This window comes from Pantherophis guttatus, chromosome 7 (genome assembly GCF_059756535.1).
Source record: "Pantherophis guttatus breed Tessera chromosome 7, ASM5975653v1, whole genome shotgun sequence".
In the NCBI taxonomy this organism is placed as follows: domain Eukaryota; kingdom Metazoa; phylum Chordata; class Lepidosauria; order Squamata; family Colubridae; genus Pantherophis; species Pantherophis guttatus.
This window is the reverse complement of record NC_142069.1, coordinates 87,814,835-87,959,013: the sequence shown is the minus strand read 5'-3', so window position 1 is coordinate 87,959,013 and position 144,179 is coordinate 87,814,835. Positions and strand designations below refer to the sequence as shown.

The 144,179-nt window shown below is 41.8% G+C and overlaps 3 protein-coding genes across 3 annotated transcripts; 1 reads left to right on the top strand and 2 right to left on the bottom strand.

The window, feature by feature from the left end:
* Positions 1 to 1,298: 1,298 nt before the first annotated feature.
* Positions 1,299 to 61,827, bottom strand: PTPN12 (protein tyrosine phosphatase non-receptor type 12). Its single transcript, XM_034419080.3, has 17 exons — positions 61,622 to 61,827; positions 34,486 to 34,594; positions 32,233 to 32,309; positions 29,249 to 29,344; positions 28,647 to 28,685; positions 28,112 to 28,183; positions 27,470 to 27,529; positions 24,912 to 25,054; positions 22,304 to 22,370; positions 21,896 to 21,973; positions 21,679 to 21,777; positions 16,740 to 16,825; positions 11,251 to 12,224; positions 7,332 to 7,423; positions 4,793 to 4,823; positions 2,979 to 3,095; positions 1,299 to 2,169 (listed from the first exon to the last, which is right to left on the bottom strand). The coding sequence occupies exons 1-17, from the start codon at positions 61,718 to 61,720 to the stop codon at positions 2,108 to 2,110; spliced, it is 2,301 nt and encodes a 766-aa protein (XP_034274971.3). The 5' UTR covers positions 61,721 to 61,827; the 3' UTR covers positions 1,299 to 2,107.
* Positions 61,828 to 77,219: 15,392 nt separating this feature from the next.
* Positions 77,220 to 114,477, bottom strand: ABCD2 (ATP binding cassette subfamily D member 2). Its single transcript, XM_034419077.3, has 10 exons — positions 113,503 to 114,477; positions 107,961 to 108,141; positions 105,254 to 105,375; positions 101,686 to 101,854; positions 97,902 to 97,996; positions 95,675 to 95,820; positions 86,806 to 86,951; positions 83,343 to 83,427; positions 79,816 to 79,941; positions 77,220 to 77,450 (listed from the first exon to the last, which is right to left on the bottom strand). The coding sequence occupies exons 1-10, from the start codon at positions 114,475 to 114,477 to the stop codon at positions 77,240 to 77,242; spliced, it is 2,256 nt and encodes a 751-aa protein (XP_034274968.2). The 3' UTR covers positions 77,220 to 77,239.
* Positions 111,725 to 142,439, top strand: REDIC1 (regulator of DNA class I crossover intermediates 1). The gene is made up of 15 exons (XM_087874334.1): positions 111,725 to 111,728; positions 113,205 to 113,282; positions 113,519 to 114,234; positions 114,294 to 114,700; positions 125,794 to 125,833; positions 126,370 to 126,505; positions 127,526 to 127,658; positions 129,835 to 129,901; positions 130,345 to 130,481; positions 131,924 to 132,420; positions 134,005 to 134,071; positions 136,170 to 136,230; positions 137,937 to 137,994; positions 139,452 to 139,534; positions 140,734 to 142,439. The coding sequence occupies exons 1-15, from the start codon at positions 111,725 to 111,727 to the stop codon at positions 141,250 to 141,252; spliced, it is 3,003 nt and encodes a 1,000-aa protein (XP_087730460.1). The 3' UTR covers positions 141,253 to 142,439.
* Positions 142,440 to 144,179: the final 1,740 nt, after the last annotated feature.

The following is a 144,179-nucleotide window of genomic DNA, read 5'->3' as shown; positions in this document are numbered from 1 at the left end:
CAGTTGCATCCATAGGTGGAGGGACACATAAAGATCCTACACCATACCTTTTTTCCCCCCTGGAAGCAAGAACTGCTCTAATTTAGCAGCAAATTGCCACAAAGGGAACCATGATCTCCCACCAGGTTTGCTAGAGAAAAAAAAAGCACATTAGCCTCAATACAAGAAACTTGAGGGACGAAATCTACATTGTTTGGTCATAGCATATGTCTTCCTCCCAGGTTCATTTTAAGCACCCCCTTGATTTTCTGAAATGCAGCTTTCAGTCATGTAAAATGTGTCACACCCTGTATTAGTACACTTAAATTCAGGTATCTGTCTTTATATAGAACAGCTTAAGCCAGTCCTTCCAGTGGCAAAACCATTCTGCTTACTGAGCTTTGCAGAAAATCCGCTCTGGAAATTATAGTTGATAGAACCCAATCTTCCACTACCAGCAAAAGACAGCCCGAGAAACATTATTGATTTATACAGGAGTGTTTCATTCTTAATAAAACTAATATTCTGTTAATTCAGCTCTTGTTTTTTCCTTGCACAACATAGCCTTTTCTGTCTAGGCTAACATTCCAATGTGTGTGTGTGTGAGAGAGATGCATGCATACACATTGCTGGATATTTCAATAAAATAATTGGTTTTGAATCATCAGGTTAGTAACTGCATGTATTACACTATAGCAGACCAAAAGTCAAATGAAAATGCCATCATATAGGAACTATACATATTCCTAAAGAATGTGAATGTGATAGTTCAACCTATGTTTGTGAGGGAAAAGGAAAAGGCTTGCTAACCGAAGTAACAATTTTAGAAATCTTGACCATTATATTTTTTGAGAATTAGCAGCCTTCAGAAATTGCCATGGGCTTAAAATGAAAAAAGGTAAAAGAGTCAAATCTATTTAACTGCTATTCTTAGGGTGTGACCACTAGCATGCAAATCAAAGGGGCAGGGAAGGGATTTGGAACAAAAATATTTTATAACCGGAAGGACATTTAAGCCCAAGTCAGTAATGCCACCTCTTCTAGAATATATATGAATAATCATTCATTTCTTGAAGAATCCCTAATATAAACTGAAACAAAATGGTAGGAGGCCTTTTGGGAAGTTGCCAGTAAAGTTTGTCAAGGAAGAATGATGTAAGAATTTTGGTGCTTTAAATGTTTACATAAAACTGTCTTAGGGGAAAATATTTTACTAGCATTATTAGTCATAATTTTAATCCTGATGATACTTACCAAGGTTTTCCTTTTGAAAATTCTAAGGATTTAAATTGAAATACAATATAAAGGAAAACTTAAAAGGATTTTAAAATATTCTCTTTTACTGACAGTTCAAATATGTTGATAACACTAGTCTCTATAGGTAACTTGTTCATGCTAAAAAATCTGGTCTTTCAAGGCACTTATGGAATATCAGTGACTAGATGAAAACCAGGACAAATTAGGACTGACAGTTGAAACAGTATATAATATAAAAATAACCTTTTGCTTACAATTTACAAAATGTATTACAATCTTCATCTCTGCTATTCTGTAATTCTGAATGTGCACCAACATTTTCTTTAAAAAAAAAAACTATTTTCTAAAACATTAGGGCAAATAATTTACAAGGTACACAACTTTAGTTCATGCAGAGATTTCTTACACCTTCTGTTAATACTTTATGATTGCAGCTTTATCAAATTATATACCTGGCTTGCCCTATACATACACAAAATAAAATGTACATGGTAATCAAACATTTGCAAAAAAAGTTGTCCATAAACTCAATTTGTCAAAAGTTTCACCATATTAACATGTCTATAAACAGTGTTTTAACAGGTTTAAAAGACATTAAGGCAATAATACTTGAAGTAACAAACCATAAGTAATACTTGTTTTAAAATGTAATAAGGCAGATTGATGGCCCCAGCAAAAAGTTAAGTTTGAAGTATAGAATCCACCATTTTGAATCTTTAATATTTGTGTAGATGTATACAAAAGTGTACCATTGTGTAGCTATATGTACACCGATCGTTCCAAAAAAATAAAGCATTGGAATACTACGGATCTTGTTCAGTGGCACTTGAATTTTCCAGTATAATTTAATATGTGTCCATTGGTTCTTGCATCATGTCCATTCTGAAGGAGGATCTCTTGGTCCTTTTGGTTTTCCACAGCGGCTACCAAACCCTAAAGGAGAACAAATCCATTAAAGGAAGTACCTCACTAACAATATACGCTTAACTAAACCTTTCATACTATTGTAGCCAATTTTGCACATGCTACAATTTTGCACAGGGTATAATTTTCAAAGAGCTATGATACAAGGTGTAGGAGACTTCATGTAACAACCAAAAGATCAAAAGGAACGGAAGCAGCATAACCTAACACATCTGTTGACTTAAAAACTTACGTGGGTGGCTTCTCTATGGGGAAGTTAAGTAAATCCAACAAAAAAAATCACACTGATGAACATCAGTATTTTTGTCACAATGTCTATAGGGCAGAGGAGCTTAAAAACTACAATAGGGTAATCTTAAGAAAAAGCTACATTTACTATTATTTGGAAAATACGAAGGACTTGCTAAAAGGCAATGATTTCTAAATTTAAGCAAATATTCTGTTTCTTGCTAAACCACATCCAGGTTAATTTCACTTTATTATGTCTGATGGGAGGGAAACCTAAAACTTAAAATATTATCCCCTCAAATAATATTCCTGCTTTAAATGGCTGCCTAAGAATAATTTTCTAAAAATCTGTAAATTTAGTATCTATGCTCATTTGGACCCCATCCCCAAGAAGATAAAATTTGAGGGGCCAACATGATGCAGCTGTTGTGCTGCAAACAGCACTTAGATGTCAGACATCTCCCACTTTTGAGGCCAATGAGAAAACACAGCACAATTTAAATTGTAACGGACACAAACATGGTTAATGCTATTTTTCATTACATTCGCTAAGGGTTAAAATTCAGGTAAGCTAGTAATCAGCACTCTACCAATATCTGTAGTCTCAACTGCAATCTCTGGTAAGGGCGGTCCCTTAGGAGTTAGACTGGTGGAAGATGGTTGAGGTATTGTATCCACTGGAGATTTGTCTCCCAGCTCTGAGTTGTCTGCAAGAAAAAAACCATTAATAAAGGGCAGTTTTCAAAGCTGAATTTTAATATCTAGATTTGTAGATCTAACAATCCAGATACTACAATTATCTAGATTTTAATATCTAGAGCTTGCATACAAGCAAACATTTCTTACGTGAAACAAAAAAATACTGTTTTACTAGTAAGCAGGGTAGTGAAATTTAGTTCGAATGAACAATGTAACTTACTGAAAAATGTATCCCTTCAGAATTGACACATCCTATAATCTCAGAGAAGACAGTACCAATTTTGCAAGGAATGGATAGCACTGAAAGGTGGGTAAGCTTGTGCACAAGAAATTTCAATCAGAACAGAGCTGGAAGGGACCTCAGAGGTCTTCTAGTCCAACCCTCTGCTCGAGCAGGAGACCCTGTACCATTTCAGATAGGTGGATGTCCAGTTCTAGAGCAGTGGTTCCTGGACATGACATGATGTGACAGGGAGGTATGCGAAGAAATGTTATTAAATCTTAAGTCTTGGAGGTATTTAAAGGAAGTCCGTAGTGAAGAAAAGGTTAAGAATCACCATTCTAGAGCTACCTCGAAATGAATGGAATTTTCTATCTCTCAATGTAAATTTCATAATAGAAAGAGAAGGTTGGACTAGAAGACCTCCAAGGTCCCTTCCAATTCTGTTATTCTGTAAATGACAAGTACAACCAGGAGCCCTGAATGAGTAACGAACAGGAAAGCCTACTAAAATGCAAATACAGTAAGAAATCTTGAGTGAAAGCCGTTAATCTGAGCCTGGGAGACTTTCTTTCAGTTTTTCCCAATTCTTTCTTCTTGTTCATTTGGAACAGCAGAATTGGAGTTTCAGTTCTTTGGTATCCTAGTACAATGACAACCTAGACATCTCAGAAGAGATTTTGCAACAGTTTTCTTTGATCTGTAGTACGGGTTTACCGAATGTGCACTTTATGAAGTAAGTCAACTCAATGACCGTGATGCTTGGCTATAGTCTCAATCTTTTTTGTGACCTATTTTAAAACATTCTGGGGAACCTGCTTTGTAAGCCGTTTTAAGTATTGCTGAATGAGTTAAAACTGAGTGGAATATTTTAAAGCTGCAACAAATTTATGCCGGGAAAAAAAAGGTAAAACTGGAAAATGGAGAAACTAAACAAAATGGAAAGAATCTGATTGTTTCTACTCCTTTACTGTATTCTGGATGTTTTCACCAAATCTTGGGTTTAGCTGGGGAGGAGGTGGTGGTTGTTGGGTGTATTATTGTTATTTTTGTTTGTTTGTATACAGTAACTGTATTCCATCTCGCTTTAGGATTGTATTGGATATTTATGGTGATATATTGTGAGCTGCCAAGAGTCAGTGGTAAAATAAATTGAAAACACACAATAGTTAGATTGGCCTATCACAATCTAACTATATGTTCCTTACAGGCAGTTACAATGGATAACCCAGATTCCTGACCAAGCCAACATAAGTAGCTGGTTATGGCAAAGTTTCTTCAGCTTCCATTCACAGTTCCTAGAAGTTCACCCAGTAAGGGCTTAACAATTACTAACAGTAATTTTCCTTATAAGTGGAAATGCTTTTTTACTTATGCACCAGAGTTGATTTCATATAGTTCTGTAAACTACTCAATTCTCAACCCACAACAGTCTGAACTGAATTTGATTAGCAGCAGTATTCTGTAAATTCTTAGGTTGCTTACCAAGCTGTGAAGACTCAGTGATTTTCATTCCCTGTTAACATAAAAGTACATATAAGAACGGTGGTTTCATACAAGGGAGCTAAAGGCACACATCGGAATGACAAGCATTATATATTCCAAAATAACGGAATTTCTGCACCTCAGCATTGAACTACAGAGTTCCTGGTGCTCTTTGAACTTGGTTATTTGCAGATGTTTTGTTATCTAACTAGGTAACGGAGAAGAAGAGCCCTGGTGGCGCAGTGGTTAGAATGCAGTATTGCAGGCTAATTCTGTCCACTGCCAGCAGTTTGATCCTGACCGGCTCCAGGCTGATTCAGCCTTCCATCCTTCCGAGGTTTGGTAAAATGAGGACCCAGATTGTTGGGGGCAAGAGGCTGACTCTGTAAACCGCTTAGAGTGGGCTGTGAAGCTGTATATACTGTATTTTTTTGGAGTATAAGATGCTCTGGAGTATAAGACACACATTAGTTTTGGGGGAGGAAAACAAGAAAAAAAAATTCCACCTCTGCCTACCAGCATCCATCAGTATTCATCTGGCTATTATCCTTGCAGCAAACAGGCTGGTCAGCTTCAGCACATTATCACAGCCTGATTCGGCACGAGCAGCTGATTGGCAGTTGGATCGGCCTCCTGGAATACTGCCAATTAGTTGTTCCAGGCTTCGGGGAACGCCACAGCCGATCACCGACTGCACGCGTCACGTTTTTGGTCTCCGCGTGTTGCATTTTTGGCCTCCGCATGTTGCATTTTCGGCATGTGGAGGCCAAAAATGCAACACGCGGAGACCAAAAACAGGGCATGCGGAGGCTGAAAACGCAATGCGCGGAGGCGGCAATCAGCAGCGATGTGCTGTGGCAATTCCCGCAGCCTGGAACAGGTGTGCGGAGGCCAAAAATGCGACATGCAGAGGCCAAAAACGGCCGAAGGGTGGGAGCCGGTGGGTGGCAACATTTGGTGTATAAGACGCACAGACATTTCTACCCACTTTTGGGGGGGAGGGGTGTCTTATACTCCAAAAAGTAGGGTAAGTCTAAGTGCTAGTGCTATTGCTAACATCATCTGTGTGAGTAAGTGTGTGGTTTGCTCTCTGTTTCTATAGCTTCTCCTGCCTATCTATTCGTTAAAACAGGGAGCAAACCCCACACTTAACTCCTGCTGATGATATTACCTAGTTGGGTAATAAAACATCTGCAAAAAAAAAAAAAAGACAAGTTAGAGTACCTGCACACAGGCTGGAATAAAATAAAGCACCCATTACATATTCCTGCCCTCATTGTTGAATTCACTGATGGGCAAATGTCTTAAGATTAAAGCTACAACAACGAGCTTTAATAGCCAATGCGTGCTGGTTTTAATGACCCTTAATGATCTGGAAAACAGATTTCAAGAGACCTGGCTCTCAAGACAGTAATCTAGTCAGTCCCTGCTCAGTTCCCTGTGAGGTGTGCAGAGGTAGTTGTTGGCAAAACATCTGGAAAGCTGCTTCCTTAGACCTCAAGTCAACATTGAAAGCCTAACACCACTCAACGTGAAAGCTACATTTTATCCTGCCGTCGCTCGATTAAAGGCGCAGTGATCCTAACTCAACTCCGTTCTCCTGTCCTTTCACCCTTACACACTTTAAAGCAGGGGCCTCCAAGCTTGGCAACTTGACGCCTGGCAGACTTCAACTCCCAGAATTCCCCGGCTGGGGAATTCTGGGAGTTGAAGTCCGCCAGGCGTCAAGTTGCCAAGGTTGGAGGCCCCTGCTTTAAAGCGTGCGTCAAAGAGTTAAGGAAGCTTCCTCAACAAGTTTCCACAATAGAGGAAGGACAGAATATTCTCCCGTTCTATTCACGAGATTCCAAAGCAAGAACCAAGTGGTAATTATTGATTATTCCACAGAAGACATCTTCAAGCACCGTCTCTGCTATCCGTAATTACCCATAACCAGGGTGGATAAAAAATCAATGATTTTTTTTAAAAAAAATCAAAAAAATCAGATTTTTTTTAATTTAAATCGGATTTTTTTTTATTTAAATCGGATTTTTTTGATTTTTATCGAATTTATTTTAATAAAAAACTTTTGGGGTAAAAATCTATCGTAAGATAGCTTTCTATTTAAGATAAATAATTTAGTTTATTCAGCATGAAATGGAGCTTGGTTATGCAGCATGAGGTTGTATATTCTGCAACACTGGGACAATCGGTGAGTCAACAGTGGGTCAAAGGAGTAGCAGAGATGACAGTTGCTCTTTAAAAATTATGATTTAAATCGAGTTGATTTAAATCAAGCCTTTTTACTAGTGGTTTAAATCATGATTTAAATTGTGATTTAAATCAACTGGATTTAAATCAAATCCACCCTGCCCATAACAAAATCCCACAGCTTAACGTTCCAAAGATTGGGTCTGAATTCATAAATCAAGCGATTCCTTAGGAAGCTGCCAAATAGCAATGATTTATACACACACCCACACACAAACCAGACAGCATATTCCCAGTGGCCATTCTAAGCATCTTAATCATATTCTTTCTCTTGTGTCATCATACTTACTGTACATTTTGGTTGTTCGGAGGTGTTCTGGTCTTGTAACAAATTCCATTCGGCCGACTGTTGAAGAGCAGGATTTTTTGGCAAAGCTGTGACTAAAACAATTTAAAAAAAAAACAAAACATGTATTTTATAAAAAAAAACAAAAGTAAACCTAGATTTTTTAAAAAAATAACCTCAATAAAGACATTAGCAATTGCATTATAAAACAAAACGAAGCTGCGGAGACCCAGACGTGGAGCTCCGATTTCTAATTCAGCTTTCCCAGCTGCAGGAAAGGCTCGATCAGATGAACCAGGGGATTCCATTCAACAGAAGAAGTCGTCCGGCAACCTAAACACAGGCAGTCCTCGACTTACAACCGTTCATTTAGTGACCGTTCAAAGTCGCAACGGCACTGGGGGGAAAAAAAGTGACTCGTGATCATTTCTCAACACTTTTACAACCGTTGTCGTATCCCCAGGGTCACCTGATTTACATTCGGATGCTTGAAGAGCTGACTCACAGAATGACTTTATATTCTACAGAGGAATTATTGAGTCCGTCATCTGCACCTCCATAACTGTCTGGTTTGACTCTGCAACCCCAACAAGGCAGACAGAGACTTCAGAGGATCATTAGAACTGCAGAAAAAACAATGGCTACCAACCTGCCTTCCATGGAGGACCCGTGTACTGCACGAGTCAAAAAGACGGCTGTGAAAATATTTACAGACTCCTCACATCCTGGACATAAACTGTTTCAACTCCTATCCTCCGAATGACGCTATAGAGCACTGCACACCAGAACAACTAGACACAAGAACAGTTTTTCCCCAAACGCCATCACTCTGCTAAACAACTAATTCCCTCAACACTGTCAAATTAACTACTAAGACAGTATTACTATTCTTCTCATCCTTACTAGTACCTATCTCTTCCCACTTCTTACTATAACCATGTGCTTGTATCTTTCAATCATATTGTTTTTGTTTGTTTCCTAGTACGATTTGATAGCTTATTAGCAGGGTGGATTTGATTTAAATCGAGTTGATTTAAATCACAATTTAAATCATGATTTACAGCACTAGTAAAAAGGCTTGATTTAAATCAACTCGATTTAAATCATAATTTTTAAAGAGCAACTGTCATCTCTGCTACTCCTTTGACCCACTGTTGACTCACCGATAGTCCCAGTGTTGCAGAATATACAGCCTCATGCTACATAACTAAGCTCCATTTCATGCTGAATAAACTAAATTATTTATGTATCTTAAATAGAAAACTATCTTACGATAGATTTTTACCCCAAAAGTTTTTTATTAAAATAAATTCGATAAAAATCAAAAAAATCCGATTTAAATCAAAAAATCCGATTTAAATCAAAAAAATCTGATTTGATTTTCTTAAAAGAATCATTGATATTTATCCACCCTGCTTATTAGTATCCTATGACTATCACTAACGGTTGTATCTTATGATTCTTGACGAATATATTTTATGTTTTCTTTATGTACACTGAGAGCCTATGCACCAGAGACAAATTCCTTGTGTGTCCAATCACATTTGGCCAATAAAGAATTCCATTCCCATTCCCATTCCCATTCCATTCCATATTTTCTATTCTATCCTATCCTATCCTATTTGCACCTGTGTTTTGAGTTGAATTAAAAACCGTCAGGGAGCAGGACGGCCTTATTCAGACCACTTAAACGTTTAAGGAAGGGATTCTATAAAGTACCAATGAAATGAACTTTAGAGCAGAGGTTCTCCTCAACCTTGCCGGCTTGGTGAACCGGCAACAGGACGGAGTGGGTGGAGAAGAGACGGTTCACGTGCGAGCAGTGGGGGCTTGCGTGCACGCACACACATGCAGCTCCTTTTGTGCAAGCGACATAGTGAAGTGGCGCTTCGTCCACCACTTCCGCGGCCCAGTTTCGAACGGGCCACAGCCAGGGGTGAAATCCAGCAGGTTCTAACAGGTTCTGGAGAACTGGTAGCGGAAATTTTGAATAGTTCGGAGAACTGGCAAATACCACCTCTGGCTGGCCCCAGAGTGGGGTGGGAATGGGGATTTTGCAGTATTCTTCCCCCAGGAGTGGGGCGGGAATGGAGATTTTGCAGTATCCTTCCACCAGGTGGGAATGGGGATTTCGCAGTATTCTTCCCCCAGGAGTGGGGGGGGATGGAGATTTTGCAATATCCTTCTCCCAGGAGTAGGGTGGGAATGGGGATTTTGCAGTATTCTTCCCCCAGGAGTGGGGTGGGAATGGAGATTTTGCAATATCCTTCCCCCAGGAGTAGGGTGGGAATGGGGATTTTGCAATATCAGTCTCCCAGGAGTGGGGAGGGACTGGGGATTTTGCAGTATCCTTCCTCTGCCACGCCCACCAAGCCACACCATGCCCAAGCCACACCCACAGAACCGGTAGTAAAAAAAATTGGATTTCACCACTGGCCACACAGCCCAGTAGCAGGCCGTGGACCGCTGCTTTAGAGCAATGCCTCCTATAATAGTTGCTACCGTATGATTTACTAACTCACTTTGCAAGATGGCCACTTCACAACCGGAACAGAGTAAAGCTATCATAATTTAATCACGAAGGAACGCAGGCCTTTACCCAAGCTAATTGACAAATCAGCTAAGGATTTAGGCAAATTTTAAGACTGGAATTGCTGTAACAATGCTACGACAATGGGCTCGTAGTTAAAACAACCTGTGTTGGTAGAACCTATAGCTGGCGTTATTTAGTCATGCTATTTTTAAATTATTTTTTGGTTTCACAGTACAATTATTTTTTGCCGTTATAAACTGCCGCGAGTTGTCTGATTTGGTGACAGATTGGCTAGGTTTGCTCTTTTTTAATATACTCATGGCTAATGTGGATGTTGCTTATCTCTATGCGAATGGTATGTAGGTGTTGTTTATCCCGCTGTGCCAGTCGATGGCTGATTTGTCTCGAAAAGCCAAAAAGGAAATAAACCGACCAAAACACCTCCTCGCCAGCAATCAACACCCAGATGAGCAGAGAGTAAAAGCAAATTAACACTACGCCAATAATCAAGAAGGAAACGATACCCCACTCAAGGAACTACCAATTCAAACAAAGAGTAAACGGCCTGATCAAGGAACCACCAAGAATATTCCCAGTGACACAGAAAGGATAAGCCATTAGTATAAAAAGAGAGCAAACTCCGCTCCCTTCTAGCACTGATGATGTTACCTAGTTGGGTAATGAAACATCTGCAAGAAAATCACCAAGCTCAGAGAGCGTCAAGGGACCCCACAATCCTCCTCTTCTCCTCCTCTCTGCAAATCTCCCTCCCTTCTACCACTGATGATGTTACTTTGTTATTTATTGATTGATTGATTGATTGATTGATTGATTGCGATTTATATGCCGCCTTTCTCCCTAGGGACTCAAGGCGGCTTACAAAATGACAACTTCAATACAAATCACAATACAATACCAAATTAAAATCAGTAACCCAATTAAAAAATGATTTAAAATTATACCAGTGTACCCCCAAACGGATCAGTTTAATTGGCGGAAGAGCCACGTCTTCAGCTCGCGATGGAAGGAAAGAAGGTCGGGGGCTGTCCTGAGCTCAGTGGGCAATCCATTCCAGAGGGTCGGGGCTCCCACAGAGAATGCCCTCCCCCTGGGGGTCGTCAGCTGACATTGTTTGGCCGACGGCACCCTGAGGAGGCCGACTCTGTGAGAGCGCACAGGACGATGGGAGAACGGCTGGAAATGGTCCTGCAAGTACCCCGGGCCTAAGCCATGGGCCTAAGCCATTAGTTGGGTAATGAGACGTCTGCAAGAAAACCACCAAGCTCAGAGAGCACCAAGGACCCCCACTTCCTGGTGTGCACAATTTGCTCTCATTTCATTTCCCTCCCCCTTCCCTAATTCAGATAAATAAAATTCAACACAACTTACCTTTATCAGATTCGGAATGCATTGGGGCCAGATTATCCTGCCCCGCGATGGACATCGGCAACACTTTTCTAGCAGAAACGTTTTCTGTATTAGCCGCCGCAGAAACCGTGGCACTTGCCACGGAGACGCTATTCGACGTGCTCCGTGCCACGTCCCCCTCAGAGTTCCTTTCCTCCGTATCAGAGTCATCCGAGTGCAGGGGATTGGTGAAACACAGAGGCGCCCTAACCGGCAGCGTGCCACTGTGGCAGTGGCCTGCCGGTTCTCTGGGAAGGGTGTCCATTTGACCTGGCACGCCCGAGTCGACGGACAGATTTTTAACTTCGCGACATAAAACGGGTAAAGGTGCCTCCTCGGAGAAGGGACGCTCGTTTTTAGTCTCTTCAAAGGACCACATGGCGTGTCCCTTCTCTTTATTAAGGGGCAAACAGTCCGGCCTTACTACATCTGTCGTAAGACCCTCATGTCCTTCCAGAGAAGATATTGCAACTGGAGTGACCGGTTGCAGATTGCATTCGCTGCAAGGGTTCTGGACGGACTCCGTAGGCGCATCTCCGGAGCCGCACTCCTGCGGTTTCGAGGCCATCTCCGCTGCGCCCGGCGGCCCCGTTTTAATTTTAAGTGCATTCCCCCGACTCAGAAGAGGGTTTCCGTCGAAGCTGCGTGGTCCTTCCTGAAGGGGCACTTTCTTAATTTCGAAACTCAAGTTGTGTTCCAGCTTTTTGTCGGTGGGGTCCGAGAATTCGTGCTTCCCTGAATATTCCCTGGATTTACCGTAATTTTCGTTGAGGTCCGTCGGGTGCTCTGAGGACACCATGTGCAAAACAGGCTTGGGGTGGTATCTGTCACTGTCTTGCCACACCGTCGTCACCGTCGGGTAGGCCGAAGGAGGCGATGGAGTGAGAATGGGGGGGACCGGATGGGGCTCGGGGGCCTGCAAAATTTCTTCTTTCACATCTCCCTCCACAAGGCAGCTAGGAACAATTGTGAGAAGACTACCGTGAGTATTTCTGACACACAAGACAAACGCATGGATGAGATCAAAGAGACTGGAGCCGTAATGGCGCAGCGGGTTAGAATATAAGCATTGCAGGCGGACTCTGCTGACTGCCAGCAGTTCGATCCTGACTAGTTCAAGGTTGACTCAGCCTTCCATCCTTCCGAGGTTCGGTAAAATGAGGACCCAGATTGTTTGGGGGAAATAGGCTGACTCTATAAACAGCTTAGAGAGGGCTGTAAAGCACTGTAAAGTGGTATATAAGTCTAAATGCTAGTGCTATTGCTATCCTTCCCCTCCTTCCCTCTTATTCCCTTTCTCATTCTCCTTTCTGGTGGCGCAGTGGTTAGAATGCAGTATTGCAAGATAGCTTTGCCCACTGCCAGCAGTTCGATCCTTACCGGATCAAAGTTGACTCAGCCTTCCATCCTTCTGAGGTCAGTAAAATGAGGACCCAGATTGTTGTGGGCAATAGGCTGACTCTATAAACTGCTTAGAGAGGGCTGTAAATACCAATAGCACTTTGACTTATATTTAATTTAATTTAATTTATCAAATTTCTATGCCGCCCAACTCCCAAGGGACCACTTCACAGTGCTTTACGCCCTTTCCAAGCAGTTTAGAGTCAGCCTCTTGCCCTCAACAATCTGGGTCCTCATTTTACCAACCTCGGAAGGATGGAAGGCTGAGTCAACCTTGAGCCAGTCAGGATCGAACTTCTGACAGTGGACAGAATTTGCCTGCAATACTGCATTCTAACCACTGTGCCACCACGGCTCTATAAAGCGCCACGGAGCATTATACAAGTCTAAGTGTTATTGCTATACTGGTAGTCCTCGAGTTACAGTCATTCATTTAGGGACCATTCAAAGTTACAACGAGGTTGGAAAAAGTGACTTATGACTGGTTTTCACACTTAACGACCGTCGCAGCATCCCCATGGGTCACACGATCAAAATTCGAGCCCTTGGCAACTGGCATGTATTTATGCATTTTATGTATTTATGATGGACACGGGATCTCCATTTGTAACCTTCCCCCAAGCCAAGTCAATGGGGGACGCCGGATTTGCATAATTACAGCAAGATTCACTTAATGAGTACACTGATTTCACTTAACAACTGTGGTTTAAAAAAGGTCACAGAACAGGGCACAATTCGCTTAACAACTGCCTCTCTTAGCAACAGAAATTTTGGGCTGAGCTGCAGGCGTAAGTTGAGGATTACCTGCATATTGCAATTAAGCATAAGGCAATATTATGTGGGACGCGGTGGCTCAGTGGCTAAGACGCTGAGTTTGTCGAACGAAAGGTCGGCAGTTCAGCAGTTCGAATACCTATTGCCGCATAATGGGGTGAGCTCCCGTTACTTGTCCCAGCTTCGGCCAACCTAGCAGTTCGAAAGCAGGTAAAAAATGCAAGTAGAAAAATAGGGACCACCTTTGGTGGGAAGGGAACAGCGTTCCGTGCGCCTTTGGTGTTGAGTCATGCCGGCCACATGACCACGGAGACGTCTTCGGACAGCGCTGGCTCTTCGGCTTTGAAACGGAGATGAGCACTGCCCCCTAGAGTCGGGAACAACTAGCACATATGTGCAAGGGGAACCTTTACCTTTTTATAAGGTGGTATTATTCTCAACTGTAGATATTTTAAGATTCAACACCATGTATAAAATAGTGAAAGCCTTTGAAATCACACTTCCTCCCACCGTTCTCAATCCATATGTTCGATATTTGAATAAAAGCCAGATCAGAATAACTAAAGATGCTGAAGACCCAAGACAATATTTAATATGCTGTGAAAAGAAGGATGGATCGTGTCGTCTCTGGGAATTACCAAGATCCATTTACTTCTTCCGGATATTTTAATTTTAATTTTTCAGTCAGCAGAAAAGCAATGCTGTCTTGCGGCAGGCTTTAAAATATCTGTTTGGTCGGGATGACTAAAGCCTCTTTTTAATTCAGAACATAGAATAATGGGAAGGGACCTCAGAGATCTTCTAGCCCAACCCCATTTAGCCTCTTTCCTTTTTTTATCCAATTGGTTTGCTGGAAACGAATTGTTCGGTTTTGTTGCTCTGCCATTTTTGGCTTCGTTTTGTATTTTTTTTTTTTTATTTGATTTATATGCCGCCCTTCTCCGGAGACTCAGGGCGGCTTACAATGCGTTAAGCAATAGCCTTCATCCTTTTGTATATTTATACAAAGTCAGCTTATTGCCCCCACAAACTGGGTCCTCAATTTACCTACCTTAGAAAGGATGGAAGGCTGAGTCAACCTTGAGCCTGGCGAGATTCGATCTTACTTTAATTGCAGACAGCTGGTCTTAATAACAGGGTGCTTTAGACCACTGTACTACCAAGGCTCTTTTGTGATCTTCCTTTGTTTTAAATTGTTTGTAAACCACCCAGAGTCACCGGGAGTTGGGAGGTGTATATATTTAATTCATATTGCAAAGCTATCCAGGTTAAAGGTAAAGGAGTTGGGTTCTGCATTAAGACCCTGACAACAAAACATGTCACTCTGAGAGTATGTCATCGTGTCTCACAATCTCCCCAGGACAGACAGGGACCAAAGTCTGCCAAATCTCCCAAATTCATCCTTCGTGGCAGCCCACCAGGGAATGCCAGGACTGTGGGCCATTTTAGGAAGTTGAAAAACCGTGACAGAAGGTGGCAATAGCGTGCCATCCCTGTGCTCAGCGGGGACCGTCCTTAACACTGCTGTCACTGCACTGGAATCAACTCCAGTCAAATTGTTGTCGTCGTCGTTTTATGGAGGCCGTCCTCAACTTACGGCCAAATAACCAAGCCCAAAATTTCTGGGGCACGAGGAGAGATTTCCTGACGGTGAGAACACTTAACCGATGGAATAAACTTGTCTCCAGAAGTTGTTAAGTGCTCCATCACTGGAGGCTTCGAAGAAGAGATTGGACAGCACTTGTGAGGAATGGCATGCCAGAAACGGGGGGCACCGCACCACCACCCCCGCCCCTCGTTTTTGTGCTAGCAGGCCTCTCTGAAGCCTCCTGCAACCAGAAATGGGACGCGGGGGGGCACTGCCCCCCCCCACCCCATGCATGCGACACCACCACCACCACCCCGCATGCGCGCTCGTCTCCCAGCAGAGGCCCAAAAAATCAGCTTGCTGGCAAGAGGCGCGTGGTGGAGCTGACCTGGGGGTTGGTTCGCGTGCCTGCAGAGATGGCTCCACGTGCCCCCTGTGGCAAGCGTGCCATAGGTTCGCCATCATGGGCATAAGGTCTCCTGCTTGAGCAGGAGGTCGGACTAGAAGACTTCCAAGGCCCCTTCCAACTCTCCTATTCTATTCTATTCTATTCTATTCTATTCTATTCTATTCTATTCTATTCTATTCTATTCTATTCTATTTCTATTCTTATTCTATTCTATGCCATGCCATTTTTCCTTTCCATTCTTATTCTTATTTTCTTATTCTTATAAATCTATTCTATTTCTATTCTTATTCTTATTCTAAATCTATTCTTATTCTATTCTGTTCTATTCTATTCTATGCCATGCCATTTTTTCCTTTCCATTCCATTCCATTCTATTCCATATTCTTATTCTTACTCTAAATCTATTCTATTCTTCTTATTCTTATTAAATCTAATTCTAATTCTAATTCTAATTCTATTCTTATTCTATTCTATGCCATGCCATGCCATGCCATGCCATGCCATGCCATTTTTTCTATTCTATTCTTATTCTTATTTTTATTCTAAATCTAAATCTATTCTTATTCTATTCTGTGCCATGCCATGCCATGCCATGCCATTTTTTCTATTCTATTCTTATTCTTATTCTTATTCTAAATCTAAATCTATTCTTATTCTATTCTTTTCTATGTCATGCCATTTTTTCTATTCTATTCTAATTCTTATTCTTATTCTTATTCTAAATCTAAATCTAATTCTAATTCTATTCTTATTCTATTCTATGCCATGCTATGCCATGCCATTTTTTCTATTCTTATTCTTATTCTTATTCTTATTCTTATTCTAAATCTAATTCTATTCCATTCCATTCCATTCCATTCCATTCCATTCCATTCCATTCTAAAAAAGAGGTCATAAAATGGATCAAAAGTCACTAAACTACCACTTCATTTGGCACCGGAAATCTGGGGCTCAATTGTGGTCGTAAATCGAGGATTATCTGTACAGGAAATCTCCTCGGACTGTTTGGCGTCTCTTGGGAACAGATAGATAAGGTTCTATGGAGTTTGGGTGGATGGGTGGGGAGGAATGGATCAACCCTGAATCACTTGTGGCTGCACAAGGAATCCAGTTTAATCCTCTGTTGGGAGTCCCCCTTCCCTGCTTGCCTGGGCGTTTCCCAGCAGAATTGCTGGAGCATCCCTTTCTCTGCATCACGAGCAGAAGGCCTGAATTCAGTTTAGGCAGCAATGGAAACGGAAATGAAGCCACATCAAATTGATCCCTAGCGATTTACCGAGAGTTGATTCAAAAGGGTACCTGCGAGTACGAGGTGGCTTCGGGGGAGGGGAATCCTGTTTCTCCAGGTCTCCAGAACTGACGGCGTTCTCGGCGTTAACTTCGTTCTGTTGAAGGAATAAAGAGAATTTATTCATTCAAACTTTTAAACTGCTTCCCCCGCAAACAGAAATTAAATTAACGTTCTAGAAACAAAATGAGAATGCAAAATGTTATGGAAATTTGATCTTCCTTCCTTCCTTCCTTTTTCTTTCTTTCTTTCCTTTCTTATTCATTCACTCATTCATTCATTCATTCATTCATTCATTCATTCATTCATTCATTCATGTTTTTATGCTGCCCATCTCCACACAAGGTGACACCGCCTAAAAGTAAAATTTGTAGTATAAGTAGTCCTTGACTTACAACTGTTTGTTTAGTGACTGTTCAAAGTTACAACAGGACTGGAAAAAAGTGGCTTACAATCGTTTTCCACACTTACGGCCGTTGCAGTCTCCCCATGGTCACATGACCAAAAGTCAAGCCCTTGGCAACTGCTTCATATTTATGACGGTTTGCCGCGTCCCCGGTGGGGGGAGTCACGCGATTCCCCCCTTTGGCGAACTTCTGACCAGCAAAGTCCATGGGGGAAACCGGATTCACTTAACAACCATCTTGCTAAGTTAACAACTGCAGTGATTCACTTAACGACTGTGGCAGGAAAAGTCGTAAAATGGGACAAGTGTCAACCCTGATGCTGACCTGAGCAAAGCCATCTGGGACGCTTCAGTGTTGCCACACTGGAGCTGAGGGATAGGGAGTGGGGGGGGGGGATTTTAGATAGCTACGGTTTTGTAGCCAAAACAAAATTCTTTCTCTTGGGAGCCAAGGACATTCTCACACCTGGCCGGAGGAAGGAGGAGCGATGTCACCAGGCAACCAGACAGTGCTGTGATTGGACCATGTGACTGACTGCTTTGAGAAAGTGACAAACTTTCTCTTTTAATTAGGTGAAGATTGCGGGAACCTTCAGAGTCGGTTTTCACCAGATCTGTGCCAATATGATATATCCAATAAAGCTATTCTTTGAGGAATCTACCTGCCTCGGAGTTTTGCTTGCTATGGGTCTATTACTTGGAACCCTGACAGAAAGATTCACTTAGCAACAGAAATGTTGTGGATTTTACCTGAAACCTATAGTAAAGAGAACACATATTTAATTATCCATGTATTAACTGCAGCTAGAATTGTATTTGCACAAAACTGGAAAAGTGAAGAGAACCCTACGGATGGGAATGTGATTAGGAAAATATTAGAATGTGCAGAAATGAACAGATCCGGATCTGCGCACCTTCCGCCGCGCCTTAAAGACCTTATTATTTCACCAGGCGGGCCTGGCCTAATTTTCTCTCTCTTTCATAAAAGATTTTCAATTTTTAAATATCTTTTAGTATCTTATATATTCAATTTTAAAATTGGTTTTAAACAGTTCGGGGTTTTAAATTTGTCGGAGCCAAAACTATTTAATTTGATTTTATTCTACTTTTAAATTTTGTATGGATGTGTTTTTATTGTCTGGCTGTGCACCGCCCTGAGTCCTTCGGGAGTAGGGCGGTATAGAAATCGAAATAATAAATAAATAAATAATAAACAGATGAACACTTGCAATTAAGGAGAAAGAACAAACTGAGTATTATATGATATGGGAATTATTTTATCCATGGTTAGATAATAAAAATGGAAGTTGGAAATAAAAGAAGGAGATTAAAGAAGAGTAAAAAATATGTTAAGTTATAGATATAAACAATATGATGATTGTTATTATTATGATTATTATGATTATTATGCTTAATATTATGACTATATTCTTATTAGAAGATAGGTTAAGAGGGAAAAATGAATAGGTTTACTATGTTCAATACCACAGTTGTAAGATCAGAGAATTAATATCAAATGTAATGAATGCTGTTGTAAATCTTGATGGTTATTGCACAAAAATATTTGTACCCAGACGACACTCTGTTTAAGGGAAGATGGAATGTTTATATTAATAAAATAAAATTATAATAATAATAATAATAATAAGAAGAAGAAGAAGAAGAGGAAGAAGAGGAAGAGGAAGAGGAAGAGGAAGAGGAAGAGGAAGAAGAAGAAGAAGAAGAGGAAGAGGAAGAAGAAGAGGAAGAAGAAGAAGAAGAAGAAGAAGAAGAAGAAGAAGAAGAAGAAGAAGAAGAAGAAGAAGAAGAAGAAGAAGAAGAAGAAGAAGAAGAAGAAGAAGAAATAATAATGTTGGGCCCAATTGTGGTTGCAAGCCAAGGACTACCTGTATGTATGTTTTATGTTATTTTGCTGCCAAGAACCAAAATGACTTAACAATGCAGGAGCAGCGTGACGAGACAGAGGAATTCTAGAAAAAAAGTATCACCCACGGGAAACTTGCTCTGGGTTTTTAAAAACTCCTAGGATTAAAGAACGTCATGCGAAATCTCAGCATGGCATCAACATATTTATCTGGTGACTAAAGCTTTAAGAGCCCTTCCTCGGAATGCCATGGCTCATGTCTCAGACTAAAGAAATTCAGGAGCTCTTAAAAACTCATTTATGTGGTCACTCTTAAGTCAAATCGTTTCAATGCAGCAAAGAACGCTTTGTCTGCCTGTGGTTGCCTTGCTCGAGTTACTCACTGAAATTGGATATTGCACAACTGCCTTTGAAACGGCCCTTTTGACGTCTGGAAATAAAATGCGTCTTAAGAAATTTGAGCAAAGACAGGTAAAACGAGACAGACCAGAACATACCCTACAATTACAAGTATACCAAATATGTGTGTTTTGAACTTTGCTCTGGATGGGAAAGATTTGCAATTTGTCAAAAAACAAAAAAATTGAAAACTGGCACCTAGGCAGCTATGGCAGAAGCTATACCTGGTTTCATATTGACCTACTCAATACAAAGTACAAGTTAAAGATTGTATTTACCGTGTTTCCCCGAAAATAAGACTCGGTCTTATATTAATTTTTGCTCCAAAAGACACGTTAGGGCTTATTTTGGGGGAAATACGGTACTAAATGCATCCATCTGGCTGACAATCTTAACTGGGTCTTATTTTGGGGGGTAAGGCTTATATTATGAGCATCCTGAAAAATCAAGCGAGGACTTTATTTTCCGGTTGGGTCTTATTTTTGGGGAAACAGGGTAGTATCCAAGCCAGTTTCTATGAATACATCACGTAAAGAGACCTCCAAAACAAAGATAAGTAAGAAAAGGAGCACCCGGAGGCTCCAACTGGTCCAGAATGCAGCAGCGCGGGTAGTGACGGGAGCAGCATGGCGCTCCCATGTAACACCGCTCCTGTGCGAGCTGCACTGGCTCCTGGTGGTCTTCCGGGTGCGCTTCAAGGTGTTGGTTATCACCTTCAAAGCGCTCCATGGCATAGGGCCTAGCTATCTTCGAGACCGCCTGCTGCTACCAACGACCTCCCATCGACCCGTGCGCTCCCACAGAGAGGGCCTCCTCGGGGTGCCATCAGCCAGACAATGTAGGCTGGTGACCCCCAGGGGGAGGGCCTTCTCTGTGGGGGCACCTACCCTCTGGAATCAGCTGCCCCTAGAGATAAGGAGAATCCAGGACCTCAATGCCTTCCGTCATGCCCTTAAAACCCATTTTTTCAAGCAAGCCGGGCTGGCTTAAGATGAAATTTTTAACTGTTTTTAAATGCTTTAAACGTTTTAATTGGTAATGAGTTTTAATTGGGCCAAATTTATATATCTTTTAATTGTTTTTTTTAATATTTGTCCTGCATGTTTTTTAATTTTGGCTGTACACCGCCCTGAGTCCTCAGGGAGAAGGGCGGTATAGAAATTCAATAATAAAAAAAAAATTCAATAATAAAAAAAAAAAAGTAGGTTGGGTGATCTAAATCACGGGTATCCAAATGTGGCTACTTTTAAGACTTATGGACTTCAACTCCCAGAATTCCTGGCTGGAGTTGAAGTCCACAAGTCTCAAAAGTTTCCATGTTTGGAGACCCCTGATCTAAATGACTGGGCGTTATTTAGCATTGGCTGTGTCAGTAACTGTTGTGGCCCATCAGCGGCCTGTGCAGCTAGTAGCTGATTCCGTGAGCGAGGAGGCTGGTGTGGTGTTGCGCCAGCAGCCTGTGCAGCTGGCACTCGAGTCGGACAATGAGGAGGCTGGAGAAGATGTGGTACCAGAGGCAGGGATTCAGCCAGGGCCTTCAAAACCTCCAGAAGCTCCTATAAGTGAAGAGGAAGAAGAGGAGGAGCCTCTTCTTGATGCATGGGTGCGCAGAGCTGCCCAAAGGCAGGAGTGGCTCCTCAGGAGGAGGTCTCCTCGAGAGTAAGACTTGGGGCTAATTGGCCACTCCCTTAGCCTATTTAAGGAAGGACGACGACTGAGGCAATTTGCAGGGAACAACTTCGTTCACTCTCCTTCGCTTCTTGATCTTAGTTTCCTGCAAATTGCTTCTGGGCTTTCTGCCAACCATAGTAAGATTACGATTATTCTTTGGATTCTTGTAGGCTGTTAAGAAAGTTAATGAACAGCCTTTGTTTGAAAAAAAAACTGATTTAATTTAGTAAACTAAGGTTTGTACAGACTGTGTGTGCTGCGTTCTTTGGGGTCCGTAACTGGGGCAGAACAGTAACAAAACTTTGGTGTCTCAGACGTGTCACATCACACAACTGCTGCCGGCCGAGTTCAGAAGAGCCATGCGGAGAATTTTAATAAGAAATGTCAAAAGATAACAAGATAACAATTAATGTAACGTTACGCAGGACTCAAACTTGTGGTTTAACTGGGTCCAAAGCAGCTGGAAGTTTATTCAGGCACTCACAGTGTTTCAAAAACTGCTCACCAGGAAAGGCAAACAAGGCTAAACAAAGCAAAGTTCAAGTCATGGAAATGACACGGTTTCAAAATATTTAAAACGAAGAAAAAAACAGCGACTCGAGCCACGTACCAATCCATCTGCAATTTTCCACGCTGCACAGCTCTCGTATTTTTGCAACTGTTTCTCGAATAACTGCGCTATGGCTCGATGAACAAGCTCGTATTGTTCCTGTGCGCGAGAGATAAAAAGACAAGGATGAGCTTAGATCGTTCGAAAAAGACGCCGTTCCCCCCCCAAAAATAAAACCCCATCGTGCCACATTTTAGGCTCCCGAAGACAAGATTACCTTAGTCTGCACTGCAGAATGCCTTTGGGTCCTCATTTCTTGTATTAAACTGAACACGTTGAATTCCTCTGGAATTTTCTGCAACAGAAACGCGAGGAATGGATTTTTTTTCCCCCCACGGAAGAAATTTAAAATTTCAAACGTTCTGTTGAGCATTTTACAAATGGCTTGATTTATTTTTATTTCTCTCTCTCTCTGCTGCAACAATGCACCCTTCAAACAATTAAAATGGCCTTTCCTTTCCCCTCCCCCCGACAGCGGTTTAAGTCGTCTGTTTTTTCTCCAAATCGTTTTCAAGTTTTGCCCGTGGCCATACAAAACTTGATTATTCTTCTATAAAGCTCTAATCACTTGCGTAAGATGGCCTAGTTTTCTCCAGCATGTCGACGGCTCTTAAATCCTCCTTACCTCGGCTTTCAACAAATTCCATGTGTAATCTATCGCACAGATGGCGCCGGTCCTTCCGCATCCTGCACTGTAACAAAAAAAAAAAAAAAAAAGGAGACACATACAGTTTGTGGAGATTTAAATAAAACTCCACATGTTCACTTTGTAAACGTACTGCAGTTTTTGTTCTATCCAAGAATTCCTGTTTTATGGGTGGCATCCAAACCATTAAAATAAACTGCTGCCCGGTTGCTGGGTGGGTGTGGCTATGGGGGTGTGGCCTACTCGGCCTCCTGCACCACGGGGGGGGGGCATTTTCGCCCTCCCCAGGCTCCAGGGGCTTTCCTTGAGCCTCCAGTTGGGCGAAAACGACCTCCCCTGGGCATCGTTTCCAGGACTTCCGGTAGGCCTGTTTTTCGCCCTCCCCAGGCTCCGGAGGCTTTTCTGGAGCGTCCAGGAGGGCAAAAACAGCCTTCCCCGAGCACCACTTCCGGACTTCCGGTAGGCCCGTTTTTTGCTCTCCCAGAGCCTCCGTGCATGCCCTGCACTTACCTGGCATCCAAAACAGGCAGTGTGGAGACTCCTGGGAGGGGTAGAGCCGGGTGGGCGGAGTCAGCCGGTCCTTGGAACAACCAGTTCGGCGAACCAGATTCAAATTAATATACGGTTCTCCCGAACTAGTCTAAACCGGCCGAATCTCACCCGTGTAAGGCACACAATGTATAACAAACGTGAGTGTGTATATACAAGTAGTCCTCGACTTACGACAACGGAGCCCAAAATTTAGGTTGCTAAGTGAGACATTTGTGAAATGAGTTTTGCCCCATTTTACAACCTTTCCTGCCACTGTTGTTAAATGAACTGTGGCACCGTGTTAAGTTAGTAACACGGCTGTTAAGTGAATCTGGCTTCCCTGTTGACTTTGCTTGTCAGAAGGTTGCAAAAGGGGATCACGTGACCTTGGGTTGAAATGTTATGAACTTGTACCCACTGGATTTTTTCACATTTTTATTTGTATGCCACCTTTATTACTTTTACAAATAACTGAAGGCAGCAAACATAACCAACATACCTTCCTCCTTCTATTTTCCCCACAACAACAAAAACAACAACCTTGTGAGGTGGTTTAGGCTGAGAGAGTGAGTGACTGGTCTCTCTCAAAGTCATCCAGCAAGCTTTTATGCCAAAGTTGAAACTAGAACTCACCGTCTCCTGGTGATTGGCGCAAAGTCATACAGCCATTTTCATGCCTAAGGCAGGATTAGAACTCACAGTTCCCTGGTTTCTAGCCTGGTGTCTTAACCACCAAACCAAACTGGCTCGCACTGAGGTTTGATGATTATTCTAAGTTTATACAGTGGCTAAGACACTGAGTTTGTCGATCGAAAGGTCGGCAGTTCAGCGGTTCGAATCCCTAGTGCTGCTTAACTCCCGTTACTTTGTCCCAGCTTCTGCCAGCCTAGTAGTTCGAAAGCACGTGAAAAATAGGGACCCCCTTTGGTGGGAAGGTAACAGCGTTCCGTGTGCCTTTGGCATTGAGTCATGCCGGCCACATAACCACGGAGACGTCTTCGGACAGCGCTGGCTCTTCGGCTTTGAAACGGAGATGAGCACCACCCCCTAGAGTCGGGAACAATTAGCACATATGTGCAAGGGGAACCTTTACCTTTATACATACCCTGTATTATGTTACTATTTCTTTAATGTATACTGTATTGTTTTTAGCTCAATTTTTTTAATACGGTTGGGAAGAATGCCACTTAAGCCATTCACAATTGAAACAGGCTGCAAGCCAGATAAATAAACAAACATGCATAAAAAATGGCTTTTAAAGTAACTGGAAACATATAAAAGAACTATTCATCTGGCACTAAAAAAAAAATTATATAAAGGCACCCTTTCTCTTCTAGCCACTCGTCTCGCCTTATTCAAGCAGTCTAGAGATTTACTATCAAAGGATACAAGAGGAAATAAAGATAGAAAATACATACTAACTACATACATACATACATACATACTAACTGTCCAACAAATCTAAAATGTTTCTAATTTTGTGGCATTCTGAGGCACCTAACTAATAAAGCTTTATTTATATTCCTGTGATTTATATGTAGAACTTAAATCTCTCAGTGTATCACACTTTAAAAATATTTTTTATATTAAATTTCTATTAAATACATTTCTTAGTGCTTAATAAACCTTATGTTGTCTGGGTATTTAATTTGCTTAACAATGCAAATTTACATTCTTAATCTCCAAACCGTTTTTTCCAACCATTGGTAAAATAGATTCCATGTTTGATAATATTCTACATCTTCTGTGTAATTTTCAATGTCAACCTATCCATTTCTGCACAATCTAAGATCTTCCTGACTATCTCTTCATCTTCAGATATATCTTCATTTTCTCGGTATTGTGCAAATATAATCCTCACTGCTGTTAAGACATGTAATATTTAAGCGCATACTTTTCTTATCCATTTTTTCTGATATTATGCACACTTTAAAAAATATGAAAAGGAGCAGAAAACACTCTTTCCAGATTATTAACAACAAAGAAAAACTATTCAAATATTTCCAATTGTGACTCACTGCTGAAATAATCCCGATTAAAAAACGAACAAACTTACCTGCAGTGTATACAAATAGGAACGTCTTCATGTTCTTGATATTCTCTCATTAAACTGATCATGTCCAGAATGGAATCGAACGATGAAGGAACATCGTGGTCAGGCCAATTGACATAATGAAACTGATACACTCTACGCGATTCCTAAAAGGTTAAGAAGGATGTTGCATTATTTATAAACCCGTCCCTTTTGAGCGGGTGTTTTCTCTCAAATTTCTCATTAGTGATGGGTACCACACATGAGCCTTGGTGGCGCAGCAGACTAAAGTGCTGTTAAGTAGCACCAGCTGCCTGCAATTACTGCAAGTTCAAATCTCACCAGGCTCAAGGTTGACTCAGCCTTCCATCCTTTCGAGGTAGGTAAATTGAGGACCCGGATTGTGGGGGCAATAAGCTGACTTTGTATAAAAAAGAACACCGCTTAGGGGGGCCCGAAAGCCTACTAAGCAGGTATATACAAAGTATGAAGGCTATTGCTTAACGCATTGTAAGCCGCCCTGAGTCTCCAGAGAAGGGCGGCATATAAATCGAACCAATAAATAAATAAATAAATAAATAAATAAATAAATAAATAAATAAATAAACAAACAAACAAACAAACAAACAAACAAACAAACAAACAAACTCACTGTAACAGCATTGCCAAAAAGGCATTAAGAGTTGTTAACCTAATCTTGCGAAGCTTCGTCTCCGGTAATATTGTACTGCAAACTAAGGCATACAAAACCTTTGCTAGACCAATTCTCGAATACAGCTCATCTGTCTGGAACCCGCACTGCATATCAGACATAAACACAATTGAACGAGTCCAGAGGTATTTCACAAGAAGAGTCCTCCACTCCTCTGCTCACAACAGAATCCCTTATGCCACCAGGCTTGAAATTTTGGGATTAGAAAATTTAAAACTACGCCGCCTTCGGTCTGACCTAAGCATAGTACACAAAAGTATCTGCTACAACGTCCTACCTGTCAACAACTACTTCAGCTTCAACCACAACAATACACGAGCACACAATAGATCCAAATTTAAGACTGCCTTGTTTTGAATGAAAAATAGGATGTTTTACATTAGTCCTTCCAAACTATCAGAAATAAATAAGTCGAATGGCACACTGCCCTGTTCTCAAGACTTCCTTTAGCTGAAAGGGGGATACTGTGCAGCTAAAAGCACAACTGTTTATAAAAATGCAGGTAACAAAGAACAAAAAAAAAGAATATTTTATCATTTGTCAGGGATCTGAGACATTCAGAATCACAGAGCTGGAAGGGAGCTTGGAGGTCTTCTAATCCCAACTCCCTACTCAAGCAGGAGATCCTATACAAGGGGTGTCAAACTCAAGGCCGATGGGCCGGATCTGGCTTGCTGGATGCTCACATCTGGCCCGTGGGGCCACCCTGGAAACAGTGAAGGACCAGCCTGTGGTGCCTCTGCCAGTGAAAACAGAGTTTAAGAGGGCTGCGTGCGGCCCTTGGTGAGCTCCGTTTTCACTGGCAGACGGTTGCAGGAGGCCGTCGCAGCCAGAAACAAAGCTTGTCATCAGGTCTCTGCCACGCATGTGCGGGGGCATGCAGGAGGGCCACATCAGGGGTGGGTTCTAAATTTTTTTACTACCGGTTCTGTGGGCGGCTTATTTTGTGGGCGTGGCTTGATGGTCAGGTGACAATTATTTAGGATTTAGCAGAGGTACTGGTCTACCAGGCTTTTAACTGCTTGCAGAGCTGTATTGATCTACCCATTTATTTTTTTGCAGGCACTGATCTACTCATGTATTTTTGCAGGCACTGATCTACTCATGTATTTTTGCAGGCACTGATCTACTCATGTATTTTTGCAGGCACTGATCTACTCATTATTTTTGCAGGCACTGGTCTACTCATGTATTTTTGCAGGCACTGATCTACTCATGTATTTTTGCAGGCACTGATCTACTCATGTATTTTTGCAGGCACTGATCTACTCATGTATTTTTGCAGGCACTGGTCTACCCATTTATTTTTGCAGGCACTGATCTACCCATGTATTTTTGCAGGCACCGGTCTACTCATTTGTTTTCTTTTAACACTGATCAGCTGTAAGGCGGCCCTTTGAAGCCCCGCGGCAAGAGTTTAAACAGTTTTTTTTCCCTCTAGCCATCAGCTGGGACTCAGGAGGCAGCAATAGATTGGGGGTGGGGCCAAATAAAATGTAAGACTAATGTGGGCGGGGCAGGGGGGGGCAGAACCGGTTCGGTGACATCATATCGTCACCGCTACCGGCTCGGGAGAACCGGGCCGAACTGGAAGGAACCCACCACTGGGCCACATGTGCATGCGCGATGGCGGGACACGTCAGGAGGGGCACACATGCGCAGGGATCATGCACACATTGCATCTTGTGGGTTTGGGCGTGTGCGCACGCACGCGTACGCTTTGGCCACTCGGTGCAGAAAAGGTTAGCCATCACTGCTTTATTCTATTAATATGCTGTCAAAAACAAAACAATTTCACCCAAGGGGCAATCAAAATAAGCATCGTACCAAGTTTAGCTTGATTAGGGAAAGAGAGATTTTATCTACTTACATTCTGATATTCGATTAGCAGGGTTCTAATGTAGTAATCGGTTCGGACCTGTTCAGCTTCCTAAACAGAGAGAGAGAGCAGATTAAAATTTTGCCCAACTTCACTTAGCCTTACATATTACACTCTCCAAAAAGCCAACTTCAAACCATGATTTATAAAGCTCGATGGAAGCAACAGTAAATTTTGCTCAGGTTGACCAATCTATCCAGGTGTGTGCAAAACATCAAATTGCGGCAGTTTAAAAGTGGAAATAAAAATCTGCCAATCTTCTACATTGCATCAGAATTGACAAGAGGGGAAATGTCAAAAGATACCCATAGCGTGGTTTCTTGTTAAACTATAATCTGAATAAGGCTTTACAATTCCTCTTTTTTTTGAAGTATAATTTTGAAGGGAAATGCTCCATTATTAATGCACGTGTTTTTTTTATTCTAATCTATTGTTTGAACAAGGTATCAATGCAGCTTTAAAAATCTGCTTTTGCTTCTCACACAATTATTAATCTATTCAACGTAAAAGCACTTCAGAGCCACTCGTGACTAATTCATGTAACTGCAGAAGAATGCAAAGTTAACACAACTATGCACATTAAGCACAAATTACAACTTCATTAAAAAGGCTACCATTTATAAAAACACTTACACAAGAAATGTGGAACGGTCCAAACGAAATACTTTCTTCTCCATAAACTGGCCAGTAACGTTCACATTTTTTCTGTTAGTAAAATTAGCAGTTTTTAAAAAAAATATATACACACTTTGAAAGGCATACATTTAAGACTTTTTTTTTTTTAATTTGATTTATATGCCTGGACTTTACCTGGATAAAACCCTCCTACTAATCTTTTTAGTTCACAGTCTAACTTTCTTGGTTTTTCACATTTAAATGTTTTCGAAAACTTGAAATTTCAGAGCAAGGTTCGGATCTGACTTGGGGTTTGAAAATTCAGCAGTGTACGGATGTTTAATAAACTGGTGATTTACGTGGCACAATAAAATACTCAATGCTATTTGATTTGAAACAGACTCTTGAGACGTCAGTAAACAAAATTAATAAACTAGTTGTGGTCTTCTCTAGGGATTTTTTTTGTCACTAAGTAAAAACCATTTAATCAAGTTCTAATTTTATTCTCCCCCGTAGCAAATTTGGTAAGGAAATGAATGTGATTCATACATACCCTTCCCATTTCAAATTCCCGACAGGCCATTACAATAATCTGGGGAGGAAGAAAAAACAAAACAAAACAAATGTGTCTACAAAACATTGCCAAAATTGTTGCCAATACATGTGCGCAAGTTGTATTTTGTATCAACTGAAGCTTCCATGTAACTCTTCAGTCCTACGGACTTCAAAGGCACAGGAAATCCTCACCTTACGACCACGATGGAGCCCAAAATTTCCTTTGCTAAGCGATTACTTTTTTAAAAAAGACAATTCAGTGAGTTTTGCCTCATTTTATGACCTTCCTTGCCACCGATTGTTAAGCGAATCACCACAGTCAAGTTAGGGACACGGCTGCAAAGTGAATCGGCCTTCCCCGCTGACTTTGCTTGCCAGAAGGTCGCAAAAGGGAATCACGTGACCCCGGGATGCTGCAACCGTCATAAATGTGAGTCAGTTGCCAAAGTGTCTGAATTTTGATCAGGTGACTGTGGGGATGCCACAAAGATCGTTAACTGTGAAAAACAGCCGTAAGTCATTTTTTTCAGCGCCGCTGTAACTTCAAACTGTTACAGGAACGGTTGTAAATCAAAAGCTACCTGGATTTAAGATACTTACCGCTACATTGTACTCCCATATCATCCTCCAGAAATCAATGACTGTGTTTGCTAGTGGCCCCTGGGTAGCAACATACGCTTTTGGTCCATATACTCCCTGAAATTGCAACATACAAGCGAATATTATGACAGAACGAGACACGCTTTAAGACTGCTCTCACGCATTGTTCTGCCCCAGCTACGGACCCCAAAGAACGCAGCACACACAAAGTCTGTTACAAACCTTAGTTTACTAAATTAAATCAGTCTTTTTCAAACAAAGGCTGTTCATTAACTTTCTTAACAGCCTACAAGAATCCAAAGAATAAATAATCGTAATCTTACTAGGGTTGGCAGAAAGCCCAGAAGCAATTTGCAGGAAACTGATAAGAGAACTAAGATCCAGACGCGAAAGAGTATGAACAAAGTTGTTCCCTGCAAATTGCTTCAGTCGGCGTTCCTCCTTAAATAGGCTAAGGGAGTGGCCAATTAGCCCCAAGCCTTACTCTCGAGGAGACTTTATCCTGAGGAGCCACTCCTGCCTTTTGGCAGCTCTGTGCGCCCGTGCATCAAGAAGAGGCTCCTCCTCTTCTTCCTCTTCACTTATGGGAGCTTCTGGAGGTTCCGAAGGCCCTGGCTGAATCCTCGCCTCTGGCACCACATCTTCTCCAGCCTCCTCATTGTCCGACTCGAGTGCCAGCTGCACAGGCTGCTGGCGCAGCACACCAGCCTCCTCACTGTCGGAATCAGTTACTAGCTGCACAGGCCGCTGACGGGCCACAACATGCACAAAAGGCCCAACCAAGATTGTTCCAAAGATAGATGCAATCAAAAGTACGGTAGCTCAATTTTAAAAAAGGGATGCAAAATGTCAACAAGCTCTCCTTTTCAAACCGAAAGGAACATTTAAAGAAATCCTAGACCCGTGATGGCAAACCTATGGCACGCGTGCCACAGGTGGCAGGCAGAGCCCTCTCTGCAGGCACGTCAGCCACCGCCCCAGCCCAGCTCCACCGCGCATGCGCGCACACCTCCCGCCAGCCAGCTGGTCTTCGGGTCCCTGCCGCGCATGCGTGGGGTGGCGGGGCGCATATTGGTGCAGGAGGCTTTCCAGGCCCCAAACCTGGTCCCTGTGCCCCATTTTGGGCCTGGAAAGCCTCCTGCACCAACCTAGAATCCAAAACGGTGGGGGGGGGAGATATGTGGTGGGGCGCATGTGTGTGGGACGCACATGTGCGGGGGGACACATGCACGAGGGCGGGGCACATGCATGGGTGGCGTGCTTGCATTGCATTTGGGGGGATTCAGGCATGTGGGTGTGCATTTGCATGCACGTTTTGGGCACTCGGCACCAAAAAGGTTAGCCATCCCTGTCCTAGACAAATTCCAATTTTTATGAATGAAATACAAGTTCATAACAAACCTTCACATTAAAAAAAAATCACCGTTAACAGCCCAAATGTTCAGAGAGCGTTATGTTGTTGTTGTTTCCATCTACAGACTGCAAAATGTAGGAATTGTTTTCTTTAACTGATTGCTCTTCCTATGGGCCTCGTTTTCCCAAAGTTGAAACAGATTATTTTTTAAAAAAAAAAAAAGTCAACAAAATGAACATCCAATTTTGAGATTTCGTTTAAAGGACACAGGACGCTATTAAGAATTGCCTAATCTGGTTTTGAGAAAAAGGCACTACAGATGATCCAGAGCCCTAAAATCTAGCCCATAATAACAATTTTCCATTATATAAGCTGCTCATGGAAACACAAATGGAGCTGATGGATGACGTAGGGGTATTCCCTAAAGGCGATGCATTGCTAGTGAACCAGGAAACTGACTTAGGTAACTTTTCTTTACTGGATAAACAGAAGAGTTCTGTTCAGATCTTGAAGGATTTTATTAGAAATAACAAACAAAATGACAAATTTTACATTCTGGATACACGGAAAGGAAGGTTGACATTCTGAAAGATTTCTGGCTTAAGAAAACAGACGAACAGTAAACTTAGCTCTGGGACTCCTTTTTTTTTGAAGGGCATTAAAAAATAAAATCCTTAAAAACTTCGGGAAGGAATACAAAGTCAGCTTATTCAAGCAAGGCTAAAAGAAAGAAAAAAACATATATGATTGCCCTTACTGGACTTTTACTGACAATGAACGATTGACAAAATGTTTTTGATTTTGATTTTGGTGTGTGTTTTTTTTTTTACTTAAAAGATGTGCTGTGGGGTGAAGAGAGATTATATTGTATTTAGAGATGGTGATATACTATTAAAATTGTTTCTAAACGGGAAAATTACACTTTCTTTTTTCACACTTTTTTTTGTTTTTTACTATTTGCATTTTAGTCATTACTCTGTGCTTTGATTCTTTTCATTCATAATTCTTACGAAAATTGTTAGAGAAAAACAATAAGAAGATGCTTTGGGGATCCCGTTCCATTGCAAGAATAATACACATTATTGCTTCTGCAATATAAACAGACAGAACAAATGATGTTAATTTACTTCTGCCTTCTGGAAGAATTACATGTTAATTCATGATTAACGTGCTATATTTCCAAAGGCAGAAATAAAAAGGTTTCAAAATTTGCTTCTACTAGGCAACTTACATATCACATGCTAATAGCCGATTAATTAAAAGTTATTCACCAATACGTTTTATTCAAATCTCTTAACTAAGGCCTCTTATTCAGTTTCAAATTATCACACTCAAACAGGTTATTATTGCATATTGCTAAAATTAGAGATTTTATTTCCTTTGGTTTTGTGACTAATTTTGCTGCATTAGTTTGGCAATTATTGTTTTCTGTATTAATGGTTTACAAGGTCATCTTTTCTTATGCTTCTTTTGGGTTTTGGGAGGTTTTTTTTTTTTAGCTTCTTTGAATTCAAGCTCAACCACACACAATATTTCCATACCAAAGTGGATCTCCAGGCAGAAATTTAAGTCACGTCTTTTGAGGTATTCACACGTACGTTACCCGAGGTAATAAAACATTAATACGTACCTTAATAAAATTTGCATTGATGTAGTCCGAATCTTGGGTGGGAGTTTTTAACGTCAGCTTAACTCTGCTGTGATCAACTGAAATACAGATGATTTTGGAAAAATTACTTTGCAAGCTAAGGAGGTGTGCTCTCTAGCAAAAAAAAATAAATACCAATTATAGTCTTAAATAACAACTCAATTCCTTTAGCTAACCCTCAATATATGTGCAAATAGTCCTCAAAATACGAATACGATTGAAGCCGGAATCTCAGTTCTTGAGCAAAAAACCTGTTAGGTGAAATGGTCACGTGACTCCTTCAGTCAACAACCACAATCCCTTCTGGTTGCAGCCGTTGAGCTGTCTTCTAGGTCAAGGGTCACCAACCTTTCGGACCTCAGGGACCGCTAAATTCATAATTTTAAATCTCACGGACCACTAATATGATCTGCCTAATGACCGGCTGGGAGGGCGTGGCTAGGTGGGCATGTGACTGGGTAGGCGTGGCCAACTCGATGTCACTCGTGTCGAGGGACACCTTGCTGGCCATTACTTGCCCCTCCTTCCCCGCCACTCCTCGTCTGCCCGCCCGGGCTCCTTAGGGCCCCAACAGGAAGCAGTTGTTGGAGCTAAGCATCCACTATGAGAAAGAGTTGGCTCAGTTCAAGTTGGATCTGGTCAAGGAGGCGGCTCATTGAGGACTACGAGCGTAGGCTTTCCAAGCAGAGGGAAGACCTGCGGGAGTGCAAGGACAGGTACTGGCGCCTGGAGGCTCAGCAGGCTGAGATGGTCAGCCAATTCCAGGCCATGAGACAATCCCACTGGATCAAGGCTCTCCGGCTCTTTGCCACCAGCAGCGCTTCCCTCCAGTCTTCGCCCAAAGTACTGCACCAGGAAGCTGAAGCAGACCCCGAGTCGGAATTTCTGCCCCCCTCCGACCCACACAAAAAGGTCCCCGAAGGGGGAGACTCTCTGCAGCAACACAACCGTTCATTACACGTATCCAGCCCAGGGGCTGTAGTTTGAGGACCCATGATTTAGTGCAATATAAAAAAATGCAAATAATTTTTCTGCGGACCACCAAAATTTTCTCGCGGACCACGAGTGGTCCACGCACCACCAGTTGGTCACCGCTGTCCTAGGTCACTAATCAGATAGAGTAAAAAGAGCTGCTGCCAAAGGATTCCAACTCCATGTGGAGCTGAAATGCTTCCAGCAGGTTGATCTCAAACGTGTCTTCCGTGCACAGAGGGGAAATTCTTTTTTGGGGGGCGGGGGGGAAGGGGTGGAAGCTGCAGGAACAGAGCTAAAATCTTCAGGAATTCAGCTCTGTTCCTGCAGCCCCACAATAAGCCCCCCCTCCCCTTTCTTTGTGCATGAGGGGAAATCCTTTATGAGACAGCAGCTGAAAATTTCAGCTCCTTTCCTGCAAATAATGGGAAATTTCAGCTGCCCTCCCTCCCCTGTGCTGGCATCCCAACTGGCCTTCTGAGGAAGTCACAAGAGAAGATTACAAACCTTCTTGGCAACCGGCTGTAAGATGCAAATCATAACATTGTAAAGATGTCCCATTTTATGACGGGCTGGAAGCGCTTTACAAGCTGTAAAGCCATCTTTTCAAGGTCATTGCAATGGTGGAACAGTCATTAAAAGGCCGGTCGTAAATCAAGGACTATATGAGGTCTTAGCATCCCACTAATCTAATCACACAACAGGCAGTGAAAATAGATGCTACTTTATTTTGTTGCATTGATAAGAAGATAAAAAGCAGCCGAAGAAAACAAAACAAGGCAATTATCATTATTTAAAACGCCAGTACTACAGAACAGAAATATTTACATATTTAAACTTTCATTTTAATTCTAGTTAAACATTCACAAATGTGTTTTTTTTAAGCTATCACTTAAATATCATGTACGTTCAAATAAGATACGATCAGAAACTATATATTGTGCACCGTGAATATTCATTCCAGCTTTTCTCTCTTTTTCCCTAAGTTGTAAGAAATATGATTTTTTTGAAAGTAGATGGGCATATCTACTAAGCACATTAGTTTGGCTACAAAACTTAGTATTTTTTTTAACACTGGAAAGAGTTTTTAAATAGAAGATGCAAGCGTGGCAAACAGAAAAAGGATTAATTTAGCCAGATGAAACATCTTAGGAAAAATATTCTTTTTCACAAATAATTACCAACTAATTCACCTACATATAACACTATAAACATTGAAAGAAAGATCAAAACGTTATTAAAAAGAAAGAGATTCAGACTTACATGGCAGTATATCCTTATATCTGTTCTTTTTCACATTTTCTTCTTTTTCACCAGTGATGGTCGGGTAGATCTTTTCTGTTCTATATTTTGTTGACAACCTCCTCAGTCTCTATAATTAAAATGTTCTAAATTGTTACTTGTTTCAACGGCTCCAAATCCTTTTTTCCATGTAGTGTGTACTTCAAAGGAATAGTTTTCTCTATTTTCTTCTACAACCATTTTTCCCATGAACTTCTATATTTACATAAACTATAAAGACTCTCTCACATATACATCACGAACCACTTATTTCCAAATTTAGGGACAAGCTAATACAGGGAGAGGAAAAAAAGTACTCTACAGCAGTGGCCAAAATTGTGGAAACCTTTTGGGAAAAATGTATTTTTGAGGTTTGATGGCTAATAACACCACTTTTTTGGGGGGAGGAGTTTCAAGATAATCCTATTCCACTGCTGGAATGGCCTGGGAATAGCCCAGACCTTCTTAACCCAATTGAAAATCTATGGAGCCAACTAAAAAAACTTGTTAGTCAGAAACGACCCAGCAATAAAACCCAGTTAATAGAAGCCATCATTCAATCTTGGTTTCACATTAGAACAGCTGCAGAACTAAAAGACTTGATTCACTCCATGGGAAGACGTTGTAAGGCCATAATTCATGCCAAAGGTTACCCAACTAAGGATTAACAAACATGGTGATCATTTTTGTATATCTCGTTTTTTTATGGTGATCATTTTTGTATATCTCGTTTTTTTATGGTGATCATTTTTGTATATCTCGTTTTTTTTTCTACATGTTTCACTTTTCTTCTTTATACTGTAACTGCTATTCTAATAGCAAATCCTTCATCAAAGTTATTGCATTACATTCTTGATTAAATTATCTCTCCATTGATATATAATTCTATAGCACTACTCCAAAAAAAAAGTGGCGTTATTAGCTAGTTTTAGAAAATACACTTTTCCCAAAAGGTTTCCACACACTTTTGGCCACTACAGTAGGATTAGTTATCTAACTGCTTGGTTGCGTTCAAGAAAAAAAAATTACTGGAGCTATTGGTGATTAAAAATTGACGGTGTAACTTGGCGCCAAATGAGAGTAAGATATAACACACGGGAATGTTCAGAATTTTCTGACACTTGTTCTTTTTTTTTTTTCATCTGCTGAGCTTCAAAGAGGAATGCAGTCGTGTAATACAGTAAAGACTAAGAATAGAGAAGAATTTTTATTGGAATTGCTTAGCTCTCATCTTATCAGCTGTAACTGCGTAGATTCTAAGCCACAAAAACATACGCGATGTCATTTGCTAAGGGGGAACCCACCATATATAAAGAAAACGATATTTTGTGCAACAGAAGTTTAATAAATAAACGATCAGGCACTCCGAGAACAAGACTCGTAAATTGCTGGTGAATTTTGACATGAATTTTGGTCAAAGGGATAAATTCATTTTCAGGTTAAGCACGAGAAACTGATGTTAAGTCTCCTTCAAAAATAACATCCACCTTATGTCTCATTTATGCCAGGACCTTAAAGAGTTTTATACATCATCATTGTAGGTCAGGCTTCAAAAACCAAAAAAGGCAAAGCTCTTTACTGTTCCACACTTATAGACAGAATCTTGCCAAACTTAAGCAGGCTATCAAGCTCCATAAAGCACATACAGCAGTGTTTCTCAACCTTGGAAGCTTGAAGATGGGTGGACTTCAACTCCCAGAATCCCCCAGCCACCGCTGCTGGCTAGGGGATTCTGGGAGTTGAAGTCCACCCATCTTCAAGCTACCAAGGTTGAGAAACACTGACATACAGGAAATCCATGACTTACAACTGTTCGTTTAGTGACCGTTGAAAGTGACAAAAGCCCTGAAAAGAAGTGACTTACGACCATTTTTCACAGTTATAACCTCTGCAAGTATCCCCAGGGTTATGTGATATAAATCCAGACCCTTGAAGACTGGTTCATATTTATGAACCGTTGCGGTGTCTGCGGGTCACGTGATTCCCCTATTGCGACCTGCGGACGAGCGAAGTCAACGGGGGAAGCCAGATTCACTTTAACAACCGGGTTACTAACTTGTTCAACTGCAGCGATTCACTTAACGACTACGGCAAGAAAGGTCGTAAAACTTAAACTCACCTCACAAATGTCTCACTTAACAACAGAAATGTTGGACTCAATTGGGGTCATAAATCGAGGACTACCTGTAGTTTGGGAACTATTTGGGGAGGAGCTGTCTTCGCCCTCTTTCACTCACACAAATTATCTAAATCTGCATTGTCTCTTCCTCTTCCAGAATGCTCTTCTTCCTTTTCTCCTGGGAATCCAGACAACATCCCATCACATGGGATTACTGATTTCCTGGATGTCTGCCATTCCTCCAGCAGCTTAAAAGCGGCACACAGATAACTTTCTCCCATGTTAAATTCATTTAAAACCCACCCTTTTTTTGAGTTCTGCTTGGGAAGATACGTAAGGGGAGGAGGGGAAATGACACACATATGAACAAAGGTTGAATTATTTTTAACTGCAAGAATACAATTCCTGACTCAAAACTAGCATGATAGCAATATTCTCTCTTCGTGTTCAGGGAGATTAAGTCCAGCACCGTATAGTGCAGTGATGGCGAACCTATGGCACACATGCCACAGGAGGCACGTGGAGCCATGTCACCTGGCACGCCAGCTCAGCCCTAGCGCACATGCGCGCCGGCCAGCTGATTTTCGGGTCTTCTGGGCCCACCAGAAGTAGGGAAACAGGCTGTTTCCTGCCTCCAGAGGGCCTGAGGGTGGGGTGGGGAAGGCCCGTTTTTCTTTCTCACCTGGCTCCAGATCCTCTTTATGCATCTGGGGAGGGCAAAAACAGCCTTCCCCACCTCCTCGGAGGCCCTCCGGAGGCCCGAAACGGCTCGTTTCCCAACTTCCAGTTGGACAGGAAGTGATGTTTTTTGCTTTCCCCAGCCTCCAGAGCCTCTCTAGGAGGGCCTCTGAGGAGGAGGGGAAGGCTGTTTTCGCCCTCCCCAGATGCATAGAGAGGATCTGGAGCCAGGTGGGAAAGAAAAACAGGCCTACTGGGCCATCACATCCCAAGAGCGGGGGTGAGTGTCACGCACGCATGCGTGGGGCAGGGCGCATAGAATTATGGGTGTGGGCACATGCGTGCGCGAACCTCCCCAGCCCCCCCTTCCTGGCACACGATGGCAAAAAGTTTAGCCATCACTGGTATAGTTTCTAGAGGCTTCCCGAGGCAAATTTTTGAGGCACGTCAAGAGAAATCTTAATCCAGTTTGCGTAATTTTGGGCAGTGTTTTCTCAAAATCCAGCCCCAAGTGGCTTTTAGGCACAGCGTAACTTCTGTAGCCAGTTTTTCAAAGTGGTTCTGAAACCCTGCAACAGGAAATGCTACAACGACCGGCTTCATAAAATGAGCCTCTCGTATACCCATTGTTTCACACGACCCACGAAGGACTGTCTTTACAAGATACAGATTAATTAACCTACATTGTCAGTTGCTTGCAACTGCATTAGGATATTTTAAATGGGACAAGTCTTTCCAATAGTGAAAATAAACCCCTTTTTAGTACCATGTGTAATGAGCAACGAAATAGAACAGAACAGAATAGAATTCTTCCTTGGCCAAGTGTGATTGGACACACAAGGAATTTGCCTTGGTGCATACGCTCTCAGTGTGCATAAAAGAAAAGATACATTGTGCATTAGCTTAATTTTTGTCCACAAATGCTCAACTTTTCCATACGTGTGTATTTTATTTTTCCACTGAATCAGTGGCCAGATCAGCACAAGATACAATTCCTACTGAAAAATGCTACAACAGGCGTTATTATTTCTTTAAGTCCATTTTTAAGGGTTGAATACTCCTTGCCATATAACATATCTCCCATCTGTACCTGCTTGTATTAAAAGAAATTGTATTTCTGTACTGACGGACTCTTTCCTAGTGTACTGGGAATAAAGCAATATTAATCTAAAAAGGATCTCTGGGCTTTTTTTTTCCCTCTAGAAAGTTTATACTCCATGAAAGCTGCAACATTTGGGACCATAATATGAATTCGATCGTTTCAGCACTTTATAATCTTATTGTTCCCGAGCTTGTTTGTTTGTTTATGCATTCATTTTCATCCTGCCTTTTATTATTCTTTTCCTTTTAAAAATAATTCGGTACTGGAAGGAAGTGGGGTCATCTGTTTTCGCTCTTGTTTTTTCAGAATCAAAACCTGTAAAATGTCACTGATTTTCAAGCAGTTACTTACATCTTGTTCTTTAGCTTAATGTTTCAATGGAAGTAGGAAATATGGTTGAAAAAAATAAGGCGTAGAATAGATTGACTGATATTAGGAAGGAGAAGGAGAAGGAGGAGGAGAAGAAGAAGAAGGAGGAGGAGGAGGAGAAGGAGAAGGAGAAGGAGGAGAAGGAGAAGGAGAAGAAGAAGAAGGAGAAGAAGGAGAAGGAGGAGGAGAAGGAGGAGGAGGAGAAGGAGAAGAAGAAGGAGAAGGAGGAGGAGAAGGAGGAGGAGAAGGAGGAGAAGAAGAAGGAGGAGGAGAAGAAGGAGAAGGAGGAGGAGGAGGAGAAAAAGAAGAAGGAGAAGGAGAAGGAGGAGGAGGAAGTGGAAGAGGAAGAGGAAGAAGAAGAAGAAGAAGAAGAAGAAGAAGAAGAAGAAGAAGAAGAAGAAGAAGAAGAAGAAGAAGAAGAAGAATCATCCAATAGACCAGGGGGTTGGACTAGAAGACCTCCATGGTCCCTTCCAACTCTCTTACTCTGTATTCTGTTTTCAATCAACTGGAATGGCACGTCTACTTTTTTTCTAGTCAGACTATACTGATGTTAGCAACTTCTAGCTTTAAAAAAAAAATCCTTGTACACTGAAATCCAGGCGTTTCTTCAGAATAAGTCTTTTTTTCTTCTTCTTCGTTTGCCATTGTTTAGTCTTCTTCCTGATTCTCCCTTGGTGAAAACAGAAACAAACAAACAAAAAAAAAACCCACAAAAAAGACATGTATTCTAAGAGCGTAATCCACACTACCGAAATGTACAGGAAGTCGCCTTGCTGGGTTTTTTTTTTTTTAAAAAAAAAAGCTCATTTCTTGGACAAGACGAAGTTGTAACTAGGACAGTGAAGCCACAAGTCTTAACATTCTCCTAGAGCAGTGATGGCCAACCTTTTCTGGACCGAGTGCCCAAAGCACGCCCAAACCCCCAAAATGCAATGCGCACACAGCCCCCGTGCATAAGTGCATCCCCCCGCACAGGCGCATGTGGGCCCCCCGCACGTGCCCTGCCCCCACACACATGCACGCCCCCCTGCATGCGCCCCACGCCCCCACGCATTCACGGCAGAGACCTGACGACCAGCTAGCTGGCGGGAGGTGTGCGCACATGCGCAGTGGAGCTGAACTGGGGCACAGCTCGCGTGGCCACAGAGAGGGCGCTGTGTGCCACTTTTGGCACGTGTGCCATAGGTTCGCCATCACGGTCCTAGAGGGTCTTATTATTCTCAAGATGATTTCAAGTAAATCTACCACCTTTTGCCACATTAGATTTTAAGTAAAGCAGCTCGAATAACCTCAGGCAAAGGATCACACATCAACAGATATTCGCCCTGCCTCGGTATGACTAAGAAGGATAAACCAGACTTCACTTATTTATAATTTATTGTTACAGGCTGACCTCCATTTATGGCCCACAATTGAGCCCTCAAGTTCCGCTGCTAAGCCGGACAGTAGTTCAGGGAGCCGTGTCCCGTTTTATAACCATTTTGCTGTGGTTGTTAAGCAAATCACTGAAGCTCTTAAGTGAATCGTGCGGTTTTGGTTTCCCCCATTGTTGTGGCCCGCCAGCGGCCTGCGCAGATCGTGGCTGATCCCGACGCCGAGGAGGCTGGTGTGGGGTCGCGCCAGCAACCTGCGCAGCCGGCACTCGCATTGGACAGCGAGGAGGCTGGAGAGGATGTGGTGCCAGAGGCAGAGACTCAGCCAGGGCCTTCAGAACCTCCAGAGGCTCCTTCAAGTGGAGAGAGTGAAGTGGAGGAGCCTCTCCTCAATGCTCGAGCACGCAGGGCTGCCAAAAGGCAGGAGTGGCTACTCAGGAGGAAGAGGTCTCCTCGAGAGTAAGATTTGAGGATAATTGGCCACTCCCTATTGGCCTATTTAAGTTGCACGCAGTTAGTAATTTCTTGCTGGAAACAACATGTAATTATTACAGAGCATTTTGGAGAGTGAGTGTCTTATCGTATCTTGTTTTCTGGGCTGGTTGCCAACCTTTGCCGGACTTTGTTTATTCTTGGTATGTTAAAACTTTGATAAGGACCGTTGGTGTGTGTCACAATCCTTGGGAATCCAGAGCTGGGGCAAAACACCCATTGACTTTGCGTGTCAGACGGATGCAAAAGGGGATCACGTGACATCCCCACCCCCACCCCCCGGGACACTGCAACCATCATAAATACGAGACAGCTGCCAAGCATCCGAATTTCGATCATGTGACCGTGAGGATGTTGCAACAGTCATAAGTATTCTTACAACTCTTAAATCCCTTCTTTCAGTTGTAACTCTGAATGGTCATTAAATGGATGTTTGTAAGTTAAGGGGTACCTGTAGTAGAAACAGTATTATTATACGAACCAGGAATTACACTTTTGCATGAATAATGGTCTTAAGTTACAAAACAAATTAAACTTTAACAACCCAGTGTTAAAATAATAATTTGTAACTTGCCTACGGTGACAACTTTTATACTTGCCAAGAACGACCAATGGCCATAAATGTGAACAGCCCATTAGCAATAGATATCTGGAAGGTGCCAGAAAGAGAATTTCTTAAATTATGAAAGCAATTCACCACGACTGTGTCAGTACAACTTGTATTAATTACACTTGCCTGTTGTCAACAAAAAATTTTTGTTAGCAATTCCGGGAGACCAATAAAATACTGAAGATGTTGCCAGTTGCTTTAGTCCTGACTAGTGCTGAAATCCAAATTTTTTTACTACCGGTTCTGTGGGCGTGGCATGGTGGGCATGGCAGGGGAAGGATACTGCAAAATCTCCATTCCCACCTCTCTCTAGGGGAAGGATACTGCAAAATCTCCATTCCCACCCCACTCTAGGGGAAGGATACTGCAAAATCCCCATTCCCACCCCACTCCAGGGGAAGAATACTGCAAAAACTCAAGGAAGTCCAGTTGCCTCCTGAAAAAGCACCTTTGGGACAACCATGACCTGGATGACTGAGAACATCTACAGAAAAGAGAGAGAAAAAGGAAGGGGAAGGGGAAGGAAAGAGGAAGGGGAGGGGAAAGGGATGGGAAGGAAGAAGGGAAGGTAGAAAGAAAGGCAGAAGGGAAAGGGATGGGAAGGAAAGGAAGGCAGAAGGGAAGGGAAGGAAAGGAAAAAAAGGAAAGGAAAGGAAAAGAAAGGAAAAGAAAGGAAAAGAAAGGAAAAGAAAGGAAAGGAAGGGAAGGGAAGAGAAAGGAAGGGAAGGGTAGTGAAGGGAAGGAAAGGAAGAAGGGAAGGTAGAAAGAAAGGCAGAAGGGAAGGGAAAGGGAAGGGAAGGAAGGCAGAAGGGAAGGGAAGGAAAGGAAAAAAAAGGAAAGGAAAGGAAAAGAAAGGAAAGGAAAGGAAAAGAAAGGAAAGGAAAAGAAAGGAAAGGAAGGGAAGGGAAGAGAAAGGAAGGGAAGGGTAGTGAAGGGAAGGAAAGGAAGAAGGGAAGGTAGAAAGAAAGGCAGAAAGGAAGGGAAAGGGAAGGGAAGGAAGGCAGAAAGGAAGGGAAGGGAAGGAAAAAAAGGAAAGGAAAGGAAAAGAAAGGAAAAGAAAGGAAAGGAAAAGAAAGGAAAGGAAGGGTAGTGAAGGGAAGGAAAGGAAGAAGGGAAGGTAGAAAGAAAGGCAGAAAGGAAGGGAAAGGGAAGGGAAGGAAGGCAGAAGGGAAGGGAAGGAAAAAAAAGGAAAGGAAAGGAAAGGAAAGGAAAAGAAAGGAAAGGAAAGGAAAAGAAAGGAAAGGAAAGGAAGGGAAGGGTAGTGAAGGGAAGGAAAGGAAGAAGGGAAGGTAGAAAGAAAGGCAGAAGGGAAGGGAAGGGAAAGGGAAGGAAAGGAAAGGAAGGCAGAAGGGAAGGGAAGGGAAAGGGAAAAAAGGAAAGGAAAGGAAAGGAAAGGAAAGGAAGGGAAGGGAAGGGAAGGGAAGGGAAGGAAAGGAAAGGAAAGGAAAGGAAAGGAAAGGAAAGGAAAGGAAAGGAAAGGAAAGGAAAGGAAAGGAAAGGAAAGGAAAGGAAAGGAAAGGAAAGGAAAGGAAAGGAAAAACTGAAGGTGAAATACAAACTTAATGTATTGTGACTATTAAGGTCACAATCTCAATCCACAAACAATAAAAAATAAAACCCATTTTAAAAACTCAGCTCTCTTCATGGGCGAAACATGTAAAATGTGCCCTCTTCCAATTTGCCTACTGCCTAAGCACCGAGGAACATATTTTTTTTTCCCACAAAAGGCCTATTTGTGACAGAGCTCAGCAGAGATTAAACAAACAGCCTCGAAAACCCCTTGTACTTGGGCCTTCAACTTCAATAACCCCATCGCTGGTTGAATACTGCCTTTTTTTTATTATTATTATTATTAAAGGAATGTAATGTTGCAATGGCTTCCTATTTCGGACCGGAGGTCAAATAGATGTGTTGAAAAAAACAACACAGGCCCATTTAGTCATAAACTGTTAACAAGATCAGCTTCTGAAAAATGGGCACTTGTCACAATTACTGCTATGGACAGAATTAAAAGTCTAATTTTGAGAAAAAGCTTCCTCTCGCCCAGATTAATTCCTTTGGATCGCTCAGAATAAAAAGAAGCCCAGGCATTTGTAGGGGCAATCGGTAGTAGACATGTTTGGACCTAACCTAGATTTGCAATCCCCGATGGGATTATGCCACCAAAACCAGGGTGGATAAAAAAATCAATGTTTTTTTTAAAAAAAATTTTAAAAAATCAGATTTTTTTAAAATTTAAATCGGATTTTTTTTTATTTAAATCGGATTTTTTTTTTATTTAAATCGGATTTATTTTAATAAAAAACTTTTGGGGTAAAAATCTATCGTAAGATAGTTTTCTATTTAAGATACATAAATAATTTAGTTTATTCAGCATGAAATGGAGCTTGGTTATGTAGCATGAGGCTGTATATTCTGCAACCCTGGGACTATCGGTGAGTCAACGGTGGGTCAAAGGAGGAGCAGAGATGACAGTTGCTCTTTAAAAATTATGATTTAAATCGAGTTGATTTAAATCAAGCCTTTCTACTAGTGATTTAAATCATGATTTAAATTGTGATTTAAATCAACTCGATTTAAATCAAATCCACCCTGCTTTAAAATACTCCGATTTTTCCTTTTCCTTTAATTACCAATGTTAATCTATTCATTTCTGCACATTCCAATATTTTCTTCATTACTTCTCCCTCTAAAGGGATTTTCTCTGCTTTCCAAGTTTGCGCAAATACAATTCTCGCTGCAGTTACAATATGTATAATCAAATAAGTATTCTCTTTACTATATTTCTCTGGTAAGATACCTAATAGGAACAGTGCATTTCAAATTGCTGATGGATAGACCAGCTTCTGTAAGATTGTACTCCCAGGTTGCAAATGTGCTGCTCCGAAAATAAATAGAATATTTTCCAGTTTGCTCTTCTGTTCATGCAGGAGAACTTTTATAATTCTTTAAAATACAGAATTGTATTTTTTTTTTGACGGACAACCAGAAAAGGCTCCTCAATCTTCCATACAGGTAAAAAAAATTCACTTAACAAATGACTCTGTTAGCCACGGAAATTTTGGGCTCAATTGTGGTCGTAAGAAGAGGACTACCTCTATATCTCCATCAACTAAAATATTATCACAGAGCCATTAAGAATGTCCTTTTCCACCCTCTCTTATTTGATTTGGTTCCAGAAACTTTGGTTCGCCTCGTTAAGACAAAATACTAATTCTGGCAGGGAAAAAACCCACTGCAGCTTCAGATTTTAAGAATCTGTTCTGCGCTTTATTTCTAAAAGGATTTTAATTCTGGAATCGCCCGGAGACAGCTATAAATTTCAGATGACAACTCTTCACACACTCGCAGCAGGCACTGACTAAGGGCATACGTGGTACTCAAATTCAAATTATGTATTTACAGCCAGAGATCAGCAAGCGATAAAACCAAAAAAAAAAAAAAAGAGTTCAAAGACAAGGAAAGAGAAAGGAGGACTCTGTGTCTTTGATGTTAGTTGTTGCCTTGTTTTAACTGCTGCGATAATAAGCTTGGCTATTGTGTAGGCGGTTATGCGGTTTGCGTCTCAGAGAATAAAGTGGGTGTAAAAATCGTCCGTACTACCGGGTGCACTTAGTTTTTTTTTTTTTAAAGGGGGGGGTATGATGTCCTTTCAAGAGCCTTACACAAATTACAGTTTTTAAAAAAAAAAAAAAAAGACAGGATGAATTCTCTCAATTTCCCCCAGAGCCACAAGGACGGATGCCTGGCCAACAGTCTTCTCTCTTCTAATTTTCTTCCCACCTTCCCCTATCAAATAATCAAAATTAAAAAGCTGACTTACTGAAATTATCTATTTATTTTACCGTTTTCCCGAAAATAAGACCCAGCCGGAAAATAAGCCCTAGCATGATTTTTCAGGATGCTCGTAATATAAACCCTACCCCAAAAATAAGCCCCAGTTAAGATCGTCAACCAGACGGAGGCGTTTAAGTACTGTATTTCCCTCAAAATAAGACCTAACGGGAAAATAAGCCATAATCCGTCTTTTGGTGCAAAAATTAATATAAGACCCGGTCTTATTTTGGGGGAAACACACAGTATTTCCTGATTGTTACCGGGGGTTTTTATTTATCATATTTATACAGCAACCCGTGTCACAAGTATGAGAACAATTAAACAGTGGGACATCTTGCCTCCAGAAGTCATGGATGCTCCATCACTGGAGCTTTTTAAGAAGTTAGGACGGACATTAACGACAGATCCAATATGAAAATAAGGAGAAAATTTCCTGACCATAAGAACAATTAATCGGTGGAAGGGTTTGGTTCCAGAAATTGTGGGTGCTCCAACACTGGAGGTTTTTTAAAGAAAAGATTGGACAGCCATTTGTCTGAAATGGTACCGGGGGGGGGGGGTCTCCTGCTTGAGCAGGGGGTTGGACTAGAAGACCTCCAAGGTCCCTCCCAGCTTTGTTATTCTGTTAAGCCACGACTCTGGATAGCATACAGTCATAAAAAAAAAACCCGAACAATTAAAAAAATCAGCAATTAAATTACCAACCAAAATTACTAATAATAGATTATTATAGATTTGTTATGGGCAAGCCATTTTAATATTATATTATCTATAAACTGTTGTTTGAAATGTTATTGGATCCTAGAAGAGACAGAATTGCTTTCTTCTAGTAAGAACATGTTAGGGGAAATTTTTGCAACCCATTGTAAAGCTGCAGGTGTGAATTCATTGAAAATTCAATACCCTGATTGTGTTTAAAACCACTTTGGAAAAAAAAAAAAAAGAAGAGTCTGGCTTATTTTAAATCAGTATAAAATGATAGCAAGTTTTCTCACTGGCTCACAAAACTTTCAGTACTGGATCAAAGTAGTGTAATTTTTCATTCAGCTTGGGGGGGGGAATGCTTTATTCAGGAAAAATCAAAAGAACATATTGGCAGAAGTCTTGCAATAATACATCCATCTAGCAGCCCCCAAACAGGACATGTTCATAGATCAGTTCCCGCTGGACCACATAATCAGCAAGGGTGGAAACTTTGGAGGGTATTTATTCAATATTTATGATAAAAGCATCTACAGAATCATTTTGAAGCTAATGGGCATGGAAAGGCAGAAATAACAACTGAAGTATCAGTCTTTGTTAATTCCCCCCGAAAAATTGACAAGGGAGGAATCTGCAATGCCCCCCTCTAAATCCATTTTCACCTAGAATTAATTCAGATTAAAAAGGAGAATTTATTAGGCCACACCCCGGGGTCTCCAAACTTGGTTACGGATAAGGTTTCCTTATGCTTTGATGGTCAGGCAGTCTATCCTACACTGTTTTCCCTAAAATAAGACCTCCCCTGATAATAAGCCCAATCGGGCTTTTGAGCGCATGCGCTAAAATAAGCCCTTCCCCGAAAATATTTAAACGCATACGAAGGCAGTCCCCGCCATTTCCTCTGGTTAGGGTTAGGGAGACAGAGCTGGAAATCAGGTAAGATGGCAAGAGGAGCCCCGTCTTGCTCCACGCGCCCCAAAATAATAAAGACATTCCCAAAAATGAGGCCAAGCACTTATTTCGGGGTTCAAAAAAATATAAGACAGGGTCTTATTTTCGGGAAAACACGGTATCTTTATCAGGATTAGGTGCTGCTAAGTGCATCACAGCATCGATTGTAAAGGCAAATATAGTACAGGTAATCCTTGAATTACAACCGTTCGTTTAGTGACCTTTCAAAGTTGCAGCAGTGCTGAAAAAAGTGACTTCTGGCAAGTTTTCATACTTATGACCGTTGCATGGTCACATGGTCGAAATTCAGGCGTTGGCAACTTGACTCGTATTTATTTATGACGGTTGAAGCGTCCTGGGATCATGTGATCACCTTTTGCGACCTTCTGATGAGCGAAGTCAACGGGGAAGCCAGACTCACATAATGACCTTGTTACTAACGTAACCACTGCAATGATTCACTTAACAAGTGTGGCAAGGAAGGTCGTAAAACCAGGCAAAATTTACTTGACAAATGTCTCGCTTAACAACAGACATTTTGGGCTCAGTCGTGGTCATAAATTGAGGATTACCTGTATCCAGGACTGTAGTTTTGAGGAAAGAGAAACATTTTAATTCAAAACATCAATTTTTTCCTATATGAGAAGGATCTCTATTATTGGTATTTATTTTATCTATGTAGCTATTAGATTTGGAGATGATGGATGAATGATATATTCATTCCATCAAAGAAGGGCATTTATATTAAATGAGTTCAGGCTGTCGCTCCATATACTACTCACAAAGTCTCACAATCAGTGCCGCCACAAAATGCCAAAAATAGAACTTATCTTCCATTTTTTTGCCGCTGACAACTATGAACGTAGTTTTCCCTTGTCGACAGTCACAGACGCCATCTTTCCACACTTTGTACTTTTGTGTGGAAAGTAGTAAATTGACACGTCCTCTCTTCCACTTCTCAGAGATTTTCATCCACGTATCACCCGAACCGAAGTAATAATTCATCGCTGTCCCTTTTGAGTGGCATTTTACCGTAATCCTTGTTTTTGTCATTATTCAATTTTGCGCATTAAGCTTCTCCTTCCTTTTCTAAAAGTAAATTCATCTGGTTGCCATGGGATGAGGAATCCTCCAAAAGTAAATGATCTATTTTGTACTAGGCCAACAGGAAAGTATGAGTGAACTACGTTCAGCAAAACGGCTAAAACGATGCCTTAATTTACGGCTGAGAATATATTCTGAAATAGCGCCGCATAACAAAATCCATTTCTTCTCTCGTTTATATGACGGGACACTCGACAAAAATGCAGAAACTTTAAACTCAGCCACAATAGTATCCTTCTGCGTTTTGTAAATGATAGAAACACAGAATTAAAAACATAAGCCCATACAAGTAGTCCTCGGCTTACAACAGTTCATTTAGTGACCGTTTGAAGTTACGACGGCACTGAAGAAAGTGACTTGTGACCGTTTTTCACACTTACGGCTGTTACAGTGTATCTATGGTCCACGTGATCAAAATTTGGATGTTTGGCAACCCAACTCACATTTATGACGGTGGTAGTGCCCTGGGTCACGCAATCCCCCTTTTGTGACTTTCTGACAAGCAAAGCGAAAGTCAGATTCATTTAATGACCGTATTGCTAACTTAGCAATTGCAGCGGTTCACTGAACAACGGCGGCAAGAAAGGTCATAGAAAGGGGCAAAACTCACTCAACTGTCTGGCTTAGCAACAGATATTTTGGGCTCCGTTGTGGTCGTAAGTCGAGGACTGCCAGGATCATGCCAATGCAACGTTGTCAAAAAGGGAATTTTGTAAACGGGCACCAGCGAGCTCCAAAGAAACGAATCCGTTACCCCCAAAGCCTTCCCTGGTAACCTCCTAACGGTCACACAGCAAAGTTGTCTATCCACATATGTGATCATCACGAAGTCTCCAAGCAACTGCCTCATTTCCCAAAGGTCCCAACCAGAGCTTCATCTAATCCCTTAGCAGACTTTGCCCGACGCTCAAGATGTTATGTTCGGATGCTTTGCACAACCTTCATATAAATATACACACGTCCTTCCCGGAACAAACTGGATTGCAAGTTTTCGATCATGGTGAGCCACAGTTTCTTCGACAGAGACAATGTCAGGATGGGAGGCCTGCAGTTCTTCGTCTTGATCACCAATTCACGATAAGACTGGCCATCTGGTCTAAATAAACAACTTTACTTATTGGTCTAGGACAGGGGGTGTCAAACTCAAGGGCCAGGGGCCGGATCCGGCGCATGGGGTGCTTAGATCTGGCCCGCGAGGCCACCCTGGAAACAGCGAAGGACCGGCCCGCAGTGCCTCTGCCGGCGAAAAAGGAGCTCCTCGCAGGCTCCGTTTTCAGCTGAGACGGCCTCCTGCAGCCTTCTGCCAGTGAAAAAGGAGCTCCTCGCAGGCTCCGTTTTCAGCCGAGATGGCCTCCTGCAGCCTTCTGCCAGTGAAAAAGGAGCTCCTCGCAGGCTCTGTTTTCAGCTGAGACGGCCTCCTGCAGCCTTCTGCCAGTGAAAAAGGAGCTCCTCGCAGGCTCCGTTTTCAGCCGAGATGGCCTCCTGCAGCTCTCTGCCAGCGAAAACGGAGCGCCTCGCAGGCTCAGTTTTCAGCTGGAATAGCCTCCTACAGCCTTCTGCCAGTGAAAAAGAAGCTGGGGGGGGCTGCACACGGCCCCCTCAAGCTCCATTTTCACTGGCAGAGGACTGCAGGAGGCTGTCCTGGCTGAAAAACGGGGCCCGTGAACTCTGTTTTCGCTGGTAGAGGGCCATGCCCACCCTGTCGCAGCCATGCCCACCCACCCCCCATGGTCAAACACAACCCTGATGCGGCCCTCAATGAAATCCAGTTTAACACCCCTGGTCTAGGAAAAGGCGGTCGCCCTGCAGATTTGTGAGTGGTGTAGTTAGGGGTTTGTAAGCAAAAAAAGACGGCGAGAATTCTCACCGCGCTTTTGCTCAGATCTTACTGTTTGAATATTAGAAATTTAGATTGACTATGGCATTTACCCCTGACAAGAATAGCCAGGATGTTGAAGAATAAATCAGAGAAGTGTCGGAAGTGTCATCAGACCCCAGGATCATATTACCATATGTGGTGGACATGCGTAGAAGCAAGGAGATATTGGACTAAGATATACATGTGGTTGGAAAAAATGATAGACATGTTGACTTTAAACCAGAGACATTTATATTACGGATCTTACAAGAGACATTTAATAAAGAATTGCAATATTTAATTGTGAATGTTTTAACAGCAGCTAGAATTGCTAAAAATTGGAAAGGAGAGAAGATATTAACTGATGAAGAAATTATTAAGAAAATGTTGGATTGTGCTGAAATGAGTAAATTGATATTTGAAATAAGAGAACAGGAGATAAACAATATTATATGATATGGGATTTATTTTATGAATGGATAGATAATAGGACATGGAGATGAAACATGATATATGAAATGAAATTAAGATTAAATGTGTAAAAATTTGGTTTTTTTAAGGGAAAAGAAACATGTGTCATATATTGATATTTTGAAGATTTTGGGAGCACGAAAGGATTTTAACCGACCCAAACACTGTCTGTAATTGTTTGAAAGGATGATGTTTTTACATTGTTTTTGTTTGAAAGTTAAAAAAAAAAAATTAAAAAAACAAAGAAATTTAGATTGACTAAAAAACACAAGCCCATGTACCATGCTTCCCCGAAAATAAGACCCAACCGGAAAATAAGCCCTAGCATGAATTTTCAGGATGCTCGTAATATAAGCCTTACCCCCAAAATAAGCCCGAGTTAAGATTGTCAAGCAGACGGATGCATTTAGTACCATATTTCTCAGAAAGTACAACCCAACCGGAAAATAAGCCCTACTGCGTCTTTTGGAGCAAAAAATTAATGTAAGACCTGGTCTTATTTTTGGGGAAATGCAGTAGTAAACCCTCAATTGACCAGAACTCAATTTTGCAGTAAGATACAACAGATAAATATTTCAGGAGGACTACTTGTATAGAGTCAAGGGACCCTGCATTTTAAGCTGGTTTTTTTTTAAACACACAGAGACAAATCGAGAAACAAATAACCAGAATAATTTTATTAAAAACATGGAACCACCCAGACAGCCAACGTTCCAGCAACCATGTTCTATCGTGATCGTCTTAATCATCAAGCGTTGGATATCCATGTTCACTGTGAAGGATGTTTTATGCAGGCGAGAAAAATTGAGCCTTTATTGAGTACCAGAGCAGCTGAATGGCCACGCATTGTCAAAAGCCAATTAAAACAAACACACTGTATGTTCTCACTGGAACAGGCTCTCGAGACATCCGGCGAACTTCAGCAAGTCAGAATGGAAGAGAACAATGGAAGGATGGCCGACATCCTTTTTACACAACCGTCTTAACAAAACAAAAAAAAAAAAAAAAAAAACAGGCATGTTTGAGATCATCTCAGTGTTCTCACAACAGCAAAACCAGAGCAGACCAATTTCCCGCGCGAGAAGAAGAATCCCAGAGCTGGTGAAAAAAATCAGCACCGATGCTGAATTTTTTGATACTCAAGACTTGTATTCATGGAAATGCAATAAAGGCACTGAGCTGGATTACTGATCTGAGAAACATCCTGACCCCCTCGTGGCAAAAGACACGTGTGGGTAGTCCTCAACTTACGACCGTCATTGAGCCCAACAGAAGCCGTATGTTCCGTCCCATATTTGGGTGGATCAGGTTGCCCTGATAGACTGGTTTCACCGGAAAAACATTGAGCCCAGCATTTATGTTGCTAAGCGGGGCATTCGTTAAGTGAGTTTTGCTCCATTTCACGACCTTTCTGGCCACCATTATTAAAGTCAGTCTTTGCAGTTGTTAAGTGACTAACACGGTTGTTAAGCGAGTTTGGCTTCCCCCATTGATGTTGCTTGTCAGAAGATCGCAAAAGGGGATCACACGACCCGGGGATGCTGCGATCGGCATACACATGAGCCAGTTGCCAAGCATCTGGATTTTGATCATGTGATCCTGAAGGATGCTGCAACAGTCGTAAATTGAGAAATGGTTGTAAGCAGTGGTGGGATTCAAATAATTTAACAACTGGTTCTCTGCCTAATGACCAGCTGGGTAGGCGTGGCTCGGTGGTCATGTGATCATATGGGCATAGCCAACTCAACGTCACTCACGTCGATGGGCGCTTCGCGTTAGCTGTTACAATGTACTAAGGGTTAACCAGAGAGGCAGTTTCTGTAAGCAGGGCATAAAAATTAGGCTAGAAACAACACCAGAATGTTTCCTTCCTGCCTTCCTTACAGGATTAGCCCTGTAAAGTGGGGGAAAAAACAAATAAGATTTCTTCCAACAACCGGTTCTCCCAACTGCTTAGAAAGTTAACAACCGGTTCTCCCAAATAGGTGCGAACTGGCTGAATCCCACCACTGGTTGTAAGTTACTTTTTTCAATACCATTGTAACTTGTAACAGATACTAAATAAACGGTTGTAAGTCGAGGACTACCTATATCCCCTGCTTTGAACATATCCGGAGGCAGACTGTGCCATGCTGCAAAACCTTGCTGTCATAAATTCATGAGTATTGAACATCGGGGACTTGAACTCATGGTCTGCTACTTTCTAGTCTGGTGCCTTAACCACTAGCCCAAGCTGCCTCTCTTATGCAATTTTTAAGAGAAAGGATCTCAAACTTTCACAATTTGTACCACTAGGCCAAAACCTGAGCTTTGCTCACTATCTGATAGATGTCATTGTGTTTCCTTCAAAAAATTAATACCCAATAGGTTTGCTGAGAACTGCAGTCTTAAGAAATCGTATCACTATGGCTCTGAATATAATTCAAATGTATATTTTATATACCGTCTGCCTTACAAAAGTTCCTTGAAGTTTGCCATAAAATTATAAAATACGATTTGCATTCCACGAAACAGAATCTGACAGAATTTGAAGCTTCTGCTAATAAAAATAATAAAAATCTGTTTGCGCTCCGAGAATGGGAGAAATAAAGGCAAGAATAAGTGCCCCCTTCGGCGTGCAGGAGAGGCCTAGAGAAAGAGCATGGTGACACAGGAGGCCTGTCGACAAAACAGAAAGAAAAAAGAGAACGAAAAAAAAAAAATCCAGCTCAAGATGTCAGTCTCAGCACATGTAGCAGCGACTCTGATGATCTTCACAATCCATCAAGTATGTTATGGGAAGGCCATCTGCCCAGGAGCCTGGACTAACACTGTCTCAGCTACGACAGGAAACCAGATAGATGGATTGATAGGGAGGGAAGGAGGGAGAGATGGAGGGAGGGGGGTAAAGAAGAGGAGAGTGGAGGAGAGAGAGAGAGAGAGGATAGGTGGATGGGTGGGTGGAGATAAGATAGACAGAGATAGATAGATATTAGATATAGAAAGATAGATGTTAGATATAGATAGATATTAGAGATAGATAGATAGATAGATAGATAGATAGATAGATAGATAGATAGATAGACAGACAGACAGACAGACAGACAGACAGACAGACAGATGATAGACAGAGACATGGATGGATGGATGGATGGATGGATGGATGGAGATAGATAGATAGATAGATAGATAGATAGATAGATAGACAGACAGACAGACAGATGATAGACAGAGACATGGATGGATGGATGGAGATATAGATAGATAGATAGGCAGACAGACAGACAGACAGACAGACAGACAGACAGACAGACAGATGATAGACAGAGACATGGATGGATGGATGGATGGATGGATGGATGGATGGAGATAGATAGATAGATAGACAGACAATAGACAGACATAGATTAGACAGACAAGACACAGACATAGACATGGATGGATGGATGGATGGAGATAGAGATAGATAATTAGATAGATAATTAGATAGACAGACAGACAGATGATAGACATAGACATGGATGGATGGATGGATGGAGATAGAGATAGATAATTAGATAGATAATTAGATAGACAAACAGATAGATGATAGACATAGACATGGATGGATGGATGGAAATATAGATAATTATATAGATAGACATAGATGATAGACATAGATTAGACAGACAGACAGACAGACAGACAGACATAGACATGGATGGATGGAGATAGACAGACAGACAGACATATAGTCTGACTGCCTCAAAATCTTATGCAGAAAGTTCTCAACTTACAACCACAATGGACCGCAAAATTTATGTTGCTAAATGAGACATTCATTAAGTGAGTTTTGCCCCCTTTTTACGACTTTTCTTGCCACACTTGTTAAGTGAATCGCTGCAGTTGTAGAGTTAGTGTCACAGTTGTTCAGTGATTCTGCTTTCCCCACTGTCTCTGCTTGGGGACACATTGCACCTGTCGTAAATATGAGTCAGTTTGCCAAGCGTTTTAAATTTTGATCACGTGAGCGTGGGGATGCTGCAACCATTATTTATTTATTTATTTTATTTATGTAATATATATGCCGTCCTTCTCCCGTAGGACTCAGGGCGGCTTACAAAAATGACAGAGAATTACATAAACAGTTAAAATCAATTTAAAATTAATTAAAATCAAATTAAAATTATGAAATATTTAGAATCCCCTATCATTAAGTGTGCAAAATGGTATAAAAAGTCACTTTTTTTTTTCCACTGCCGTGGTAGCTTTGAAGAGCCCACTAAAGGAACTGTTGTGTGGCAAGGACCACCTATAAATCTATTACAACTCTTAATCATCAATATCCTGATGATTAATGCCGTGGTCAGAATGCAGTCCTGCAGGCTACTTCCTCTGACTGACAATTGGCAGCAAATTTGGTAGTCCGAATCTCTCCAGGCTCAAGGCTGACTCAGCCTTCCGTCCTTCCGAGGCCTGTAAAATGAGGACCCAGATTGGGGGGAGGGGGGCATAGGCGGACTCTGTAAACCGCTCAGAGAGGGCTGTGAAGCGATATATAAGTCTAAGTGCTATTGCTATCCTGCTCTTCTACTAAATTAGCTCAGAGCAGCCTACTGCACGGATAAAAGTCACCCTAAAACTAAGTATTATATAGATTTCAACAGAAATTGACTTCTAAGTTCTAAATCAAGTGGTCTTCCGAGTGCGCTTCAAGGTTTTGGTTATCACCTTCAGAGCGCTCCATGGCTTAGGACCTGGTTATTTACGGAACCGCCTGCTACCACCAATAGCCTCCCACCGACCAGTACGCTCCCATAGAGAGGGGCTCCTCCGGGTGCCGTCGGCCAAACAATGTTGACTGGCGGCCCCCAGGGGGAGAGCCTTCTCTGTGGGGGCACCTACGATCTGGAACGAGCTCCCCCCGGAGATACGGAGGATCCCAGATCTGCGTACCTTCCGTCGCGCGCTCAAGACTTTCCTATTTCATCAAGCCGGCCTGACCTAAGTCTTTCCCCTTTTTAAATGGAAATTTTAAATCTGGTTTTAAATTATTGGGGTTTTAAATTTGTTCAGCCAAATTATTTAATTCGTTTTAATCTATTTTAAATTTTGTACTTATATGTTTTATTTCTATGGCTGTTCAGCGTCCTGAGTCCTTCGGGAGTAGGGCGGTATACAAATTCAATAAAAAAAATTAAAAAAATAAAAATAGGAACTTTGACTAGGAAGTATGAAGAGGCACAAAGGAGGAGGCCTACCGGTAGTAAAAAAACACGACCAAAGACATAGAGCCGTGGTGCTACGAAACCCAGAGCACTGAGGCCTGACTTTTTTAAAATGCAGCTTCACAAAGGGAGTAAAGTCTGGCTGAGACAGAACATCTGCAATTAAGACTTTTTTCAAAGCCTTCCGAGAAAATTACGGGAGATCGCACCGAACTAAAATGTTATTTGTCTACTCAGCGTGAGTGGAGGCAGGATGATGACGAGTTCACGAGTCAAGTGTGTTGTGCAAAAAAAAAGTTGGAAAACTACATCGCCGTGGACGTCATCCGTGTAAAACGCCTTCCCTTACACAAAGCAGGTAGTCACAACAGCAATCCGTTTGATCACAAAATCTATTGCATCAAAGCCTGGGAAATCAAGCTTTTACCGTTAAGTTACTGTTTATTAACTGGGCCATCAGGCATCACCCATTCCCTTCTTACTGTAAACCTCTTAAACGCAAATGTTTTATTTTATTAGATTTTTTTTTTTTGAAAAAAGTTTTTTTTAAAAAAACACAAACATAAAACGCATCTTTTCCAAAACGAAGCATTGATCCGGTCACAGATTAGTACAAATCACTAACAAAACTTAACTTCCAATTAACACAATTTAATATTTTACTCAAGTTATTTCCCTAAATTCCATCAACTTAACTATGCCATTATCTCAAAAACCTGTTACTTAACTCTTAGATCCTAACCAAATATCATTCCATTTTTCTCTTCCTTTTTGCTTAGATGGATATATTTTAACAACGTAAATCATTACAGTTATTGTAAACATTTAAAAAATATTTTAACTAAGCTTATTTATTTATTTATTTATTTATTTATTTATTTATTTATTTATTTCGATTTCTATACCGCCCTACTCCCGAAGGACTCAGGGCGGTGCACAGCCAGACAATAAAAACACATCCATACAAAATTTAAAAGTAGAATAAAATCAAATTAAATAGTTTTGGCTCTGACAAATTTAAAACCCCGAACTGTTTAAAACCAATTTTAAAATTGAATATAGTTGGATTGATTATATTCAAAATAAGTATCAGACAAGAAAATATCAAATAGCTTATGAATGAATGTTATACTTTAGAAGTATTATGTTATCTATAGTGGAGTTAAGCTTTCACGGGGGAATTTGGTAGTTTAAGAATAGTTAGGTTAATTTAGCTTATGATTGTTAATTGGAATACCCTGTATTTTGCTCTGGGAAGTCGGGGGGGAGGGTGGGATGGGAAGGGGGGAAGGGGTGTGGGGGTGGTGGGGAGGGAAAAAGGGTGGGGGGAATATTGGGGGGGGGATTTTCTTTGTAAAACTTTTTAATAAAAAAAAAATATTTTAACTATTACTATTTTATTAATATTGTAAATATTAATATTACTATTTTATTAGATTTTGATCCCGCATTTATTACCTTGTAGGTAACTCAAGGAGATGGATATACCGGTACTCTTTCCTCTTCCTATTTTTTTCCCCCACCACAACCGTGTGAGGTGCGTTGAGCCGAGAGAAAGCGACTGGCTCAAGGTGAGTCAGCTGGTTTCCAGGGCTGACTAAAGCAGGACTAGAATTCACAAGCTCCTAGTGACTGGCCCAAAGTCACCCCGACGAATATCACGCCTAAAACGGGACTACAACCCACCATCTCCCATTTTCGAACCTGGTACCTACATACCAAACTGATTCTCAAATATGATAACATTAAATAAACTAAACTAGGTGTTCGGAAAAAGCCAACTTTTAATGCCTCGACTAAAAAATAGAGGTAGTCCTCGACTTACGACCACAATGGAGCCCAGAGTTATGTGGCTAAGCGAGACGTACATTAAGTGAGTCTTGCCCCCTTTTACGACTTTTCTTGCCACATTCACAGTTAAGGGGAATCACTGCAGTGGTTGAATTAGTAACACGGTTGTTAAGTGAATCTGGCCTCCCCCACTGACTTGTGCCAGAATGACGGGGGAAAAAAATGATCACATGACCCCAGGACCTTGCAAACCGTCATAAACGTGTTGTGAGGAATCCGAATTTTTGATTGCGTGAAACATGGGCATGCTGCAGCAACGGTCGCAAGTGTGAAAAACGCTCGTAAGTCACTGTTTTCAGTGCCGTTGTAACTTCAAACGGTCACTAAATGAACTGTTGTAAATTGAGGACTACCTAGTGCTAGTAGCATCGAAGCTAATCTTGGACAGTAAGCTGCAACAGACTAACTCCTTGGGCCTCACCTAAGGCAGGAAACCTGGAGCAAACCTACCTTACTGTTTGAATATTAGAAATTCAGATTGATTAAAACCCAAGCCCACGCAGAACAGACCTCAATTTTGCAGCAAATAGATAAATCTTTCATTCAAAACTTGATCTGTATTTCATGGATGAATAGTCATTAAATCAAAGACCTGTCCATTAAAAAGAGGGTTTATTGCAAATGGTGCCATTAATGTCAATTACATAATTGTGTAATTGATGCAAACTGATGTAAGAGAAATAAATTTGGGTTTAATGGACAAGCCTTCCAAAGGGCCCATTAAATTGAGATTTTTGCTGCATAAGCTTAATACAGCTGGAAACCAATTGGTTGAAAATGTAGTCAGTACAGATAGACACTCCCTCCCCTCCTTTCATGTATAAACGGGAAGCGTGTTTTATTTTATTAGAAGATGCATTATAAAGGCATTTTATTTGTAGCAGGTCTCTTAAAAGAAAATTTTCATTACAGTAAAATGTGTAATATTCACTGCATATTTCAAATGCTGACATCTGGACTGCAGTAACTCACAGGACAAGGCAAATTTCAGGCGCTGAGTCTACACAAAATTCCCTTTTAAAAATATTTTCACTCTTCAGAATCTAAATTCATATATATTTAAAAAAACAAACTTCCCATCAAAATTATTTTCTAGCATATTATGCTGCTCTGGTAACAGACAAGGTTAAGATCTCAATACTCATTTCAAGGACAATTAGGATCAAATTTTGAAGCAGCGTACAAGTGGTCCTCAACTTACAACGGCTCATTTAGTGACCGTTCAAAGTTACAAGGCACCGGAAAAAAAAGTGACTTCAAACCACTTTTCACTTTGGAGCATCCCCATGGTCACAACTGAGATGCATGGCAAACGGACTCGTGTTTACGACCTTTGCAGTGGAAGCCGGATTTCACTTAACAACCGTGGCAAGAGAGGTGGTAAAATGGGAGCAAAACTCACTCAACGTCTCCCTTAGCAACGAAAACCTTGGGCTCAATGATGGCCGTAGGTTGAGGACTACCTGCAAGTGTATATACATGGAGCAAAACCCACACTTCACTAGCACCGATGGCGTTACCTACTTGGGTGATAAGATGTCTGCGAGAGAAGAGCCAAGCTTAGAGAGCACTAAGAGTCCCAGAGCTACAAATATTTCAGTCCAGAGAATACAAACTATTTCAGTCTAGACCAGGGGTGTCAAATTCGCATCATGTTGTCGTCATGTGACATATTACTTTTCTCCCCCTTCGCTAAACCGGGGATGGGCGGGGCCGACGCGTGACGCATCTGACCCCACGGGCCGTGAGTTTGATACCCCTGGTCTAGACAGTCACTTATCTGAAATAGTACAGGTCCTCCTGCTTAAGCAGGGGGCTGGACTAGAAGACCTCCAAGGTCCCATCCAGCTCTCAAATCCATCCTATTCTCACTATAAATATTCTCTCCTATTTGGAAGACGAGGATTTGCACATTCGTTTCACAACAACATGCAAAGCGGCCAGAGCTCTAACAAAACACGTTAAGGATCACATTCTTAACCTTTAATGCAACGTATATTCCAAATTTATGAAACAGTCTTGACAGCAATGGTGGAGAACGTTGCACCGAGGTAACCTCGAAGTATGTGAAAAAAAAAAACTAGATTTGCATCAGTTTTCTAGATCTTTTGTGTGTGTGTGTGTTAAATTTGCCCTGAGGAACAATGGGATCTTTTCAGCCAAGAGAGTCCCGTCTTTCTAAGCTGTTCCTAAATCAGGAGGAAGAAACGAATTCCTAAATCCACTTCCTCTTCCCCGGGCCGCAAACCTGACCCAACTTTCAACAGCTCCTGGATCTTTCACAATATCCCACAGCCACTTCCCACCCACCCACCCACCACATCAGGCAGCTCTGTTTGACATTGGCTTCGAAATTTCTGTCTTCCCAACCAAAAAAAGTGCGCGCAGGAAGGAAACGGAAGGAACATTGCTCTCTGCACATGTTCTTTTTCAGCTCAGACTTCCATAGGATGCCCTGATGACCGATCCAGTTAAAAGGAACTGCACCGCGATCCAAACGGATGTCGCCCCATCCGGTCCCATACATCCAAGGGGAGGGATGGGGGATGTTGTAAAAATACATCCGATGAAGATGGGTTGCTGGAACCAATGGTTTGGCTAAATACAAGGAAGCACACGGGGTCATTTTAAGGCTACCAGCTAAACAGGGCTGCCAACTCGCCACAAAAGATCAAAATACGGGCCCCGGAGAGGGCAAAGAGAGAGAGAGGGAGACAGGAAAGGCCACGATGCCCATTAAAGCAAAGGGGAGAAGGTGGTGGGCAGGAGCTGGAAAGAGTCACACAGAGAGAGAGAGACACACACACAAGAGGCCGGTGTGGAGAAAGAGGGAAAGGGAAGAATTACATCACCCGGTCCAGAGGAAAGATTTCAAAAAAAAAAAAGAAGAAGAAGAAGAAAAGGCTCTGCTGTGAATTTGCTCACCTTGATGAAGAGACTGCAATTCCCCAGGAAGAGAGGAAGGGGGGGGGAGAGGAGGGAGGGAGAGGGAAAAGAAAAGGAGAGGGAAGGGGAGAAAGGAAGGGGAAGGAAAAGAAAGGGGATACTGATAAAGGAGGGAGGGAGGGAGGAAGAAAGGGGAAGGGAAGGAGGGAGGGAGGGAGGGAGAAAAAAGGGAAGGGAAGGAGGGAGGGAGGAAAAAAGAAAAAGGAGGAGGGAGGGAAGTAAAGGAAGGACTAGGAAAAGACGGGAAGGAAAAAAAGACAAGGGAAGGAGGGAAGGAAGGAAAGAAGAAAAAACAGGAAGGAAGAAAAGACAAGGGAGGGAGGGAAGGAAGGAAGGAAGAAAAGACAAGGGAGGGAAGGAAGGAGGGAAAGAAGAGACAGGAAGGAAGAAAAGACAAGGAAGGGAGGGAAGGAAGGAAGGAAAGACAGGAAGGAAGAAAAGAAAAGGGAAGGAAGGAAGGACAAGGAAAGGAAAAGAAGGGGGAGGGAAGAGAGAAAGGAAGGAGGGAAGGAGGAAGAAAAAAGAAAAAGGAAGGAAAGAAGGAATCAAAAAAGAAAAGGGAGGGAGGGAAGTAAAAGGAGGACTAGGAAGAAAAGACAAGGGAAGGAAGAAAGGAAGAAAAGACAAGGGAGGGAAGGAAAGAAGGAAAGAAGAGACAGGAAGGAAGAAAAGAAAGACAGGAAGGAAGGAAGAGAAGACAAGGAAAGGAAAAGGGGGAGGGAAGAGAGAAAGGAAGGAGGGAAGGAGAAAGAAAAAAGAAAAAGGAAGGAAGGAAAGAAGGAATAAAAAAAGAAAAGGGAGGGAGGGAGGGAAGTAAAAGGAGGACTAGGAAGAAAAGACAAGGGAGGGAAGGAAGGAAGGAAGGAAAGAATGAAAGACAGGAAGGAAGGAAGAAAAGGGAGGGAGGGAGGGAAGGAAGGAAAGAAAGAAAGACAAGGGAAGGAAGGAAGGACAAGGAAAAGAAAGGAAGGGGGAGGGAAGAGAGAAAGGAAGGAGGGAAGGAGGAAGAAAAAAGAAAAAGGAAGGAAAGAAGGAATCAAAAAAGAAAAGGGAGGGAGGGAGGGAAGTAAAAGGAGGACTAGGAAGAAAAGACAAGGGAAGGAAGGAAAGAAAGAAAGACAGGAAGGAAGGAAGAAAAAAAAGGGGGGAGGGGAGGGGGGAGGAAAAGGGGCTCTTCCAGGCAGGGCCACACAACAAAAGGCGGCATCCCACCTCCTCCCTGCCAGCCTCCGCATCCATTATTCCCCCTCCAAGGCCCTTCAACCCCCTCCCCACTCCCCCCCTCCCTCCCAGGGAGAGATTGTGGGGGGGGCGAGCATCCCTGCGCAGGAGCCCCCCCTCCTCCTCCTCCTCCTGCCCCCCCCTCCAGAGAGGGAGCCCCGCCCTTCCCCCCCGCCCCGCCCCCCCCTCCGTCCCCAGAGAGAGAGAGAGAGAGAGAGGAGGGAGAGAGCGGCCGGCCGGCGTACCATGAAGTCGGCGGCGAAGTTGTCCTCCCCGTGTCGCTCGGCGTCCTTCATGGCCCTCACGCGCTGGATGAAGCGCCTCAGGATCTCCTCCTGCTCCATCCTCCGACGCCCCGGCGACCCAGCCTGAGGAGCCGCCCCGCCGCCAGCGCCGCCCGGCTTCCCTGCCGCTCCCGCCGCCGCCCCGACTTCCGGCCCCTCCTCAGCGAGCCCCCGAAGAGGGCCCCCCGACTTCCTCCCCGCCGCCCGGCCCCTCCCTCCCGCCCTCTCGCTCGTTCTCCGCCAACGCCGAAGAGACCAAACGGCGCGATCCTCCTTTCCTTCCCTCCCTCCCTCCCCGCTTGCCCGCGCGCAGGCGCAGGCGCAGTCCCTCCACTCTCCGCCGGGCCCCGCCCCCTCGGCGGGTAAGGGCTCCGCAATTGGCTGAGTGGCGGACCAGAGCCCCTTCGGATTGGCTCGGCCGCTGAAAAGTCCCGCCTTCTTCTCCGTGCCGCGGGAGAGCTTCCTTTTCTTCCCCACCTCACCACACACACCCCTAAATTATTCCCAGGGAATGGGCTCATCCTATGGGTTCGGATACAGGGCTCTGGGATGTACCATTGAGGTTTAGGGGGGGTGCGGTTTAGAGAACCTTGGAAATACAGGGAGGCTGGCCGGGCTTCAGATGAGGATGAACAATACAGAGTTGGGAGGGACCTTGGGAGGTCATCTAGTCCAACCCCGCCCAAGCAGGAGACCCCCCCCACACCGTTTCTGACAAGGGCTGAGCTCACTTGGGGGTCTATTTTGCCCTCTTGCGTGTGCAGCCCAGTCCTGAAGGTGTTCTGCCAACCCGGGTCAAGGGTATTGTGTGAACGCGTTTCTCAGTAAGCCAGGCAGATAGGCGGGCTAGGCTTTTAACGCAATGTGTACACAGGACGAGATCTTGGCTTCTTTATTATGCACATACTGGGTTCACCTCCCAACTTTTTGCACAGATCTAAAAAGGTGGGGATATGCGGGCGGTCCTCGACTTACGACAGTTCGTTTAGTGACGCTTCAAATTTCACCGCAGCATTGAAAAAGAAAGGATTTATGACCGTTTTTTTCACCCTTACAACCGTTGCAGCAGCACTCACACCCAACTATGGTCGCACAATCAAAATTCAGAACCCCTCCCCCTGGCCGAGTGACTCGTATTTACAACGGTTGCCTTGTCCCCGGGGATGATGCGGTCGTCTTTAATGCAACCTTCTCAGAAGCAAAAGTCAAAGGGGGAAGCTGGATTCAACTAAACAACCGTGCTTTAAGAAGTGCAGCGAATCGCTCTTTTAACGACGGGGGCAAGGAAAGGTCGTAAAAAGGGTGCAAATGTCTCACTTCGCAAATGTCTCGCTTCACCACGGAAATTTTGGGCTCTGTTGTTGGGCTCCAATTACGCAACATCATAAGTGCTAGAAGAGAGTGAGGTTTGCTCTTCGTGTGTGTGTATATATATATATATATATATATATATATATATATATATATATATATATATGTATATATATATATGTAGGTCTTTGGTTATTCGGGTTTTCTCCCGTGTAAAATTGAAAGTGTCTTGGCGACATTTCGACGAAGTCTCATTCGTCATCTTCAGGCACAGAATCAGAACACACCTCCACCCAATCAGAACCCAGCCAAGCTCCCACCCAATCAGTTCACACCCCCACTGGCAGTTAAAAGGAAAAAACAGCTGTGATCACACATTGCTCCTAGAAGCACGAAGCCGAAAACACCAGCCTGAAGATGACAAATGAGACTTCGTCGAAACGTCACCAAGACACTTGCAATTTTACACAGGAGAAAACCCGAATAACCAAAGACCTACATACAAACACCCGCGAAAACCTCAGAAAACATATATATATATATTGCGCTTTGCTCGCACAAGCACGAAGCCGAAGACACCAGCCTGAAAATGACGAGTGGGACCTCATTGAAACGTCGCTAAGATACTCTCAATCTTACATGGGAAAAGACCCGAATACACCAAAACTTGCATACCTCCCCTTCCTCTTCCTCTTCTCCTCTCTGCAAATCTCCCTCCCTTCTCCCACGGATGATGTTACCTAGTTGGGTAATGAAACTTCTGCAAGAAAACCATCAAGCTCACAGACCACCAAGGATTCCTTAACCATGGTTTGATAGATTAGAAATTGGGTAGGCTCACAGCAACAAACGAGCACACGTCACAATGTTCAAGCCACAACAATCGGGTTTCTATTGCATCAGATAATAACTAAACCATTTTTAAATTCAGTGTTATTTAGGGCCAAATATGAATCCAGCTGACAATTATCCAGATGTGGTGGGGGATTTTTGTCTTCTGAAAGGGCAACAGCTGACAATTTCTGCTGGAGATCCGGAAGGAAGTTTAGGCTGACTTCCTAAGAAGCCGAGTGACGTGATTTTTTTTTTCATGATGCAGATGCGAAATTATTTAAAGCAAACAGGAAATGGATTCAGGATGTAAGGTGGACAGCTTTGCTGTCCAGAGAGTACAATTAAAAATAAGTCTGGGGCCTTAATTTACTACTGTATATAGGGAATAACAAGATGTCCTTCCTTTTTGCTCTTAAATCTAATCATTCAGAAGAGGTTTATTGCTTGAGGTACATTGATTTCGCTTTGAACAGGGTTATAAAATTAAATTTTAGGCTGCTGTCGCCGGATTGGATTTATATCCGCGCGCAGACCAATAGAATATGATGGAAATTCAGTATATTGGCATATGCTAAATTATTAGAGCCAGTTTGGTCTTAGTGGTTAAGCGAGAATAAAAAAAGTTTTTGTTTTATAAACAGGATTAGGTTGGAGAAAAAGAAATGTACTGTATTAAAAAAGCTCAAAAAAATGGTGCTTCTGATGCATTCGCCTTTAATTTCTACCATTCCCAATCAATGAAGTGGGAATTACAATTTTTTTTAAAAAAAGAATGCATTTCTCGATAAAGGTTGTTCCATATTCACTCATCTTAACTGCTGAAGTATTTGTGCTTTTAGGGATTACACTTCGAAGGCTATTTTGCCTGTTGTTAGTTTTCTATTTCTGTCTATCTCCTGAGCATATGTAAACCATTAATCATGGCAAATTACGTAGGCCACCCTTGGTTACTAATAGTCTCATGTATATTTCCAGTCCAAGGCAACGTATTCTACTAATTTCTGGGTTGGAATTGAAAAAAAAAAACAAATAATCCTTTATCGAATTCAAAGCTTGGAAAAGTTTTCTGTAAACAACCGTTTGAAGTACGATATATTTCATTTATTGTCTCCAAAATCAAAGGACCGTCCACAGTTCCTACCTACTCCCGATTTCTCCAGCTGCACTGGAAAATAAGAATAAGAAAATAAGAATAAAAATGGGCGTTTTAAGATCTTTATCGACGGGGTGTTGAATGTATAAGATAACAGGGCTTGTGCTGCAGGTAATCCTCAATTTACGACCACAATTCACCCCGTTGCTAAGAGAGACGGTTGTTAAGTGGTAAAGGTTACCCAACTAAGTATTAACTAACAGGGTGATCATTTTTGTATATTTCGTTTTTTCTATGGTGATAATTTTTGTATATCTCGTTTTTTCTATGGTGATAATTTTTGTGTATCTCGTTTTTTCTATGGTGATAATTTTTGTATATCTCATGTTTCACTTTTCTTCTTTATACTGTAACTGCTATTCTAATCCCCCCACAAAATATGACATCCCCTAATAATATTGGGCTTATCGGGCTTTTAAGCACATGGCAATAAGGCCAAGCACTTATTTCAGGGTTCAAAAAATTATAACACAGGGTCTTATTTTCAGGGAAACACAGGTACAAATCCTTCATCAAAGTTACTGCATTACATTCTTGATTAAATTATCTTTCCATTGATATATAATTTTATGCTACTACTCCAAAAAAAGAAGAAGAAGAAGAAGTGGTGTTATTAACTAGTTTTAGAAAATACACTTTTCCCAAAAGGTTTCCACAATTTTGGCCACTACTGTATTTATATAGTCTATTTATGCTACAGATATATCTCTCGTTTGCAGAAATTGCAAAGTTAAATCTCAAGTCCCCTGAAACCTCCTTTTTCTTAGACTTTGCGGCCTTCCCGACTCGCTGACGGAGGTGTCCTTTTTCTTAACTTTTATTTCCACTGTGGTTGGCTTGCGTGGGCGTGGAAGGCATTCAGCTATCTTTAACGGCTGATTACAGTGTTCAAAATGAGCCCAAAGAATCTTCCCTCCCAGCAGCTCCAACCATCTCTTCATGGCAGGGCTTGGATTTTAAATATATCTTTAGCATCTGGTACAATTCTGAACGCTGTAAAAAAAAAAAAACAACTAACAAGATTGTTAACAGTCTTGTCCTTGTGCTAGTGTTATCACTGCATGCAAGACAAATCTAGAAAGAGGAGCTGTCATCATAGCGTATTCGGGTCTTTCCCCGTGTAAGATTGAGAGTATCTTGGCAACGTTTCGACAAGGTCCCACTCGTCGAAACGTCGCCTCGACCTCGTCAAAACGTCACCAAGATACTCTCGATCTTACACGGGAAAAGACTCCCGTGTAAAATTGGAAGTGTCTTGGCGATGTTTCGACGAAGTCTCATTCGTCATCTTCAGGCTGGTGTTTTCGGCTTCATGCTTCTAGGAGCAAAGAATAACCAGAGACCTACATACAAACACCCGCGAAAACCTCAGAAAACAAATATATATATATTTGTTTTCTGAGATTTTTGCGGGTGTTTGTATGTAGGTCTTTGGTTATTCAGGTTTTGCTCCTAGAAGTTTTGCTCCTTCGTGCTTTGCTCCTAGAAGCATGAAGCCGAAAACACCAGCCTGAAGATGACGAATGAGACTTCGTCGAAACGTTGCCAAGACACCTCCAATTTTACGCAGGACTTCGCAGCATCTCTTCCCACTGAATTATAGTTTTTAGAAGTGATTTTGAATCCGAAAAAGAAATTTGATGAAGGTATGACGAAAAAAAGGCACATGATGCAGGAACTGGTTTGAAAATAGAAAGGAAGGCAACAGTTTTTTAAAAAAATAATTAGAATCCTATCACCTTTCGGGCTGAATGGAAATTATAAATCCAGGAAGATGCTTCCAGACAAGATTTTTATATGTAATTTATTCTGTTACGTTCATTGCTTGATGTCACATCCTTCATAATGGAAATCACTCGGTTTTTCTCATGTCTTCCATCATTTTTCTTTCCACAGGGAGAAAAAAACATCTGCTGAGGAAGAAAATGTTAGAAGAGACCACATAACGTCTTTGAATGCCAAAACAAGCACTCTCTGTTTTCAATAGCATCTGGTTTAAAAAAAAAAAAAAAAAATCAACATTGAGGATATACTATTTTTTCTTGTGAGGGAAAAGTTTAATTTCTGAGCCACAGAATCGGGACTAATTCAGAGTACACCTGTGCTGAACGCAAATAAATATTTTTAGGTACAAGAAATGGGCTATACAATCTATCTTTTTCGTTAAAAATAACAGATATAAAACCAGCATTAAGCTTGAGTTATTGGTATTGGTGGTTTAAAAAGGAGACGACTGAGGTTCAGAACCAAATTAAATTGCATGTTACCTTGACTGTTTTCACTTACAAAAAAAAAGTTTATAAATTAAGAATAAGTACCTTGTTTTGGACCTAATTGTTTTTAGACAACACGCACGAAAATACAGGTAGGTCTCCATTTACAATCATTTGCTTAGCATTATAACGGCACTGAAAAACCTCACCTGACGACCGTTGTTTCACACTTATGACCGTGACAACATTCCCCAGGGACACGTGATCAAAATTCAGATGCTTGGCAACTGACTCATATTTACGACGGTGGCAAGGGGTCACGTGATCACCGCATTCCTAATTGAAAAACTAGCTGCGATTCACTTAACAACGGCGGCAAGGATGGTCGTAGAGCGGGACCAAACTCACTTAACAACAGTCTCGCTTAGCAAAGGACATTTTTGGCTGAACTGCGGTCATAAATCAAGGCCTCCAAAAGTTGTGGGAGCTTCATCCCTGTAAGCTTTCAAGAGGAGACTGGACTGTCATCTTTCAGAAATGGTGTAGGGTGTCCTGCTTGGGTGGGCGGGGGGTTGGACTAGATGACCTCCAAGGTCCCTTCCAACTCTTTTATTCTTCAGTTAGTCTGTTAGACTGTCTATTCTTCCCTGCAGAGTGAAATTATATATTTCAAATAAAATGGCATTCCGGGTGATTAATTTACTATTTGCTACATTGTTAATTTACTAAGTTATTCATTTACTACGTTATAAATTATTAATTTACTATTTACTAAGACTGCATTGCTATTACTCTTCTCGTTCATCCTTCCTATTACCTATCTCCTTTCTTCTTATGACTATAACCTTGTTGCTTGTATCTTTACGATTCGTATTGTTTTGTTTAATTTCCTCGTACGATTTAGGTGGATAGCTTATTTAGTATCCTACGACTATCACTAAGTGTTGTATTTTAGGATTTATGATGAATGTATTTTTACGATGACTACAACCATGAGGGACATGGTGGTTCAGTAAGCTAAGACGCTGAGCTTGTCAATCAGAAGGTCGGCAGTTCAGCGGTTCGAATCCCGAGTGCCGCATAACGGGGTGAGCTCCCGTGATTTGTCCCAGCTTCTGCCAACCTAGCAGTTCGAAAGCCCGTAAAAAATGCAAGTAGAAAAATAGGGACCACCTTTGGTGGGAAGGGAACAGTGTTCCGTGCGCCTTTGGCGTTGAGTCATGCCGGCCACATGACCACGGAGACTTCTTCGGACAGCACTGGCTCTTCGGCTTTGAAACGGAGATGAGCATCGCCCCCTAGAGTCAGGAACGACTAGGACATAGGTGCGAGGGGAACCTTTCCCTTTATGATCACAATTTATCACTTATAGTTTTGATGCACAGTGAGAGCTTATGCACCAGAGACAATTTCCTTATGTGTCCAATCACACTTGGTCAATAAAAAATTCTAGTCTATTCTAAAGGAACCTGGTTAAAGCTTGAGAACTGGGCTGAATAGCCGACATTAAGCCACGATACGGTTTTGCTGCTTTGCAGTGAGGTTCAGTACTCCCATTAATTAATTTCTCAATTAATTTCTGAATTAATCCAGCTGCTCAGGTTAAGCAATTGGGGTTGTGCAAATTGTATATCAGTGCAAAGCGGGCCGCCAGAGGGAGGTAAAATAATTTCAAGGCCAACTTCTGAAACGTCTTCCCGGAGATCTTGCAGGGAGGACAAACCTCACACAGCGCGTGCAAAGAAGAAACGTGAGAATTTATGCGAGTTGAGTCTCCAGGAATAATCCCGGAAGTGCCGTGTGGATCCAAAAGCTACTCGCTGCTTTGCGCTAATACGCTTCAATACAGCCTAATGGGAAAGGTTGGACAGTTGCTTACAGCACTCTTCCGGTTCCCATTCAGCTCCCCTAACGTGGCTACCTGGTTCTTCAGGTTCTGTCTCTATGGCAGGCCTCCATTTCGGTTTGGGGGTCCCCTCCCGGCATGGCTGCGCCCTCGTGATGCTGGGGGCGAAGGCTCATCTGAACAGAACCGAGATCGAGGCGAGAGCCTCCTCGCGTCGCTCCGCCAGTTTCCACTCAAGAACCCCTAACATGGCTGCCTGGTTCTTCCTAGCCTGTATCTCTATGTCAGATTCCTAGCACGGCGGAACCACACACACCCCGCATCCTGTCCGTCTTTTTTAAGTATCCCTTTTCTGCTCCCGCTTTCCCATCTTTCCCCCTCGCTCACCACTGCCACTCATTCGTTCCCAGCCCCTATCATGGCCGCCTGCGTTTTCCACACACCCACCACCTCCAATCTCTACTGCTCCCTATTGCATCCTGTTGTTGTTACGAGCGCTGGAGAGCCCTCTGGCGGCTCAATTTGGCATTGCAATTAGGAAACCAGGAGAGAAAACAAGGGAGTCCTCAATTTACGACCAGAATTCAGCCCAATGAGTCCCTTGTTATTGTTGTTAGTTGCAAAGTCGTGTCCAACCCATGGACCACGTTCCTCCAGGCCAGGGGTGGGTTCTAAATTTTTTTACTACCGGTTCTGTGGGCGTGGCTTATTTTGTGGGCGTGGCTTGGTGGGGGTAATGTGAATGGGTGGGCATGGCCATATATATATATATATATATATATATATATATACTTTTAAAAGCATTTTTTCTACAACCTTAAGAGGTTGCAGAAAGAAATGCTTTTAAAAGCCTCTGACGATCAGGCAACTCAGCTGGGATCGCCAGAGGCTTTTAAAGGCATTTTTTTTTTCTACAACCTCTTCGGCCGAAGAGGCTGTAGAAAAAAAAAATGCTTTTAAAAGCCTCTGATGATCCCAGCTGAGCCGCAGGATCATCAGAGGCTTTTTTTTTTTTTTTTACTATTAAAAGCATTTTTTGGCCGAAGAGGTTGTAGAAAAAAATGCTTTTAAAAATAAATAAATAAATAAATAAAAAAGCTCTGATGAGGTGGGCGGGGTAAGCGAGCGGCGACCGGGCCGCGAACTGGTTCAGGGGCATGGCCAGCCAATGTTATTACCGGTTCTCCGAACTACTACAAATTTTTACTACCGGTTCTTGCGAACTGCTCCAGGCCTTCCTGTCCTCTACCATCCCCTGCAGTGGTGGGTTCTAATCTGTTTTACCACCGGTTCGCATCGCGCACGTGATTTTAGTCACGGTTGTCCCAAAGGCTCTTTTTCAGGTGGCAACTGAACTTCCTGGGTTTTTTTTTCTTTGAAGGCCTTTCGCTTCTCATCCAAGAAGCTTCTTCAGCTCTGATTGGATGGTGGGGATGGAGGATACAATGGGAGATTGATTACCACTCTGCCAGTGGTCAGAAAAGAGTTGGGGTAGATGGGGTGATTGGCCTCCTCTCTTTCAAAGATTACAGCATTGGTGGGAGCGATGTACCAAAAAGTAAAGACGACTAATAAACGCATCGGTATCCTAAACTTTGGAAATCACTGAAATGGTAAATGTTGCCCTAAATTTCACCCTAAAGAGTAGCTTGCGCGGCCAATGCTTTGGTTTGTTAAATTACCACGGTGCTTAGTCTGGTAAAAATGATGCCAAGTAAAAAAAAAAAAAAAAAAATTAAAAGCAACCATTGAAGTCAGTTAAAATGAAGGTCTGGGAAATCAATTTCAAAGTGAAGTTTGAAGAAGAGATGTATGTTGACCCCATTCTTAAATCCTTGGGTGGGAGGACAAAGAATCGCTCTCCAGGGTCCTGATCCACAGTCTGAGGGCTGTGCGGAGGAAGGCCCTTTCCTAGGGATCTGACACTTCATTTTCTGGACACAAGGAATGTTCAAAAGGACCTCCACCAGAATCAGAATAAGGGTCAACATTGTTATGAAGTTACTCAGTTGGGTAATGAAACATCAACGAGAAAATAGTCAAGCTCAGAAAGGATCAAGGACCCCACAATCCTCTTCCTCCTCCTCCTCCTCTCCACAAACTCCATTCCTGTTGTGACTCCGACCCCCGAGCCCGTCTTATTGGAGGGAGAAGGCTCCGAAAGTGAAGGAGGCCAGGTCTCCCTCTCCAGGACCCTCCTCTCTGGCAATGCCTCAGGTGTCTCCCGAAGAAGAGATTGGCCAGGAGCCAGGTATCGCCGAGCAGTCGCAGTCGGACAGTGACGGAGGTAAGTCTTGGCTGGATCCACACCAGCGTCGGAGAGACAAGCGCACGCAGCAGAAAAGGAGGTGTGCCAGAGATTAAGCTGAGTCACTGGACCACACCCCACAGGGGATAAAAGGGGGTGTGGTGGCCATTCAGGCTCTGTGACGGACAAAACTAAACAACTAGCGAGTCGCATTGTATCTCTGAAACTACGTTATCTGCCTGCCTTGGATTTAATACGGACTGGACTTGACAATTCTGTGGCTTTGTGTATTTGTTTTTGGTTCTCTGTGAGTATAAAGTTCTTGGCAAGCAGCTACTGGGTTGCTGCCAATCCTGTTATCGAAGGAATTTATTGTCTGCAAGTTTTATTTAACTCCTGGCTGACTGTTTGTGTGCGTGTGTGAGACGGGGACAGAACATCTCCCTCCTAGCACTGATGATGTTATCTAGTTGGGTAATGAAATGTCTGCGAGAAAACCGCCAAGCTCAGAGGGCACCGAGGACCCCCATGGAAGCAGATATCCATGTCCCGATCTAAACAAAGTAGTCATGATTAATAAGGAGAGATCTAACAACTCCGTCAAGATGGTCTCTGAAGAACTGATTCCCCTTCAGAGTCAGAGGTGGTATTCAGCTGGTTTGTGCCAGTTTGGGAGAACTGGTAGCGTCGTCGTCATGCCATCTTATTTAGCCATGTTTTTGAGGCCAGGCGGAAGGTACATGGGTGGGGCAAACCAGTAGTAAGAATATGTGAAATTCACTGCTGACTGGGGGGGTCACATGGGACTAAGGAATCATAGTCATCTGTCTGGGAAGATCTGCCCATCCAGAGACAAAAAGATAGACAGAAATACAGAGAGAGCAAGAGACAGAAAGAAAGAAAAAGACAGAGAGAAAGACATAGACAGAAAGAGAGAAAGACAAACAGAGACAGACAGACAAAGAAAGAGACAGAAAGACAGAGAAAGACAGAAAGAGAGAGACAGAAAGACAGAAAGAAAGACAAAGAGAGAGACAGAGGGAGAGACAACTAGAGAGAGAAAGAGACAGAATGAGAGACAGAGAAAAACAGAAAGATAGAGAGACTACTCAAGTTACAAGATTTAACTCAATGACTTAAATGAGTTTTGTGAGACAATCCAATCAGAACATTAGCTAAACAATTCATATTTGCGATAGTTGAAGCAGCACGAAAATCTGCACTTTTAAAAACTTGTCTACACAAATCTCAATTTTTAAAAAGATTCTGCGTATTAATGAGAAATGGACGCAAAATCAGTTTACCTCCAAGTGAGGAAAGGGACAAAAAATTTGAATAGGAAAAGTGCTTGGGAAAATGCTTATATTAAGAACTGTGCCAAGATGCTTGCATGATAACAAGTGTACAAGAAAATACAATTTATAGTGGGATTAAGCAGTGGCTAAAATAAAATGGGTGAAGTCACCCATCCCTGATATCTGTTGATTTTTCTTTGACTCCTTGTTGATTCTTCCACCAAAAAAAAAATACGTTCAGAAAAATCTATTCTTTTTTCTTTGACTAAAGATTGTCCAATCATAACTCATATCACTGCTACGCTTACCTTCATTTTATTGAAAGCATCCAGTATTCTCCAAGGTTATAGGCCAACAATTTTCAATTGTCACGCCAACAAAAGCATCGTCAAAATGTTTTAATCTTGTGTTTTCTCAAATAACTAAGAAACTTTGACAAAGTAAAATAATGTCATTTATTTAATGCAGAATTATAACCTTAATAAAGCATGCAAAATTTATTGCTTCCAAACATGCCACTTTGCCAAGAGCATATTCAATCAGGTTTGTTGATGCAATTAAACCTCTATAGATAAATATAATTATTAATTGCGAAGTCACATCGGTTCATTTTAATTTTATAAAGCTAACCCACACCTGCACTCCAATTCTTCCGCACATTTCGTCAAATTAGGGATGAGATCAAATAACTACTGTTAAATCAATTTGATCCCTTGATTCGGACGAGAATGTATTTCTTACTAATTTTAATGGGAATGTGAAACAGGAACAATACTTGAAAACAACATTAAAAAAAAAACTCAGAACATGTACATTTAATAACCTGAACAAGATCAGATGACCAGGAGGAAAATATGTTTAATTAAAAATAAATAAGTTTGTAACTAATGAATGTTCTGTCTTTCAGCTTGATTTACAGTAGGATCTATGATTATTTAGATGAAATTTGTAAACTGGTTTAATTTTGTTTCTAAATCCTGGCTTGGTTAGGCGAGAGTGTTTTTGTTTGGGTTAACTGTGTTTGGAATGCCACAAAGCTTTAATGCCAGGAAAAGACGTGGAATAAAAGAAGATGCAATCATACAGTGCAAACATCCAAATTTAAAATATCAAAGTCCTAAATTTCCGAAAGTGTGAAAAAAGGTCATAAGTCACTTTTTTCAGCACCGTTGTAACTTCTAACGGTCACTAAACAAACTGTTGTAAGTCAAGGACTACCTGTAATTTATTCTTTATTTTTGCAAATTAACGTGGGATGCCAAGGTGCCGGATTAAAATTTCATTTTGCATCTGCTGAATACGGTATCTACTGTACTGTATATCTACCATAAAAATCTGTAAGGACAATGCGCAATTAGTCTCGGATTGAGAATCTATAAAATACAGGTAGTCCTCGATTTACAACAGTTTTGTGACCGTTCGAAGTGACAAGAAGACTGAAAAAAGTGACTTGTGGCCGTTTTTCACACTTATGACTGTGGCGGCAGCCCCCGTGGTCACGGGATCAAAATCCGGAGACTTGGCAACTGGCATGAACTTATGACAGTTGCAGTGTCCCTGGTGGGGGGAGAGGGGGGTATCACGTGATCCTCTTTTGCGACCTTCTGACAATGGGGGGAGCCACATTCACTTAACAACCGTGTTACTAATTTAACAGCTGCAGGGAGCCATATAATAACCGCGGCAAGGAAGACGTGGTAAAATGGGAGAAAATTCACTTAACGAAAGTGTGACTTAGTGACAGAAATGTGGGGCTCCGCTGTGGTCGTAAGTCGAGAACTACCTGCACAGCTTTCAATTAAACTAGAAAATGTAAAGGATTATTATAATGTCTTGATAAATTATGCCGTCGTGATCGAGAAACGCGGTTCTGACATTGCGAGGCTGATGTTGGGATCTCGAAAAGCGTAGAAACAATTCCCGCATCAAAGCAGCAGCGAAAGGAAGAGGAAACGGACATGAATGGACGGTTTGTACAGGTAGTCCTCGACTTATGACCGCAATTGAGCCCAAGATTTCTGCTGCTAAGCAAAACCATTTGTTCAGGGAGTCTTGACCCCTTTTACAACCTGTCTTGCCACAATTGTTAAACGAACCGCTGCAGTTGTTAATTCAGTCACACGGTTGTTAAGTTAATCCGGCTTCCGGATTAGCGATCGCCAAAGGGGATCGATTGCGTGACACACACACAGACCCCGGGGCACTGCGACCGTCATAAATATGAGCCAGTTGCCAAGCATCTGGGTTTCGATCATGTGACCACAGGGGATGCTGCAACGGTTGTACGTGAGAAAAACGATCGTAAGTCGCTTTTTCAATGCTGTTGACCATCCTTCGAACCGTCACTAAATGAATGGTTGTAAGTCAAGGAGTACCTGCATACACCATGACAGCTTAAGAATGTCACAACACGTCCTTCTAAATTGGACAAACTAAGAAAATGGCTACAGGGTCATACAAACTTAGAATTTGTGCCAATGTTTGGCAGAGGTGGGTTTCACATAATTTTATCACCGGTTCACCACTAACCGAAAATGTGAGCCCGCGTGTCTTAGACACAGGTTGCCATGACCAGTTCATCTGAACTGGTCCGAACTGGCTGAATACCACCACTGGACGGGCCCATCCACAGGTCGTCACTACCGGTTCACCCGAACTGGTCCGAACCGGCTGAATACCACCACTGGATGGGCCCACCTGCAGGTTGCCACGACCTGTTCATCCAAACCGGTCTGAACTGGCTGAATACCACCACTGGATGGGCCCATCCACAGGTCGTCACTACCGGTTTGCCCAAACTGGTCCGAACCGGCTGAATACCACCACTGTACAGGCCCATCTACAGGTCGTCACTACCGGTTCGCCAGAACCAGCTGAATACCACCACTGGACGGGCCCACCTGCAGGTTGCCATGACTGGTTCACCCAAACCAGTCCGAACCGGCTGAATACCACCACTGGACAGGCCCATCCACAGGTCATCACTACCGGTTCACCCGAACTGGTCCGAACAGGCTGAATACCACCACTGTACGGGCCCATCTACAGGTCGCCACTACCGGTTCGCCAGAACCAGCTGAATACCACCACTGGACGGGCCCACCTGCAGGTTGCCACGACTGGTTCACCCAAACCGGTCCGAACCGGCTGAATACCGCCACTGGACAGGCCCATCCACAGGTCATCACTACCGGTTCACCCGAACTGGTCCGAACCGGCTGAATACCACCACTGTACGGGCCCATCTACAGGTCGTCACTACCGGTTTGCCAGAACCAGCTGAATACCACCACTGGACGGGCCCACCTGTAGGTTGCCATGACTGGTTCACCCGAACCGGTCTGAATTGGCTGAATACCACCACTGGATGGGCCCACCTGCAGGTTCCCACGACTGGTTTGTCCGAACCGATCTAAACCAGCTGAATACCACCACTGGACAGGCCCACCTGCAGGTCTTCAGGCTGAATACCACCACTGATATTTGGAGAAAAAAAAACTATAGAAGCAGAGAACAATTAATTTAGCGTCTAGTAAATACTAAAATTGTTAGTGGGGAAAATCTCTAGGCCTGCGTTAGCATCAATGCATAAACTGAGGGATGTTTGTATTTTTAAAAATGTCTTAAAATAAGATTGCCCATGAATTCTGTGGGTGTGTTTGTGTGTGAGTGTATTATCTATGTATATTTTTTTAAAAAAATTGTATTTCAGTGATGTCGTAACTTCAGTCACTAAACGAACAGTTGTAAGTCGAGGACTACCTGTAATGCATAAGATTTTTCATTGAGCTTTTCCATCTAAGGAGATTCTCAGTCATCCAGTTTCATTGTTGTCTCAAAGATGCATTTTTTTTTTGGTTACAAAAGGCAACTGGAGTTTTTATGTTTTTCCTCAAAGGTTCAAAGGAACGTCTTCAAAGAAAAACGGGAAAAAACGTGTTTGAGACATTTCACGCTTCTTCAAGACCCCCCCGTTTTCACACGGAGCAAAACAAACCTCACTATGATTAATTATGAACAGTATTTTTCTTTCCCAATGCAACAAATTTTCTGAAGCATATAATTCAGAATTTCTGGCCAATTCTGTTGGATTTCAATCCCCAAATCCCCCCGAATAGCACCGGATTATGAGGGGTGAAGCCCAACCCATCCGAAGGCCGTTCAAACCAGTGGTGAAATCCTCCAAGGTTTGCCAATTGTTCACTGTGTGAATGCACACTGCGCGCACATGCGCACCACAGGCGCTACCGCGCAGCACAGAAAAAGGAGGCTTAAGAAGGTAAGTGACAAGGTAAGGGGGGAACAGCTGTGCTGCGCGATTTAGATTTGCTAGAAAGCAGGATTTAATATAATCACGCGGCACAGCTAATCGTCGGAGATACCAGTTCGGATGAACTGGTAGCATTTTTTTTACTACCGGTTCGCGTGAACCGGTAGCTTTTATTACTACTAGTTTGCCTCAACTGGTGCGAACAGGCTGAATACCACCACTGGTTCAAACCGGGGCAATCAACCTTGCAAATCTAAATTAATCGTCTATGTAAACCAGAGCATCTTAGAATCCAAAGTGCATGTGTATATTTATATTTATATTTAAATTTATATTTATATTTATATTTATATATATATATTTCTTCTTTAAAAAATTGTGGGGCGGGAGAGAGGAAACCTAAAGGGTTTTATTCTCCTTTATCCACTGTTTTAAACACGGAATCTTCCCCGAGCGTTTTGCAAAGTTCATTTAGTCTTTGCTGCATTTTTGGCATCCCTGCCAGCTGCGATTCGAGTCTCTGCTTTTCCTCGCTCAGAGTTAAGCGGATAGCAGTGTCCAACTCTTCGAAGCGCCAACCGCCTTCCCCGTCAAACTGGAGCAGGTGCGTGTGGTACTTCCTGCAAGAATAAGGAGAGAGAGAGAAAAATCCTCGCTATAAAATCGAGCAACGGGATCTGGAATAAGTGCGTTAATTTATTCTCAACAATTGGGTCATACAGTTGCAGAGTGGTGCGGTGGCCTAGAGATGGAGCTCTCGCCTCACAATCAGGAGGCTATAAGTTCGATCCTAGGTACAGGCAGATATTTCTCTCTCTGGGCACGATGAGAATATATCTGCTGAATATAACTCTGCATTGGCAACAGGAAGAGCATCCGGCCATTAAAACAATCTGCTAGCTCCGTTCAGTTGCCCAGACTCCACTCCGCAAGGGATTATGGGGTCGTTAAATGATGATGATGGTGATGATGAATTGGGTTATACAGTTCTTTAAAATCAGTTTTCTACTCTCTCCCTCCAAGTGCCCTGAGGGAGGAGATACAGAATAACAGAGTTGGAAGGGACCAGTGGTGAAATCCAAATTTTTTTACTACTGGTTCTGTGGGTGTGGCATGGTGGGCGTGGCTTGGTGGGTGTAGCAGGGGAAGGATACTGCAAAATCCCCATTCCCTCCCCACTCCTGGGGAAAGGATATTGCAAAATCCCCATTCCCACCCCACTCTGGGGCCAGCCAGAGGTGGTATTTTCCAGTTCTCCGAACTGCTCAAAATTTCTGCTACCGGTTCGCCAGAACCTGTCAGAACCTGCTGGATTTCACTTCTGGAAGGGACCTTGAGGCTCTTCTGGTCCAACCCTATATCATTTCAGACAAATGGCTGTCCAGCCTCTTAAAAACCCTCAAGATTTTTGTGGAATCTTTTTGTTTAAATCTGGAAGCAAGCGATTCCGCTGGTTTATTGTTCTTACTGTCGGGAAATTTCTCCTTAGTTCTCGGTTCTCTCCTTCGATTACTTTCCATCCATTACTTCTTGCTTTGTCTTCAGGTGGTTTGGCAAAAGACTAACAGAATACCAGAGCTGGGAGGGATTTTGGAGGTCTTCTAGTCCAACAGCCCCAGGAGATCATATACCAGGGGTGTCAAACTCAAGGCCCGGATCCAACCTTAGATCTGGCCTGCGGGGCCACCTTGAAAACAGTGAGGCACCAGCCCATGGTGCCTCTGCCACCGAAAACGGAGCTCGGGGGGACTGTAAACGGCCCTCCCAGGCTCCGTTTTCAGCCAGGATGGCCTCCTGCAGCCCTCTGCCAGTGAAAATGGAGCTCGGGGGCCACGCAAGCTCCATTTTCTCTGGCAAAACGTTGCAGGAGGCCATCCTGGCTGAAAATGGAGCCTGGGAGGGCTGTTATCACTGGTAGAGGGCCACGCCCACCCTATCCTGGCCCCCAGCCCCCCCCCTCCAGGGCAAACACAATCCTGATGTGTCCCTCAATTAAATCAAGTTTGACACCCGTGCCCTGTACCATTCCGGAGAAATGGCTGTCCAATCTCTTCATGAAAACCTCCGGTGATGGAGCACCTACAACTTCTGGAGGCAAGTAGTTACGTTGATTGAAGCTGGATCTCTTGAGACCTTTGCAAATTACACGTTGTGAAAAACTCTGTATTTATTACTTACTAGCTGGATACCCGTGCTCCACTATGCAACTATGTGATCGGGCTTGATAAATTGACACAGCTTGAAAATTATTGAGTAGTTACCATCGGCCTCTCCACTCCCCTTCTCTCCCTCAGGCTTGCCCCACAAAAGCCTCTCCTCTCCTATCCCTGTTCTCTCCCTCAGGCTGGCCCCATCGATCCTCTCCTCTCCCCTTCTCTCCCTCAGGCTTGCCCACAGAAGCCTCTCCTATCTTATCCCTTCTCTCCCTCAGGCTGGCCACATTGATCCTCTCCTATCCCCTTCTCTCCCTCAGGCTGACCCCATAGATCCTCTCCTCTCCCCTTCTCTCCCTCAGGCTTGCCCCACAGAAGCCTCTCCTTTTTTATCCCCTTCTCTCCCTTTCAGGTGGGGAGTAGAATGTCTAAACTCCCAGCCCGCAGGCCGGATGAGTCATGCACTGGCCATGCCCACGCCCAAGTGACAGTTGGAACAGAGTTCTTTTCAGGTGGGGAAGAGGGAGTAGAATGCCTAACTCATTAGCATCAGAGCGTGTTAATAATAATTATAAGAAATACTAATGATCTGATGGTCATTTCAAAAAATCCTTTCTTAGCGAGCACCTAGAAGCCAAGAGGAACATACATGGCAAATTTCAAGTTTGTAGGCTTTACGGTTCTGGAGATTTCGTGATGATGCGCGAGTGGTATTTCGCTTTTATATATATATAGATTTAAACAGCAGAGGCTTAATTAACCCCATTATTTGATGCCCCACTGAAGTACGAGGAAGAGGAGAGCGTGTATTCCCCTTTAAACTCAGACTCACCAGAGAGATAGCCTGTGAGTTATGGAAAGCAGGGAGATGCCGGCACTTTTAGCAGCCTGGAATATTTTTCCTTCCACGTCAATGCTGACGGCACTCGTACATTCGTCGAGCAGTGCGTATTTCGGCCTTGCAAAAAAGAGAAACATGATTATACTTTTTTTTATTTTTTTGCTGTTCCCCTGAATACTGTACAGGCAAGTCCTTGACTTACAATCATTTGTTTAGTGATCAGTTACAACGGCCATGGAAGAAGCGACTTGTGATTGTCTTTCACACTTACAATTCTTGCAGCATCCCCATTAAAATTCAGACTCTTGCCATCTGACTCACACTTACGACCATTGCTGTGTGCCCCAAAAGTGATCCCCTTTTGCGAAGTCAATGGGGGAAGCCGGATTCACTTAACAACCATGTTTACTAACTCATCAATCAACTGAAGGGATTCGCTTCGCAACTGTGGCAAGAAAAGTCATAAAATGGAGCAAAACTCACCGAATGAACTTCTCCCTTAAGAACAGAAACTCTGGGCTCAATGGTGGTCATAAGTCGAGGACTACTTGCATTTTTCTCACATTTCTCCTGACGCCAGGATGGAAGCAACTGGATTGCCAGAGTAAGCGTCTAGGAGTGTCCTGTTTCACCTCTTCTCAAAGAAATGCCACTGAATTTATAAATGTGCTATTCATCAGCACCACTAGTTTCCATCCAACCCATGTATTTCTCATTAAAAACTCCTGCTTTTTCCTCCTGGCAGATCTCTAGAGGAAGATAGGGTGGAAATGTTGTCTTTTCAGCTGACTGAGTGCTCTTCATAGGGGTCTAAGACAATTCGCCGTGGCTAACTCACCACGGCTAACTCACTTGCAGGACAACTTGCTTCAGGACAAGAGTTACACTAATATCAAAGAAATGGCGGAAGAGAATCATTAAAGAAATTATGCAAAAGGAAGGACGGAAGGAAATGTGAAATGGCGAAAATTAAAATAGTTTATATTTGTTTTAAATCGTCAAATAGAATTGTTAAATTGACCCGCAGTGAGTGGTCCCTTGGTGAGTTGGCCGTGATGAATTGGCTGCAATGAGCTGGTCGTGGTAACTTGGCCATAGTGAGTTATCCATGGTAAACTGGCCTTGGTGAGTTATCCATGGTGAATTGGCCTTGGGGAGTTAGCCTTGGGGAGTTGGCCATGGTGAGTTGGCCGTGGTGAGTTGGCCTTGGTGAGTTGGCCTTGGTGAATTGGCCTTGGTGAGTTGGCCATGGTGAGTTGGCCTTGGTGAGTTGGCCTTGGTGAGTTGACCTTGGTGGGTTGGCCTTGGTGAGTTGGCCTTGGTGAATTGGCCTTGGTGAGTTGGCCATGATGAGTTGGCCATGGTGGGTTGGCCTTGATGAGTTGGCCTTGGTGGGTTGGCCTGGGTGAGTTGGCCTTGGTGAGTTGGCCATGGTGAGTTGGCCATGATGAGTTGGTCATGGTGGGTTGGCCTTGGTGAGTTGGCCTTGGTGAGTTGGCCATGGTGGGTTGGCCTTGGTGAGTTGGCCTTGGTGAGTTGACCTTGGTGGGTTGGCCTTGGTGAGTTGGCCTTGGTGAATTGGCCTTGGTGAGTTGGCTATGATGAGTTGGCCATGGTGGGTTGGCCTTGGTGAGTTGGCCTTGGTGAATTGGCCTTGGTGGGTTGGCCTTGGTGAGTTGGCCTTGGTGAATTGGCCTTGGTGGGTGGGCCTTGGTGAGTCGGCCTTGGTGAATTGGCCTTGGTGGGTTGGCCTTGGTGAGTTGGCCTTGGTGAATTGGCCTTGGTGGGTGGGCCTTGGTGAGTCGGCCTTTGTAAGTTGGCCTTGATGAGTTGGCCATGGTTGGTTGGCCTTGGTGAGTTGGCCTTGGTGAATTGGCCTTGGTGAATTGGCCTTGGTCAATTGGCCTTGGTCAATTGACCTTGGGCAGTTGGCCATGGTGAGTTAGCTTGGTGAGCTGGCCATGGCAGGTTGTCCCATTCCCCTTCATAGACCCCAAAGGAAGCTGTGAGACTAGGCCAAAGCCACCATACCTAAAAGTGGTGAAGGCATAAAAGCAGGGCGCACAAAACCCAAGAAACGCTCCCTTGGGGAAAGGAAACCAAGTCCTTAAGTGAACAAAAGGACAAAATTTGGGCATGAGCACATGGGAAGCCTCTCCCTAAGCCTCAGCAATAAAGGAGTTGAGCCTGAATGGGAAGCCCTCCCCACCAACTCGGGGGGATAAAAAGAAGTCCTAAAGTCTGGCCAGGTTTTTTTTTTTTTTGGATCCCATGGATCCAAAAATGGATCCATCCCATCCCAGCTTCCATCCCCCTGGCTAGCGCCTGGCAGCCTAGTAGTGGACGATGTGTAAGTGTGGATGAGAATGTGTGTGCGTGTGTAAGAGGACAATTATATCAGTAAAGTTTGCTGTTGTTTTAAATTCACTGGGTCTCTGTGTATTTTAAAGAACCGTTTGTGCCTCCATGTTCAGTTGATTTGGGGTTGCGGGTGGGAATGTGGGTTGCGGGTCCAGGCCTGTGAGTGTGTCAGTGACTGACTATAAACTGAACCTGAGAGTGCAACTTGTGTAACAGAGCCAGCTTGGAAAGTTGCAAATTGCGATTGTGTAACGCCAGACCTTGTTGGAGGCAGTCCACCGTTTCCGAAGGTCACCAAGTTGCTACCCCTGCATTTCTTTCTTTTTCAGAGTCTTTCTGAATGAAATCAACACCAAGAGGCGATTCAATAGATCTCATTCGTTGTGCTTTGTTGGATCCAATTATTGTAAATTCTTTGCTTGCCTTGGATCTACAGAATCAAGTCGCTAAGATCGGCGTCTTTAAAACCTTGGCAATTTGAAGACGGGTGGACTTCCAACTCCCAGAATCCCCCCAGTCAGCTGTCTTCAATTTGCCAAGGTGGGGAAAAACGCTGCTTTAGAGCCGTGGTGGCGCGGTGGTGATAATGCGGTATTGCAGGCTGACTCTGCCCACTGCCAGCAGTTCGATCCTGACCGGCTCAAGGTTGCCTAAGCCTAAGCCTTCCGTCTTTCCCAGGTCGGTAAAATGAGGACCCGGATTGTTGGAGGCAATTGGCTGACTCTGTAAACCGCTTAGAGAGGGCTGTAAAGCACTGTGAAGCGGTATATAAGTCTATTGCTACTCCTTCGTTACTCCCTCTCTCTCCCCTCCCCTCCCCTCCCCTCCCCTCCCTCCCTCCCTTCCTTCCTTCCTTCCTCTCTTATTCTCTTTCTCATTCTCCTTCCTGGTGGGGCAGTGGTTAGAATGCAGTATTGCAGGCCGACTTTGCCCACAGCCAGCAGTTCGATCCTGATGAGACTCAGCCTTCCATCCTTCCGAGGTCTGTAGAATGATTGTTGGAGGCAATTGGCTGACTCTGTAAACCGCTTAGAGAGGGCCGTAAAACACTGTGAAGCAGTAGATACGTCTAAGTGCTGTTGCTATTCCGCCTATCAGTGGCGTTAAACTAACTCCTGACTATTCTATCCGCACCAAAACCAAAGGATTAGACTTACCGGTGATAAAAGATCCGAGCCATCCCCATTCTCTGCTTCTCTCCTCCAGACAGGACGTCTTTCCAATCGATCACAGAGTTCCACCCTTCAGGGAGTCGCATAAAAGATACAAAGCCTCGGTGTTTATTATGAAAACTCAAGTCATTCTTTGTAAGACAACCGTTTGTTAAGTGAAAGGAAGATTTCCATGAAAACCATAAAAGTGGCTCAGGCTATGGAGAGATCTTTCTTGCGAGAGTAAAATATGGATAGTCCTTGACTTACAACTACAATCTATCTAACTTTAATTATTATCTATCTATCTATCTATCTATCTATCTATCTATCTATCTATCTATCTATCTATCTATCTATCTATCATCTTTGTTAACCTATTTCTATCTAGAATCTATCTATATCTACTTACCTATCTATCTGTCTCTGTCTTTTTCTGTCTTTCTCTTTATCTATCCATCCATCCATCCACCCACCTACCTATCCATCTTCTTACTTACTATCTGTCTGTCTATCTTCTATCTATCTATCTATCTATCTATCTATCTATCTATCTATCTATCTATCTATCATCTATTTTTATTTCAATCATCTATCATCTATCATCTCTCTCTCTCTATCTATCTATCATCTATCAATCTATCATCTATCTATCATCTATTTTTCTTTCAATCATCTATCATCTATCATCTATCTATCTTCTATCTATCATCTATCTATCTATCTATCTATCTATCTATCTATCTATCTATCATCTATCTATCTATCTATCATCTTTCTTTCAATCCTATCATCTATCTATCATCTATCTATCTATCTATCATCTATTTTTCTTTCAATTCTATCATCTATATCTATCTATCTATCATCTATTTTTCTTTCAATCATTTATCATCTATCATCTATTTATCTTCTATCTATCATCTATCATCTATCTATCTATCTATCTATCTATCATCTACCTATCTATCTATCATCTATTTTTCTTTCAATCCTATCATCTATCTATCATCTATCTATCTATCTATCTATCTATCTATCTATCTATCTATCTATCATCTTTGTTAACCTATTTCTATCTAGAATCTATCTATATCTACTTACCTATCTATCTGTCTCTGTCTTTTTCTGTCTTTCTCTTTATCTATCCATCCATCCATCCACCCACCTACCTATCCATCTTCTTACTTACTATCTGTCTATCTTCTATCTATCTATCTATCTATCTATCTATCTATCTATCATCTATTTTTATTTCAATCATCTATCATCTATCATCTCTCTCTATCTATCTATCATCTATCTATCTATCATCTATCTATCATCTATTTTTCTTTCAATCATCTATCATCTATCATCTATCTATCTTCTATCTATCATCTATCTATCTATCAATCTATCAATCTATCAATCTATCTATCTATCTATCTATCATCTATTTTTCTTTCAATTCTATCATCTATATCTATCTATCTATCATCTATTTTTCTTTCAATCATTTATTATCTATCATCTATTTATCTTCTATCTATCATCTATCATCTATCTATCTATCTATCTATCTATCTATCTATCTATCTATCATCTACCTATCTATCATCTATTTTTCTTTCAATCCTATCATCTATCTATCTATCTATCTATCTATCTATCTATCTATCATCTTTGTTAACCTATTTCTATCTAGAATCTATCTATATCTACTTACCTATCTATCTGTCTCTGTCTTTTTCTGTCTTTCTCTTTATCTATCCATCCATCCATCCACCCACCTACCTATCCATCTTCTTACTTACTATCTGTCTGTCTATCTTCTATCTATCTATCTATCTATCTATCTATCTATCTATCTATCTATCTATCATCTATTTTTATTTCAATCATCTATCATCTATCATCTCTCTCTCTCTATCTATCTATCATCTATCTATCTATCATCTATTTTTCTTTCAATCATCTATCATCTATCATCTATCTATCTTCTATCTATCATCTATCTATCTATCTATCTATCTATCTATCTATCTATCTATCATCTATCTATCTATCTATCATCTTTCTTTCAATCCTATCATCTATCTATCATCTATCTATCTATCTATCATCTATTTTTCTTTCAATTCTATCATCTATATCTATCTATCTATCATCTATTTTTCTTTCAATCATTTATCATCTATCATCTATTTATCTTCTATCTATCATCTATCATCTATCTATCTATCTATCTATCATCTACCTATCTATCTATCATCTATTTTTCTTTCAATCCTATCATCTATCTATCATCTATCTATCTATCTATCTATCTATCTATCTATCTATCATCTTTGTCGACCTATTTCTATCTAGAATCTATCTGTATCTAGCATCTATCTATATCTATCTACTTACCTATCTATCTGTCTCTGTCTCATTCTGTCTTTCTCTATATCTATCCATCCATCCACCTACCTACCTATCTATCCATCTTCTTACCTAATATCTGTCTGTCTGTGTTTCTCTTTCTGTCTTTCTATCTATCTATCTATCTATCTATCTATCTATCTATCTATCTATCTATCATCTTTGTGGACCTATTTCTATCTAGAATCTATCTGTATCTAGCATGTACCTGTATCTATCTACTTACCTATCTATCTCTGTCTCTTTCTATCTTTCTCTATATCTATCTATCTATCCATCCATCCATCTTCTATCCATCTAATAACATTCCTTTCTCAAAGAGTCAAGGACATCTTGCCCTGCACCTGGGGAGGTGTGGCTGAGAGGCCTCTCCAGTTGGGACGGTGCTTGGATTGGACCATGTGATGAACTTGTGGATGCTTGGGTAGGAACTTGGACTTTCCTTTGGGTGGGGAAAACCTGGAAACTTTCAGATTCGGGTTTCCCCAGATGTGCCAATATGACATCTCTAATAAAATGCAACTTTGAGGAATTTCAAGCCTCAGAGTCTTTTTTCGTTGGGGGTGTTACTTAGAACCATGGGTAGGCTGCTGGGGGTTCGCAGGGGTTCGGGAGAACCTCTAGCTAAGATTCTGTGCAGTTCGGAGAACCCCCAAATCCCACTCCTGGCTGGCCCCACCCACCCCACGCCGCCCCTCTCAGAAGTCCCCATACGGCCCGTTTTGGATGCAGGTAAGTGCAGGGTGCATGTAGGGGCTCAGGGAGGGCAAAACAACGGCCTCCAGAACCTAGGCAGGCTGTTTTTGCCCTCCCGGAGGCTCAAGAAAAACCTCCGGAGCCCGGGGAGGGCAAAAATGCCCTCCTGCCGTGGTGCAGGAGGCCGAGTAGGTCACCCCCACCATAGCCACGCCTACCCAAGGCAGAGAACCCCTTGTTAAAGTTTTTGAAGCCCATCCCTGCTTGGAACCCCGACAGAAAGTGAGCTCACCTTCCTGGTTTGGTTGGCATTTGCAATTCCCACTTTCTAACGACATGCCGTATTTTCCAGAAAAACAATGCCTACCTCCCTCTCTCTGAATAATATGATTCAGATGAACTATCTGCAGGATAAATTCCAGATCCTGGTCTTGGTATCCTTTTTCATGCATGTCATCCACTGAATCGGGATAGATGACTTGATCCCGTAGCGTCCCCAGGGACATGTAAGGCCTGAAAAGAAATTAAAAAAAAAAAAAGATAATTGGATTTGCCCCCTTGCCTTGTGTGAAAGTCCCATCTCAACCCTGCTATTTCAGGCTGCTGTTCTCCGAGCAGAATATATAATGCTTTAAATACCACGTTTCTAAATGCTGTAATTATTTGAGGACGGTTGTTTTCCTAAACGTGCTGGAAAAAAACAATGCACTGTTTACAGAAGAAATAATTAGAGTTTATTAGCGGGGATAACTCTGGCTGAAGACTAAAGAATTGATCTCGCGCCTTTGAGTGAAAATTCACACAAAACAGAACATCGTATCGAGTTGGAACTATATCTATGCAAGATGGGCAGCAAACGAGTCTAAAAAAATAAATAAAGACAAATATATTTTTGTCTTCCATTCCAAGCGGATAGAAATGGGTGAATTTTCATGGACTGCTTGAAAGTGTTTCTTTCTTCAAATTCATACTGCCTCTTATTTTTAATAAATATTCCTAGTTATTCCCAAATCTGATCATTTGGATACCTTTTGCCGGGAATTATATTCTGAATGTAGAGATGGGAATATGTTTTAGATATGTTTTGTTGGTTGGTTGGTTTGCTTTACTAGCAATAAGTTAAACTGGTCAATAAATCTAATTACCATATTTTTCGGAGTATAAGACGCTCCAGAGTATAAGACGCACCTTAGTTTTGGGGGATGGAAATAAGAAAAAAAAAATTCTGCCTCTGCCTACCAGCATCCATCGATATTCATCTGGCTAGCATCCTATCAGTGTGTGAGACTGTTTGGAAACTGAAACAATATTTGCTGTGTGAGCAACAAGGAAGGAGACAGCAAGGAGCCTGGGTGTGGCTTAGCTCTGCAGCTCTGATTGCTGAGCTCTAAACTAGTCTGCTGCTCAAAACTAAAACTGAAACTCCTCTCCTCTGCTTGTGTTTTGCTTGTATTTGGTACCACATTGGAAAACCTGCTTTTGGTACTATATATTTACTTCATGTAAATATATAGTACATAGTATTTGCTGTGTGAGCAACAAGGAAGGAGACAGCAAGGAGCCTGGGTGTGGCTTAGCTCTGCAGCTCTGACTCTGTGCTGAGCTCTAAACTAGTCTGCTGCTCAAAACTAAAACTGAAACTCCTCTCCTCTGCTTGTGTTTTGCTTGTATTTGCTACCAAGCTGGAAAACCTGCTTTTGGTACTAGATATTTACTTCATGTGTTATATTATATATATAAAGAGAAGTTATTGAATCCTGCTGAATCAGTTACTTGTGTGTGCTTTCTGGATGTGATTGCTACTGCAAACTCTGACACGTCCTTGCAGCAAATAGCAAACAGCCAGGTCAGCTTCAGCACATTATTGCAGCCTGATTCAGCACCAGCAGCTGATTGGCAGGTGAAATACCTCCATCAGCTGTTCCAGACTGCAGGGATTGCCACAGACCATCGCCGCCTCTGTGCCTCATGTTTTTGGTTACATTTGGTGTATAAGACGCACCCAAATTTTCACCCTCTTTGGGGGTGGGGGGAGTGTGTCTTATACTCTGAAAAATATGGTAGACAGCAAAAATTCTCAAAGGTTGCCTCTCATTTGCCTAGCCAATAGTAATCCTGACAAGTTTTACTTTCCTGATTCCATTCTGACAATCAGGGGAATATCTGTGGGAGGGAAAGGGTGGGTGGAATAAAAATGTTCAATCCGCCATTAAAATTTTACTCCATTTTTTTATTGCGAGCATGAAAAAACAGACAGGGCTTCCATTGCACCCTTGCAGTAACTCTCTTTGTTAAATCGTTGAGAACGGTCTCCTTGAAAAACGTAGAAAAATTATCCCCCGCAGAAGAGAACACAGGTAGTCCTCGACTTACCACCACAACGGAGCCCAAGATTTGTGTTGCTAAACGAGATCGTGGCTAAGTGGATTTCGTCCCATTTTATGACCTTTCTTGTCGCAGTTGTGAAGTGTAATCACTGCTGTTGTTAAGTCAGTCACACGGCTGTTAAGTGAGTCCTAATTCCCCATTGACTTTGCTCATCAGAAGGCGGCAAAACGGGATTGCATGACTCCGGGTCACTGTGACCATCATAATATGAGTCAGTTGCCGAGTGTCCGAATTTTGATCATGTGACCATGAGGATGCTGCAACGGTCATAAGTGTGAAAAAGAGTCATAAGTCGCTTTTTTTCAGTGCTGTTTTAACTTTGAATGGTCATTAAATGAACTGTTGTAAGACGAGGATTACCTGTACCTCCTCGCCAGCAATCAACATCCAGATGAGCAGGGATGAACACCAAGATTAACACTAGACCCACAATCGAACAGTAAACAATACCCCAATCAAGGAACTACCAACTCAAACAAACAAGCTAACTGTTGTGGTCCACCAGCAGCCTGAGGAGCTGGCAGCGGAGTCGGACAGTGAGGAGGCTGGGGAGGAACATGGGCCAGTCCTGGAGTCTGGGGAAGGCTCGGATGAGGGCTCTGCGTCGGAGGCAGAGAAAGGGCCATCTGGGAGGTACGTGCTGCCTCCGGAGCCTCCAGAGTCAGACCTCAGCGAGGCAGAGGAACAGGGGAAGCCTGTTCCCAATGCGCACACGCCAGAAGGCAAGAACTGTTAAAACAAAAGGGACGACTCGGGAGTAAGGCCTGGAGATGATTGGCCCCTCCCATAAGGCTTAAAAAGGGGCAAAGGCACGTGGGCCCTTTGCAGGAAAGCAATGTTGTTAATTCTGTTCCCAGTCGGCATCTCTGTTTGATTCTGGACTCCGTGTGGCTTTGCCAAGTAGGTCTTCGGCAGCGTGTCAAGGGAGATAAAGGTGGGTGATTATCCTGAAGGATTTCTCCCGAAGGACTTTTTGCAACTAATTGGGACTCAGCTGTGAATGAACATAATTCACAGCTGTTGCAATAAAAGAAGTTTTTGGGACTACTTGTGTGTTTTAATGACTCAGGAAGCTAAGGTCCCATCACTAACAATAAACAATAGCCTAATAAAGGAATCACCAAAGGTTCTCCCACCAATACTGACAGAGAAAGCCACTTATATATAAAATGAGAGCAAACCCCACTCCCTACTAGTACTGATGATGTTACCTAGTAAGGTCAAGAAATGTCTGCAAGAAAACAACCTCAAAGAACACTAAGGACCACACAAACACATCCATGTCTACTCTGTTACAAATTTGATGAAGAATTTGAATAAGTCATTTCTATATAACTCTTGATTTGTCTAGGGCAGAGACTAGGATATTCAGCTGGTTCGGACCGGTTCAGGCAAACCGGTAGTAGCGACCTGCAGGTGGGCCCCTCCCCCACCCACCCGCCTGGGTCCGCCCACCCGCCTGGGCGCAATCTCATCCTATATTGCTGTGTTTTTGACGTCGCATCAGAGGTGGATTTCAGCAGGTTCCGACCAGTTCTGGAGAACCCGTAGCGGAAATTTTGAGTAGTTCGGAGAACCGGTAGTAAAAATTCTGATTGGCCCTGCCCCCATCTATTCTCTGCCTCCCAAGTCCCAGCTGATTGGGAGGAAATGGGGATTTTGCAGTCACCTTCCCCTGGAGTGGGGAGGGAATGGAGATTTTACAGTATCCTTTCCCTGCCACGCCCACTAAGCCATGCCCAACAAGCCACGCCACGCCCACCAAACCACACCCACAGAACCGGTAGTAAAAATATTTGAAACCCACCAATGCACCGCATGCATGTGTGGATGGCTCACGCAAGCGAATTGCCGTGTTTTGTGACGCCGCACGCAAGCGAGCAAAGCGTGTATGTGGGCACGCTCACATTTCCAGTGCTGGGCGAACAGGCGGTAACAGTATATGAAGCCCACGTCTGGTTTAGCGCATTTAAAAAAAAGCAAACCTGGAATTATTAAATAGCGAATCTCCTTGGTGATTCTAAGCATGTCACATTAATGTGCAAAAGCCGTCCGGCATAAAATTACTGGAATTCACTGTTAATGTTCTTGCAGGGAGGATTAAAGCCTCAATCTTGACCTAGATTCTAATAAAAGCAAATATGAACAGCTGATAAAATGGGCATTACTAATTTAAATGTATCAACGGGATTTATAACCATCACAGGTTACTCCTTGACTTACAGCAGTTTATTTAGCGACCATTCGAGTTACGACGGCACTGGAAAAAAGTGACTTATGACTGTTTTTCACACTTACGACCGTTGCAGCATCGTCAGGGTCACATGATCAAAAATTCGGACGCTTGGCAACTGTCTCATATTTATGACGATTCGGAGCGTCCTGGGGTCATGTGATTATCTTTTGTGACCTTCTGACGAGCTGGGGGAAGCCAGATTCACTTAACAACCGGGTTACTCATTCAACAACTGCAGTGTTTCGCTTAACAAGTGAGGCAAGAAAGGTCACAAAAATGGGACAAAATTCACTTAACAGCTGTCTCGCTTGGCAACCTAAATTTTGGGCTCCATTGTGGTCGTAAGTCGAGGGCTACCTGTGTTCCATAGAGGTGGAATATGTCTTTGGTACTATCTACTGTCCAAGTTTCATTTAAGTCTCCACCTTCATTTTTTATTATTATTATTATTTATTTCTATTTAGAATTTTATACGCAGTGAGAGTCAAATCTAAAGAAAAAGATAGAAATAAAGAAGGAAAATAAATAAGCAAGAGAAAGGAAAATGATGAAATATGTTTTCCTGTTTTCTCTACAATAGTTACAATATCCTCCGTCTCTCGTAGATTTATATAAAGGTAAAGGTGAAGGTTCCCCTCGCTATGTGCTAGTCGTTCCGGACTCTAGGGGGCGGTGCTCATCTCCGTTTCAAAGCCAAAGAGCCAGCGCTGTCCGAAGACGTCTCCGTGGTCATGTGGCCGGCATGACTCAACGCCAAAGGCGCACGGAACGCTGTTCCCTTCCCACCAAAGGTGGTCCCTGTTTTTCTACTTGCATTTTTGACCTGCTTTCGAACTGCTAGGTTGGCAGAAGCTGGGACAAGGAACGGGAGCTCACTCCATTACGCGGCACTCGGGATTCGAACCGCTGAACTGCCGACCTTTCGATCGACAAGGTCAGCGTCTTAGCCACTCAGCCACCGCACCCCTTTATATTTATATAAATATTTATATATAAATATTTATATTATATTCATATTTATATAAATATCATATAACTATTTATATTTATTTATATAAATCCCTTCAAACCTTCACTTAGTCCATATATATTTTTAATCCTCAAACCCATAAATCGTATTTTACGCACACACAGCCACTACTAATGGTTCTTTATTTTTAAGTGATATGCTATTTTCTCCGCTGAAATTAGCTCAAGAGTATTCCAGGCCAAGCTATATTTTCCACAATTCTTTTAAGGTATAAATAATTGAAACGGGCTTCAAATAACGGTCAGTGAGCCTCTCTGTCCAGCACCCAGCAGGGTCTCTTAAATATTTCAAAGAGCTCCGTTACTACAACTAAGTTTAATTAGCTTACACCCATTAGCACAGCTTACCCAGTGCAGAGTTTAGTGGGTTGTTGTTGTTTTTTTGCATAAGCAGGAGGTTATAATTAGAAGTCATCCTGCTGACACAGGAAGAAAAAAAAAATGACCAACAATTGTTCCGAAAAGTGCAGAAATATTCACTCTGGGGAGGCTCTGTGGCCAGTTCCAGGTGGTCTTGGTGGGGTGGAGGGGTGGAGAAGTCTAGCCTAGGCCCTGTGGTGTTGTAGGGTACCTCCATCACCCCACCAATATCACCTGGAACTGGCCAGAGTCTCCAAGGTCTCTTCCAACTCTGTTATTCTGCTATTCTTTGGATGGATGGATGGGTGGATGGGTGGATGGGTGGGGTGGTGGAGGGATAGAGGGATGGGTGGGTGGTGGGTGGTGGAGGATGGATGGGTTGGTAGGTGGGTAGATGGATGAATGGATGGGTGAGTGGATGGATAGGTGGGTGGTGGATGGATGGATGGATGGATGGATGGATTGGGGTGGTGGATGGATGGATGGTGGGTGGTGGATGGATGGAGGGATGGATGGATGGACAGGTGGGTGGTGGAGGGATAGATGGATGGATGGATAGATGGATGGATAGGTGGGTGGTGGATGGATGGAGGGATGGATGGATGGATGGACAGGTGGGTGGTGGATGGAGGGATGGATGGATGGATAGATGGATGGATAGGTGGGTGGTGGATGGATGGATGGATGGATGGATTGGGGTGGTGGATGGATGGATGGATGGATGGTGGGTGGTGGATGGATGGAGGGATGGATGGATGGACAGGTGGGTGGTGGAGGGATAGAGGGATGGGTGGGTGGTGGAGGATGGATGGGTGGATGGATGGATTGGTAGGTGGGTGGATGGATGGATGGATGGGTGGGGTGGTGGAGGGATAGAGGGATGGGTGGGCGGTGGGTAGTGGAGGATGGATGGGTGGATGGGTTGGTAGGTGGGTGGATGGATGGATGGATGGATAGGTGGGTGGTGGAGGGATAGAGGGATGGGTGGGTGGTGGAGGATGGATGGTGGGTGATGGATGGATCGATGGGTGAGTGGATGGATAGGTGGATGGATGGATCGATGGATGGATGGATGGATAGGTGGGTGGTGGAGGGATGGAGGGATGGGTGGATGGATGGTGGGTGGGTGGTGGTGGTGGATGGATGGATGGATAGATTGGGGTGGTGGATGGATGGATGGATGGATGGATAGATGGATGGATGGATGGTGGGTGGTGGATGGATGGATGGATCCATAGAGCCTCTCTAGGAGTCTGGGGAGGGCAAAAACGGTCTTCCCCACCCCCCAAGGGCCCTCCGGAAGCCAAAAGCGGCCCGTTTGCCAACTTTCGGTGGGGAAGGCCGTTTTCACCCTCCCCAGACTCCTAGAGAGGCTCAAGACAGCAAAAAACGGGCCTTCCAGTCCCACCAGAATTTGGCAAATGGGCCGTTTCTGGCCTCTGGGGGGGAGAGGCCGTTTTCGCCCTCCCCAGACTCCTAGAGAGGCTCTGGAGACTGGGGACAGCAAAAAACAGGCCTTCCCCCCCCCCAAAGGCCCTCCGGAGGCAAGAAACAGCCTGTTTTCCTATTTCTGGTGGGCCCAGAAGCCCTGAAAATTAGCTGGCTGGCGCGCGCATGCGCTCCAGAGCTGAGCTCGCGTACCTACTGATATGGCACGCGAGTGCCATAGGTTCGCCATCACTGCCTTATACCGTTCCAGACAAATGGCTGTCCAATCTCTACTTAAATACCTCCAGTAGTCAGTCAGAAATTACTGATAGTCAGAATAACAGAGTGATGGAGTATCCACTACTTCTTCTTTTTTTTAAATTATTTTTTTATTAATTACATTTCTTAGTGCTTAATACACATTTTTCCTGGGTATTTAATTTGCTTAACAATACATATTACGTTCTTCATCTCCACCACTCCTTTTTTCCAACCGCTGATCAAATAGATTCCATGTTTGGTAGCATTTTGTATCTTCTTTCTCTTTCATTTTTAATGGCAGAGTACCCACCACTTCTGAAGCCATTCCACTGATTAATTGCTCCCACAACCAGGAATTTCCCCTTAATTCTTGGCTGAATCTCTCTTTAATGATATTCCACCCATTGCTTCTTGTCCTGCCTTCCAGTGGTTTGGAGAATAGGTCAACCCTCTCTTCTCTTCCCCTTAAGAGTAGTGGCCAAAATTGTCGAAACCTTTTGAGAAAAGTGTATTTTTGAGGTTTGATGGCTAATAACACCACTTTTCTTGGAGTTTCAAGATAATCCTATTCCACTGCTGGAATGGCCTGGGAATAGCCCAGAATTTCTTAACCCAATTGAAAAATCTATGGAGCCAACTAAAGAAACTTGGCAGTCAGAAACGACCCAGCAATAAAACCCAGTTAATAGAAACCATCATTCAATCTTGGTTTCACATTATAACAGAACTAAAAGACTTGGTTCACTCCATGGGAAGACATCCTAAGGCCGTAATTCATGCTAAAGATTGCCCAACTAAGCATTAACTGACATGGGGATCATTTTTGTATGTCTCGCTTTTTCTATGGGGATCATTTTTGTATATCTCATTTTTCCTATGTGTTTCACTTTTATTCTTTATACTATCTGGAATGAGCTCCCCCCGGAGATATGGAGGATCCCGGATCTGCGCACCTTCCGTCGCGCTCTCAAGACTTTTTTATTCCATCAAGCCGGCTTGGCCTAAATCTTTCCCCTTTAAAATGTAAATTTTAATTCGTTTTTAAAATTATTGGGTGTTTTAAATTTGTCTCGGCCAAACTGTTTAATTCGGTTTTATTCTGTTTTTAAATTTTGTATTTATGTGTTTTATTCTGTGGCTGTTCACCACCCTGAGTCCTTCGGGAGTAGGGCGGTATACAAATCCAATAAATGAAAATGAAATGAAATGAAATACTGTAACTGCTATTCTAATAGCAAATCCTTCATAAAAGTTTTTGCATCACATTCTTGATTAAATTATCTTTCCACTGATATATAATTTTATGGTACTACTCCAAAAAAAAAAAGTCGCGTTATTAGCTAGTTTTAGAAAATACACTTTTCCCAAATGGTTTCCATAATTTTGGCCACTACTGTAAATACTGGATGTCTATCAGATCATTCTTTCTCCTTGCTAGCCTAGACATACCGAGTTCCCTCAATTGTTCATCGTATGGTTTAGCCCGTAGACCCTTTCTTGTGAACCAGATTTGTAAGAAACAAAACTTCCAAACCTTTGTGGTATGTAGAACATGTGCTGAGGAGGTGGTTTGTACAGAACCCCTTCATAGACGGGCCACAAACCACTCAAAATCCTAAACAGGGAGCTCTTCCCACAACCATTGGGGCCGGCAATGAGGAGATGCATGCCTTCCTCAACCTGTAAAGTGGAGTAAGAGACACAATCACTTTGGAGAGAGCAGATATTTTCACCTGGCTTCTGATAGCAACAGCATTTAAGACTTATATCCCGCTTCACAGTTCTTTTACAGCCCCTCTCTAAGCGGTGTACAGAGTCAGCCTCTTGCCCCCCCAACAATCTGGGTCCTCATTTGACCGACCTCGGAAGGATGGAAGGCTGAGTCCACCTTGACCGGGACAGAATCGAACTCCTGGCGGTAGGGAGAATCAGCCTGCAGTGCATCATTCTAACCACTGCGCCACCCGGAAGAAGAATGAGAAAGGGAATAAGAGAGGAAGGAAGGAAGGAAGGATGAGCCGGTCAGGATCGAACTCCAGACTATGGGCAGAGTTAGCCTGCAATACAGCATTCTCACCACTGTGCCACCAGGAAGGATAATGAGAAAGGAATAAGAGAGGGAGGGAGGGAGGGAGGGAGGGAGGGAGGGAGGGAGGGAGGGAGGGAGGAAGGAAGGAAGGAAGGAAGGAAGGAAGGAAGGAAGGAAGGAAGGAAGGAAGGAAGGAAGGGCAATAGCAATAGCACTTAGATTTATATACCGCTCCATCGTGCTTTTCAGCCCTCTGTGAGCAGTTTACAGAGTCAACCTATTGCCCACAACAATCTCAGTCCTCATTTTACCAACCTTGGAAGGATGGAAGGCTGAGTCAACCTTGAGCCGGTCAGGATTGAACTCCTGACTGTAGGAATGCAGAGTTAGCCAGCAATACTGCATTCTAACCACTGTGTCCCCCGGGCTCCTTTTTATCATGATGATTGACACCATCCATTACGTTCTCCCCACACCCCCGAACATGCCGATTCAATGACTAAGAATTCACCCTAAAATTTGGTTAGTTGTATGTCCCTGTTCCCAGTCTGGATCCTTAGTTTGCGTAAGAAGTTCAAGCACAACAGAAGCGTAATGAAGCCACGAATTCTTTCCAATCATAACTTTCACAAAACTTGTCAACAGTTACTGTATTTTTCGGAGTATAAGACGCTCCGGACTATAAGACGCACCTTATCTTTTTTGGGGAGGAAAACAAGAAAAAGAAATCTGCCTTTGTCTCTGCCTCCCAGCAATTTTGCCTCATTGCAGCAAACAGCAAAGAGCCTGCTTTACTTTCATTTTCGTTTTCAGCATAGCTTGATTAGCATAAGAAAAAAAAATCTGCTTCCAGGAATTTACCTCCTTGCAGCAAGCAGCAGAGGCTCCCGCAAAACAGCTGAGAGTCGGGAGACTGATCCAATCAACTTGTGCTAATTAGGCTGTGCTGAAGCTGAAACGAGCTGTTTCTTCTCGCTGCTTGCTGCAAGGAGGTAACTGCTGGGAGGCAGAGGCCAAAGGGTGGGGGCCATTGGGTGGGCGGGGCTACATTCGGTGTATAAGACGCACCTAAATTTTCACCCCCTTTTAGGGGGGGGAAAGGTGCATCTTATACTCCGGAAAATACGGTAATCGTCTGCAATGCATCCCTAATGGTACCCAATTCTACTTCGACATCAGTTATGGATATCAGCTTATACATAAATATCAACCTCTAAGCTATTCTTGCCTGTCGAAACATAAATTAAGATGCAGGACTGTGCATTACAGTCTGCATCTTGTTATTGCTTCCTATTTTACTTGCAAACAAATCCATTTATTTTTTTAAAAAAAAAAAACAGGCGCGTGTCCCAGGGGGTGGGGTGTCACGTGATCCCCTTTTGTGGCACTCTGACAAGTCAAGGGGGAACCCGGATTCGCCTAACAACCATGTTACTAATTTAACAAAGGCGACGATTCACTTAACGAGAAAAGTGGCAAGAAAAGCCGTAAAACGGGGCAAAACTCAACTCAACCAATGTTTCATTTAGCAACCTAAACTTTCGGGGGTCGTAACTCGAGGACTACCTGTACACATTTCTGCCTCTGCCGTCCAGCTGCTATGCCTACCTTGCTTGATCTCCCCATTTTCCATATGCTTGTCCAAGTATTTAACATATGGTACATGAACTCTGTGCTCGTTTTGTGCTAAATGTGATGACAACAATCAGAAGATTCCTGCATAGCATCTTACTTTGAAGTTTAGCTTGGAAACCACCACATCTCCATTGGGGGTAATTATAGGGACATTTTCACAGATAATCCCATGATCAATATCTATTACTTTTCCTATAAGTAAAAAAAAAAAAAAAAAAGACAAAAAGCACAAGGTGTGTTAATTAGAGCAAGCAGACACACAAACACACAGAGAAAATTATTGGTTTCTGAAAGGCTGTTTTGCAAACAGACCTTTGTTGCCTGGTGAGTTGTTTTGTTTTTTTTTAATTTGACTTATATGCCGCCCTTCTCCGGAGACTCAGGGCGGCTTACAATGTGCTCAGCAATAGCCTTCATCCTTTTGTATATTTATACAAAGTCAGCTTATTGCCCCCACAAACTGGGTCCTCAATTTACCTACCTTAGAAAGGATGGAAGGCTGAGTCAACCTTGAGCCTTGGCGAGATTCGAACCTGCAGTAATCGCAGGCAGCTGGTCTTAATAACCAGCTTAATAACAGGGTGCCTTAGACCACTGTACTACCAAGGCTCTTTCACATGAAAATGCTTTCCTAAATTCTAGATGGGATTAGGAAAGAGATTGGACTTTGTTTCTTAGGCTTCCATTACGTTAAGAATTTGCACCGGGCTGGCTTGATCCCACAGTTTTTGGTTAAATTTAATTGATTTTAATTGGGTTGTTTTAAATTGTGGCCAAAAAATATTTAATTATTTTTAAACTGTTTTTAAATTTTGTATGTTCTGTTTTATTCTGGCTGTTCACCGCCTTGAGTCCTGCTGGAGAAGGGCGGTATACAAATTAAAACAAACAAACAAACAAATAAATAAATAAATCATAGACCGAGAATTTTTCTTTTTCTTTTAAAGACCTTGTAATCCCTTGCGTCGGGGTGGAGTCGGGGTGACTGAATGGAGCTGAGCGTTTACTGGATGGATGCCCTTCCTGACACCTATGCCGTGTTCACAGCAGACAATATAACACGTTGCGCCCAGAGAGAGAAATATCTGTCGCTACCTAGGATAGAACTCACAGCCTTTGGACTGTGAGGCGAGAGCGTCACTTCTAGGCCGCCAGGCTGCTCAATCTTAGATGACGCATAATCACTACAAATCTGTTAAATTTGTGTTATGTTTTACTCAACGCTTAAAGAATTGATTCTTGATAAGGCTACACAATACTCCCTATTCAATTTGAAGCATATGCTTCAGAATATAAGCAAATATATTCTGAAGCAATAGATAACCAGTCCAAAATGGCCAATTCTAGAACATCTTCAAGCAGCCAAATCTTTTCCTAGCATCATGTAGGACTTCAAAAGCCAGTGGTATAAACCTGGGAAAAAGACACAGCTTCTTTAAAACATCAGAGACTAGGCTGCGTTCATGCTCCTACATACTAATCTATAGGTAAAAGTTCCCCTCGCACATATGTGCTAGGAGCGGTGCTCATCTCCGTTTCCAAGCCGAAGAGCCAGCTCTGTCCGAAGATGTCTCCGTGGTCATGTGGCCGGCATGACTCAACGCCAAAGGCGCACGGAACGCTGTTCCCTTCCCACCAAAGGTGGTCCCTATTTTTCTACTTGCATTTTTTACCTGCTTTCGAACTGCTAGGTTGGCAGAAGCTGGGACAAGTAACAGGAGCTCACCCCATTACGCGGCACTAGGGATTCGAACTGCTGAACTGCTGATCTTTCAGTCGACAAGCTCAGTGTCTTAGCCACTGAGCTCCCGTGTCCCTTATTAATCTATAACTATATCTATGTCTACAGTATGTTTGTCTGTCTGTCTGTCTGTTTGTCTATCATCTATCTATCTATCTATCTATCTATCTATCTATCTATCTATGTAGGTCTTTGGTTATTCAGGTTTTCTCCCGCGTAAAATTGGAGGTGTCTTGGCAACGTTTCGACGAAGTCTCATTCGTCATCTTCAGGCTGGTGTTTTCGGCTTCGTGCTTCTAGGAGCAATGTGTGTGATCGCAGCTGTTTCTTCCTTTTAACTGCCAGTGGGGGTGTGAACTGATTGGATGGGAGCTTGGCTGTCTATCTATCTATCATCTATCTATCTATCTATCTATCTATCTATCTATCTATCTATCTATCTATCTATCTATCTATCTCATGATTTCCAAAGCCCAACTACTCACTCTAGGGCAAGGTTTCCAATTTTGGCAACTTTAAGACCTATGGACTTCAACTCTCAGAACTCCCCAGCCAGCCGTGCATAACTCACAACCTATGCACACGGGGTATCACACATTAACTGCCTTGCTTAGGAACAGAAATATTGAGTTGTGCGTATGATACAACAATGAATGTACAAAAGGAGGCTAAATTTGCATCACAACAGCACAGCGGTTTTATTTTTATTTATTTTTTATATTTGTCATTTCCATTCTTCCTCCTCTTCTCTCTTCCTGCCCTGCAAATACCTCGGCATGAAGCATATTGATGATCCTGCAAATTGCTGTTTGACATCGATCGTTATGCTTTTAAGTGGCCATCGTGCATTCAAATGGATGGTAGCTGTAGCTCAACATATCCAGTAGGTAAGGGAAAGTCTGCATGGATGTTTATTTGAATCATCCGAACAGCCTGCTTCCTTTTGACTTTTCACTTAAAAGTATATCTTGACTTCATCTTCATACTCTCAAAGCCCAGGGATTGTATTAGAGGCAGGTAGCTAGCATTGAAGCACAGTCCTCACTGCCAGGAAATTTCTCCCTAGTTCTAAGTTGCTTCTCTCCTTGATTAGTTTCCATCCATGGCTTCTTGTCCTATCCTCAGGTGCTTTAGAGAATAGATTGACTTCCTCTTCTTTGGGGCAGCCCCTCAAATATTGGAAGACTACGATCATGTCACCCCTTGTCCTTTTCATTAAACCAGACATACTCTATTCCTGCAACCATTCTTCATAAGTTTTAGCCATTCATTTGTTCATTCATTTATTTTAATGGTGTTGGATGAAAAGACCTTTACTCTACCTTGTTCAATGTTGCCCAAAATTAGCCTAACAGTTGCTCTCTCTAATTTCAGACACTGAAATTAGCCCAGTATCAAAGCCCCATTCAATTGCTATTTACTCATTATGCCTCATTATAATGTAAAAAACACGCTCAATGAATATGCAATTAGGCATTAACAAGATCATGCTAAGAATATTACATTTCATGTAATATGAAAAGAAGGACTAGGGGAGACATGATAGCAGTGTTCCAATATCTCAGGGGCTGCCACAAAGAAGAGGGAGTCAAGCTATTCTCCAAAGCACCTGAGGGTAGAACAAGAAGCAATGGGTGGAAACTAATCAAGGAGAGAAGCAACCTAGAACTAAGGAGAAATTTCCTGACATTAAGACCTGGGCTATTCCCAGGCCATTCCAGCAGTGGAATAGGATTCTCTTGAAACTCCCCCCCAAAAAGTGGTGTTATTAGCCATGAAACCTCAAAAATACACTTTTCCCAAAAGGTTTCCACAATTTTGGCCACTACTGTACCTTTCTGGCTCGGATCCTATTTAAAGCAAAGTCACATTAGACTAAAGAACTTTGCCTGTTAATTTTGCCAATTTTACTGGCTAGTAGTGGTGGCATTAATTAATCCTTTCCTGTTGGATCCACTGCCAGTGACATAGAATTTATCGATTATCCCTTAATAAATTATAAAAGCAGCACAAAGCTAGTAAAAAAAAAAAACCACACATATTTAAGATGATATAAAGCTGTTCCACCATATCGGTGCTGTACTGTACCCAGGTGTCAAATATTAAAAAGAAATCAAGAAAGCAGAAATGCATTGATTACCTTTGATTTCTAAGGGGCCATTAATGCATTGTTTGGCTTTATTCCTTTTCTTGTTGCTGCTTTCCCGTTCTGGAGTAAGGTCTGACATTTTGTAAATGCCTCTCTTTACTTCATCGAAGACTGAAAACATGTTGTAAACACGGGCAGTGTAGCCGGCTAATTCTGCCACCTGCAAAACAACACAACGATCACAATTCAAAGCCATAACGATAAGTGGGACGGATTTGAGCGCTGAAAAGAATGCTGTGCTCATGATCGCAAAGGCTTATGTTGAATTTACATTTTGGTAAATTTTTAATCTGGTTTTTGAGGAAGAACGAGATCGCTGAATCCCGTCCTGATACATCATCAGATATTTTTCTGTTCACAAAAGAAGGTCGCGAAATCCCAAGTTTTAAACTAAAGCAACCTATGGAACAATATTTCCATTAGTTAGATGGCTGAATCGGTAGGCCTTTTTTAAAAAAAAAATCTGACAGGTTCTGGAGAAGAATATCCATTTGAAATTATTCACACACTTTCTTTGGCTGCAGACATGTAGCAGTTAAACTCTGGCTTTACAAAGAAATGTGGAGCTTAATTGGCTGTAGGGAAAAGCAAGAAAGGAACAGGAAATGTAGGAGAACGTTTTGGATCTAATTATATCCGAAGAATTCCCTTTCTATCAGGATTGATTGCTTGTCTCAAGAGGGTAATAAATTCTGCTTGCAGACAAATAATCTTCAGCCTTTCTCTCCAATCGTAGGATTCCTTGAAACGGCAGCAGCGGATTTCTGAGCCGGAGGATCTGATGAAATTACTCCACTGAAGTGTTGTATCTTATGATTTAAGATGAATGTATTTTTATGATGACTATGATCATGATTTATCACTTATAGCTTTGATGTACAATGAGAGTTTATGAACCGAAGACAAATTCCTTGTGTGTCCAAATACACTTGACCAATAAAGAATTCTATTCTATTCTATCCTATCCTATCCTATCCTATCCTATCCTATCCTATCCTATCCTATCCTATCCTATCCTATCCTATCCTATTCTATTCTACTCTATTCTATTCTACTCTACTCTACTCTATTCTGCATTCTACTCTGCATTCTATTCTATTCTATTCTATTCTACTCTACTCTACTCTATTCTATTCTATTCTACTCTACTCTACTCTACTCTACTCTACTCTATTCTGCATTCTACTCTGCATTCTATTCTATTCTATTCTATTCTATTCTATTCTATTCTATGCTATGCTATGCTATGCTATGCTATGCTATGCCATGCCATCTATTCTATTCTATTCTGCATTCTACTCTGTATTCTATTCTATTCTATTCTATTCTATTCTATTCTATTCTATTCTATGCGATGCGATGCGATGCGATGCGATGCAATGCTATGCCATGCCATGCCATCTATTCTATTCTATTCTATTCTATTCTTTCCATGCTATGCTATGCTATACCATTTTTTCTATTCTATTCTATTCTGTTCTGTTCTGTTCTGTTCCGTTCCGTTCCGTTCCGTTCCGTTCCGTTCCGTTCCGTTCCGTTCCATTCCAGTCCAGTCCATTCCATTCCATTCCATTCCATTCTTTCATTCAAAATCCTGCCTGTTGTTTAGAAGCTCAAGGTGGCATGCATATAGCTCCCATAGACGGTGATTGGCCAAAGGTTATCTAGTGAGCTTCCATGGAATGGAATGGAATGGAATGGAATGGGGGGGGGAGGGAGGGAGGGGGAGAGAGAGAGACCCAATTGTAAAAATGTAAATGTTCATGCTCCTACAGGAAATTAAGAAAATATTGTTTGTTTAATTGAGTGGTCATTATATTTATCCTAATTGATCACTGGACGCACCACAATACCAAAAACGTTTGAGAAAGTTTTGCCATGCCTGTTCTCATTTTGCAAATACTGCACAAAAATGCACCCGGAAAACCTGGAGATTGGCCATCTGAACAATTGGACTGGCTTATCTCCACTTAATCCCGATGCTGTGGCACCCAGCTTCAATTGAATGAAGAGCACCATAAGTGATCAGTGAACCTTGCTATCTAGCTTGAGTGCGCACAGGCCTGGCTTTCTGCAGAAAATAGCACCATTTCTTCGGAAGGGATCAGGCTCCCATAAATCATCTCCAATGAAGACTGACCGTTTTCCCTTTGGCAAACTGACCTTAGAAAGAGGAAGCGAGGTCAGCCAATGTCTGGTGATCAGCTTTGAAAGTTTAAGGAGCCATTTTTTTAAAAAATAAAAAAATAAAAATCCTTTTTCAATTCTTCTTACAACCTGCAACTTTTTCTGCAGACTTTCAAATCCTTTGAAATCCAGGCGGTCCTCGACTTAGAACCCCAACGGAGCCCCAAATTTCCGTTGCTAAGTGAAATGTTGGTTGTGAGTTATGTCCAGGGGTGGGATTCAAATAATTTAACAACTGGTTCTCTGCCCTAATGACTGGGTGGGCGTGGCCATGATGGGCGTGGCCAGGGGGTGTGACAGGCAGCGCTCAGCCTCCTGTATCCCCCTGGGAGCAAAAATGGGCCGCGGGGGGAGCGCCGCTCCCTCGTGTACCCCATTTTGGGCCTAGTAGGCCTCCCTGCATTTACCTGGGAGCCAAAATGGGGCACGTGGGGACTCCTGGAAGGGTCGGGGCCAGCCAGAAATTTAACTACCAATTCACCCGAACCGGCCCGAACCGGCCGAATCCACCACTGGTTATGTCCCGTTTTAAAATCTTTCCTGCCATGGTTGTTAAGTGAACGCCGCAGTTGTTCAGTTAGTAACACAGTTGTTAAGTGAGCCTACCTTCCTCATTGACTTTGTTTGTCGGGTCGCAAAAGCTGATCAGATGACCCTGGGGACACTGCAACCGTCAGTGCCAAGCCTCACAAGAAAAGCTAGATTCAGTTAATAACCGTGTTACTGGCTTAACAACTGCAGGGTTTCGCTTAACGGCTGTGGCAAGAAAGGTCATAAAATGGGACTCAACAATTGTTTTGCTTAGCAACAGAAATGTTGTGCTCAATTGTGGTCTTAAATTGAGGACTGCCTCTTCTTGGGACTCCCTGATTTCTATTAGCTTCACATTATTTATCCTTGCTTTATAGCTATATAGGAGCCACTAGTATCCAAACTAGTCACATCAGAGGATCCTAAAAAGACTTTTATTTTCCCCCGAATTTAACTCTAGAATGCATCCAAGCATTGACAGCATAATTTAGGAGTAGTGTGGTGGCCTAGAGGTGGAGTTCTCGCCTCACAATCAGGAGGCTGTGAGTTCAATCCTAGGTAAAGGCAGATATTTCTCTCTCTGGGCACACTGAGAATGTATCTGCTGAACAAAACTCCGCACTGGCGACAGGAAAGGCATCCGGCCAGTAAACAAACTCCACCTTGCAAGGGATTATGGGGTTGTTAAAAGAAGAAGATTGACAACATAATTTAAACTTTGTTCGGTTTTCATTTTCATATAAATTTAAAACAGTTGCCCAGCATACAAACTTTATATTTAGGAGTGTCTTATGATGTTTACAATATATTTCTGCTAATCAAGACTAAGATAATGGAGTACCTCTTTGTAGGAAGACATAATCCGTTCAATGGCATCTGCTCCAGAAACTAATAAATTTCGTGAGGTAGTGAAGGTTTCCGTTCGCTCGCTGACCATGGCTTGTTTCTGGCCATTGTCCAAATCTATCGAAGAGAGAAACAGTCAATGGAAGCAATTGGATCCTGCAACATTATCCTGGGACACGTATATTCGCCTTCCTTCGGAAGCAATATTTTCCGTGTTTTCTTGGAAATATTCTAATACAATAGAAGAAAAAAACATGGCTGGGAGTAGACTCTGGCACTTCAGAATTTCTTTTATAATTATTAATACATTTCTAGTATTTTGAGGACAGAAAAATATTGACATGAATAAGAGGATGAGCCTAGAATTAAGATTCAAACAGGTTAATTAAGCTTACATTTTATGTGGAGATCTGCACCTACAGTTAAGGTTAGATTCCTACGAAGCCTGGTTGAAAAATGACTATTATAGTTCGATTCAAGGGGAGAAGTGGTGCGCTGGCCTAGAGGTGGCGCTCTTGCCTCACAATCAGGAGGCTGTGAGTTCAATCCTAAATCAGGGATGGCTAACCTTTTTGCCATCGTGTGCCAAAAGCGGGAGCATGGTGGGGTCGTGCTCGCGTGTGCCCACACCCATAATTCTATGCGCCCTGCCCGCCACATGCTCCCCTCTGTGCTCTCCCCGCTTTTGGCACGCGATGGCACACTGGCCGGTTTTTCGCCCCCCCCCCAAGGCTCCAGAGGCTTTAGGTCCCACTGGAAGTTGGCAAACGGGCCGTTTCCTGCCTCCAGAGGGCCTCCGGGGGGTGGAGGTGGGAAAGGCCGTTTTCGCCCTCCCCAGGCTCCTAGAAAGGCTCTGGAGCCTGGGGAGAGTGAAAAACGGGCCTTCCCCACCTCCCTGAGGCCCTCCGGAGGCAGGAAACAGCCTGTGTCCCTACTTCCGATGGACCCAGAAGGCCCGAAAATCAGCTGACCTCACGTGCCCACCAATATGGCTCCGCGTGCCACCTATGGCATGCATGCCATAGGTTCGCCATCACGATCCTAGGTAGAGGCAGATAGTTCTCTCTCTGGGCACAATGAGAATATATCTGCTGAACAAAACTCCGCATTGGTGACAGGAAGGGCATGCGGCCATTAAAATGCTCCGCTAGCTCCGTTCAGTTGCCCAGACTCCACCCCGCAAGGGATTATGACGTCTTTAAAAAATGATGATAATGATGATGATTCGATTCAAGGTGGCTTTTCATGTTTAGGGGGCTTCTGACAGTGAGGTGGGCTCTCCATTTTTTGTATTCTGGGGAAAATTTGGGGGCTGGGCAGGGGACCGAATGTACCGCCCTCAGTGTGGAAGGGATGGCCACTCTCGAATTGGCCTTTTTAGTCACACTAGATGCTCTTTTAGGACCTCTTTCCAGAGCACGATACCATAGTCTCTTGAGACCGAAGGATGCCAATGCCAGGTGAAAATAGAAAGTCATGAAATGCATGCTTCAGGGAACATCTGGATGTACTAACTGGTTGCATCTGGGTTTGTGGGCATTCAGGGAAGATCTTGATGTTGGCCTGGTGTTAAAGGCAGTTTATATAGCAATAGCCCTTAGACTGATATACCGCTTCACAGTGTTTTATAGCCCTCTCTAAGCGATATACAGAGTCAGCCTTTTGCCCGCACCAATCTGGGTCCTCATTTTACTGACCTCGGAAGGATGGAAGGCTGAGTCAACCTCGAGCTGGTCAGAATCGAACTGCAGGCGGTGTTTGCCTGCAATACTGTACTTCATTTTAACCAGTGTTTCACCATGATTATTATCATGGTTATTATCTATGAATGGAATGAATGTCCCGTGTCTTACTTTCACAATGGATTATACCACCTGTCCAGTTTAGTGAAAAACAGCTATGCACAATCAGATGTAATTGAATGGGATACACAATATATATCATCCTAATTCAAAAAAAAGGAAAAGTTGGGATTTTTTTTTTTTAAAAAAAAGAAATACTAGGTTAAAAATGGCAAGGCACTTCTAATGTCAGTGTGATTTGCCATATTTTTAGTTCTCAGATTTTTTTTTGACTTCCTGGTCTTGTTCACAATCAACAGGGAAGTTAGGCGAGGGACATGAATTAATCTTACAATAAACAATAATGATCCTTCACTCTTACCAAGATATCAGGTAATAATAATCATCACTGGTTTAAAACTCAACTCGTTTACACAGCAGTAGTATTAAATTTATGGGCATAGTAACTACAGGTAGTCCTCGACTTACAACAGCACTGGGAAAAAAGTGACTTATGATCATTTTTTTACACTTGCAACCGTCCCCGTTGGTCATGTGATCAAAATTTGGACCCTTGGCAACTGGTTCACACTTATGACCGTTGTTGTGTCCCAAGATCACGTGATCCCCTTTTTTGCGACCTTCGGACGAGCAAAGTCAACGGGGGAGCCGGATTCACTGAGGGGCCCGGTTACTGACTTATCAGCTGCAGCGATTCACTTAGCAACTGAGGCAAAGAAAGTTCGTAACATGGGGAGAAACTCACTTAGCACGTGTGTCTCACTCAACAACGGAAATTTTGGGCTCCGTTGTGGTCGTAAGTCGAGGATTACCTGTTAATGGCCTAGAAAGAGAAGAGCTCTCTTTCTTTTATGCCTTTTCTTCCCAGTTTCACAAAAATTCAAACCCAAGCGTTTTTACCACCGTCCGCAAATGCTGTTGCCGTGATGATGGGAACCGCTACCATAATCAACCCGCTGCTACTCCAGACGTATTTCATCAGGAACTGCTCAAGCATGATGTACCATAAGCGCTTGGACAAAATGATGTTCATTTGCTCTTCCAGAGCTTTGTAACTTTTCTGAAGTTGGGACATTTCCACCTGCAAATTTAAACAAAAATAAATCATCCAAATTCTACAAGAACGTCATCTGTCAGGACACCCCGCAAAAAAATTGATCAGACGTGCCCTTGCAGGTGGTCCTCGACTTACAACAGTTCATTTAGGGACCGCTCAAAGTTACAACGGCACCGAAAAAAGGGACCCAGGACCGTTTCTCACACTTACGACCGCTGCGGCATGCGATCCAAAGTCAGACGCTTGGCAATCGACTCGTATTTATGATGGCTGCAAGGGGGTCACATGATCCCCCTTTTTGCGGCCTTCTCCCAAGCAAAGTCGATGGGGGAGGCCCGATTCACTTAACAACCGTGTGACTAACTCAACAACGGCAGTGATTCGTTTAGCAGCTGTGGCAAGGAAGGTCGTAAAACGAAGAGAAAAATTCACTTAGCAAGGGTTTCACTTAGCAGCAGAAATTTGGAGCTCAAATGTGGGTGTGAGTCGAGGATTACCTGTACGTGTGTTTTTGTGTTTATAAAGTAATGGCCAAAATTGTGGAAACCTTTTCGGGAAAAGTGTATTTTTGAGGTTTGATACCTAATAACGCCACTTTTTTGGGGAGTAGTTTAAGATAATCCTATTCCGCTGCTGGAATGGCCTGGGAATAGCCCAGACCTTCACCCAATTGAAAATCTATGGAGCCGACTAAAAAAACTTGTTAGTCAGAAGCGACCCAGCAATAAAACCCAGTTAATAGAAGCCATCATTCCATCTTGGTTTCACATGATAACAGCTGCAGAACTCAAAGACTTGGTTCACTCCATGGGAAGACGTTGTAAGGCTGTAATTCATGCTAAAGGTTACCCCACTAAGTATTAACTGACATGGGGATCATTTTTGTATATCTCGTTTTTTCCTACCTGTTTCACTTTTCTTCTTTATGCTGTATCTGCTATTCTAATAGCAAATCCTTCATGAAAGTTATTGCATTACATTCTTGATTCAATTATCTTTCCATTGATATATAATGTTACGGTACTACATCCCAAAAAAGTGGTGTTGTTAGCTAGTTTTGGAAAATACACTTTTCCTGAAAGTTTTCCGCAATTTTGGCCACTACTGTATTTGTGCAATGATATTTCATCCTTTGGTGTAGAATAGTGACTCTTCCTTCTAAGTCTGCAAGGCAGAGGCTTTTTATGATCGATTTCCAAATAGCTGAATCAAGTAAAAAGCGTGGATCTTAACTTAAAAGACATCCCTTCTTGGAAGGAGCTTCATACAAGAAGCGCATCACTCACAAAGCCAGCTCTAAAATCTAGCACTGCGATTTTTATGCGCCAATAGATTTTTTTCCATTTGAATCTAAGACACCTTGATATCTGATGTCTATGGAGATTCTCGGTCATCCAAATCATGGTTGGTTTCTTTCTTTCTTTCTTTCTTTCTTTCTTTCTTTCTTTCTTTCTTTCTTTCTTTCTTTCTTAGTTCGATTTATATGCCGCCCTTCTCCGGAGACTCAGGGCGGCTTACAATGCGTTAAGCAATAGCCTTCATACTTTTGTATATACCTGCTTAGTAGGGCTTTCGGCCCCCCCTAAGCTTATTGCCCCCACAATCTGGGCCCTCATTTTACCTACCTCGAAAGGATGGAAGGCTGAGTCAACCTTGAGCCTGGTGAGATTTGAACTTGCAGTAATTGCAGGCAGCTGGCAGCTAAGTGCTACTTTAGCAGCACTTAGTCCACTGTGCCACCAGCTCTATGAGATGAAGAAACTTCTTGGATGAGAAGCAGAGGTGGGTTTCAGCAGGTTCTGACCAGTTCTGGAGAACCGGTAGCGGAAATTTTGAGTAGTTCGGAGAACCGGTAAATACCACCTCTGACTGGCCCCGTCCCCATCTATTCTCTGCCTCCCGAGTCCCAGCTGATTGGGAGGAAAAGGGGATTTTGCAGTAACCTTCCCCTGCCACGCCCACCAAGCCACGCCCACCAAGCCACACCCACAGAACCGGTAGTAAAAACGTTTGAATCCCACCACTGATGAGAAACTAAACTTCTTCAAAGAAAAACCATAAAGTCCAGTTGCCTCTTGGAAAAAAAAGCAGCTTTAGGTAATAAGCTCTAAAGACCTTATTATTTCACCAGGTGGGCCTGGCCTAATTTTCTCCCTCTTTTATAAAAGATTTTTAATTTTTTAATATCTTTTAGTATTTTATATATTCAAATTTTAAAATTGGTTTTAAATAGTTTGGGGTTTTAATTTGTCTGGGCCAAAACTATTTAATTTGATTTTAATTCTACTTTTAAATTTTGTATGTATGTGTTTTATTGTTTGGCTGTGCACTGCCCTGAGTCCTTCGGGAGTAGGGCGGTACAGAAATCAAATCAAATCAATAAATAAATAAATAAACTTGATATCTGATCCAGACATTCTAGGTATCAATACATATTATGATAGTCAAGAAGCAGTTGCAGATAGAGATAAAGATTCCAGAGAAGAAGGTGGGAGGCAAACTATAAAAAGTATAGCAACTAAAGTATTGAAGCGGGCAAGAGACGATGGATAGATGAGCTCTTTTTTTGTAGTTGTTCTGATTTGCTTTTCCTTTTCTCTCGTCTTTTTTTTTTTTCTTTCCTTTTTTTTTTTAGGTAGGTGACACGATTAGAAGTTAGGTAGGATAGAAAGAAAATGTAAAAAGTGATATGACCAAAAGTTAGAATAAGTGATAGAAATAAGAGAAGTGGGAAGGTTAGTGTAGACGCTTTTATATAATAAAATAAAGTAACAATAAGAGAAAACACAGAATAATTGAACAATGACAGATTGCAACTTGCTATAATTGTGTATCATTATTAGAAATATATAAGTTGACTGAATGTAATAACTATGATTAACTTTACTAGTTTTATTTGTATTAGAATGTATGACATTCAGGTGCCACACTCTTCACGCATTGATTTGATTTGTTTGTAAAAAAAATAAAAAAAACATTTTAAAAAATACATATTATAATCCTAAGGGATTTGAAATCCATTACTCTTAATGAGCATTTTATAAGAATAATAGCAAATAAACACATTATTTTTAGGGGTGGAAGGAATACTTTCAAAATGTAGGATAAGGTATTTTACTTTTGTTAAATTTGCTTCGTCTATCTTTTATTTCATCATCATATTATATAATCACAAAAATTATATATGCTACCTAATAATACAATGGAGATCTTAATGCTAAGTATTTCGTTTCAGACTGAAAGTATTGTCACATAGCTACTGTTTTGATATGCTACGCAGCGGCTTTTTTAATGTTACAATAATTGGATAAGGTTAAATAATGCTATGCTTGCATTAGTGATGTCCAGTATTGATAGAATTTTTACTGCTTTCCTCTTATTTTCAATACTTTAAACTTTCTAAATGATAGAATTTCCCTGTTTAAAAATCACATGACACAAAATATTATTGCATTTAAAAAAAATTCTCACTGCAGTCAGCTCAGTGAAGTGTTTATCCTGAAATGAAAAGGTACAGGATTACAACAGACTGGTTGGGAGAGTATTTAAAGGGCCTCTGTAATCAACTAAATGTCTACATTAGAAGATTAATGTGCAAATTACAGAGATGGGTAGAGGAAGAATAATTAGTAGGGAACCCACAGGAAGATAACAGATTAGAGTACATTCTTCACTCAAAGTCCACACAGCTGCTTTATAGCCACAGCTTGAAGAGCCTTAGTGGCGCAGCAGACTAAAGTGCTGTTAAGTAACACCAGCTGCCTGCAATTACTGCAAGTTCAAATCTCACCAGGCTCAAGGTTGACTCAAGTCTTCCATCCTTTCGAGGTAGATAAAATGAGGACCCGGATTGTTGGGGCAATAAGCTGACTTTGTATAAAAAAGAACACCGCTTGGGGAGGGGGGGCCCGAAAGCCCTACTAAGCAGGTATATACAAAAGTATGAAGGCTATTGCTTAACGCATTGTAAGCCGCCCCGAGTCACGGGAGAAGAGCGGTATATAAATCGAACCAATAAATAAATAAATAAATAAATAAATAAATAAATAAATATTGCTTAACGCATTGTAAGCCACCCTGAGTCTCCGAAGAAGGGCGGCATATAAATCAAACCAATAAATAAATAAATAAATAAATAAATATTGCTTAACGCATGGTAAGCCACCCTGAGTCTCCAGAGAAAGGCGGCATATAAATTGAACCAATAAATAAATAAATAAATAAATATTGCTTAACGCATTGTAAGCCACCCTGAGTCTCTGGAGAAGGGCGGCATATAAATCGAACCAATAAATAAATAAACTGCTGAGAGAACAGATATCCTGCTGGTAAATTTAATTTCTGTAAAGAAAATACTTTACAGTATTTTGGGGGGGTGGGGAAGGGTTTACCTAACAAATTCTAACCTACGATTGCCTTCTCCTGCTCTCTTCCGAAGAGCTCTGCTAGGAATTTAAAAAAAAAAAACCCACACAATTAATATTGCTAACCAAGCAGAGAGAAAAGAGCCAATTTGGCAATCTCTAGATCAGCGTTTCTCAAACTTGGCAACTTTTAAGTTGTGCGCCCTTCAACACGCTGGACTGCGGAATTCTGGGAGTGGAAGTCCATACATCTTGAAAGTCCCAAAGGTGCTTTTTCAAGAGGCAACTGGACTTTCTGGTTTTTCTTTGAAACGTTGCCAGAAAGTCCTCTTGAAAAAGCACCTTTGGGTCAGCCATGACTGAGAATCTCCATAGCCATACATCTTGAAAGTTGCCAAGTTTTGCCAAGTTTATAGCATTGCTTTAGGTCTTGGATACCACATTAATTCAGTGGGGTGGGTTTTTTGGGGTTTTTTTTGCCCTGAGCAGATGTTCCAGATCATCATCTTCGTTTAACGACCCCATAATCCCTTGCGGGGTGGAGTCAGGGCAACTGAAAGGAGCTGAGTGTTTTACTGGCCAGATGCCCTTCCTGTCACCAATGAGGAGTTTTGTTCAGCAGATATATTCTCATCGTGCCCAGAGAGAGAAATATCTGCCTCTACCTAGGATCGAACTCACAGCCTCCTGATGGTGAGGCGAGAGCTCCACCTCCACCTCTAGGCCACCGCACCACTCCAGCAGATGTTCCAGGGAAAAAGCCTACCAAGAACTACAGCAGCAGCAACAAAACCACCTTAGGTCAGTGGTGGGTTGCCCCCGGTTCAGACCGGTTCGTAAGAACCAGTAGTAAAAAACTGGCGGGAAGCCCCGCCCACCACCCCAGATGTCATCATCGGCGATCTGCACATGTGGAGAAGCGTGCGATCCCGTTGCGAACCGGTAGTAAAGGTAAGTAGAACCCACACCCTGCCTTAGATTCCTCTCTTTCCCTCCGTCCATCCCTCTTCCGTCCTCTTACCTTGTGCCCTCTATAGAAGGCGATCTCTTCCCCGTTGGCAATGATCCGCGAGTGGAGGTAGCGCAGGTAGCCCTTCCGGTGGGCCTCCTCCGCCACCAGCTTTCCAAATTTGGGGGAGCAGGCTCTCAGCACTTTGGCCGTGGTGTAGACCACCAAGCCGGCCAGCAGCGTGGGTCCCACGGGACTGGCCCCCCTAGCTTGGGCCGTCCGGATGAGGGTGTAGGAGGTGAGCCCCACATCCAGGATGGGCTTGGTCAAGTTGGAGTAGAGGTGAGCCACCGACTGGGAGAACATCATGATGTCCTCGGTCAACGACTGGTCGGGGTTGGCCAACCTGCCGTCCATGTTGGTCACCTTGTAGTAAGTCTGGTGGTCGAAGTAGGTCAGGTAGGCGTGATCCACCAGGCGGGTGCGGCAAGCCAGAGCCAGCTTGCATTCCAGGTAACGGATGGCGCTGTTGACGAAGGTGGCCGGGATGGCCACCAGCAGCCACTTGAGCAACTTGCAAGCGAAGCTACGCGGACGCTTCTCCACGATGCTCTTCACGATCTGACCATCCAGCCTCGCCACATAGATGGAGAGGAAGGTCCTGGAGACCAGAGCCACCGAATGAAGGCAAAGCCAACCGCTTTCCGGGCTGACCAGCCTCGGGAAGAAGATCTTGCGCAGAGCCAAGAGCTGCCGGAGGAACTGCGCATTGGCTGCCGGCGAGGCTTTGCTGCTTACAGCCGAGCCGGGCCCTTGCAACGATCCGGATGCTTCTTTCTCCTCCACCTCCATTCGCTTTGCAGCATCTTCCGATGCCCGGACGGTCCGTTGTATCGAACCCGCCCGCCGCACCAGCCGCTTGCAAAGCAACGGCCAGAGGATTTTCAGCCCGTAAGCGGCTGCAAGCAAAACGGCAGCTCTCTTGGCGGCGCTCGCTCGGTTCCAGCGCCCAGCTCGCCCGGGGACGCTTGGCAACGCCGGGCTCATCGTCCCCCCCGGTTCCGGAGAGACCCGCAGAGGCGGGCAGGGAGGCAGATCTCCGGCTTGCAAAGAAGATCCCGCTCCGGTGCGATCGCAGCCAAGCTCCACCTCCGCCGTTCATTGGCCAAGCCGGCAAGGTCGCTCCAGTTTCCCCGCGAGCAGCAGATGTTGCGGGCCTCCGGCCGTGGGAAAAGCAGAGCCTGGGATGCCGGGAGCGGCGGGGACGCAGGTGAGGAGCTGCGGGGCTGCTTCTTTTGCTTCCCCTTTCCAGAATGGGGGTCCACTAGCTTGCCTGGTTGCTTTGCAGCTGTGTTTTCTCAGCCTGGGCAACCTGAAGTGGGGTGGACTTCAAGTCCCAGAATTCCTCAGTTCAGCATGCTGGGGGGGGGATTCTGGGAGTTGAAGTCCAGGCATCTTAAAATTACACTGGCTGGGGAATTCTGGGAGTTGAAGTCCATCAATCTGAAAAGCATGCTTGTTGGGGAATTCTGGGAGTTGAAGTCCAGGCATCTTAAAATTAGACTTTGCTGGGGAATTCTGGGAGTTGAAGTCCGTCCATCTGGAATTACACTGGCTGGGGAATTCTGGGAGCTGAAGTCCATCCATCTGAAAGCATGTTTGTTGGGGAATTCTGGGAGTTGAAGTACATCCATCTGGAATTACACTGGCTGGGGAATTCTGGGAGTTGAAGTTCAACCATCTGAAAAGTATGCTGGCTGGGGAATTCTGGGAGTTGAAATCCAGACATCTTAAATAAACTGGCTGGGGAATTCTGGGAGTTGAAGTTCAACCATCTGAAAAGTATGCTGGCTGGGGAATTCTGGGAGTTGAAATCCAGACATCTTAAATAAACTGGCTGGGGAATTCTGGGAGTTGAAGTTCAACCATCTGAAAAGTATGCTGGCTGGGGAATTCTGGGAGTTGAAATCCAGACATCTTAAATAAACTGGCTGGGGAATTCTGGGAGTTGAAGTTCAACCATCTGAAAAGTATGCTGGCTAGGGAATTCTGGGAGTTGAAATCCAGACATCTTAAATAAACTGGCTGAGGAATTCTGGGAGTTGAAGTCCATCCATCTGGAAAGCATGCTGGCTGGGGAATTCTGGGAGTTGAAATCTACCCATCTGAGAGCATGCTGACTTGAGGGATTCTAGAAGTTGAAGTCCACCCATCTTAAATTACACTGGCTGAGAAATTCTGGGAGTTGAAGTCCAACCATCTAGAATAACACTAGCTGGGGAATTCTGGGAGTTGAAGTCCAGACATCTGGAATTATACCGGCTGGGGAATTCTGTCTTGTGTCAGAAATGTAGGAACTAGGAAAGGGGAAATTATGAAGTTAATACTTTAAAATTTTAAAAGCTTGAATAAAATATAGATTTATATTGCTCTAGCCCAGTACTGGGCCACATTTGCAGTGAATATCCTCATCCTTAGGGAGAAAGCCCCATTTTCCCATTTAATCTTCAGTTCTTTAGGTCATAAACTGAGGACTACCTGTACAGCTATTCCTAACAACATAGTCCCATCTTGTAAAAAATAGTACTAAATGCAGGAAGTCCTCGACTTATAACAACAATTGAGCTCAACATTTCTGACACTGAGTGAAACATTGGTTAAGGGACTTTGGCCCAGTTGTGAAATCCAATTTTTTTTACTACTGGTTCTGTGGGCGTGGCTTGGTGGGCGTGGCAGGGGAAGGATACTGCAAAATCTCCATTCCCACCCCACTCCAGGGGAAGGATACCATAAAATCTCCATTCCCACCCCACTCCAGGGGAAGGATACTGCAAAATCCCCATTCCCACCCCACTCCAGAGGAAGGATACTGCAAAATCCCCATTCCCTCCTCACTCCAGGGGAAGGATACTGCAAAATCAACATTCCCACCCCACTCCAGGGGAAGGATACTGCAAAATCCCCATTTCCTCCTCACTCCTGGGGGAAGGATACTGCAAAATCCCCATTCCCACCCCACTTTGGGGCCAGCCAGAGGTGGTATTTGCCGGTTCTCCGAACTGCTCAAAAGTTCCACTACCAGTTCTCCAGAACCTGCTGTATCTTACTTTATAACCTAATGAAATGTTTAAAACAATAAAATAATAATAATAATTTTTAAAAATCCTTCCTCACTTCTCTTCCGCCCCCCTTTCCCCCCGCACTGCTTTCCTATTTTTTTGACTTTTGACTTGTATCTTATCTTATAACCTAATAACATGTTTAAAACAATAAAATAATAGTAATAGTAATTAGTCACTTTTTTCAGTGACATCGTAACTTTGAATGGTCACTAAATGAACTGTCGTAAGTCAAGGACTCCCTGTGCTTTTGGTTCAGCTACAATCAAAGAAGTTGGGGCTGGAAGAAACAATTTTAGAAATCAAGATTTATTTTTTCCAGACAAAATGAGACAAAGCAATTATTTCTGACGTTAATACAGCATGGCATTTACCTACCTGGAACTTCTGACTTGCATTAAATAGTTCAATGAAGGCTCAGGTGTTAACAATACCCCAGAGGGGTAATTATCATCAGGGGAAAAAAAGAAGATATATATCTGTATATTTCCATTCACGAATGATGGAGACATATAAACGTCTATTCTGGTTTATCAGCTAAATAAGAATCCATGTCAAAGCTTAACGCTGTCTCCTTTTGTAAATTTATCATTTGAGGACTGATCAACACAACACAAAAAAGTGACATTTTTTTTGCAGATAGTCCTCGACTTACGATCATTTGCTTAATGACCATTTGAAGTTACAACAGCGCTGGAAAAAAAGGGGGACTTATGACCGTTTTTCTTACTGATTGAAACATCCCCGTGATCATGTGATCAAAATTTGGGCAACTGGCTCGCATTTATGACGGTCGCAGTGTCCCAAGGTTACATGATTCCTTTTGCGACCTTCCGACTGGCGAAATCAACGGGGAAGCCAACTTAACGACGGCAGTGATTCGCATAGCAACTGTGGCAAGGAAGGTCGTAAAACGGGGGCAAAACTGGCTTAAACAACTGTTCATGCTTAACAACTGAAATTTTGGGCTTCCTTGTGGTCCTAAGTCGAGGACTTCCTGTACATCTCAAAAGTTAGCTCTCTAGATTATTTCCTCTGATTATTCTTCATATAAATATTTTTCTCCTGTTGTTTGTTATGGGCAAGTGTGTTTAGCTACAAGCATTGCTTATTTATTTTTTACTTATTTTTAATCAGATTTTTACCTGCCTCAATAGAATCTTGGTGGCTCAGTGGCTTCTAAATGCAATAAATTAAAAATGCAGACTTACAGAAAGACTAAAAAATCATATGATGGATTTTATTAAACAGAGGGATACCTCCAAAGCTGGTAAATCTGCCAGTGCTACCAACCCAACCTCCGTTCTTCGTCTTTCATAAGAATTTCCTCTTCCTGATCATAAAACGGGTTTCTGATCCCTTGAGCTGCTTATTTCCAGCCCTGGGATTAGGAGCCTTGTATTCAGAAGCTACAAGGGATTATCCTGCTCAGGACTCAGAAACAGAGAAGCGTTGAGGGATGAGAAACATGCTTTTTATTTTCTGCTGTAAACTAGATAGATGATAGATAGATAGATAGATAGATAGATAGATAGATAGATAGATAGAGACTGTAGATGATAGGATAGATAGATAGTTATACTGTCGATGATAGATAGATAGATGATAGATAGATAGATAGATAGATAGATAGATAGATAGATGATAGATAGATAGATAGATAGATAGATAGATAGCGATACCGTAGATAGATAGATAGATAGATAGATAGATAGATAGATAGATAGATGATAGATAGATAGATACTGTAGATGATAGGATAGATAGATAGTTATACTGTCGATGATAGATAGATAGATAGATAGATAGATAGATAGATAGATAGATAGATAGATACTATAGATGATAGGATAGATAGATAGATAGTTATACTGTCGATGATAGATAGATAGATAGATAGATAGATAGATAGAGATACCGTAGATAGATAGATAGATAGATAGATAGATAGATAGATAGATAGATAGATGATAGATAGATAGATACTGTAGATGATAGGATAGATAGATAGTTATACTGTCGATGATAGATAGATAGATAGATAGATAGATAGATAGATAGAGATACCGTAGATAGATAGATAGATAGATAGATAGATAGATAGATAGATAGATAGATAGATAGATATAGATACTGTAGGTAGGTAGTTAGGTAGATAGATAGATAGATAGATAGATAGATAGATAGATAGATATAGATACTGTAGGTAGGTAGTTAGGTAGATAGATAGATAGATAGATAGATAGATAGATAGATAGAGATACCGTAGATAGATAGATAGATAGATAGATAGATAGATAGATAGATAGATGATAGATAGATAGATACTGTAGATGATAGGATAGATAGATAGTTATACTGTCGATGATAGATAGATAGATAGATAGATAGATAGATAGATAGATAGAGATACCGTAGATAGATAGATAGATAGATAGATAGATAGATAGATAGATAGATGATAGATAGATAGATACTGTAGATGATAGGATAGATAGTTATACTGTCGATGATAGATAGATAGATAGATAGATAGATAGATAGATAGATAGATAGATAGATAGATACTATAGATGATAGGATAGATAGATAGTTATACTGTCGATGATAGATAGATAGATAGATAGATAGATAGATAGATAGATAGAGATACCGTAGATAGATAGATAGATAGATAGATAGATAGATAGATAGATAGATAGATATAGATACTGTAGGTAGGTAGTTAGGTAGATAGATAGATAGATAGATAGATAGATAGATAGATAGATAGCCATATCACTTAGACTTATATACTGCTTCATTGTGCTTTACAGTACACTTTAATGATTCAGAGAGTCAGCATATAGATATAGATATTTGGGTAGAAATAAAAGTCTTAGATTGAAAACAGAGTAACACTTGTAAAATTTAAAGACACATCATATTTTAGAGACCAGGCCTTTATTCTGAAAAAGACCAGGAATTTATTCTTCAATCAATAAAGTAGTTGCTAGCCAAGCTGCAATGATCAAGGGCACTGGATTAAAAATTTTTGTCTTGCCTTAGGCAGGAAGCCAGTTCGGCGAGTTTGTGCCAGTCACTCTCTCTGAGCCCTGGAAGGAAAGCAATGGCAAGCCATTTCTAAAAGTGTTGCCAAGAAAATTCAAGCGACTTCTACAGGCCATCGCCAAGAGTCAAGACTGACTTAAAGAAGCATTTGTGCGCATGCCACACACATATACAAATAACATGCAAATAAAATATATTATACAGGTTCCACAGCTTGGCTAGCACCTACTTTATTGATTGAAGAATAAATTCCTGGTCTTTTTCAGAATGAAGGCCTGGTCTCTAAGATATGATGTGTCTTTAAATTTTACAAGTGTTACTCTGTTTTCAATCTAAGACTTTTATTTCTACCCAAATATCTATATCTATATGCTGACTCTCTGAATCATTAAAGTGTACTGTAAAGCACAATGAAGCAGTATATAAGTCTAAGTGATATGGCTCTCTCTCTCTCTCTCTCTCTCTCTCTCTCTCTATCTATCTATCTATCTATCTATCTACTCTACAGTATCTATATCTATATCTCTCTACAGTATCTATATCTATATCTCTCTACAGTATCTCTCTCTCTCTCTCTCTCTCTCTCTCTCTCTCTATCTCTATCTATATATCTACAGTATCTATCTATTTATCTATCTACCCACCCACCCATATCTATCTATCCACCCACCCACCCATCTATCTATATCTATATCCATCTCTCTCTCTATCATCTACAGTATCTATCTATCTATCTATCTATCTATCTATCTATCTATCTATCTACAGTATCTATTTCTATCTATCCATCTCTTTGTCTCTCTATCATCTACAGTATCTATCTATTTATCTATCTACCCACCCATATCTATCTATCTATCTATCTATCTATCTATCTATCTATCTATCTATCATTTTTTATCTATCCAAAATCATTTAGGGATGAGCAATATATTAATTTACAAAATAAGTGCCTAAATTAATACATCCTGATCCTATTTACTGTAGATCCTGTCTCATACTTTTTTACTTTTTCATCTGCTTTTCCGTTTAAAACGATATAAAAGATAAGGCCCTCCTTATTCCATCTGTTTATTAAATCAGCCGTGTAAGCATGTTTTACTTGGTTGTCTTTCCTGTTTTATTGAATAATCAATAACTCCTTCTATATTTGGAATAGAATTACGACTAATGGGCGTCCGTCGAAAATAAATAAAAAAAGATTGATGCAAGCTAATTGTGACCTTTAGCTTCCTCCTGTTTAAATATTAAACTCTGGGAAAAATGCAGCATTTAAAGAAAAAAGTTTAAAAATTTACATTGAAAAAATTGGTAAGGGTAATTGGTTTGGGAAGAGTCAGGAGCATCAAAAAGAACAGAATATTTCATTTTTTACAGGCCGGTCCAAACTATGGGAAGAAAGAAAGGAGAGAGTGCATTAATAAAGTACTGTACATACATTTTAAAAAATCCAATTAAACAATACAGTTTTTATTCCTATCTTACCCATTCCTTTGAATAACCCTGATGCAGATACGGACAGGGGCAGATTTAGCAAAGTACATACTTAACTTACAGAGAGTCCTTGATTTTACCACCACAAATTGCGACCTCTGTCATTAAGCAATGCAGTTGTTAAGTGAGTCATCATGCAACCATGGGCAATTTTGCCATAGTCACTAAGTGAATCCCGTGGTCATTAAGAAAATCCATCTCATCCCATTAATTTTGCTTGTCAGAAGCTCTCTCTGGGAGGGTGGCAATCACTTGGATCCAGGACGCTGCAGCCACCATCAGTAGTACCCTGGTTCCCAAATTTTGATCACATGACTGTGGGAACACTTCCACGGTTATAAATGCAAGGACTGGTCATAAGCCATTTTTTTTCAGCAGTCATAAATCGCCAAATGAACAGTCATAAGTCAAGGACTACCTGTACTTTTTTTTGCAATGGATTCATTTGGCTTACTCAAATGGGAATTTTTATATGAGGACTCCAGCGATGTGAAATACATCTAGCAAGTTCCATTGATTTGAGAGACAGCAATCAGACTGGCCTATTCCAGGAGGAGCCTTCCGCATCTATAGCATAGCATAGCATAGCATAGCATAGCATAGCATAGCATAGCATAACAGCAATAGAATAGAATAGAATAGAATAGAATAGAATAGAATAGAATAGAATAGTGAAGGTTCCCCTCGCTATGTGCTAGTCGTTCCTGACTCTAGGGGGCGGTGCTCATCTCCATTTCAAAGCCGAAGAGCCAGCGCTGTCCGAAGACGTCTCCGTGGTCATGTGGCCAGCATAGACTCAACGCCAAAGGCGCACAGAATGCTGTTACCTTCCCACCAAAGGTGGTCCCTATTTTTCTACTTGCATTTTTTACGTGCTTTCAAACTGCTAGGTTGGCAGAAGCTGGGACAAGTCACAGGAGCTCATCCCGTTACGCGGCACTAGGGATTCGAACCGCTGAACTGCAGACCTTTCAATCGACAAGCTCAGCGTCTTAGCCACTGAGCCACCACGTCCCAATATAGTATAGAATAGAATAGTACAATTAATATACTATAGCATAATATAGCATTATGTAATATAACATAATAGATATAATAATATATATTATAGCATAATATAGCACAATAAAATACAATATAGCATAATATAATAATACAATATAGAGTAGCATAACAACGTAACATAACAATATAATATATATAATACAATAATATATAATACAATAATATACCATAACACACACACACACACACACATATGGAAGAAGTTGTGTTGATATGTGACTGCTTGAATTATTTGTAAAAATAATAAAAGGTGGGATACCAATAAATAAATAAAATAAAATAAAATACGATTTCCCCTCTGTAGGTGAGATCAGCCCCAGCCGTGTTGGCATTTAGTAAATCTGATCGATGATCTCCATGCCCCTGGGGAGGAATCCACCCAGATCTTTTTTTTTTTTTAAGTGGGGGGGCTTTAAGGGACCCTGGATTTTCTCTGGGGTGGTGGGGGCTCAGCCTCTCCGTAAGGACCCCAAAGGGAGGAAAGGATATTAACAGGGATTCGAATTCAGCCCCTTCCCTTGCAAGGGGTTGCAATTCTATGCCTGTGCCATGGAGGGAGTTTGGTTGCAAGTGATTTTGCTTGCAAATGCCAAACGGGGAATCTGGAAAATTTGGCTCGTGCACCTCGTTTTTGCAAGCCCTTCCCCAATTCTTTGTTTCTCTTCTCTTCCTTCCCACCACCCATTTTGCTCCTTTTCATTGCCTCTATTTATTTATTTATTTATTTATTTATTTATTTATTTATTTATTTATTTATTTATTTATTTTTAATTTTTCATTCCTGAATTGTTTACTGAGGCCCCGGGTTCAGGAAGAGGCTGACAGCCTTTCCCTCAGCCATTCTTGTGATCCCCACTGGATTTGTGGGGGTTGATATTTCCCCTCAGGGGCTGCCTCTTTTCCTTCCTTCTTTCTTTCTTTCTTTTTTCCTTTTCCTTCTTTTCAGGCCGGTGGCCGTCTGGGTGGCCTGCCTGTCAGGGGTGGCATTGGCAGGACGAAGGAAAAATGAACTGGGTTGGGGGATCCCGGTGAGTGAAGCCAAAAAGGCCTCACAATGACACAACTTTTTGTTGTGAGGGGACATATTGTCTGCTTTTAAGGTTGACACTCTTCTTCCAGGCTGGGTTATTTTATTTTATTTTATTTTAATTTAATTTAATTTATTTTAATTTAATTTAATTTAATTTAATTTAATTTAATTTAATTTAATTTAATTTAATTTAATTTTTTATTTTATTTTATTTTATTTTATTTTATTTTATTTTATTTTATTTTATTTTGTATCCAGCCTTTATGGATTTCACAAACCATCCTAAGGCCGTGAATGTATCCAATACGCCTTCCTTCCTCTTCTGATTTGATTTATTTATTTATTTTGTTTTATTTAGAAAATTTATATTGCCGACTCAAGGCGGCTGACAAGGACACAAAAACCCAATATAAAAGAAATGAAAATAATTTAAAAAGACAAATAATAAAATAATATAATAACCCCACCCCAATGATATTATTTTATTAATTGTCTTTTTAAATTACGTTTATTTCTTTTATATCGGGTTTCCCCCACAACATCAATACAAAATAAAACGATTTTTTTTTTAAAAAAAATTCCAATTATTACACTTCAAGGCCTGCAAAGTAGTATGACAGGCGTAGAGGAAAAAAAAAAAGGAATAATTTCCTTTGGATTTTCAAAGCTGTGGTAGATCTTTCCCTTTTGAACTTCTGCCTGCTCTTCAGGATTATTATTATTATTTTTAAAGCCAGCTCTGTTCGGGCTGGATAAATTCCCCTGTTTTATTGACTTCCCTGTTCATTATATTCTTTTTTTTTTTTTTTTTTTTTTTGCAAGGCAGGGAAATGCAGTCCATAAATATTTAAAAGTATTGGCATGAGGGAAACAAGGCACCTAGGAAAATAAAACCCCTCAGATTTCTCCATTTTGAAGTCAGATCAACACCTCATGGCCTCCATTATGGTCTATTTTATGGGGATATTCATCTCTGTCCCAAATCCACAATATCTCTGGTTCTTAGACTCATTTTTCTAAAATGCTAATTTTCCAAAAACAACCAAACATATCTCGGTATCACAACAAGGAAATGTAGAAATAGGAAACTATAATGTTAGTGATAATACATCCATGCTTTTAGTAGTCATCCTTCCTTCTTCTTCTTCTTTTTTTAAAAATATTATCTTCCCAACCCAAAAAGTAATGGAAACTTTGTCTCAGAGATTTAAAATCTAAAAATGATGTATTTATTAACGCGTAAATATATTTGATGGTAATAAGCTCTGTTTGTGATGCAAATCGGTAGCTATAATTGAGATACATATGCCTATTTTAGACAATTATTTTTTTTATTTAGTTTTTTAAAATTGTTTTAATTGTAGTGTGCATTTTTTAAAAATTGTATGCTGGCCAGGATCATTGAGTGAAATGGGCAGTTATAGACATAGAATGAATGAATGAATGAATGAATGAATGAATGAATGAATGAATGAATACCTACCTACCTACCTACATACATACTTACATACTTACTTGCATTCATGCATGAATTCATACATCATAGTGAATTTTTATGATGCCAGGTATACATTAATAGCAAATGATGATTAAAATAATAAAATAATATGCAATATTTATTATGCTAATCATGCCAATCAATAAACATAGGATGCATATGTCTGTTTACTTTGGATAAATAATAATTTTGTTTCATACTTTTATTTAGTTTGTTTATTGTTTTAAAATGGTTATTGTTTTTTAAATGTTTTCATTGTTTTAATTATATGTATTTTCAGTTGCAAGCTTCAGGTTCATTGGTTGAGATAGGTGGCTGTATAAGTTGAACAAATAAATGCATCATAATGAATTATGCCATGCATATATAAATAGCAAATTATTACAGCAGGATAATATGCAAGATGCATAATAAATAAATATGCAATATTTATTTGTTATGCTAATCATGCTAAACAATCATCGTAAATTGAGATATTTTATAATAATACCATGCAGGAATTAATTCTAAATTAATACATTATGTTGAATGCAATAATATAATATGCAATATTTACTATGCTCATTGTTGGCATGAATTGTTATCATAAATTATACATGATGAAAATCTGTGATGATAATAATAGAAGCTAGTTGGTATAGTAGTTAAGATATTGGTAGAGCAGTTTGTGATCGTGAAAGCTGTCTGGGTGATTTTGGCCCAGTCACTCTCTCAAAAGAACCTACTTTGCAGGGTTGTTCTGTCAAAAATGGGAGGTAGGAGTATTAAGTATGTTTGCCACCTTGAATATAGAGATGGGAAAGAGAGAAAGATGGGATAAAAATCTAATAATAAGAGCAATAGCAATAAGGAAAGAAAAGGCCTGAAAAAATGATGCTGTAAACAGAACAGTTCCGAAAACATCTAACAATATTATTCAAATATTCTCACTTCTTTGAAACCCTCCCTTCCACCCCACAAATTTTAAGTCTTCAGAATTTTGAATTAAGTGGGCAAGAAATTTAATCAAAGGAAAAACACACCATTAATAATAATTTCTGATTTAGTAGTTGAATTTTATAAACTGTTCTAAAAATGCTTCTTCTTTTCTCTCTTCCAACTTCTAGCCGAAGAATCATGCTTACCAAAGAGAGAAGAAAACAGAAGGTAACTATTGATTACACTTTAAAAATATATGTGAGCTAGCCAGAAATCTTCATCATCCTCATTGTTGTCATCACAATAATTTTATAATAAAAAATTTATGAACCAAATGCAGAAGTTTGCATATTCTATAACGATGGAGCCATGGTAGCTATTTTCAGATATATTGAATGCTGTTTTAAAATCATAATCATTGTTGTGCACATGTTTAACTACTAGATCTAGGAAGATCCAGGAATCTACTATAAGATCCTGAGTGATTTTTGACCCATCACATTTCTCTCAGTTTAACTACAACAGAAGGTTGCTGTTGTAACCTTCATGTCCATGTTATTTCCAAGAGGAAAAGTCAATAATCAATCGTATCAATATATTTGCTAGAGAGGATATATATCTATATATCTATATATAACTATATCTATCTATCTATCTATCTATCTATCTATCTATCTATCTATCTATCTATAGATTTGTTAGAAGGTCGCAAAATGTCCTATATGAACATATATGTATAGATAACTGCTACCTCTTCTCAATAGGATTTTTTTGAAAAGGAAAAACTTAAGTCAAAGATGAAGTTACTGGGAGTATCTCCTTTGAAAAGCTCAGCTGTCAGTTTGGACCTTCTCAATCTCTACGTTGTTAATCAGATCTCTACAAAGAAAGAAAATGCTGGTAAGTACAAATTTCACAGACACAGTTTAATTTTCAAAGACTAGATTAGAGAAGAATAGAATAGAATAGAATAGAATAGAATAGAATAGAATAGAATAGAATAGAATAGAATAGAATAGAATAGAATAGAATAGAATAGAGCTGGAAGAGACCTTGGAGGTCTTCTAGTCCAGCCCTCTGCTCAAGCAGGAGAATTTATAAAATCTCAGACAAATGGTTGTCCAATCTCTTCTTAAAAACCTCCAGTAATGGAGCACCCACAACTTCTGGAGACAAGTCATTCCACTAGTTAATTGTCCTTACTGTTAGGAAATTTCTCCTTAATTCCAGGTTGCTTCTCTCTTTGATCAGTTTCCAACCATTATTTCTTGTCCTGCCCTCTGGTGTTTCGGAGAATAATTTGACCCCCCTCTTCTTTGTTAGGACATCACCAAGTCCTAGCTGCCCTATAGCCTCAGTATTCATTTCATCAAATTTCAACTGTATTTTTCATCCGAACTACAAGTTTGCTGCTGTAATTAGAAGTAGAAATTGGGCACAAAAAGCTGTAACCCATAATATCCTATTTGCCAATTGCTAGTGGGAATTAGAGCTGTACAATCATTTGAATTCAGTTCCAACAAGGTGCTTTAGAACACAAGATCATGAGTAAAACAAATGTCTACTTTGCATAAAGTAGCTGTCTTTTTTTCCCTAAGATCTCGTGGCAATTACCACCAGGCAGGAAAAGACACAGTTGCTTTTAAAAGTTGGGGACAGGTGCTATGTTTGCATTTCCAGGTAGCCCTTAGTACCTATTTGGTTCTGAATCTGAAAAATTGGCCAGGTTCTGCGCCTTTAGATATAAATATAGAAATACAGAGATATAAAGATTAGAGATAGAGAGACAGAGATATAAAATAGAGGGCTAGAGATAGATAGATAGATAGATAGATAGATAGATAGATAGATAGATAGATAGATACTGTGTTCCTCTTTAACTCATGGTAATCTTGCTAATAATCTTCATTTTAATTACAGAGAATATTCGAAAGCCAATTCATGTAGATATTAACAGAGAAACTAAAATTCCTTTGAGAAAGCAAAATGTAGATTTCCCCAAGTCACCAGAATGCAGACCAGCTAAGCTGTCCCTTGATGACATCCAGCACAGGTGCATAAAATGTCAATTATCTTTTCACATTTTAGTAAAATGCTTTCATTTCTGTCATGGGCTGCATTTTCAAGTGCAATTTTTTTCCCCCAGATAACTGTCACTGCCAATTATTTTCCCATCGTATGCTTAAAGTACTAAGATTTCCAGATCATTTCCTTTTTGCAGGTATTGCCTTGCATTAAAATTGATGTGAACCTATAAAGAAGGATGAAATGTAATGAAATCTTAGGGCTGTTAATAGCCATAAGATATACTGTAGTCTTCATTAAAAATCTCAAACATTTCCATGTATCTAAACTGGGTGTCGGCAACGTGCGGCTCCCGAGCTGCATGCAGTTCTTTCATCCCCCTACTGTGGCTCCCTGCCACTGGCCCCGCCCCTTACCCTCCCACGTACTCATTACGTGGCCTGAGAAGGTAAGGGCAACGGTGGGGATAGAGACTCGCTTCATATTCCAGAGTGGGAGGAAAGTGCCCCTGTACTTGCCTCATCTCGCGGGCGCTTCTGGCACTTCTTGGTGCTGCGTGCATTTCGGTCGCTCGGGGAGTCGCACGACTTTCTCTCCGCCTCGAGACATTGGCCCGGCCCAGCTGCGGCTGATGCTTTGCATTGTAATGAGCTCGAGGAGGAGGAAGGGACCCCATTTCCCCCATTGTGAAGCACACTAAATTTAAGTGTGCCGCACAAGGCGCTGCGAGAGCAGCGAGCAGGCCATGGAGGTGGCGAGAGCAAGTTGCAAGTCTAGAGCACTGGCCCAGCCCGGCTGCGGCTGAGCCACAAAACCCAGGTAGGCATGGTTGGGGGGGGTTTCATGTGACTGGGTGGATGTGACATTGAGTTGGCCACGCCCAGCCAGGTTTTGTGGCTCCTGGTGTTTTCTTTTCTGTGGGAAAACAGGTCCAAATGGGTCTTTGAGTGTTTAAGGTTGCAGATCCCTGTCCTAAACTCATGAGAAAGTAGATTACAGGACATCAAGTTGCTATCAACTGTTAAATGCAAACTTGCTAGTTCAGAACTTTCAACCTCATTTCTCTTTATGGAAAGTTAGAAGCAACTAGCTATACATTCTTAACTAAAAACTTGCAAGTTAATTTGCTGATTATCTTCCTCAACAATCCCAGATTTAGACCACAGGTAGTCCTGTAGCAATTTCTATTGCTAAGCGAGAGAGTTGTTAAGTGAGCTTTTGCCCCATATTGCAACCTTTCTTGCCACAGTTGTTAAATGAATTGCTGCACTTGTTAAGTTAGTACCATGGTTGTAAAGTGAATCTGGCTTCCCCTATTGACTCTGCTTGTCAGAAAGTTGCAAAAAGTGATCACATGACCCTGGGACACTGCAACCGTCATAAATATGAGTCAGTTGGCAAGTGTCTGACTTTTGATCATATGACCATGGGGATGCTGCAAAAGTCATAAGTATGGTCATAAGTCACTTTTTTCAGTGCCGTTGTAACTTCAAACAATCACTAAATGCAAAATCACTAAGAGCCTTGATAGTACAGTGGTTTAGTGCACCCTGTTATTAACACAGCTGCCTGCAATTTCTGCTGGTTCGAATCTCTCCAAGGCTCAAGGTTGACTCAGCCTTCCATCCTTTCTAAGGTAGGTGAAATGAGGACCCAGTTTGTGGGGGCAATAAGCTGACTTTGTATAAAATATACAAAAGTATGAAGGCTATTGCTTAACGCATTGTAAGCCGCCCTGAGTCTCCGGAGAAGGGCGGCATATAAATCAAATAAAAAAAAAAAAAATGAAAGGTTGTAAGTCAAGGACTACATGCCCTTACTGTACATAATATAATAAAAAGATAACTTGCTCACTTTTGTACAAGTATGGGGTATTTATTTTAGGTAATCCTCTCACAAAATGGATTTTGAACCCACAACACGGTTGTTAGTCTTGATGTTACTCCCAGACTCTTCCTATTGTATCAGATCTAAAGGAACATTAAATTAGTTAACTATTAGCAGAATTTTATGCACATTTATTTAAAACTGGAGACAACAGGATTTAAATCTAAGTAGAGCTGAATAGGATTATCCTACAGAAGTAAATGTTTTAAATTTGTTTCAAAACAAATTTGCCTCTACCTGAAAATGCATAAATCATATGTTGTTTTTTTTAAATACACCAATGACTTACTTTGCTTTTTAAATTATTTTCTTCATAGAATACAAGAAGAAATCTTGGATAGTAGAAGAAAATACCTCTCTGAAAAAGCCAGCATTCATTCTGAAGTAAGGTCTTTTCAGGAAAGATCGATCACTTGTATCTCTGTGTCAGACATAACACAATGGTTTGAATTTATGGCATGAATTTTAGAGCAATTCTAATGTCAGCTTGTAGAATAGAAGACTTTTAATATAAGCCTCGTCTTCATTGTAGAGCTCTAGTCAATCACCCTTCTCAAAACAATACTAAAATGATATACAAATCCATCAGTAAAATAAAAGACACCCCCCCCCCAAAAAAACCTCCCAATAAAATACAGGATATAAATTCCTTCATGCATATTACTAGACAATTCCATGAAGTAAAAGAATAAACTGTTTCAGTTCGCCAGTTCTTCTCTAAAGAAAAAAGGTATTCCTATCATTAAAGTCAAAAAAGTTTATAAAATGAACAAATTTCTTAGAAGATGTCTAATCTGTCTTGAAGCCTTTTTCTAATGTATTGACAGGAGTTAGGATCTTCTTGGCCAGTAAATAATAATAAAGATGAAGACTTCTGGCTTTCTATGACAGCATACAGGCCAGAAGAATTCTCTGCATCAGATTCAGAAACACCCGTTGGTCTATATTTCCAGCAACTGACTAGGTAAAAATAGATTATTTATCAATTGTATTGCTGTACTTTTAAATGCATAATCTGTGGGGGAAACCCCTTGCTTTGTAATAGTGTTTTTTCCATGTGAATCTATATATATAAAAGCGAAATACCACTCACGCATCATCACAAAATCTCCAGAACTGTAAAGCCTACAAATTTGAAATTTGCCACATATGTTTCTCTTGGCTTCTAAGTGCTCACTAAGAAAGGATTTTTCGAAATGACCGTCAGAGCATTAGTATTTCCTATATTATTTTTAATAAAGTTACAGTTTCTTATAAAAAGTGGGGGTTAATCACTTATTATTTCATTTTATTTCACATAAATATACAATTATATTGTTGAAATCTTATGCTATTGTTTGAGATTATATGCAGGAAACAGATCAAGCTATAGTTTTCCTCAGTCCCCAAAAAGTGACTTGATGTCAGCACTCCAAACTATATTCGTTCCAGTGCTGACATAAGGAGGAGAAGAGGGGGCAGCTGGCAAGAGGACATTTGATTTTTCACCTGCTTATTTTCCCTGAAGATAATATCACCTAGGAGATGGACTGGGAGGGGGGACATTCCTGGGAGCTGAAGTAGTAGATATGGGGAGAGTGACTTGGAAGATGGCCAGTGAGATGCAGAGAATTGGGGAACGGAAAGGGAAGGTTTGGGGTCAGGAAGTCAGTGTTGGCTACGACATAATCGGGGACAGATTGTCATGCTTAATAAATGAAAGATTTCATCTTTTGGAAATGCAATTTATTTGAGATGACATCGAAACCTGACACCTGTTTTACTGAAAATAAACAAACACTTGCAGCCATGTCTGATGTAGAAATCAGAATTGTGCTACCTTGCTGGACTATTGTATTTACAAATGAGCTTAAATACCTAAAGCTAAATGTATTTGAGCACTACCTAAATAATGTCCAAATTAAAGAGAATATTATCAAATGTGACAGAGTATGGTAATTCTTTTTTCTGAAATATACACATTCAGATAAATGAATGGATGATTAAATACAGTATTGTTGGTTCTATTTGATTTCTTTAAAATATTAGGTATAACACCAGTGATGGTCCAAATCAAAACATTTCAAAACTCTTAGATGTTTCATTAGGTATTTTATGCTCTGACATCATTTCCTGTGACTTTTATTACTCCTCTTTTCCTGACATTAATGGAGCCACAGTGACATACATTGGTTAGACTGGGTAATCACAGTTATTGAGCAATATTTCAAATGAAATATAGGAAACTCAGATTTCCAGTTTTGTTTAAGAATAAAAATCTATAATTATTGCAGAATTCTAAAACCCAACACAATGTCATGTGAGCAAGAAGTCTATCTTTCATATTAAGTAAAAAATAAAATTTAAAACCTTACACTGTCTGTGACATACCAGCGATTCACATTTTACCCTTTTTCCTTCCCCAAGTCCAGGATACGGTATCTCCATTGATAAGGATTCTGGAAAGAGCCAAGCAAATGGAGAAGAATCATTGTTTGATACTATAAACGACCAGATAAAGACTAACCAAGATGCAAAGTTCCAGCCAATTGCAAGTTTGTTTGAAGAAGAAAATCAATTTCTGACGTTTCCTCCTTCTCAATCTTACTGCTCTTTTGCTAACAAAAGCCATGTTGACCAGCTATTCACAGATTTTGGAGATGCAAAAGAAATATTCGGTAAACCCAGCCTGTATGACGGTGAAGAAATGCATGAGATGATAGGTCCTGCCCACTGTGTAGCTGAGAGGGACCTCTCAAGCATCCTCACGGCTCCAGAGATGATTTGCTCCCTTAACAACCGAAGCTTAAATTCAGTAAACCAGAATCCAAACTGGAATCAGTTCAAACACGGCAGTATCCAGAAAAAAAATCCTGTAGAGTTATCCGATCAGCAAAAACTTACTACGTTCTTTGATAATATAGGTAAATATCCACAGTGCAAGTGGCAAATGTAACGAGGAGGGTTTTATGTTTAAGAGGTTGATTAACATTTGATTAATATGTTTTTTTTTAATTTTATTAAGGCAGGCATTTAATGTTACACATTGCAGGGATGTCTTGCTGAGCTATATTTTATTTATTTATTTATTTACTTACTTATTTATTTATTTATTTATTTATTTATTTATTTAGAAAACGTATATTGCTGCCTACTCTCAAACATAGAAGCACAATATAAAAGAAATAAAAGTAAAAATAAAAACAATAAAAATAATAAAAAATAAAAATAATAAAAATAATAAAACAATAAGCCCCACCCTGATGAGAACACACTTTCATACCAGCCATTTAACGGGATCCAGATGGTGCATCATTGCACTCATTTGCAATATATTGCATTCAAATAATACCACTAGCCATAGGAGCAATATTATATATGATTTCCCAAGCATGTAAATGGCAACCATGATTAACCAGGAAAAAGAGAGAATGCAGTTGTGCTTGGATCCTGAAGATTCGGCCTAGAGGAATGAATCTCTTTCTGTATCGCAAAAATCGGCCTGTTTGTTCTATGAAACCTGAATGAGATGAGAACCAAACTACCCCTTTTTTGACATTGTTTCTCATTCTTCTCCATGGGATGTTGGAGGACTTTATCTTTAAAATGTTTTGACTATCTGTCAGGCACAAACAATCAAATCAGCGTAGAGTTCAAAGTAGCTACTTTATTGTTCTCTGCCTATAATACAGGAATGTTCCCAAACTGGCAGATTCGCCTGAGAGAGACCTTATAAGGCTCAAAGGCATTTAAGGGAGATCTTGCCCTTTTGTGTTTACATAATGAGTCCAGGCTAATTCCCCGTTTGATCCCTCCTCCTTGACTGGGACAGTTCCTCTCCAATAATATCGGTGTACGTATAGCATTTGACAGATTTGAAAGCAGAATTAAAAACATGCCTTATAATATCGAGGGCCCAACTGATTAATTAGTGTCATGTTAAATTAAACGACTGAAATATATTTTGATCTATAAATTTATTTATTTATTTATTTATTTATTTATTTATTTAATTTGTATACCGCCCTTCTCCCAAAAGGGACTCAGGGCGGTGAACAGCCAAAATTAAAAAACATACAAATGCAAAAGTTAAGATAATTAAAAGAATTAAATCATTGGCTACCCAATTTAAAACCCCAAATCCATAAAATTTAAAATCCCAATTAAAAACCATTTAGGCTAGGCCGGCTTGATGAAATAAAAACGTCTTCAGGGCTTTACGGAAGATCCGGAGGTCCGGGATCAATCGTATTCCAGGAGGCAGCTGATTCCACAGGGCGGGTGCCCCCACATAAATGATCATAAAAATGAATGTTTCTGTAGAAATTAGGGGAGGTTCCCTTTTCATTTTAGTAGCAGGCTAGTGAACTTATAAGTGACTGAAATGAATGGAGAAGTTGCTGAAGGAGGGAAAAACACACCGCTGAATTACGGTCCGTGTGTTCTTTTTAACGTTGCCGTGTAAATGTATTTTTAAGATTTTTGTTTTCTTTTGTTTTGATTTGCAGGAGGTTTTAAAAACCAAAAGAAATATACTAAGGCACCAAAACCTATAAAGAGCTACTTAAAGAACAGGTGAGATTTTTTTTTTAAAAAAAGAGTTTCATTCACGTAAAGAATGGTATTACAGAATGAGGATTTTTCACATAGTTCATGAGAAAGTACTCTTATAAAATGGATATGAGGTAAGCATGATCGAAGACTGATTACAGGAAAGCAGCTCTAATATGCCCACATGCACAGAATTTCTGCCTTCCAAAATTATTGTTCCAAAATTACTTCAAAATAATGCTGAACTATTACACCTTAATATTTATTTTCATAGACTAAACGACTAGCTTTGATTACTTACAGTCAAAGTGTATTTTAATGTATCTTATTATAAAGAGATCCAGTTCAGTGGTGAAGGTTCTGGCCTAATGATTGGGAGATTCTGAGTTCTAGTCCTCTTTAGGCAGGAAAGCCAGCTGGGTGACTTTGGGCCAATCACCAGGAGACAGTGAGTTCTAGTTCTGCCTCAGTCACAAAAGCCAGCTGAGTGATTTTGGGCCGGGCACTGTCTCTCAGCCCAACCCACCTCATAGGATTGTTGTTGTGTGGGGAAAAGGTGGAGGAAGAGTATTGGATGTGTTTGCCGCTTTGAATTATTTGTAAAAATCATAAAGGCAGGATACGAAGAAAGGAAAGGAAAGGAAAGGAAAGGAAAGGAAAGGAAGAAAGGAAGGAAGAAAGAAAGAAAGAAAGAAAGAAAGAAAGAAAGAAAGAAAGAAAGAAAGAAAAGGAAGGAAGGAAGAAAAAAAGAAAGGAAGAAAAGAAGGAAGGAAGGAAGGAAGAAGGAAGGAAGGAAGGAAGAGAAAGGAAAGAAGGAAGGCACAAGCTGAGGAGACATATCTATGATATTAATTACTGGCACCTATTATGCAAGAAAACTATTCTTCAGTGCTGATTTAGTTTTCCAAGCCAACTTTGCAGTCATTGTGCAGTTGGCCTGGATGATGTGTCCTGAACCACAAAAAGTTAGAGGACGTGGATGATATCCATTAATATGTTGTATTTAGGACAACATCGGTTCTTCTATTGCAACAACATTTCTCCACTCTTCTTTCATCCAGGATGAAAATAGCAATGCTTTAAATATAAGAAATGAAAATAGATTTGCCTATTGCTAGCAAATACATTTTTATGTATTAGGTCAGGGCCTAAGTATTTATCTCAGCATTACTGTTGTGTTTGTTGTGTTATATTTTATACTGTAAAGGGGCAGTCCCCAAACTTTTTGGCACCAGGGTTTCACTGAAGACAATTTTTCCACGGACTGGAGGCGGGGAGAGATGGTTCCACACACAACATAGATCGGGGTGAAATCTACTTACCTTCCTTACTAGTTCGGAAGTTCTCACTTCTCTCTCACATGCGTGTGTGTCACATGCACGCACACACCTTCTGTGCATGCAAAAAAAATTACTTCCTGGTTAAAACCAGGAAATAATGACACCCGGGCGACGATTGCTACCGGATTGCTGAACCACAGGGAAAAATCGCTACCGGATCGGCCAATCCGGTCTGATCCGGGAGCATTTCACCCCTGACATAGATCACACAGATGAAGCTTCACTCGCTTACCTGCAACCCAGTTCCTAACAGGCCACGGACTAGTATCAGTCCGTGGCTCAGGGGTTGTATTCTTCGAACATATTAGAATAGTTAGTTCCTATTGTTAGATTTTCCTAGTTCTAAAAGGTGTCAGATATTTACTGAATGCTTATTTATTTATTATTTTTATTTTATTTTATTAGATTTCTATACCGCCCTTCTCCCGAAGGACTCAGGGCGGTGAACAGCCAAAAGATAAAACACAAGAATACAAAATTTAAAATAGATTAAAACAGATTAAACAATTTGGCTCAATTTTAAAAATATCCCATAATTAAACAAATTAAAATTAGTATTTAAAATTTAAATTTAAAAAAATTTAAAAGGGAGAAGATTTAGGCCAGGCCAGCTTGATGAAATAAAAACGTTTTAAGCGCGCGGCGGAAGGTGCTTATGAGATGAACTTGCTAAGAACAAGGATTGAATTATATCTTACCTAATTTACTTAAGTTTCCTAAACTATATTGTACCCTAACATTGATATTTTTAACTTGCGGAATAAATCTGGCTTATTTTCCAGCAGGAAGAAAGGCCATTCAGATCCCGATATGGATTATTTGAAGATTTTCGAGCATGAAACGGTAAAAGTTGATATAAGTTGTTCAAAGAAATGTCTATGGAGATTCTCAACCATTCAGGTCATGGTTGTCCCAAAGGTGCTTTTTCAAGAGGCGACTGGACTTTCTCATTTTTTTCTTTGAAGACGTTTCTGCTTCTCATCCAAGAAGCTTCTTCAGTTCTGACTGGATGGTGGGGAATTGAAGGATTTATAATCCTTGCAGACCGCTGGTCATTTGCATTCTTTGTAGGGAATCAGGGAGGTTTGTCTATGTTCTCAGTCCACACCAGGGGTAAAATTCACCTACCTTCGCTACCGGATCGCAAATATGAGTGTGCGCACCTCCTTCACACATGCACAGAGTCTTCTGCACATGCGCAGAGAGTAAAAAAACGGAACATGATGACGTCCAGGTGGGTGGGCGGAGTCTTCTGCCACCGGCCCTACCGGATCGCGTGAGCTGGATAGATCCGGCTGAATCTCACCACTGGTCCACACCCATTTACACTACACAGGTGACCCCGAAGACACAGACAAGCCTCCAAGTGGCCTCAATAACTCTCTAAAAGGATGCAAATAACCAGCTGCTGTCTGCAAGGAAAATAAATCCTTCCATTCTCCACAATCCAGTCAGAACCAAAGAAGCTTCTTGGATGAGAAGCGATCGTTCAAAGAAAGCTGCCTGGTTACATTTTCCCCGCTGCTTGTGATTATTTCTAAAACAATTATTCTTATTTATTTATAGGAGCATTTTTAAAAGAAACCCTTATCATCTTCCTTGCTCTTCTCCGTACTGTTTCAACACCTCTTTTACATTCTGTTTTTTGTTTTACATTTTGTCAGCTTGCCACCGGAACAAGGCTGAGTTATATAAAACAAATAACCTCTCGAGCCGATTTGCGTGCAGAGCATATGAGCAGTCAGCAGCTACACAGCAGATGCCAAACAATCTGCCCTTTGCATACTAAAAGATCATTTGTACGATCAGCAGAGAAGACACATTTGCTGTTTCTTGCTAACCAGATGGGGCAATTTTAATCCTAAACCAAATAGGAAAGAAACTTGGGTTCCCTTAATTGGAATGATTGTGTAATTACATTAGTGAAGACTTCAGAAAATGTATTCTTGCGACAGGCATACAGATAGTGCTCAACTTACAATAGTGCTCATTTACTGGACCGTTCAAAGTTACGACGGCACTGAAAAAAGTGACTTATGACTGTTTTTCACACTTACGACCATTGGAGCATTCCCATGGTCACATGATCAAAATCCAGACACTTAGCAACCGACTCATATTTATGACGGTTGCAGTGTCCTGGTGACATGTGATTCCCTTTTGCGACCTTCTGACAAGCAAAGTCAACGGGGAAGCCAGATTCACTTAACAACCATGTCACTAACTTAACAGCTGCAGTGATTCACTTAACGACTGTGTCAAGAAAGGTGGTAAAATGGTGCAAAATCACCTAATAACTGCTTCACTTAGCAGCAGAAATTTTGGGCTCATTTGTGGTCGTAAGTCGAGGACTACCTGTAGTTGAACTAACTCACCGAGAAACAGCATTTCCTTCATGTAAGGAAAAAATTATTTCTATATTATGTTGTAAACAATAGAACATTTCTGAGCAAATTACTTATACCGTGATGTCAAGTTCTGAAAGAGAAGCTAAATAAAAGCAGCTGTGGCAAAAATTATACTAATACCATTTTTTAATTTTTTTTAAGCTGGATAAGGAAGTTTACAGTGACTTTGATCAGCATTGGAAGCAAAGCAGGCAAAACGGTTAGTTTTAATTTTGAAATCCATGAATAGCTCTCTTCTCATTTAGGTATCTTAGCTGTCTTAAATTTAATGATGAAGGAAAAAAGAGACCTTCTGTTCTTTGACTTTAATATCTTCTTTAAGAATAGAAAAATCTAACAGGATGAGTAAGGTACTTTTAAGTCATCTTAAAGAACATCTTCCAAACTTGGGTGAATTATCCAAAATTGGGTAAAAGTGATTTTTTGGGGGGAGATCATGACATCCAAACCCATCACCCAATCGCAATAGGGATGGTCGTGTTACATTGGATAAAAATAACTTTCTGATAATAACTTTTTGGGATAACGATTACAGGGGTGGGATTCAGCCGGTTCAGACTGGCTTAGGCAAACCGGATGTTAATTTTAAATCTGGTTTAATCTGGAAAATGGTAGTTACAAGGACTGGCTGACCCCGCCTGCCCCGCCCATCCCAGGAGTCTCCACGTGGCCCAATTTGGATGCCAGGTAAGTGCAGAGCCCGCGTGGAGGCTCTGGGAGGGTGAAAAATGGGCCTAACAGAAGTAGTAGAAGTCAGGAAATGGGCCCGTTTCCAGCCTCTGGAGGGCCTCCAGAGCCCAGGGGAGGCTATTTTCGCCCTCCCGGAGGCTCAACAAAAGCCTCCGGAGCCTGGGGAGGGCAAAAATGCCCCCTCCACCATGGTTCAGGAAGCCACACTCCCATGGTCACGCCCATCCAGCAACTAGGCAGAGAACCAGTTGCTAAAATTTTTCAATTCCACCCCTGTTAACGAAGGAAAAAGTTTGGGAAGAACTGTTTTAAGGCAGGGGTCCCCAACCATCAGGCCGCGGACCACTCCCGGGCTGTGGCCCATTGGGAATTGGGCCGTGCAAGCAGCGTGCAAGGGCGTTCTTTATTTGCACGCACGCGGGAACTAGGTTGCCTGCACAAAACCATCCCTCTCCCCCCCTCCCCTCTGCTGTCGCCAATCCATGGAGTAAGAAGGTTGGTGGCCGCAACCTTAAGGGATCATACAGTGATTAACCATTTCATATCTTCATTGTTTTGTTATTAACTTTTCATAATTTTAAATTATTCATATTTGGCCTTACAGAAGTAGGGTCCTCCTATGCCTCATCCCTGTGTTTTTAAGAGTCAGAAATAAGCTATAAGCCACAGCGAGTTTTCCCATTTCATCTGGAGTTATCCTTTGCAACTTTCCTAAGGAGCTTCTGAGAAGCAAAATCAATGGGATGAAGCCTGATTCACTCAATGCCCGCATGATTCACTTACCAACCGTAGTGATTTCTTAACCACCATGGAAAAAAGTTGCAAAATGGGGCATGACTTACTTCACAATTGCCTTTTTTAGCTATGGACATTTTGGGCTCAATTGTGGTTCTAAATCGAGGACTACCTGTATCACTGTTTAGAGTTTCTCGAAACAAATTCAGGAATTTTGTTGTTGTTCTTCAGATGATGATTCCCCGTTAAGTAGCCAGTCACCCACATATTCTCCAGAGCAAGCAGATCGACATACCAGTTCTTCCTCTGACGAGGTGAGGACAAGGCTTCCTTGAAGTTGTTCAAGTACTTGCACGCTGCAGATTTTGAATCCTCCTGCAAATTATTTTAATGCATAGAAGCCCTCTCTATAATACACATGAAAATAGCAATAGCAATAGCACTTAGACTTATATACCGCTTTTCAGTGCTTTACAGCTTTCTCTAAGCGGTTTTACAGAATCAGCCTATTGCCCCCAACAATCTGGCTCCTCATTTTACCCACCTCGGAAGGACGGAAGGCTGAGTCGACCTTGAGCCTGGTGGCATTTGAACTGCCAAATTGCAGGCAGATGGCAGTCAGCAGAAGTAGCCTGCAGTACTGCACTCTAACCTCTGTGCCACCGTGGCTCAAAATAGAATAGCTAATAGCATCATTGACATTACTTCCAGCTAACTTAATGGAGTAATGGAAAACAAAAAATATTGGCTGGGCTTTGAAGCTGGAATCGGTTCTCTTCCATTATATTACCATTTTTATTCCATTATACAGTTCTCTTCCATTATATCATCATTTATATATATTTGAAAGGGTCATACGAACAATAAAAAGGACTCCTTAACAACCAGAGTGATTTATTGGCCACCGTCAAAGAATTACACTGACTCCAGGGGTGAAATTCGACCAGATCGGACCGGATCGGGCGAACCGGTAGGGACGATTTGAATCAGTTCGCCGAACCAGTAAAAATCACCCCTGGTTGGCCCCACCCACGGCCGCCCGATCGCCACTCACCTCTTCCGGCCGCTCGCTCGGCCCTTTCGGCCACTTGATATTCCACAGAATTCAACGTTAAATGCAGCAGAGAGAATTTGAACTTTTCTCCCTTCATTCACAGCGGAGCTGCTGCAGCCTGTCCCTTTAAGGTACTTCGACCCCCCCGAAAGGGAGGGGGCCGGGGGGGAACCATAAGGGGAGCAGCAGCTCCGCTGTGAACGGAGGGAGAAAAGTTCAGCTTCTCTCTGCCACAGTATTCACCATGAGCCCTTCTCGTGCTCATACGCACATTTTTTTCCTACCGGGTTCTGTGGGCGTGGCTTGGTGGTGGTGGGTCATGTGACTGAGTGGGCGTGGGCGTGAGTGACATCGTGTTGGCTACTCCCATGCAGTCACAGGACCTCCCCCACCAAGCCACACCCACGGATCCGGTAGGGAAAAAATTCACCACTGACTGATTCCGATTTATTTCAACAGTCTAAACCAGAGGAGGGCAATGAAGGAGCGTCATCGGATTCTGAAGTCTCCTATTCAAGGACTTCCAGCCATCCCTGCTCAAGATCAGGACATCAAAGATCAGAATATGTTTGCCAATTCGATGGGAGGCACCGGAATACAGCTAATATTCGATCCCAGGCAAAATCCGCCGTAACTCCGAGAAAGAATACGTTGCACAGAGCTGGACTGCTGTTGTCAGGCCTGAACGATAAGGGGAAGCACGAGGCTTCATGTCAAACAGAGGCATGTGCTGAGCCAGTAGAAAAATCCAATGCAGCTGTGCAGTGTGACATCATCCAGAGGTGCCCCTGTAAAAAGGAGCTGTCCTTCGCCCACAGTGCTGAAATGGTGACTTCGACTAGCAAGGTAGACGCCACTGGAGGGCAGAACGTTCCAGCAAATAGTGCAGCCTTTCAGCCTCCAAATAGCAATTCTTTGCCGACTAATGAGAATTTGTCTCCCGAAATGGATGGTTTCATAGCGGCAAGGTCAGCCTAGCTCGGTCTAACAAATAAAAAAAAAAGGGGGGGGGGAAATTGCATCTGAACGTACATATTTATTGACAAGGCAGTCAAGGAGCTTAAATTAATGTGTTCCTTCCGACATATATATTTTCCAGCTCTATTTCATGACACAGATTGAGGGATACTTAAATACAGGTGTCGCGAAACGTTGGGGAATTAAGCAACTATAATAACAGTGATTCAAACTACATATATATATAATATTGCTACTCTAGTGGTTTACTAACTTCATCTTCTCGGTAACTCCTTTCTCCGTCCCTTGACTAAATATCTCTTCCTGTGCCTTCCATTTTTGTTAACGCAGTTTAATGTAAATGTCTCTGTGAAAACAGCACTTAATACATTTGCATTTTGTCCTTCCCTTCCTGAAGTCAATGCACAGTGGCCCAATTCTGTCATAATGAGTCCTGCCGGCCAGAATTTGTTGGCAAGCTCATTTTGTCCTCTTCAGCTGAGCTTGGAACAGAAGGAAAGGAATCCTCATTTTAAAATGATGTCTGGATCAGAAAATTATGGATGAAGAGTCCCACCCAGAGCCCCATTTGCCAATTTGTTTTTAAACCATCTTTAAACCGTAGTTTCCTGGTTAATCTATGAATAAGCGTACAAGAAGAAAGAGAAGAAGGCACACGTCATCCTGTTATTTATTCATAGGTCAAGAAGCAGGTTTCCCATTTGGATCAAAGATTGAGGGATTGGATCCATAGATTTCCATCTTATCGTAAACTCTTATCAGAAGCTATATTAGAAATGAAGAATATTTCGGAAATTGGGAGCTTTAAGAATGCTCCTGATTAGTTATATTTCAGCCCTCCTTTTAGACAGGGGTTATTAATTCACCAGTTCTTGTTTTTATATCGAGCATCTTCTGGTTTAAGAGATTTTGAAATTTGCTGTCGTTTTCTTTGTAGTTATGGCATGTTGCCTGCAAACTCAGGATTGACAGCTTGTTTTATTTGTACTGTTGGAACAAGTGGGTTGATAAGCCCTTTTTAAACCATCCCCCCTTTGGTTTGCCATGTTCCTTGTGGGTCAACCTGGACTAGCTGTGGTTGAAAGAAGCTTCCTTTCTAATTTTAAAGAAGAGTCTTAGGATTGTCGATATCATTCCATTGGATAACGAAAGAGAGAGAGACCTATTAAAGGAAAACACGCCTTCAAGAATTGTGTTTTTCAAATTGTGTTCTAAAGTACCAAATCTCACTAAAATAAACATCGATTTTAAAGTAAAAGTCTTCGACTTAACAACAGAAGAGCCTGTAGTACAGTGGACTAAGCACTGTTATTAAGAACTGCTGCCTGCAATTACTGCGAGTTCGAATCTCACCAGGCTCAAGGTCGACTCAGCCTTCCATCCTTTCTAAGGTAGGTAAATTGAGGACCCAGTTTGTGGGGGCAATAAGCTGACTTTGTATAAATATACAAAAGGATGAAGGCTATTGCTTAACGCATTGTAAGCCGCCCTGAGTCTCCGAAGAAGGGCGGCATATAAATTAAAGCAAAATAAATAAAATAAATAAAAAATAAACAGTTCGTTTAGTGACCGTCCAAAGTTACAGCAGCACTGAAAAACGTGACTAACGACCGCTTTCCACACGTACGACAGTTGCAGCATCCCCATGGTCACCTTGTCAAAATTCAGAGGCTTGGCAACTGGTTGTGTGTGTGTATATCAAGTCATCTCCTTTTGTGACCTTCTCACAAGCAAAGTCAACAGGGAAGCCAGATTCGCTTAACAACGAAGTGTTATTAATTTAACAACTGCAGTGACTCACCTAACCACGATGGCATGAAAGGTCATAAAATGGGTGCAAAGCTCACTTAATAAATGTCTCACTTAGCAACAGAAATGTTGGGCTCAATTGCGGCCATTAGCTGAGGAATACTTGTAGTTGTTTCTTATTGAACATGTTAGCTATGCTAGTCTGCCAAACGAAGCATTCAATCCACATACAGAGCAGGGGTGAAATGCTCCCGGTTCGGACCAGATCGCCTGATCCGGTAGCTCTGGTGGCGGGTGGTTCGGAGAACCGGTAGCAAAAATCCCTGCGCCCGCCCCCCCATGCCCAGCTGAGCCGTACAATCATCAGAGGCTTTTTTTTTACTTTTAAAAGCATTTTTTCTACAAACTTTTCCAACGAAAAAATGCTTTTAAAAGTAAAAAAAAAAAAAAGCCTCTGATGATCGCACGGCTCAGCTGGGATCGTCAGAGGCTTTTCAAAGCATTTTTTTTCTGCAACCTCTTGGCCGAAGAGGTGGTAAAAAAAATGCTTTGAAAAGTCTCTGACGATCCCAGCTGAGTTGCCTGATCGGCAGAGGCTTTTCAAGGCATTAGAAAAAATGCTTTGAAAAGTTAAAAAAAAAAAAAGTTGGGCACGCCCACACAGTCACATTACCCCCCCAAGCCACGCCCACAGAACCAGTAGTAACAAATTTTACATTTCACCCCTGATACAGAGTATATTCTTGATTGTACTGTGGCTCTTTTTAAGACTTTCTCCAGCAGAAAACCAACCTGTTGCCATCCCCTCTCGTAGCATTCACAGGTCTTTGCAGCTTCTCGGCAGACGCAGAATTTAGAACAAATAACCAAAAACTGCTTTTCTGAAGACTCAAGAGAGAGAGAGAGAATGAGAGATGGATGGCTAGTGAAAGGATGGGAAAGAAGCAGTATAGACATTTACAGGCCGTTCTCAACTTACAACCTTTCATTTAGTGACCAAAGTTACAACGGCACTGGAAAAAGTGACCGAGGACCGTTTTTTCACACTTACAGCTGTTGCAATACCCCCCCCCAAGGTCATGTGATCAAAATTCAGACGCTCAGCAACTGGCGTGGCTTTCTGAAAGTGTCCCGGGGGAGTCATGTGATCATCTTTCGCGACTTTCCGACAATTGCTA

Excerpts from the sequence above, each read along its gene's own strand:
- PTPN12 (XM_034419080.3), bottom strand. The coding sequence starts at position 61,720 with ATGGAGCAGGAGGAGATCCTGAGGCGCTTCATCCAGCGCGTGAGGGCC. Across the intron at positions 27,530-28,111 it reads GACCGTTCCACATTTCTTGT|GAAGCTGAACAGGTCCGAAC; the intron begins GTAAGTGTTTTT and ends CTCTCTGTTTAG. Across the intron at positions 2,170-2,978 it reads AGTTGAGACTACAGATATTG|GGTTTGGTAGCCGCTGTGGA; the intron begins GTAGAGTGCTGA and ends GTTCTCCTTTAG.
- REDIC1 (XM_087874334.1), top strand. Across the intron at positions 114,701-125,793 it reads CGGGAGCGGCGGGGACGCAG|CCGAAGAATCATGCTTACCA; the intron begins GTGAGGAGCTGC and ends TCCAACTTCTAG. Across the intron at positions 139,535-140,733 it reads CCAGTTCTTCCTCTGACGAG|TCTAAACCAGAGGAGGGCAA; the intron begins GTGAGGACAAGG and ends TTATTTCAACAG.
- ABCD2 (XM_034419077.3), bottom strand. The coding sequence starts at position 114,477 with ATGAGCCCGGCGTTGCCAAGCGTCCCCGGGCGAGCTGGGCGCTGGAAC. Across the intron at positions 101,855-105,253 it reads TTATGTCTTCCTACAAAGAG|GTGGCAGAATTAGCCGGCTA; the intron begins GTACTCCATTAT and ends GTTGTTTTGCAG. Across the intron at positions 79,942-83,342 it reads GCTCGGATCTTTTATCACCG|GCCGAAATACGCACTGCTCG; the intron begins GTAAGTCTAATC and ends CTTTTTTGCAAG.